This window comes from Vulpes lagopus, chromosome 10 (assembly GCF_018345385.1).
Source record: "Vulpes lagopus strain Blue_001 chromosome 10, ASM1834538v1, whole genome shotgun sequence".
In the NCBI taxonomy this organism is placed as follows: domain Eukaryota; kingdom Metazoa; phylum Chordata; class Mammalia; order Carnivora; family Canidae; genus Vulpes; species Vulpes lagopus.
The window spans coordinates 2,043,269-2,165,164 of NC_054833.1; the positions used below are offsets into that span (position 1 = coordinate 2,043,269).

The 121,896-nt window shown below is 36.5% G+C and overlaps 1 protein-coding gene and 1 pseudogene across 1 annotated transcript; both read left to right on the forward strand.

Annotated features, from left to right (window-relative positions):
• Positions 1-14,927: 14,927 nt before the first annotated feature.
• On the forward strand, positions 14,928-121,474 carry LOC121499900 (ankyrin repeat domain-containing protein 26-like). Its single transcript, XM_041771145.1, has 31 exons — positions 14,928-15,313; positions 19,861-19,975; positions 20,127-20,300; positions 28,884-28,990; positions 32,483-32,553; positions 35,155-35,188; positions 40,990-41,059; positions 44,995-45,049; positions 45,159-45,337; positions 50,998-51,127; positions 51,436-51,488; positions 55,754-55,847; positions 58,721-58,749; positions 58,841-58,913; positions 60,953-61,207; positions 64,233-64,315; positions 69,077-69,228; positions 79,303-79,336; positions 79,671-79,812; positions 84,290-84,503; positions 85,974-86,157; positions 86,912-87,049; positions 89,374-90,330; positions 91,871-92,023; positions 95,412-95,482; positions 96,220-96,313; positions 100,009-100,121; positions 107,661-107,790; positions 118,170-118,460; positions 119,298-119,509; positions 120,972-121,474. The coding sequence occupies exons 1-31, from the start codon at positions 15,066-15,068 to the stop codon at positions 121,264-121,266; spliced, it is 4,950 nt and encodes a 1,649-aa protein (XP_041627079.1). The 5' UTR covers positions 14,928-15,065; the 3' UTR covers positions 121,267-121,474.
• On the forward strand, positions 65,303-67,386 carry LOC121499855 (annotated as a pseudogene).
• Positions 121,475-121,896: the final 422 nt, after the last annotated feature.

The following is a 121,896-nucleotide window of genomic DNA, read 5'->3' on the forward strand; positions in this document are numbered from 1 at the left end:
TTCAACATAGTACTGGAAGTCCTAGCCTCAGCAATTAGGCAACAAAAAGAAATAAAAGGCATTCAAACTGGCAAAGAGGAAGTCAAACTCTCCCTCTTTGCAGATGACATGATACTGTACTTAGAAAATCCAAAAGACTCCACCTCAAGATTGCTAGAACTCACTCAGCAATTTGGAAGTGTGGCAGGATGCAACATCAATGCCCCCAAATCAGTTGCATTTCTATACACTAACAATGAAACTGAGGAAAGAGAAATTAAGGAGTCAATCCCATTTACAATTGCACCCAAAAGCATAAGATATCTAGGAATGAGCCTAACCAAGGAGGTAAAGGATCTCTACCCTCAAAACTACTGAACACTTCTGAAAGAAATTGAGGAAGACACAAAGAGATGCAAAAATATTCCATACTCATGGGTTGGCAGAATTAATATTGTGAAAATGTCAATGTTACCTAGGGCAATTTACACGTTTAATGCAATCCCTATCAAAATATCATGGACCTTCTTCAGAGAGTTGGAACAGGGGATCCCTGGGTGGCTCAGCGGTTTGGCGCCTGCCTTTGGCCCAGGGCACGATCCTGGAGTCCTGGGATCGAGTCCAGTGTCGGGCTCCCGGCATGGAGCCTGCTTCTCCCTCCTCCTCTGCTTCTCTCTCTCTCTGTCTACCATAAATAAATAAATAAATAAATATTTTTTTAAAAGAGAGAGTTGGAACAAATAATTTTAAGATTTGTGTAGAATCAGAAAAGACCCAGAATACCCAGGGGAATTTTAAAAAAGAAAACCATAGCTGGGGGCATCACAATGCCAGATTTCAGGTTGTACTACAAAGCTGTGGTCATCAAGACAGTGTGGTACTGGCACAAAAACAGACACATAGATCAATGGAACAGAATAGAGAATCCAGAAGTGGACCCTCAACTTTATGGTCAACTAATATTCGACAAGGGAGGAAAGACTATCCACTGGAAGAAAGATAGTCTCTTCAATAAATGGTGCTGGGTAAATTGGACATCCCCATGCCGAAGAATGAAACTGGACCATTCTCTTACACCATACACAAAGATAAACTGAAAATGGAGGAAATATCTAAATGTGAGACAAGATTCCATCAAAATCCTAGAGGAGAACACAGGCAACACCCTTTTTGAACTTGGCCATTGTAACTTCTTGCAAGATACATCCATGAAGGCAAGAGAAACAAAAGCAAAAATGAACTATTGGGACTTCATCAAGATAAGAAGCTTTTGCACAGCAAAAGAGTCAACAAAACTAAAAGACAACCTACAGAATGGGAGAAGATATTTGTAAATGACGTATCAAATAAAGGGCTAGTTTCCAAGATCTATAAAAACTTAGTAAACTCAACTGCAAAGAAAGAACAATCAAGTCATGAAATGGGCAAAAGACATGAACAGAAATTTCACAGAGGAAGACATAGACATGGCCAATAAGCACATGAGAAAATGCTCCGCATCACTTGCCATCAGGGAAATACAAATCAAAACCACAATGAGATACCACCTCACACCAGTGAGAATGAGGAAAAGTAACAAGGCAGGAAACAACAAACGTTGGTGAGAATGTGGAGAAAGGGGAACCCTCTTACACTGTTGGTGGGAATGTGAACTGGTGCAGCCACTCTGGAAAACTGTGTGGAGGTTCCTCAAAGAGTTAAAAATAGACCTGCCCTACGACCCAGTAATTGCACTGTTGGGGATTTACCCCAAAGAAACAGATGCAGTGACATGCCAGGATACCTGCACCCCGATGTTTCTAGCAGCAATGTCCACAATAGGCAAACTGTGGAAGGAGCCTCGGTGTCCATCAAAAGATGAATGGATAAAGAAGATGTGGTCTATGTATACAATGGAATATTCCTCAGCCATTAGAAACGACAAATACCCATCATTTGCATTGACGTGGATGGAACTGGAGGGTATTATGTTGAGTGAAATAAGTCAATCGGAGAAGGACAATCATTATATGGTCTCATTCATTTGGGGAATATTAAAAATAGTGAAAGGTAATAAAGGGGAAAGGAGAAAAAAATGAGTGAGAAATATCAGAGAGGGAGACAGACCATGAGAGACTCCTAACTCTGGGAAACGAAAAAAGGGGGTGGAAAGGGAAGGGCCAGGGAGTGGGGGTGACTTGGTGATGGGCACTGAGGGGGGCACTTGATGGGATGAGCACTGGGTGTTATCCTATATGATGGCAAATTGAACTCCAATCAAAAATAAAAATAATAGTGAACCATTAAAAAGAAAAAAAGCACAAGGATAGTTCCCAGTAACAAGGATGTTAACATTGCTCCCTAGATGTGGGGCCTAATACATTGTATGGTTTGAAATGTGGGAAGAAACCTTTAAGTTAGTGGATCTCTATCAAGAAATTCTGTAGAATGGCTTTGGTTTTGCGTGTTATAGGAAATAGGGATGAAATAGAGTTTTGGTCTTTAAAGGTGCTCATAATAGAATAGAGCTATCTTTGTGCTTTTTTTAAAGATTTTTATTTATTTATTCATGAGGGAGAGAGAGAAAGAGGTAGAGACACAGGCAGAGGGAGAAGCAGGCTCCATGCAAGGAGCCTGATGTGGGACTCAATTCCAGGATTATGGGATTATGCCCTGGGCCCAAGGCAGGTCCTAAACTGCTGAGCCACCCAGGGATCCCCTAGCAGATGACTTCTAATAGTGACTATAATGGTGACACCTGGGTCTCTTAGTCAGTTAGGCATCAACCCTTGGTGGCTCAGGTATGATCTCATGAGATGAAGCCCCATATTGAGTTGGGCATTGGATTCTGTGCTCACTGGGGAGTCGGCTTGAAGATTCTCTTTCTTTGCTCCTCCCCTCCACTCTTATACCCTCACTTGCATGCATGCTATCACTAAAATAAATGAATCTTTAAAAAAAAACCCAAATAGAGACTAAAACAATAGGAACCAGAATTGTTTTGATGGTTCAGTGATGTCAGCAGGATCCCAGTTGTCTCCTTTTCAGCTTTCAGGTTGGCAGTACTTTTTCTCTTCTTTCCTTTCTTTTTTCTTTTGTTTTTTGTTTTTAGATTTTATTTATTTATTCATGAGGGACACAGAGAGAGAGAGAGGTAGAGACACAGGCAGAGGGAGAAGCAGGCTCCATGCAGGGAGCCTGATGTGGGACTCAATCCCGGGACTATAAGATCACGCCCTGGGCGGAAGGCAGGTGCTAAACCTCTGAGCCACCCAGGGATCCCCAAGAAAAGATTTTAAAGAGAGTTTATTTGTATATTTGAGAGAGAGATAGACAGCACAAGTGAGGTGGGAGGGCAGAGGGAGAGAGAAAAGCAGACTCCCTGAGGGTCTCCACCCAGGACCCCAGGAGCATGGCCTCAGCTGAGCTGAACTTCGTTTGTGATGAGGTGTTTCATCCTGAACTTAGCAGTCTCTACTGAAAAGCTGGAGAAGTTCCGCTGTGTTACAGCCAAATATGGATAGTCTGTTTTAACTGCTCCTACTAGTGGAAGTCCAGAAAACTCATGCTATTTAAGTTTGCCATTGTCACTTTATGATAATGACTCTGCTAATGATACCATTTCCTGTCAGTCTCATGGGTTTTGGTTACAATAATGGTCATTAGAAACATTCACTTGTAGGTATCACATTCTGATAACTAGAATTCTTTCCTTGAATTTGGTAAATACAGAGGAGAAAATGAGATTTCTTAATGCATTAACTGCCTACCAATAGTACAATTAATATCCGCTGTGGTGTGGTTTCCAGGTATGGTCCCAAAGCAATACTTTTTAACAAGTCATCATCGGTCTTACACTTTTAATATTCTGTATTTTTCTATTGTTGATTTAAAATGTTTTTTGCTGCTTTCTTTACTAGTGGATAAGAATTCTGAAGAAGACTCTTTAAGCAGGTAGGATTTTTATGGATTTTTAAAAATTATGTGTTAACTAAGGGAGTGCAGAGAAAAGCATTTGTTGAGTGTTCTCTTCTGGGCTCGACACTATATTATGTGCTTAATATGTGTTATATAGTCATTGCAATAGTTTCACCAAGTAGCTGTGCTGTTATAGCCTACTTTTTATTAATTAGTCAGCTGTGGTTCAGGGAGGTGGATTAATTGACCCAGGATTCCATAGTTAATGAATAGCAGACCCATGATTTGATTGTTAGCCTGTGTGGCTCCCACATCCATTCTTTTGTCCCTCAGCAGCACTGGAATTAGGATACAGATCTTAGATCAACTCAGAAAGTCGAATTTCACTATGTGTTAACTCGGATTTAGAGTTTTCCTAAGAACCAGGCTAGTCCGAGAATTTTCCTAATATATTTGACACAATTAGTGATAACTAGAGGTAATTATTGCAGTGGTAAGTAGTTTCTTGTTTTTACTGTCAAAGATTTTGGAGTGGATCTCAGTTACCTATGGCCACAGTACCATAGCTTTTACATAAGCAAGCCCTAGTGTGGCAAGTTCTTAGATATAGTGCCGTCTGCCCCCCTTGAGATGAATGATTTTTCTGAGAGTGAAGGATACGTAATCTAGGTATAGACCATGTTACGTTAATTAAATGTATCATGTATTTAGAGGTATTTCTAAGCAATTGTATATTAACTGACTTCTCAGTCTAATTTTCCCTTTTAGGCTGGCACCTTTGATAAATTCTGTGAAGCTTTTTCTTTCTTTCTTTCTTTCTTTCTTTCTTTCTTTCTTTCTTTCTTTCTTTCTTTCTTTCTTTCTTTTTTGTAGATTTTTTTCCTTTTCTCCATGACTTTTCTATAGGCTTTACTTGATTTTTTTGTTAATTTTCTTCTCCAATTTTCCTGGTGTTTATTTTATTCCATTACTTTTTTCCATTTCTGCCAGCTACGTATTCTGCATTTTTCTACAGACAAAAAGAAAAGCAGATAGAATTTCAGGGTTTTAAAGAATCTTAGAGGTGCGTTAATCAAAATACCCCCTGGCACAGTAACCCATGTTTAACATCCTTACCAAGTGGTTGTTGAAGTGGAGAATTTGAAACTCAAAAGGGATTAAAGTGACTTACTTGGATTTGATACGTGACAGAAATGAGGTTTAAATTTAGATTTTTCCCCTTTTATTCTCATCTTGTAGGTGAATGTTTTAACCATAGAAAGATAGGGAGTGGGTCTACTGGGAATTAGCAGGGGAGGGCACGTTTCAAGAAGAACCACACTGGTTGAATAGGAATAAGAGTTTTAGAAAAGATGTCAGAATATTGGGGTTTATAACAAGATAGATAGAGATGAATTACAAGTACGAAGGACACAAGATATTGGGTGTTGTTTAGAAAGGTATATTAAAATAGAGGGTTCCAGAGAGTCCTGAGCAGCTTTTTTATTTGTTGGTTTAATTGAAGGAACTAGCATACTTCAGGGTTTCTGTTGAGAAACATTAAAATCACTTGAGCCACTGGCAGGAGTGTTACAGCAAATAGGAATGGGATATCACCGACTTCTACCCCAACTTACAGAAGGTGGCTTAGATCCTCTCAAATAATAGGGGAATTGGAGATTCTGAAGTATATAGATGAATGGCCCAAGATAGTGGTCTTGTCATCGCTCCACCTCTTTTCCTAATTCTTGGTTGCCCATCCCATGTATGTGTAGGGTTTGGTGGAGTAGGACTGGCTGTCAGATCAATAACAGAGCTTCATCTGGGTAGTTGGTAGCATGCCTGCATTGAGATGACTGCATGGATGACTCAGACTCCATTTAGCTGGTTCTCCAGGGGCAGGAGATAGCTCCTATTCTTGGTCATTTAGGCCTCTCCTTGTTTTGGGAGTCTGTGCCTTGGCAGGCTAAAGACTTAAACATTGGAGAGTGCCACGGAGCCCTGCAGAGGATTGTCCAGGAGTGGGAACTCACAAAAAGAAAATATTAGGCATTGTGTAGCGAAATAGAGGCACAGCTATCAGGACTATTTTTATAGCAGTCTCTCTTCCTGGGTATCTGAGTGCCCTTGACGATTTTTAACGTCTTGCTAGTTTATGTAAATAAACTATGTAAGTAAAGCAGGACTTGTGGAGGGGAAAAAGTTGAATTTTATAATTTTTAATCTTTCAATCACTCCGGGAGTAATATTCCCACTAATAACATATACATTTGTTCCTTAACATTTGTTTGTTTGTTTAATTAATTAATTAATTAATTAATTTATTTATTTATTTATTATTTATTTAAAATTTAAGTATAGTTGACACAATGTTATGTTAGTTTCAGGTGTATAGCATAGTGATTCTGCAGGTCCATATCGTAACCCATGCTTACCACAAGTGCAGGTACTATGTGTTACTGCATAATGCTATTACAATACTATTGACTATATTTCCTATGCTGTACTTTTATCCCTGTGACTTACTATAACTGGAATGCTGAACCTCCCACTTCCCTTCACCCATTTTGTCAGTCCCCCACCCACTTCCTTTCTGGCAGTACAGAATTCTCTGTATTTATGGGTCTGTTTCTGCTTTTTGTTTGTTCATTTGTTCTGCTTTTTTGATTCTACATATAAGTGAAATCATATAGTATTGGTCTACTTCTGTCTGACTTATTTCATTTACCCTCCAGGTAATCCACATTGTTGCAAATGGCAAGATTTAATTTTTTTATCACTTAGTAATATTCCTCTGTGTGTGTGTGTGTGTGTTTGTGTGTGTGTGTGTGTTTGTGTGTGTGTGTGTTATACATCTGTTGATGGCCACAGGTTGCTTTCGTACTTGGCTGTTGTAAATAATGCTGCAATAAACATTGGGGTACATATATCTTTTCAAATTAGTGTTCTCTTTTTCCTTGGGTAAGTAAGTACCCAGTAGTAGAATTCCTGGATCATGTAGTTTTTCTATTTGTACTTCTTCAGGGAACTCCATACCATTTTTCACAGTGGCTGGACCAATTTCTATCGGCACCCCCAGCGCACAAGGGTTCCTTTTTCTCTGCATCTTCACCAGCACTTGTTTTTTTGTGTTTTTGATTCTAGCCATTCTGACAGGTGTAAGGTGATAATTCACAGTGGTTAACTTTTGTATAATTAGCTTTCAAACATTTCAGAGAATTCTTTACCTGTCACACTTAGTTATGGGAACTAAGATATGGGGCCTTCCCTGGATATTTCACAGGATAGGAGAGGTGAAAGCAAAATAGATAACTAAAACCTTTTTAAAAACAGAGGCCAAGGGGCGCCTGGCTGGCTCAGCAGTTGAGCGTCTGACTTTGGCTCAGGGCATGGTCCCGGGGTCCCAGGATCGAGTTCCACATTGGATTCCCTCCATGGAGCCTGCTTCTCCCTCTGTCTGTGTCTCTAATGTATACATAAGTAAAACCTAAAAAAAAAAAAAAAAAAAAAAAAGAGAGGCCAAACGGTGCCTGGCTGGTTCAGTCAGTTAAGTGTCTGCCTTTGGCTTGGGTCATGATCTCAGGGTCCTGGGATGGAGCCCCACATCATGGGGCTCTCTGCTCAGTGGGGCACCTGCTTCTTTTTCTCCCTCTGCCAGCCTCTCTGCCTATTTGCACACTCTTTCTCTTTCTCTCTCTCTCTCAAATAAATAAATAAATAAATAAATAAATAAATAAATAAAATCTTTAAAAAAATAACAAGCCAAATTTTGAGAGACCTGTACTCTGACAAACTATAAAACTTTGGTGAAAGAAATTGAAGATGACACAAAGATGGGGAATGACATTCTATGCTCATGGATTGGAAGAACACGTATTGTTAAAATGTGTATAGTATCCAAAGTAACCCAGAAATTTATTGCAATGCCTATTAAGATCCAACAACATGTTTCACATAACTAGGGCAAACAAGCCTAAAATTTGTATGGAACTAATGAATACCTTGAAGTAAAGCAAATAAAAATTTAAAGTTTTACTCATAAGGTCTGCACACTTACACTGCTTCTAATTTCCCAGGTCTCTGAGTGCATGAGTAGAACTAATATGCATGGCAGTGGGAGTGACCCCCATATTACATACTTGACCTGTGTCATCAGAGCTATCATAGTATAAAAGTTTAAGCAGAGGGGCACCTGAGTAGCTCATTGACTGAGCATCTGCCTTTGGCTCAGGGCATGATCCCAGAGCCAGGATTGAACCCTACATCAGGTTCCCCGCAGGGACCCTGCTTCTCCCCCTGCCTATGTCTCTGCCTTTCTCTCTGTGTCTGTCATGAATAAGGAAATAAAATATTTTTTCAAAAATTTAAAAAGTTCGAGCAGAAACCTCTGAAACTGTCTCCAACCCTTCATTTGAAAGAGTAAACCAAAACAACCCTGAATCCTGGGAGAGATTCAAAGTGATAGTGCTAGGAGAGATGCAGTGGGATAGTGATAAAGGATGAAAGGCTGGTGAGCTCTATAACATTTCTGCTTGATTTACTAGTCTGGCCCATTCAGAGACTAGAGAGATTGTGGCAAGTATCTGTAGTTACTATAAACTTAATCAAATAGAAGTTCCAGTCATAGTTATCGTGCACCTCTTATCGCCACCAGAAAAGATTAATAAGACATCAGGTACATGGTATGTCACCACTGATATGGCAAATGCATTCTTGTCTATTATGCTAGTGAATCAGAAAAAGTTCATATTTTTGTAGAATAGACAGTATCCATTCACTTCATTTGCCTCAGGGCTATATTAACTCATATAGCTAGACCATTTGAACATCCCCAGAATATCTCATTGGCCTATCATATTGACACCATGATAATTTGACATGATAAGTACTAAGTGGCTATAATGCTTTGTGCTCTTGGCAAGACCACATGAATTGACATTTCAGGGAGGTTTTGAGGCATCTAGTGGGCATGCCAGGATATACACACAGGAGTGAAAGAAAAATTGCCACATTTTGAATACCTTTTCACAAAGGCAGAAACTGGAAGACCTCCTTTGGTTCTGGAGGTAGCATATTTTACACCACTAATTTTCAATGAGTTGGGGGTGGGGTGGTGGTAGAATAATTCTACACCTCAGCGGGCATTTGGCAGTGTCTGGAGACATTTTTTTGACATGTAGAAAACTGTACATATGTAATGTATAGAATTCAGTGAGTTTGTGGATAAGTATATACCTGTGTGAAACCACCACTACCTTAAGGCCATAGACCTACCCATCACCTCCCAAAGTTTCCCCCCCCTTATTAATTAATTAATTGGTAATAACAATTAACATAAGGTCTACTAAGCAAATTTGAAGTATACAATGCAGTATTATTAGCTATAGACACTATGCTAACAATAGATTCATCTGGAGACATTTTCGATCCTCACAACTGAGGATATTGCTGGCATCTAGTGGGTCAGTGTCAGGAGTGCTGCTAAATATACCCAAGAGAGGCCTCCACAACAACCCACCATGTCCATGGTACAAGGGTTTTTAACCTTGTCCTACACTGAGTACTCCTTTCATCCATACACCTTGGTGAAACTAAAGAATGCAAGACTTCAGTGGGCTTAGAGCATATGAATTGTGCAGCAGGTGCAGGCTGTGCTTAAGGAGCCCCACTGTTTTGTCATAGGTTGCATTAGACCCTATGATATCCATGGTGTCAGTGGTGGAGAAAAGTTTTACTGTGGATCTTAGGGCAAGCCCCTGTTGTAGAATCAGAGTGCAGGCCCTTGGAGTTTTCTGATATTGAGTCTCCATCAGAAACTTTCTTGTAGAGAAGCCCTATAGGAGACAGAAATGACTTGGTTTTAGTAATGCTTCTGTGCTCAGTCACTGGCTGGACACAGCCTAGCAGAGACACAAGGCCTTGGTGTGAGTGCTACAGTGAATATGAAAATGTAGCAGCTGTTTACTTTTTGACCTACAACTCAACTGTGCTCAGTATGTTAGATGCTCTTGAAGACAAATCTGAATAATGCAACTCCCTGGCCTCTATATTAGTCTGGGTGCAATCAGAAGACAGATATAACATAGTATTTTGAACAGTAAAAGTTTAATACAAAGAATTACTAAATTATGATTAGATAGTAATTAAAAGATGGAAAAAAAAAAAAAGATGGAAAGAAAAGTCTGAAGAGTGTACCACAAAAGTACTAACTGGAAAGAGGGTTCAAAGTTGCTAAAGAAGTTGTGATTATAGTAAAGTGAATGGCAGAGAATTTTGAGTCCTGCCTCTGTGCATCCAATTACCAACCTCAACTCATTTGTGTCCCAGAGGGTTGTTCCTGTTTGCCTGGAGATTGAGCACTGGCCCTGGCCCATGTTCTGGTTTGCTTCCCTTCTTCTTCATCGTTGTCTTCATCTTCATCTTTGTCTTCTTTGTCTTTCCTTCTCTTCCTCCTTTCCTTCTTTTTCCCTTCTTCTTTCTCCTTCCCTTCTCCTCCTTCTTTTCCTCCTCCTCCTCCTCCTCCTCCTCCTCCTCCTCCTCCTCCTCCTCCACCAGCATCAGAAGTACTCTTCCCAGATGTGCACTCCAGAGCATGCAGTCCCTACTCCAGACAATGACCCTCCTAAAAAGGATACCATGCCCCCAGCAAATGTTCTTGACACCCTACTCTCTCTCTCTGTGCCTCCAGTCCTTAGCCTTCACTCTGCTGTATCCCTAAGGGGTTTGTTGCATCCTTCTGCATGTGCATATGATACACTGGAGACCTTGCACTGCTCTGGTGGTCGGTGGGATCATTGTGCCCTGACACTCTCTACACATCCATTTATCAGATGGGGCTCCCTGCACTCCTGAAGGATATTTTATGCTCGCATGATGAGTAGTATGGAGCAGCTTTGGCCAAGGCAACTCAGTGGTTGCAGTTCAGACATCTCCTTCAACGAGATCTAAATCCCAGTCTTGGGAATTTCTCTTTTGGGTAATCTTTCTTGGGTAATCTTGCACCCTAGGATATTTGGATTTCTTTTCTCACCTTTATAGTTGATCTACTGTTAAAGTTCATCATTTTTTGTATTAAACATTCCCTGTTCAAATTACTAAGTGGTTTGTCTCCTATTTGGACCCTCACCGATACACTATCCCTTCTTTTTGGAATGTGCTTCTCTCCTTCCCACTGGCTAACCCCTATTCATTCTTTAAGTTTTAGCTTTGATATTGCTTCTTCCTGTGCATCCATCCTTGACTCACTACCCTCATTTTTACATGACTCCATAGGCCCTTTGTGCTCACCTTAATGTGGCACTAAATCTCACCTCACTCCGTGAATACGCAATGTCATGTTTGTTGTTCCCTCACTGACTCTCACAATGCCAGAATAAAGGTTTTCATTATGTATTTCTGATTAAACTTTACAGACCCTTTGAGGTGGTTCACCCAGGTCAGGGATCTCCAGTATACAGTGGTCCAGGTCACCGTCAGCACACTGGAGCCCTCATATTCACATCAAGGTTTAATTATGATATAGTTTCAGTTTTCCTAAGTAAATACAGTGGACTGCAAGGGAAGAGATGTCCAAAAGAATGAATAACCAGTTATGAAAAAGTGTTTTTTTTGTTTAAATATTTCCATTTATTTGAGAGTGAGGAACACAAGTGGGTGTGGGGACAAAGGGAGGGGGAGGAGTAGACTCCCCGCTGAGCAGGGAGCTCAAGGCAGGCAACCCCAAGGCCCCTGAGTCCTGACCTGAGCTAAAGAAGCTTTTTAACTGACTGAGCCATCCAGGTGCCCCTATGCAAAGTGTGTGGTGAATTTCTTGGCAACACTTAAAAGGAGAAAACATTCATGACAGTCCTGAATTTGAATTGGAAAACCTGAGCTAAGGGATTTTTTAAGGCATTCATATCTCAGTTGTTTTGTCATAAAACAAATATTACTTTAACACTTTGTTATTTCCATTAATATAACTACCAAATGAGTATGCAGCAAAGTTGAACCAGAGCATACATGAGACTTGGATGGGGATGGGAGTTCTAATCAAGAACTTTCCAGAGGATGTCTGTTCTAGATCTAAAATTATTTTCCACAGAAGTCTGGTAATGGATATCTTAGATTTCAGGTGATTGTGAGAAAGTCTTTGGGGGATCCACATAGCATTTGACCAAGGAGCACAGAATCTCAGAGTTGGACTACCATATTCCCTTTGAGTATCTCTGATCTATACAAAAACACTACAGTCAACCAAATTCTTCAACATACCTGGAGTCCTGGTGTGGAGTTCTTATCTCCTTATAGCCTGGTAATGTCGTTGCCTCTCATTGCAGGCTACATTAGGAAATGTCAGTCTTCTATTCAATTGTCACTGCAGAGAGCCTTTACTGGTCTCATAAGTCACCCTGGGGAATTCTAGGGACAAAAAGATAATTTTCTAGCTGGCATCTGTAGGAGACCAATGCTTGATGATCATAGTTGAAATCATTCAAGCACACCAAAACCATTTGTTCTGGCTAAGCTGAATAGGTCCAAGAAATGTGGTTTCTTTGTTTTTGTTCATTGTTCTTCCACCAATGAAGACACCTGTCCTGGAACTAGCCACCTCCTAACTGGGACCCTAGTGCTCTCCAGAGTTCTGTAGGTCATTCCAGCAGCAATTTCTGAAGATGCTGACCCCCTTAGTTTCTAGGTTGCTCATTCCAAACAACTTATTGTCAAATCATGCAACCTATACACACAAAATGACATTAAATGGCCTCTAAAATAAGTGCCTACATTTATATCTATGCATTTGTCTTTCTGTAAAAATAGACACTAAACTTCCCAATTTTGCTGGTGCATCTTATGCAACAGTAGTTGCCATTAGGTTTTTTGGTTAATTCGTTTAAAAAAAAGAGTTTATTTATCTATTTGGGAGAGAGAGAGAGAGAGAGAGAGAGAGAGCAAGCATAGGGAACAGCAATGGGAGAGGGAGAAGCAGGCTCCCACTGACCGCTGACCACATAGCCTGACAAGGGGCTTGATCTCAGGAACGCTCAGATCATGATGTGAGCTGAAGGCATATGCATAACCAACTGAGCCCCCACTTTCTCCCCTTTAAAAGTAGGCTCCCCACCCAACATGAGCCTTAAAATCACAACCCAAAAATCTAGAGTTGCATATTCTACTAACTTAGCCAGTCAGGGGCTCCTACTTTGGTTAATTCTTAAAGTCATTAAAAAATGTAGTAGGAATCTTGTGAGTTTGGGGGTAGGTTTTTTATTAACTGTTGTCATGGGTGTGCTCCTGCTTTTTTCTATCTGTGTCACCCACAATATCACCTATAGTCCCATTGTAATTAGAGGATCAATTACCAAATTAAAAGGAGTTTCTGTAGACAGTATACAGCATATAAGTATACATGTATGCCACATACACGTATATATGAACAACCCATCCTGTTTGCATTTTACTTGATTTTGTGTCAACTGCATCATATGATTCTTCAATATTAGACCTTTCTGGTGAAATCTTTACTGTCCAATTTGTGCCTTCCTTAAGTACCTACCAAAATCTGCCAAATTCTATTAACAAATATGTAGCTTAAAAGTTCTTCACTTTTTGCCAAATAATTACACAGACATAAAAAGAATTACCATTTACAAGTTATAATTGAAAAATATATCATTGCAGTAGGAAAATGAAAAAGCCCAGATATAAATACATCACGAAGTATTCAGGATTTACATAAGGGAAAAACCTCCTGGAAGCTAAGAAGGGATGTCAAATAAGACTTGAACTCAAAGACACGACATGCATCTAAATACACTGGTTCAAGGAGATTGATTCTGTTAATATTAATTCTTTTAATGTAGTTACAAATTCTCACCATGAATTCTTTAAATTTGGCATAGTGATTAAAAATTCATTTCAAATAACGTAGAGGTATATATTGCGAAGAGAATACAGAAAGAGAAGGGAACTATGCACCCGTAATGGATACTAAAACATGTTTTATAAAGAAGTTAAAATAGAGTACTGAGACAAGATGACTGGTCAATTGAGCCCAATGTAAAACACAGAATCAGAGAAACATAGCAGAATTTATGATAAAGTGGTATTGGTGAGAAAAGATGTATTATTTAGAAGAAGCAAATAACTATTTTTTAAAACAGTTCTTAAATGTTGGGGCACCTGTGTGGCTGGCTCAGTTGGTTAAGCCTCTTTTTATTTTTATTTTTTGTGTTTGTTGATTTCAGCTCATCTCTGTCTCTCTCTCTCTCCCACTCTCTCTCTCTCTCACTAAAAAAAAAAAAATCTTAAATGTTGCACCACACTCCAAACTAAAACTTGGATTGATTAAAGATTAATTGGGGAATTACAGCAAAAAATAAAAATAAAATGTAAACGTAAAGCTGGGCCAAAAGGGCCAAATGGGAGGGTTATGAGGCATGCAGAAACGCGTTTTCATTTCATCTAGGGAATATGAATTGTTCTCCCCTTGTGAGCTTGCGCTTGATGATGCACATTGCAAGTCTGACCAGGAGAACAGTTTCCTGTTGGCTGCACCTGCTCCGTTCCATGGAGACTGACAGGGGTCCCGAGGAATGTGGAAGAGGAATAAACTGCGGGAGAGCATTCGTTAGGGAAGTATTCTGGGGGAACGTGCTTTCATGCACTCTAGCCCTAGTCGTAGATAAATACTACTTTTTTTTTTTTTTTAAAGACTTTATTTCATTTCCGTATTCATGAGAGAGACAGAGGCAGAAACACAAGCAGAGGGAGAAGCAGGCTCCCTACAGGGAGCCTGAGGTGGGACTTGATCCCAGAATCCGGGCTCAGGACACTCAACACCGAGCCACTCAGGGCCGCGGAAGACTACTTCCCCACACCCCAGAGTCTTTTGCAAACGTCCCATAACGCTCAGCCGCCCTGGCAACGTTTGCAGGGAAACCAGCCCAGCTCACAGGGAATCGGGGGATTTGAGAGCTTGCGCTTTGCACATGCGCTTTGGGCACCCTTGCCCCCCCCCCCCCCGGCCCTCTGTGCGCAGGCGCAGTGACGCAGTTTCTGAGGCGCGCAGGCGCATTTGTGTTTAGCAGCGTTGCTGGGTTACGTTTGTGCGGTGTAGGAAGGTTCTAAATCCTGGCGCTCAGTCGCCGGGTGGTTCCGAGAGGCCGGCCTGCCTTGTTTCTAGCGCTAAGTGTTGAGCTCTAGAGGCAGCGAAGCCTGAAAGCTTTGCAATGAAGAAAATGTTTAGCTTCAGGGGTAAGAGGGGCGAGCTGCCCTTGGGCTTCAACCTCAGCCCGCGGAGGGCCGGCTCGCGGCGCCCGGATGGTACCAAGCTCGCCGCCCCGGGCCCCGGGTACCACATCCGAGTCGGAGATCTCAGAAAGATCCACAAAGCTGCCAGCGGGGGCAACGCAGCCAAAGTGCAGCGGATTCTGTTGCTGGGGATAAATGACTTGAATGATAGAGACAAGATGAACAGGTAATAGGGACTTGGCAGCTGGCGGGGAGGAGGCGGGGCGGACGGGGAGCGGCGCTCGCCTTGCTGGCCCGAGCCTGGAGAGCCGAGTCCCGGGTGACTACCCAGGGCGCTTGGCCGTCGTTCTTCCGGCGGCCCCGCAGCTCCTACCTAGGGCGTGGAACCTTACCTGGGGTCTACTCCGGCCCACTGAGCAGCAAAACATGTTCAGCTGCCTTTGGACCCGGTCATAATTCTCCGTAGGGAGCACGTTACAGACAGTTTTGCCGTGATTTAACGGATTTTCAGTAGTAGTAGAAACAAAATTAAGGGGACACCTGGGTGGCTGAGCGGGTGAGCATCTGCCTTTGGTTCAGGTCGTGATCCTGGGTCCTGAGAACCCCAGTCGGGTTCCTAGCCTGCGTCTCCCGCTGCCTACGTCTCTGCCTCTCTCTCTGTCTCTCTCTCTGTCTCTCATGAATAAGTAAAATCCTAAAAGAGAAAGGAAATGAAATTAACTGTATATAGTAATTTATTTTTAATGGACATCTTCTTATACCAATGTTATTAAAAAGTGCATGCTGAGAGAAGTAATTCCCAGAATTGCTCAACATATGGGCTGAAAATTATTTGGATACAGGGCAATATCTGACTTATATCTGTGTGCAGTTCATACCTATATTATTTTATGAGAGACCTTGGAAGGAGATTTTGAATTGGGAAGATGGTTCTGTCCGTGAATAGGAAGACTCATTTTTCTGAAAATGTGTACTTTTCCCGTGTTTATCAGTATTCCACAATGCAATAAAAACGTTATGGTTTTAAATTTTGAGCTTATACATGCTGTCTCTCTTTTTTCATTGTGATCAAATTAAAAAAATTTTGGAATTATTCACTGTATTGTACACCTGAACCTAATGTAACACTGTATGTCAATGAACTGGAACTAAAATAAAAACTTAAAAAGAGAAAAATTTTATAGAATAGACAGATTTTCCCTTCCAGATATTAAAAATGTAGCTTAAATTCCCACAAATTATTCATTTACTAATAGCTAAAAAGCTGAATGAATGAATGGAACAGAATAGAAAATGCCAAACATCTAAATATATGTTAAGACTTTATAACTTGATGCTGGTGACACTTCATATTAGTAGGAAAAGGTGAATCATTCATAGTGTTTTGTTTTTTTTTAATTTTTTAAAATTATTTATTTATGATAGTCATACAGAGAGAGAGAGAGAGAGGCAGAGACATAGGCAGAGGGAGAAGCAGGCTCCATGCACCAGGAGCCCGACGTGGGATTCGATCCCGGGTCTCCAGGATCGCGCCCTGGGCCAAAGGCAGGCACCAAACCGCTGCGCCACCCAGGGATCCCCATAGCGTTGATGATATATCTGCTATTTGAAGAAAACTAGCTAGAATTTTATCTCATAATAATAAATTCCAGATGGAATGCAGACTAAAAATGCTAAATATGCAAAATAAAGTACGAAAGAAGAAAACACAAATTCTTATATGCCCATTTCTTATGTTGGTGAAGACCATCCTAAGAATGACATTAAAAGCAAGAATTCTGGAGGTTGATTTAGCCACATAAAAAATTAAAACCCTCTGTATATCATAAAATAATACTAACAAAATAAATGTGAATGTACTTGCAAAATATTTATGACATATGTGTATCAGATAAAAAAATATATCTTCAGGGACGCCTGGGTGGTTCAGCGGTTGAGCATCTGCCTTCGGACCAGGGTGTGAACCTGGGGTCCTGGGATCGAGTCCCACATTGGGCTCCCTGCATGGAGCCTGCTTCTCTCTCTGCCTGTGTCTCTGCCTCTCTCTCTGTGTCTCTCATGAATAAATAAAACTATTAAAATACATATATATATTTATATATATTCATTTTACAGGGAATATTAAAGGAATGAAATAGGGGCCCCTGGATGGCTCAGTCAGTTGGCTCCTTTTGACTTCTTATCAGGTCATGATTTCTGGGTCCTGGGATTTAGCCCTGGGTCAGGCTTCCTGCTCAGTGGGTGTCTGCTTTTCCCTTGGCCTCTCCCCTCTGCTGGTGCACGCTCTCTCTCTCTCTCTCTCTCTCTCTCTCCCTCCCTCTCAAATAAATAAATAAAATCTAAAAAAAAAAAAAAAAAAAGAATAAAGTCCCGTTTTCCATCTGCAAGCTTTGTGAAGATAAAGAATGATGGTACTTATACTACTGTTTAAAGTTAAGTTGCCTTAACTTAAGCCATGACTTGAACCAATGGCAGATGCCTAACTGACTGAGCCACCCAGGTGTCCCTCTTTCTAGTTAAACTTATTTGAGGTGTGGGGGAATGGTATTTTCTGACAACTTTTAGCCTCTTCGGGAGTAAGGGGAATATTTTTATCTGTACTTGTAGATTTTATTATGCATACATTAAATATATCCACATGTTTTTTGTTATGTGCAGCTTTATAACATGTAATAAGTAAATGATAATTTTATTTTAGTTAAATCCTTATGAAAATAAAAACTAGTAAATATAAATGATATTGCAAAAGCTTATAGAATTTTAGTAGTATCCGTCTTCTGAAAAAATAAAAAATAGCAAATATAAATGATTATTCCTATTTCAAAAGTATTACTTTACTTTTAAAAGTTTTCTTTAAAAATATTGAACTCTCCTAGTGCCTGGGTGGCTCAATCAGTTGAGCATCAGACTCTTGATTTTGACTCTGGTCATGATCTCAGGTTTGTGGGGTTGGACCCCCTGTTGGGCTCCATGTTCAGTGGGAGACTGCTTGAGATTGTCTCCCGCTACCTCTGCCCTTCACCCCACTCATGCATTCTCTTTTTCTCAAATAGAAAAATCTTTAAAAAATATTGAACTCCCCAAATGTATGTATCTACCCTTTTAGTCCATCTGTTTATCAAACAGAACCTAAACACAGGTTACGTAGCAGACATAATCTACTCAGGATCTTTTCATTCTTTAAAAGACTTCATGTTGCCCAGTATGAGCAAGATGAGAAATTTTTTTTTATTTTTTAAAAACTTTTATTTTTAAGTAATCTCTGTATAGAGAAATTAAGGACACATGCTCTACTGACTGAGACAGCCAGGCACTGCTAAGAGAAATTTTACTTTATTTTGTAATGTTTAAAGATTTATTTATTTTAAAAAGAGAGAGAGGGTCGTGGGAGAGTGGAGGGACAGAGGAAGAGAGAGGATCTCAAGCAAACTCCACACTGAGTACGGAGCCTAATGTGGGGCTCCATCTTATAACCTTGAGATCATCCTGAGCCAAAACCAAAAGTTAGACATTAAACCAGCTGAGGCACCCAGGTGCCCCTAAGATAAGAAATTTAAAATTGAAGTATTAGGACTTAATCTCAACTGAAGCTTTTCCTTGGAACTTCCTGTCAAATGAAAACATTTCTGAAGATAGGAAGTTGTAGAAGATAACCTTTACCTGCCTTTTTGAAATTTATAATAGTATTAAATACGAATATTTATAATTGGAAATACTTGATTTCTATAAATCTAAATATTTCCCATAAATTTAAATGTTTAATAAAATGAGCTGTCCCTGGTCATGAATCCTCAGTTTTTTTTGGCTTAAAGTTCTTTGAAAATCAAAATAAGAATTACTTTAAAAAAATTCTTTTGTTATTTTAGTCCTCTTTTCCCATTAAGCTTTCAAGAACTAGAACTTTTTTTAGTTCTTGAAAAATAAAATGCCAACCATATGACTAGAAGTGCAGTAGACCTGTTGTATATGTCATTATTTCATTTAAGGCACCATAGATTGTATGATGCCCCACTACATTATGTACCAAGGAGAATTTTTTTAAAATACTGCCATTTATAGTTGTAAGACATTTTGAATTATAAATTGCATTGCAATGTCAGAGATATTAAAAGGTGACAAAATGAGCATCTTGGAATCATTGAAATATAGTATTCTTGCTCATCCTTAAAACATAGCTGCAAAGAAGGCATAATTGGATCACTTTACCTAATTGAATGTTGTCTTTGTAAGTTGTAGTAGTAGTTACAATATTTCTCCTAGGAAGTATTCTAAACACTTTGCATAGTTCCCCATTTAAGGATCATGGTGAGGTCTTGTGAGATAACTATGCTTTATTTTATTTATTATTATTATTGTTTAATAATGTCTATAACCAACATGCGGCTCGAACCCCTGGCCCCTGAGATTGAGTCACATGCTCTTCATAGTGAGCCAAACAGGAGACCCAACATAAGTATTTCTATGCCCATTTTGTGGATGAGGAAATTGTGAAAAAGCTAAGTGATAACTATTAAGTGACAGAGTTCAAGTAGGAATCAAACCCAGGTTGAGCTGCCTCCTGAGGTCATGCTCTTCCTAATCAGATAGGCTGCTCTTTTAATAGAGTGGTGAATAATCACTAATAAATATTGTACTTTCTTCAAAAGAAAACTAAATCTTTGTTTTGAAGTCATAAGAATAACATGCTATTTAACATTTACAATTACAATAATTAATTGCATGTTTTGAAATAATACACTGTAATTTTCCTGACAAGTCCTTTCACTTTCACAGGACTGCTCTCCACTTGGCCTGTGCCAATGGCCATGTAGATGTGGTGACTATCCTGGTAGAGAGGAAATGCCAGCTCAACCTCCGTGATGATGAAAGTAGGACAGCTCTAATGAAGGTACGTGGTCACAGCTGAGTCTGCCTGAGATAGATTAGATTTAATTACTTGGAATGAACATTTGTTGCATTTAAACATAAGTTGTTGGTAAACCTGTGGCATGTTTAAATTCCCCCAAATTATATTCTGTTTCTTGGTGTAATACTGACAGGCTGTACAATGCCAAGAAGAGGCATGTGCAACTATTCTGCTGGAACACGGTGCTGATCCAAATCTTAAGGACAACAAGGGCAACACCGCTCTCCATTATGCAGCCTTTGGTGACAATGTATCAATAGCAGAGAAGCTGCTTTTACAGAATGCTGATATAGAGGCAAAAAACAAGGTACAGATCAACTTTATTTACAAAGCATTTGACACTATAAATATATTTATATATTTAGCTGTAAAAGATTTTATTTTATATATATATATATATATATACACACACACACATACACACACACATACACATATATATATGTACACACAGATGCTGAATTTAATACATCAGGTCCTGTCATCATGGAAACAACTCAAAAACCAAGGCAGGGAGGCCTAGAGAAAAGTGATGCATATGTAAAAGGCAAAGTTCCATCTCCCAGCCCCCCTTCAACCCCAGAAAGGAAATCTTCCCGTTAGTGCCTGGGAGTAGATGGTGCACTCAGAGCCCAGGATTGAAGGCCTAGAGGGGAGTGAGGTGATGATGGAGGCTGAGTACTGTGCAGAGACTTAGGAAATGGGTGCTTCTGGGGATGAGTAGGAGACTGTGACCCAGAGGAGTAGCTTGGGTGAGTGTAAATGCGAGGAGAAAGCAGCAGGTTGTAATAGGCCGTGGGCACTCTAGGCCCTAAGGTTCAGAAGATGAGAGCAAGGGAATCAGGTCATGACATCCTAAAGGGGGTATCTACTTGTGCTGGTAGCCACTCTGCCAGCCATGTACCACGGTGAGGTCTCCCATTCCGGAGAGTAGCTCCTGCTCAGCCTATGTAGTTCCTCAGTGGGGTGGTAGGTGGCCATGGGGAGTTGGTGATGACCACACTTGCTAGTCTCCCTGTGCTTTCGTTGACATGCATTGCCTTCAGTGGCTGCCCTTGTGGAAACACTGTTGTTTGCCATAGATAGGGTCGATTTCTCATATTTGGAAGCTCAAGCATTTACTGAATGATAATATTTGGAAATAACTGTCTAGGATTACACTGTAAATACTGATACTTTTTATTTTTAAATATTTTATTTATTTGAGAGAAAGAGAGCATGAGAGAGAGCAAACATGAGTAAGGAGGAAAGGCAGATGGAAGGGAAGAAGAGGCCTTCCCACTGAGCAGGTAGCCTGAAGCACCGTGCTTGATCCCAGGATTAGGATCACGACCTAAGCCGAAGGTAGATGCTTAACCCTCTGAGCTACCCAGGCTCACAATGATCCTCATCCTTCCTTTTTTTTCTTTTTAAAGATATTATTTGTTTTAGAGGGAGTGAGTGGGGATATGCAAGCAGGAGGTGGTGAGGGAGAATCTGAAGTAGACTCTGCGCTGAGCCTGACTCAGGGCTGGATCTTATGACTCAGATCATCACCTGAATCAAGACCAAGAATCATATACTTTTGGGTGCAATTGTAAATGGAACTGACTCCTTAATTTCTCTTTCTTCAGTCTCATTGTTAGTGTATAGAAATGCCACTGACTTCTGTGCATTGATTTTGTATCCTGCCACACTGCCAAATTGCTGTTATGAGTTCTAGCAATCTTGGGGTGGAGGCTTTTGGGTTTTCTATGTAGCGTATCATGTCATCGGTGAAGAGGGAGAGTTTGACTTCTTTGCCAATTTGGATGCCTTTTATTTCGTTTTGTTGCCTGATTGCTGAGGCTAGGACTTCTAGTACTATGTTGAATAGCAGTGGTGAGAGTGGACATCCCTGTCTTGTTCCTGATCTTAGGGGAAAGGCTTCCAGTGCTTCCCCATTGAGAATGATATTTGCTGTGGGCTTTTCATAGATGGCTTTTAAGATACATAGGAATAAACCTAACCAAAGAGGTGAAGGATCTATACCCTAAAACTACAGAACACTTCTGAAAAAAATTGAGGAAGACACAAAGAGATGCAAAAATATTCCATGCTCACGGATTAGAAGAATTAGTATTGTGAAAATGTCAATGGTACCCAAGGCATTTAATGTAATCCCTATCAAAACACATTTAATGCATTTTATGCAGCTGAACTCTGCATAAATTCTCAGCTAGAATTGTGCTGGCGGATCACAGTCAACTAGGAAACTTTAAAAAAACTTACAAGGCTAAACTGTCCCCTGAAGATTTTGCCTGAATAAATCCAATAACATGTGTACACAGACATGTGTATTTGGAAGTAGTTTTTTGAGATTCTGATAAAACTCTTGGCCAAGAACTACTGAAGGAATAAATATACATATATAAATTTAGAGATGTAAAAAAAATTAAATCTCTGGAAGAGCTGGAGTTTGATAGCTGCTACTTCCTTCAACTCTCTCCAACATTAGTCTTTCATGTGTCTCTATCTCTTTGAGAAGTTAAAATGAAAATTATTGGTCATATCTGTTGGCTTAAATATTACTTGCCTTTTCTTCCAACTATCAGTCACTCACTGGTACCCAGAAGGGTAGTCTTTATGAGTAGTCTTTTAATAAGTAGAGTCTGATCCTTTAAAGATTTTATATCTTTTATTACCATTCTGATTATTACTAGCAGGGTTTTCCCAATTGCAGCCATAGAAAATCATGAACCTTCGTTTTTAGTTGAAGCTGTGCAATAGACTGTCTTAGGATGCCTTTTAAATGCATTGGGCCCTGTCATAATCAGGACAGTAGTGTTATACATCTGCATGTAGTTAGTGACAATGCAGATGGTAATTGTTTTAATAACTTAGCTTCAGCATTCCTCTGAACTCACTGTCTGTTTGGTTAACTATCTGGGGGAAATAAATACAAATAGATTATAGTTGAAACAAGCATTGGAAAATTCTGACAGTAGGTGTTATGAGTCTTCACAGCAATTTTCATTAGAAGCTAGGGCCTAGTATTTTTTTGGTAAAACATGATCCTGATGCTTTAGGAAAGGTTTGATGTCCAAGTATTTCTTTTATGCACAGCCATTGGAAACACTCATAGCAAGTAGAAAAACACAAGTGGGCTATAGACTAAATGAGGCCCCTGGATATATTTAGTTTCCTCTGTCAGTTGAGCTAACACTTAAAATTATGACACACATGAGGAACTCTGGATTTTGAACTTTTCTTATAGATCACTTCTGGTGCCTTGAGCCCATACTCAAGGGTATGCTGTGCAGAGGCTGTCCCTTTATATGAGGCATGTGTCTCCTGTTTGCTCATGCCTTTGACGAGTTTCTTCACTTACTTGTGTCTCCTGCTTTGCCTCCATAAGCATTGAGTTTACAATTACTGATTTATGGTATATGTTTTTTTTAATTTTTATTTTATTTTTTTATTTTTATTTTTTAAATAAATTTATTTTTTATTGGTGTTCAATTTACCAACATACAGAATAACACCCAGAACTCATCCCGTCAAGTGCCCCCCTCAGTGCCCGACACCCATTCACCCCCATGCCCCCGCCCTCGTCCCCTTCCACCACCCCTAGTTCGTGTCCCAGAGTTAGGAGTCTTTATGTTCTGTCTCCCTTTCTGATATTTCCCACACATTTCTTCTCCCTTCCCTTATATTCCCTTTCACTATTATTTATATTCCCCAAATGAATGAGAACATATAATGTTTGTCCTTCTCTGATTGACTTACTTCACTCAGCATAATACCCTCCAGTTCCATCCACCTGGAAGCAAATGGTGGGTATTTGTCGTTTCTAATGGTTGAGTAATATTCCATTGTATACATAAACCACATCTTCTTTATCCATTCATCTTTCAATAGACACCAAGGCTCCTTCCACAGTTTGGCTATTGTGGACATTGCTGCTACAAACATCGGGGTGCAGGTGTCCCGGCATTTCTTTTTTTTTTTTTTTTTTTTTTTTATTTATTTTTTTTTTATTAACTTTTATTGGTGTTTAATTTACCAACATACAGAAAAACACCCAGTGCTCATCCCGTCAAGTGTCCACCTCAGTGCCCGTCACCCATTCCCCTCCAACACCCGCCCTCCTCCCCTTCCACCACCCCTAGTTCGTTTCCCCGAGTTAGGAGTCTTTATGTTCTGTCTCCCTTCCTGATATTTCCCAACATTTCTTTTCCCTTCCTTTATATTCCCGGCATTTCTTTGCATCTGAATCTTTGGGGTAAATCCCCAACAGTGCAATTGCTGGATCATAGGGCAGGTCTATTTGTAACTCTTTGAGGAACCTCCACCCAGTTTTCCAGAGTGGCTGCACCAGTTCACATTCCCACCAACAGTGTAAGAGGGTTCCCTTTTCTCCCATCCTCTCCAACATTTGTGGTTTCCTGCCTTGTTAATTTTCCCCATTCTCACTGGTGTGAGGTGGTATCTCATTGTGATTTTGATTTGTATTTCCCTGATGGCAAGTGACGCGGAGCATTTTCTCATGTGCATGTTGGCCATGTCTATGTCTTCCTCTGTGAGATTTCTGTTCATGTCTTTTGCCCATTTCATGATTGGATTGTTTGTTTCTTTGCTGTTGAGTTTACTAAGTTCTTTATAGATCTTGGACACTAGCCCTTTATCTGATACGTCATTTACAAGTATCTTCTCCCATTCTGTAGGTTGTCTTTTAGTTTTGTTGACTGTATCCTTTGCTGTGCAAAAGCTTCTTATCTTGATGAAGGCCCAATAGTTCATTTTTGCTTTTGTTTCTCTTGTCTTCATGGATGTATCTTGCAAGAAGTTACTGTGGCCGAGTTCAAAAAGGGTGTTGCCTGTGTTCTCCTCTAGGATTCTGATGGAATCTTGTCTCACATTTAGATCTTTCATCCATTTTGAGTTTATCTTTGTGTATGGTGAAAGAGAGTGGTCTAGTTTCATTCTTCTGCATGTGGATGTCCAATTTACCCAGCACCATTTATTGAAGAGACTGTCTTTCTTCCAATGGATAGTCTTTCCTCCTTTATCGAATATTAGTTGACCATAAAGTTGAGGGTCTACTTCTGGATTCTCTATTCAGTTCCATTGATCTATGTGTCTGTTTTTGTGCCAGTACCACACTGTCTTGATGACCACAGCTTTGTAGTACAACCTGAAATCTGGCATTGTGATGCCCCCAGCTATGGTTTTCTTTTTTAAAATTCCCCTTGCTATTCGGGGTCTTTTCTGATTCCATACAAATCTTAAAATAATTTGTTCTAACTCTCTGAAGAAAGTCCATGGTATTTTGATAGGGATTGCATTAAACGTGTAAATTGCCCTGAGTAAATTGACATTTTCACCATATTAATTCTGCCAATCCATGAGCATGGAATATTTTTCCATCTCTTCGTGTCTTCCTCAGTTTCTTTCAGAAGTGTTCTATAGTTTTTAGGGTATAGATCCTTTACCTCTTTGGTTAGGTTTATTCCTAGGTATCTTTTGCTTTTGGGTGCAATTGTAAATGGGATTGACTCCTTATTTTCTCTTTCCTCAGTCTCATTGTTAGTGTATAGAAATGCCATTGATTTCTGGGCATTGATTTTGTATCCTGCCACGCTACCAAATTGCTGTATGAATTCTAGCAATCTTGGGGTGGAGGCTTTTGGGTTTTCTATGTAGCGTATCATGTCATCGGCGAAGAGGGAGAGTTTGACTTCTTCTTTGCCAATTTGAATGCCTTTAATGTCTTTTTGTTGTCTGATTGCTGAGGCGAGGACTTCCAGTACTATGTTGAATAGCAGTGGTGAGAGTGGACATCCTGATCTTGTTCCTGATCGTAGGGGAAAGGCTCCCAGTGCTTCCCCATTGAGAATGATATTTGCTGTGGGCTTTTCATAGATGGCTTTTAAGATGTTGAGGAATATCCCCTCTATCCCTACACTCTGAAGGGTTTTGATCAGGAATGGATGCTGTATTTTGTCAAATGCTTTCTCTGCATCTAATGAGAGGATCATATGGTTCTTGGTTTTTCTCTTGCTGATATGATGAATCACATTGATTGTTTTACAAGTGTTTGTTTATGGTACATGTTGATAAAGATTTCAAGATTTTCAGGATAATCCATGTTGATTTATAATATATATTATGTATTCATGTTAATTTCTTAGAAATAGAATTTTTTTTCTTTTTTTATTTCAATACTTTATTTATTTATTCATGAGTGACACAGAGAGAGGCAGAGACCTAGGCAGGGAGGGGAAGCATGGTCTCTGTGGGGACTCTGATGCAGGACTTGATCCCAGGACCCCAGGATCATGATATTCGACCACTGAGCCACCCAGGTCCCTCAGGAATGAATTTTCCAAATTAGACTTAATAAGTTGTTTTTTATATTCCTTTTGGAATATCTGCAAGCCATATGAGATTAATCCGGTTCTAGTTGGCTAGATTATGCATATTGCAGATAGTAGTATCTTCCTCCTTGGTATTATTCTCCAAAAATGCAAATATTTAGTAGCTTTGATTATGCTAAAAATAATCTGTATAAATCAGTATTAGAATTTTTTGTTTTATTAAAATATTTTATTTAAATTCAATTTGCCAGTATATAGACACCCAGTGCTCATCCAGTATTATAATTTTTATTGATTAAAAAAAAGAATTTTTATTGATAATCATTATATTTTTATTTCTGATTTACATTTTGCCTAAAATATAAAATAATTATAAATAGCAATCATAGAGGACACTAGAATACAAACAGGTTTTTTTTTAGAAGTAGATATGCATTAGGGTCCCAGAATTATTATAATTGAGAATAAAATCTCATATCGACTTATTTTCCTTAGTGTAATATCCTAAGTCAGTCATAGAAAGACAATTATATAATCTCATTCACATGTGGAATTTAAGAAACAAAACAGAGGATCATAGAGGAAGAGATGAAAAAATAAAAAAAGATGGAGTGAGGGACAAACCATAAGAGACTCTTAATTATAGGAAACAAACTGAGGGTCACTGGAGGGAGTGGGTTGAGAAGATAACCAGGTGATGGACATTTGGAGGACACATGATGGAAGGAGCACTGGTGTTACATAAGACTGATGAATCACTGACCTCTACCTCTGAAACTAATAATACGCTATATGTTATTAACTGAATTTAAATTAAAAAGGTAAAATTTAAAAAAATCTCATATTGAGCTTTCTAACAGCTAAGATAAAAATTAATCATTTTATAACAGAAATTCCAGGGACTACTTATTTATTGATCTATTGATTTATTTTTGAAATTTTATTTAAATTCATTTTGCCAGGGGATCCCTGGATGGCTCAGCAGTTTAGCACCTGCCTTTGGCCCAGGGCGCGATCGTGGAGTCCCTGGATCAAGTCCCACATCAGGCTCCCAGCAGGGAGCCTGCTTCTCCCTCCTCCTGTGTCTCTGCCTCTCTCTGTCACTCTCTCTATGTCTATCATAAATAAATAAATAAATCTTTAAAAAAATAAATAAATTCAATTTGCCAACATAAAGTATAAAACCCAGTGCTCATCTCATCATGTGCCTTCCTTATCCAAGGATTATTTAGTATTAAGCAATCAAAGTTCATTTGAATCTTGTTTCTTTTATTTTTATTTATTTTTATTTTTAATTTTTACAAAGATTTATGTATTTCAGAGAGAGAGCGCACACATGCACAGTCTTGTGGGGGCGGAGGAGGGGCAGAGGGAGAGAGTATCTTAAACAAAGCTGGTGCTGAGCACCCAGGGGAGCCCAGAACCCAATGCAGGGTTTGATCCCACGACCCTGAGATCACCACCTGAAACAAAACCAAGAGTCCCTCAATTAGCTGCGCCAACCAGGTGCCCTGAAACCTCTCTCTTTTCATTCGGAGTCCATCTCCTTAGTGACTTATTTGGAGCAGAAGTGATTTATGTTGACATCTGAGCTCCCCATACCATTGATAGAACAGAATCAAGCAAGTTTGTACAACCTGGAGAAAACCTTCACTTTTATTGGAAAGTTCTTAAAACTATACCCCTGGGAACTCTTTATTTCTCAAATATTATGGTTTGCTACAAAAAGGTATTGTCAAATGGGGATAAGCAAATTTAAATGGACTTCTTTTGTGCTAGATATATAGTGCAGTTTTGTAATATTTCTCAAACACAAATGATCACTGAATCTTTCTTTTGGGGCACAGTATGCACCTTCTTGCAAAGTATGTATTCTTTGGAATATAAGAAACACAACTCCAGAGATATTCATTAAAATCAATAAAATACTTTAAGTATTTACTACTATGTTTTAGAGATTGCGGATACAGAGATAAAAAAAAAATAACCCCTTCCTTTGAGAAGCTCTTGGTTTAGATGGGGTGAAATAAAATAACTAGAGTATACCATGATCTATATTGTGATAGAAGCAAAGATTCTTGGAACCAGGCAATGTTTGAAGTGAGTTTGTAGAATGACTGCCGTTCATCTGTTGAAGAGGTAGAGGTCTATTTTATTTTTTTAATTTTACTTTTTAAAATTTTTATTTTTTTTGAGAGAAAACGAGCGGGCAGAAGAGAGAGCACAAGTGGAGGGGAGGGACAGAGGGAGAGGGAGAAGCTGACTCCTTGCTGCAGAGGGAGCCCAAGGTGGGGCTCCATCCTGAGACCCTGGGATCATGACCTGAGCTCATGAGCTGAAGGCAGACACTTGACCAACTGAGCCACCCAGGCTTCCTGAGAAAGGAGTGTTTTAAAAAGGAGAAGCTAGTGAAATCACAGAGGGATGAGAAGGAAGGGGCTATTTTTATTTCTTTCTATATGTTTAAGTTGAGAGGATCATTTAGAAGTTTTACAATTCAGTATGCAAATATGTAATTTTGTAAATTATAAGTTGTTTTTGCACTTTTACAGGATGACCTGACACCACTTTTAGTTGCTGTAAATGAAAACAAAGAGCAAATGGTGAAATTTTTAGTAGGAAAAGGAGCAAATATACTTGCAGTTGATAAGGTTAAAAGGTACAGTATTTTTTGTTATGTTTTTTTCTTTAAACCTTAATAATTTCTCAAGTCAGAAAGGTTAGCTTGGTAGCAAGAGGATTAATTTATAATTATGTGGTAAAAATGTCAGCATGTCATCAGTTAGGTAGAAAGCAATTATTCTGACAGGCCAACATGAAGAACAGTGTATAGCAGAATTCAGAATCCTTTGTAAAATTGATCGATGTCATTTGCAATAGTTTTTTTGCCCTATGCCCTATGATTTTATATTAGCTAAAAGGGTTTCATATTAATATTAGTTTTATAGTGTAGACTCCCAACTTTTAGTTATTTTATAACATAATTTTGGACCTCTTAACCCTTTTATTCATGTTTTTTAAGTTTCTACTTCGTACTTTTCCTTAAAAGATGCATATTAAGCATTAATAGGAGTTGTTTTGTTTCTTGGATGACTCTTTGCATTATTACTTTTTGTGGAAGAATACTGATGTTGTTAGATGGATGATCCTGAAGTGGTTAATTACCATTACCAGCTACTATGGGTTCATCAGTTTTTATTTTTCACGTCCTGTATGTTTTATTATATTCATTTTTAATTGGTATCGGTAGAAGGATGAAAGAGAACTTTGTTTGAATAGACTTTTACTTTAATGAGGAGAAATCATAGTTGGGTGATAAAGAGAAAAGAGATGGGCTTTAGATTCACAGAAGACTGGGTTTAATTCCTAGCTTGCCTCCTTGCTGGGTATGTGACCTTGGAAACATTATTTACCATCAGCAGATGCATTCATTTCCAGATATGAAGAAGAGGATAATAATACATTCTTCAAAGCTGGTTGTGTGTAAATAATAATTTATATATATAGCATTTAATTTAGTGCCTACTACGTGCTTAACTTAGCATCATTAACTGCAACTATGACTGTTTTATTATTAGTAGTATTAATATTATTGTTTTAAACCTGTAAATAGCTTTTACACTGACCTGGCCTCCAGGTGGCTTGGAGGTACACTGTATCAGTTTAAGGAAGAAATGGGGAATATTTTTAAAATGACTATTTATTTATTCATGAGAGACACAGAGAGAGAGCTAGAGACACAGGCAGAGAGGGAGAAGCAGGCTCCATGCAGGGAGCTCGATGTGGGACTCAGGCCCTGAGCCAAAGGCAGAGACGCTCAACCTTTGAGCCACCTAGGTGTTGCAAAATGGAGAATTCTTTTTAAAAACCCTCACCTATTGAGATAAGTGATCTCAGCATAGTTTCTTATTCATCAAAGGATTTTAAATTAGCAACTTCTACTATAATACCCATGTGGAACAAAAGACTTCTTTATTGTTCCTTCATTTTAGCCATGGGGGTAATTTTCAAAGATGAACACTTGAACATGTTGGTGGTCAATTCTGTAGCAACAAGTGAGGTGTTACCCTGATAAAATATATCAAATTAGGTGCTTAAATATGCTGAGTTCTTAAGGATGAAGTTATCTTTCTGTTATTTTAGAACGCTATAAAATATGCTGTAAAAGATGAACCATGAAATATACTCAGGCTTCTCTTTAGAAAGGTTTTCTTAAGATGTAAATGGATGGACTGCAGAAGAATATGCTATTATTAATAGTTTTAATATATAAGTGTTTACATTAAATGCTAGTCATTACTGTGCTACCTGGGTGGCTCAGCTGTTGAGCATCTGACTTGGACTCGGGGCACGATCCCGGGGTCTGAGGATTGAGTCCCACATCTGGCTCCCTGCGAGGAGCCTGGTTCTCCCTCTGCCGATGTCTCTGCCTCCTCTCTCTCTGTAAGTCTGTCATGATTCAGTAAATAAAATTTTAAAATAAAGTGAAAATGACTTAAAAAATGCTAGTTATTACTATACCAGGGTTTAAAATATGGTAAAATACTGTTACTTTCTATGTCACAGCTGAGAAGTTATAATTTGATTCAGGTAGTTTGGGGATGGCAGTGAGTTAGAGCCTATCATCAGCCAGAAACAAAGCAAAAGGCTAGACTAGTTAGGAGTAGCAATGGGTGCAGGATTCTTTATGTCAGGACTCTTGAGACCTTTATCCTTAGGGATACTCACTGTATCTGTTTCATTCCAACTATAACCCTTCTGCATGGGGTACACATAATGTTACATCTGGGTGCTTTTAAAAAAGATTTTATTTATTTATTTGAGAGAGAGCACAAGTGGGGAGGTGCAGCATAGGGAGAGGGAGAAGCCAACACTGCTGAGCTGGGAGCCTGACACAGGGCTAGATCCTGAGACCATGACCTGAGCCAAAGGCAGATGCTTAACCTACTGAGCCACCCAGGCACCTCATTATCTGTTTTTTCTAACTAGTTACCTGTGTCTTAAGATGTTCAGTTCAGTAGAAAACTCTACTTTTTCCTTGAGGGTTATGGCCTATACTTTCCCCCTTGAATTTTCCAAGAACATAAGGATTTCCCTAATACCAGAGAGACATTCCTCCTTCATAAGCCATTTGGATGGAAAACAGACATGTTCATCATTCTGTGGTTTCCTTTGATTCTGTTCCTGCAGCATCACTATTGAAACTGGTTCTGCAGTCTGATCATGATTGACTTTTACTCCCAGGATGCCCTTGCTGATCCTCATTCCTCAGTCCTCATGGTGATCCACACTTAGACTTCAAACTTACAACCTTTTTTAGTTTATTACATATGATTATGTGCTCAGCTGCTATTCCAAAGCACCGGCGTGCTGTTCTGGCAGCTGGGACTCCTGGCTTTAGCCCCATACACCCTTTCCTTCACACTCAAAAACCTTATGTGGAAACCATATGTTAGCCCAGACCTTCCTGATGAATTATCCTTTGAGGATTTTGTTCATCTTTTCTGCTAGCAGATTTTAGTTGTGACCATTCTAAGCTGTTAAAGACATTCAAATAATGCTACAGGAAGAGACTGGACTTTGCTTTCTCCTTTGTTCCTAGATCTATACCCCAAACCTGCTTTAAATCCTGTGGAGTGCCTTTTCTTATTATTATTAGGTCATGGAAGGTCTCATATTGCCCTTCCCAGAGTAGTAGTGGGCATCACCTTTCCTGAGAGGCCATGTTTTGGGTATAATATCTCATTAAATCCTCCTCTAACAACCTTGTAAACTAAGACAATAAGATTCCTATTTTAGAGGAAGACTTTGACTGGAAGAGAAGTGCCTGGTCCAAGAACAAATAGCTGTTGGTTATAGAGCTAGGACTTCCCAGGGTTTGAGACACTTTCCATTATGGCAAGCTCTTAGTTTACTGAGCTATAATGCCCTCAATTCATGACTAGTTGATCTTTTGATTCTCCTTTAATTATAATTACATACTTAATAAAAGTTTTTAGAACTTATAAATTTTAAGTATCTATTGGGTAATTTAAGTTTTGATGTTAACTCTGATATTGTTTGAAATACTCAAGAATTTGATACATTTGGTAAATGTTTTCCTATCAGTATTAAAAGAGTAACATTGTTTATCACTCTTTGTTATACGTAGCAGTCACCAACTAATTTCTGAACATAAAGAAGAAATGAAACCTGAAAATTCTTCACAAAATCACAATCTAGGTATGACTTTATAGAGTGAATTACATATGGTGGTTCTAACATAGATGAAGTCAGAGTAAGGAAGTTTTGATAATGAAGGAGCAAAAAAAAGAAAACAAATCCAATGTGTAAATTGCATGGGTATTTTTTTTCTTAATTTCTTTCTTAATAGTCTAGGATTCAGAATTATTTAAGAAGTTAATTGTAGGAAATATAAGATATGAGGCAATATTGTCTGAAAAAAATTCATTATTTTAGTTTTTTTTTAAGATTTTATTGATTTATTCATAAGAGACACACAAAAAGAGGCAGAGACATAGGCAGAGGGAGAAGCAGGCTCCGTGCAGAAGCCCGATGTGGTACTCAATCCCAGAACCTTGGGATCACAACCTGAGCCAAAGGCAGTTGTTCAACCACTGACCCATCCGGGTCCCTTATTATTAGTTTTGATACCTAAAATCCCACGTGGTATCTTTGTGTAAATAAGGAAAAAAAGATTTTTAAGTTAGTATGTTTTATGTTTCCTCTATAAACGTTATAAAAAATTATACTTGTTATAAAAATGAATCTTTTAATTTTTACAAGTAGATTTCAGTTCGCAAATATTATTACATAGTGATTTGTCTCATTAAAAAGGAACTATCCTTAAAACTGGAACTCTGCAATACCCTGCTGGTACTTTATAGAAATGACAAACAATAAGAACTGCAAAACTTAGTGTGCCGCAGTACCAATGAGGTTGTTTTTAAAAAATGTAACTATAATACGGAAGCCTGTTGAGAAGTGAGAAGAGTACGTTATTTTACATGTTATATCAACACAATCTCACTATTAGTAACTTCATTTCTCTTATGTCAAAATGTGATATGTTGACTTAATGAGGACAATGTTTTCTCCTGTTTGTTGAATAATACCATAATTTTGTAGGAATGAGATACTCTGCTGCCATTAGTTAAAAGATTATCATCATAAATATTCAAATAGGGCAACTTGGGTTCAACAAATTATAATCAAAGCACAAAAATGGTTCCCAGTAACAAAGATGTTACCATCGCTTCCTAGATGTGGGGCCTAGTACATTGTATGGTTTGAAATGTAGGAAGAAACCTTTAAGTTAGTGATTCTTTATCACAGAAATTCTTTAGGTTAGCTTTGGTTTTGTGTGTTATAGGAAACAAAGATGAAATAGAGTTTTGGTCTTTAAAGGTGCTCATAATAGAATAGAGCTATCTTTGTGTGTGTGTGTTTTTTAAGATTTTTATTTATTTATTCATGAGGGAGAGAGACAAAGAGGTAGAGACACAGGCAGAGGGAGAAGCAGGCTCCATGCAGGGAGCCTGATGTGGGACTCAATCCCAGGATTATAGGATCATGCCCTGGGCCAAAGGCAGGTCCTAAACTGCTGAACCACCCAGGGATCCCCTAGCAGGTGACTTCTAATAGTGACTATAATGGCAACACCTGGATGGCGTAGTCAGTTAGGCATCAACCCTTAGTGGCTCAGATATGATCTCATGAGATGAAGCCCCACATAGAGTTGGGCATTGGATTCTGTGCTCACTGGGGAGTCGGCTTGAAGATTCTCTTTCTTTGCCCCTCCCCTCCACTCTTATACCCTCACTTGCATGCATGCTATCACTAAAATAAATAAATAAATCTTTAAAAAAAAACAAATACAGACTAAAACAATAGGAACCAGAATTGTTTTGATGGTTCAGTGATGTCATCAGGATCCCAGTTGCCTCCTTTTCAGCTTTCAGATTGGCAGTATTTTTTCTCTCCTTTCCTTTTTTTTTTGTTTTTTTGTTTTTACATTTTATTTATTTATTCATGAGGGACACAGAGAGAGAGAGAGAGGTAGAGACACAGACAGAGGGAGAAGCAGGCTCCATGCAGGGAGCCTGATGTGGGACTCAATCCCGGGACTATAAGATCACGCCCTGGGCGGAAGGCAGGTGCTAAACCTCTGAGCCACCCAGGGATCCCCAAGAAAAGATTTTAAAGAGAGTTTATTTATTTATTTGAGCGAGAGATAGATAGCACAAGTGAGGTGGGAGGGCAGAGGGAGAGAGAAAAGCAGACTCCCTGAGGGTCTCCACCCAGGACCCCAGGAGCATGGCCTCAGCTGAGCTGAACTTTGTTTGTGATGAGGTGTTTCATCCTGAACTTAGCAGTCTCTACTGAAAAGCTGGAGAAGTTCCGCTGTGTTACAGCCAAATATGGATAGTCTGTTTTAACTGCTCCTACTAGTGGAAGTCCAGAAAACTCATGCTATTTAAGTTTGCCATTGTCACTTTATGATAATGACTCTGCTAATGATACCATTTCCTGTCAGTCTCATGGGTTTTGGTTACAATAATGGTCATTAGAAACATTCACTTGTAGGTATCACATTCTGATAACTAGAATTCTTTTCTTGAATTTGGTAAATACAGAGGAGAAAATGAGATTTCTTAATGCATTAACTGCCTACCAATGGTACAATTAATATCCACTGTGGTGTGGTTTCCAGGTATGGTCCCAAAGCAATACTTTTTAACAAGTCATCATCGGTCTTACACTTTTAATATTCTGTATTTTTCTATTGTTGATTTAAAATCTTTTTGCTGCTTTCTTTACTAGTGGATAAGAATTCTGAAGAAGACTCTTTAAGCAGGTAGGATTTTTATGGATTTTTAAAAATTATGTGTTAACTAAGGGAGTGCAGAGAAAAGCATTTGTTGAGTGTTCTCTTCTGGGCTCGACACTATATTATGTGCTTAATATGTGTTATATAGTCATTGCAATAGTTTCACCAAGTAGCTGTGCTGTTATAGCCTACTTTTTATTAATTAGTCAGCTGTGGTTCAGGGAGGTGGATTAATTGACCCAGGATTCCATAGTTAAGGAATAGCAGACCCATGATTTGACTGTTAGCCTGTGTGGCTCCCACATCCATTCTTTTGTCCCTCAGCAGCACTGGAATTAGGATACAGATCTTAGATCAACTCAGAAAGTCGAATTTCACTCTGTGTTAACTCGGATTTAGAGTTTTCCTAAGAACCAGGCTAATCCGAGAATTTTCCTAATATATTTGACACAATTAGTGATAACTAGAGGTAATTATTGCATGATTTGACTGTTAGCCTGTGTGGCTCCCACATCCATTCTTTTGTCCCTCAGCAGCACTGGAATTAGGATACAGATCTTAGATCAACTCAGAAAGTCAAATTTCACTATGTGTTAACTCGGATTTAGAGTTTTCCTAAGAACCAGGCTAGTCCAAGCATTTTCCTAATATATTTGACACAATTAGTGATAACTAGAGGTAATTATTGCAGTGGTAAGTAGTTTCTTGTTTTTACTGTCAAAGATTTTGGAGTGGATCTCAGTTACCTATGGCCACACTACCATAGCTTTTACATAAGCAAGGCCTAGTGTGGCAAGTTCTTAGATATAGTGCCGTCTGCCCCCCTTGAGATGAATGATTTTTCTGAGAGTGAAGGATACGTAATCTAGGTATAGACCATGTTACGTTAATTAAATGTATCATCTATTTAGAGGATATTTCTAAGCAATTGTCTATTTACTGACTTCTCAGTCTAATTTTCCCCTTTAGGCTGGCACCTTTGATAAATTCTGTGAAGCTCTTTCTTTCTTTCTTTCCTCTTTCTTTTCTTTTCTTTTCTTTTCTTTTCTTTTCTTTTCTTTTCTTTTCTTTTCTTTCTTTCTCTCTTTCTTTCTTTCTTTCTTTCTTTCTTTCTTTCTTTCTTTCTTTCTTTCTTTTTTTGTAGAATTTTTTCCTTTTCTCCATGATTTTTCTATAGGCTTTACTTGATTTTTTTGTTAATTTTCTTCTCCAATTTTCCTGGTGTTTATTTTATTCCATTACTTTTTTCCATTTCTGCCAGCTACGTATTCTGCATTTTTCTACAGACAAAAAGAAAAGCAGATAGAATTTCAGGGTTTTAAAGAATCTTAGAGGTGCGTTAATCAAAATACCCCCTGGCACAGTAACCCATGTTTAACATCCTTACCAAGTGGTTGTTGAAGTGGAGAATTTGAAACTCAAAAGGGATTAAAGTGACTTACTTGGATTTGATAAGTCACAGAAATGGGGTTTAAATTTAGATTTTTTCCCCCTTTATTCTCATCTTGTAGGTGAATGTTTTAACCATAGAAAGATAGGGAGTGGGTCTACTGGGAATTAGCAGGGGAGGGCACGTTTCAAGAAGAACCACACTGGTTGAATAGGAATAAGAGTTTTAGAAAAGATGTCAGAATATTGGGGTTTATAACAAGATAGATAGAGATGAATTACAAGTACGAAGGACACAAGATATTGGGTGTTGTTTAGAAAGGTATATTAAAATAGAGGGTTCCAGAGAGTCCTGAGCAGCTTTTTTATTTGTTGGTTTAATTGAAGGAACTAGCATACTTCAGGGTTTCTGTTGAGAAACATTAAAATCACTTGAGCCACTGGCAGGAGTGTTTACAGCAAATAGGAATGGGATATCACCGACTTCTACCCCAACTTACAGAAGGTGGCTTAGATCCTCTCAAATAATAGGGGAATTGGAGATTCTGAAGTATATAGATGAATGGCCCAAGATAGTGGTCTTGTCATCGCTCCACCTCTTTTCCTAATTCTTGGTTGCCCATCCCATGCATGTGTAGGGTTTGGTGGAGTAGGACTGGCTGTCAGATCAATAACAGAGCTTCATCTGGGTAGTTGGTAGCATGCCTGCATTGAGATGACTGCATGGATGACTCAGACTCCATTTAGCTGGTTCTCCAGGGGCAGGAGATAGCTCCTATTCTTGGTCATTTAGGCCTCTCCTTGTTTTAGGAGTCTGTGCCTTGGCAGGCTAAAGACTTAAACATTGGAGAGTGCCACGGAGCCCTGCAGAGGAGTATCCAGGAGTGGGAGCTCACAAAAAGAAAATATTAGGCATTGTGTAGCGAAATAGAGGCACAGCTATCAGGACTATTTTTATAGCAGTCTCTCTTCCTGGGTATCTGAGTGCCCTTGACGATTTTTAACGTCTTGCTAGTTTATGTAAATAAACTATGTAAGTAAAGCAGGACTTGTGGAGGGGAAAAAGTTGAATTTTATAATTTTTAATCTTTCAATCGCTCCGGGAGTAATATTCCCACTAATAACATATACATTTGTTCTTTAACATTTGTTTATTTATTTATTTATTTAAAATTTAAGTATAGTTGACACAATGTTATGTTAGTTTCAGGTGTACAGCATAGTGATTCCGCAGGTCCATATCGTTACCCATGCTTACTACAAGTTCAGTTACTATGTGTTACTGCATAATGCTATTACAATACTATTGACTATATTTCCTATGCTGTACTTTTATCCCTGTGACTTACTATAACTGGAATGCTGAACCTCCCACTTCCCTTCACCCATTTTGTCAGTCCCCCACCCACTTCCTTTCTGGCAATACAGAATTCTCTGTATTTATGGGTCTGTTTCTGCTTTTTGTTTGTTCATTTGTTCTGCTTTTTGATTCTACATATAAGTGAAATCATATGGTATTGGTCTACTTCTGTCTGACTTATTTCATTTACCCTCCAGGTAATCCACTTTGTTGCAAATGGCAAGATTTAATTTTTTTATCACTTAGTAATATTCCTCTGTGTGTGTGTGTGTGTGCGTGTGTGTGTGCGTGTGTGTGTGTTATACATCTGTTGATGGCCACAGGTTGCTTTCGTACTTGGCTGTTGTAAATAATGCTGCAATAAACATTGGGGTACATATATCTTTTCAAATTAGTGTTCTCTTTTTCCTTGGGTAAGTAAGTACCCAGTAGTAGAATTACTGGATCATGTGGTATTCTATTTGTACTTCTTCAGGGAACTCCATACCGGTTTTCACAGTGGCTGGACCAATTTCTATCGGCATCCCCAGCGCACAAGGGTTCCTTTTTCTCTGCATCTTCACCAACACTTGTTTTTTTTGTGTTTTTGATTCTAGCCATTCTGACAGGTGTAAGGTGATAATTCACAGTGGTTAACTTTTGTATAATAGCTTTCAAACATTTCAGAGAATTTTTTACCTGTCACACTTAGTTATGGGAACTAAGATATGGGGCCTTCCCTGGATATTTCACAGGATAGGAGAGGTGAAAGCAAAATAGATAACTAAAACCTTTTTAAAAACAGAGGCCAAGGGGCACCTGGCTGGCTTAGCGGTTGAGCGTCTGACTTTGGCTCAGGGCATGGTCCCGGGGTCCCAGGATCGAGTTCCACATTGGGCTCCCTCCATGGAGCCTGCTTCTCCCTCTGTCTGTGTCTCTGTCTCTTTTTCTGTGTCTCTAATGTATACATAAGTAAAACCTAAAAACAAACAAACAACAACAACAAAAAAAACAGAGGCCAAAGGGCGCCTGGCTGGTTCAGTCAGTTAAGTGTCTGACTTTGGCTTGGGTCATGATCTCAGGGTCCTGGGATGGAGCCCCACATCATGGGGCTCTCTGCTTAGTGGGGCACCTGCTTCTTTTTCTCCCTCTGCCAGCCTCTCTGCCTACTTGCACACTCTTTCTCTTTCTCTCTCTCTCTCAAATAAATAAATAAATAAATAAAATCTTTAAAAAAATAACAAGCCAAATTTTGAGAGACCTGTACTCTGACAAGCTATAAAACTTTGGTGAAAGAAATTGAAGATGACACAAAGATGGGGAACGACAGTCTATGCTCATGGATTGGAAGAACACCTATTGTTAAAATGAGTATAGTACCCAAAGCAATCTACAAATTTAGTGCAATGCCTATTAAGATCCAACAACATGTTTCACATAACTAGGGCAAACAAGCCTAAAATTTGTATGGGACCACTGAACATCTCAAATACCCAAAGCAATTTTGGAAAAAGAAAAAGATAACTGGAGGTATCAGTATGCTAGATTTCAAGTTATATTACAAACCTGTGGTAATATAAACAGTATTGTATTGGCATAAAAATAGATGCAAAAATCAGTATAATAGTATAGAAAATCCAGAAATAAGCCCATAACTATGTGGTTAATCTTTGAGAAAGCAGGAAAGAATATCCAGTGGTTTGAAAAGGCTGTGTCTTCAACAAATGATGCTGGGAAAACTGAATGGGTGTATGAAAAGAATGAAACAGGATCATTTTCTTTCACCATTTGCAAAAATAAACTCAAAATGGTTTAAAGATATAAATATGTCACATGAAACCATTTTATCCTTGAAGAGAGCACAGACAGTGATCTCTCTGGTATTAGCGGTAACATTTTTTTTGCTAAAAAAAATTTTTTTGGGGGGGGTTATGTCTCCAGAAGCAAGAGCAATAAAAGCAAAATAAAGTTTTGGGACTACATCAAAATCAAAAGCTTTTGCAGAGTGAAGGAATCAATCCACAAAACTAAAGGCAACCTACAGAATGGGAGAAGAAATTTGCATATGACATATCTGATAAAGGGTTAGTATAAGAATATAAAGAACTGATACATCTTAACACCCAAAACACAACCCAGGTAATAAATGACCGGAAGACATTATACGTTTCCAAAGAAGATGTACAGTTTGCCAGCAGACATATAAAACAATGATCAGCATCACACATCATCAGGGAAATGCAAATTAAAACTACAATGAGAGAGCACTGCACACCTGTCAGAATGGCTAAAATAAAAAACACAAGAAGTGTAGATGAGGATGTGGAGAAAAAAGGAACCCTGTTCACTGTTGGTGGGAGTGCAAACTGGTACAGCCACTGTGGGAAACCGTATGGAGTTTCCTCAAAAAGTTAAAAACAGAACTACCCTACAATCCAGTAATTGCAGTACTGCATATTTACCCAAATGTGACAAACACACCAATTCAAAGGGATACATGCACCCCATGTTTTTACTACAGCATTATTTGCAATAAACTGCCCAAGTGTGTGTGTTGATAGATTAGTGGATAAAGAAGAAGTGGCATATATATATACACAATGGAATATTGTTCAGCCATAGAAAAGAATGAAATCTTGTCATTTGTAATGGCATGGTGGAGCTAGAGTGTATTATGCTAAGTGAAATAAGTCAGAGAAAGAAATACCATATGATTTCACTCCTAAATAAAATGTAAGAAACAAAATTAAAATGAGTGAAGGAGAAAAAAACAACAGACAAGCCAAGAAGCAGGCTACTATAGAGAAGAAACTGATGGTTACCACGGGGGATGTTGGTAGGGGGATGGGTGAAATAGGAGATGGGAATTAAGGAATGCACTAGTCATGATGAGCACTGGGTGATGTATGGAATTACCAAATCATTATATTGTATATATGAAACTAATGTAACACTATATGTTAAGGATACTGGAATTAAAAGCTTAACAAAAGTGAGGCAAAATTTTAATTATATCAAGAAACTTCATTTAATAAACAATTTACTTGATTTTTTTAAAAAAGAAATGAACTTGTATTTGTTTTATATTTTTGCTCTAAAGTCTTTCCAGTAAACCAGATACTGATGATTCAAGGCCTTCAAAACATGAAGACTTAAGTTCTGGTACCAAGGTAAAGTACTCTCTTGTAAAATTAATTTTGCTGCTCTGAATTTAGTGTTGCATATTATTTACTCTTAAAATATAACAGTGGCTTGCCTCTTGTCATTTTATGTTTGTAATGGAAGGTTGGTCAGAACATTTTAGAGAAATCTGGCAATGTGAAAATTTTTCTTTTTTTTTCTTTTTTTAAATCAGTGAAAAAATATAGGCTCGAAATGTATAATGACAGCAAACTTTTATTGGGAAAAGCTTTCCCATGTTGGAGGGAACATGACATTTGGTCAGGGATCAGAATTCTTACTGTTGTGATTTTTAAATTATACTAACATTTAATTTATTGATTCATTTAATGAATTAATTTATTTATTGCTATCATGACTTTTATAATACTCATGCCTAACTGAAATCTTTAGTGGATCCAATTATTGTAGTTTTTTTTTCTTGGATACTTTTCTTTGTTGGACATTTTTTTTTTATCTTGTTAGCATATAGTTTTACCAAAGAGGACTCGGTTCTCTATTTCTATCCTTTTTGTTACATTTAGACTAAAATAATAGAAATTGTGGAAAATCAGGGATTGTTTCTCACAATTTATATTGCTATGGTATTCCACTGTGTTTTTTTTTTTTTTTTTTTTTTTAAATTTTATTTATTTATGATAGGCACACAGTGAGAGAGAGAGAAGCAGAGACACAGGCAGAGGGAGAAGCAGGCTCCATGCACCGGGAGCCCGACATGGGATCCGATCCCGGGTCTCCAGGATCGCGCCCCGGGCCAAAGGCAGGCGCCAAACTGCTGCGCCACCCAGGGATCCCTCCACTGTGTTTTTGAAATTATTCCATTAAGAGTATAGTTAACACTCTTTATCTAAGTGAAGAATACAAGTATTGCCTAAAACAATAATCAGCTCTAGAAGCGGAGGCTCTTCATAACCCCATGTAAAATGTCCATTCTCAGAATTCTTTTATAGTAAAGTGCTAAAAATATCTACTCATAGTCCTTGTGTCAGATGTTCAAATTTAAAATTTTAGATATTTTATAATTATTTACATATTCATTTTAAAGTTCCTGCATCATTTAACAGTAATAGATTATATTAGGAAACAATTGTGTATCTCCTGGAACACCTAAAATAAGATCTTGCTTGGAAGAAGCAATTTAATATTTTTCGAATGTGAATAAGTGAGCAGACAGATGGAATTCTGTAAAATGGAATGTTATAAGTATTATGCATAATATGTCATAAATATATACATTTAAAAGTAAAGTTCAAATTTATATTTCCTTTTCCCATTTAGGATTTACAAGCTCAAATGAATTATGTTGAGGAAATAAAGAAAAAAATAAGAAAGAAAGTTATGTTTTTTAGTATCCTTCAATTGTCAACTTAGAATTTTAGATAAAAATTCCTCACCTGTTGTTTTTTTAACCCCATCTATATTACATTAGATACAGGCTTTCAAGGTATACATTTCTTCTTAGAATTCTCATTACCAGTTCTTATTCCACATGGAAAGTTGATGTGTTTGAAACATTTCTTTTTCAATTTTTTTCTCTCTCTAGTGATAATTTATACCTTCCAGGTTGTGCTAGATGACCAAATTGAAAAATTTACTCTACAGTGAAAAAACTAAGGGTTTTTTTTTTAAGATTTTATTTTTTATTTGTGAAAGATACACACACAGAGAAGCAGAGACATAGGCAGAGAGAGAATCAGGCTCCATGCAGGGAGCCCGATGTGGGACTCTATCCTGGAACTCCAGGATCACACCCTGGGCTGAAGGCAGATGCACAACCACTGAGCCATCCAGGCATCCCAAAACTAAATTCTTTATTACAATATTTATAAACAAATAACTGTAGAGTGAGACAAGTCAGTATTATTAGGGATATAGTATATAGTATAGACAAAAGTCTCAAACTTTTTTCAATTACATGTTATAAATATGTCTATTATATGTATGTTATATATATAGAGGCTTTTCTTTATATTGTATAGTATATTTCTATATAGTATATCCATTCATCTGTATGTTATGTGTGTGTGTATATATATATATGTGTGTGTGTGTGTGTGTGTATATATATGTATATATATACATATATACATACATTTTTTCCACAGCCTTTTTTTCCCCACAGGCCTTTTATTACTTACATTTTTCCTTGCCTTAAGCTCATGCTTGATTGAATGGTTGTGTCTTATGTTTTTCCTTTTTTCTTCTTCTCCCTCCATGTTTTTTTTTTTTTTTTTTAATGATTTTCCCCTACCCTAATTTTTCCTTACAGAAAAAAATACCATTTCTTTAGTCTCTTTAGTCTCTGTTCTTTCAGTCCATCTCTTTCTATGTCCATTGTCAATATTTTTGGTTATGGCTTTCTCTTGTCTGTGTGTGTCTGTGGTGTTCATTCCTGAGTCATTACCCCACAAGACTTATTATTATTTTTTTCTCTTTCCTGAAGGAGATGACTTTAAACAATCATTTTCCCTTAGCATTTTGACAAACAAAAGCAACTTAAACTGTTTGTAATTCAAACTTGCCTAAATAAAATAAAACTAAATTTTAATATTTTCTCTTATAAGAGATAGTCATGCAACTATAAATCATGCACTTTTAAAATATAATAAAATAATTAATTTTTTAAAAAAGATTTTATTTATCTATTCATGACAGAGACAGAAAGAGGCAGAGACAGAGGCAGAGGGAGGAGAAGCAAGCTCCATGCAGGGAGCCTGATGTGGGACTCTGGGATCACACCCTGAGCCGAAGGCAGATGTTCAACCACTGAGCCATACAGGCATCCCAATAATGACATTTCTTAATGTTAGTTTTTTGAATTTCAATTACCTAGGGATAAATTTGTATTTTAGGTTATTTTTGTAAAGAAAGTATTTTTAAAAATTTTAAATTCAATTTAATTAATAAATGGTGTATTATTAGTTTCAGAGGTAGAATTCAGTGATCCATCAGTTGCATACATCACCCAGTGCTTCAAGGGCCCTCCTTAATGCCCATCACCCAATTACCCCATTGCCCAACCCTCTCCCCTCCAACAACCCTCATTTTATTTCCTATGATTAAGAGTCTCTTATGGTTTATCTCTCTTTCTGATTTTTATCTTATTTTTCCTCCCTTCCCCTATGCACCTCTGTTTTGTTTCTTAAATTCCACATAGGATTGAAATCATATGGTATTTGTCTTTCTCTAACTTATTTCACTTAGTATAATACTCTTAAGTCCCATCTATGTTATTGCAAATGGCAAGATTTCATTCTTTAGGATGGCTGAGTAATATTCCATTGTATTTATACACACCGCATCTTCTTTATCCATTCATCTGTCAATGGGCATCTGGCTTTTTTCGTAGTTTGGCTATTGTGGTCATTGCTGCTTTAAATGTTGCGGTGCTGGTGTCCTTTCAAATCACTATGTTTGTATCCTTTGGATAAATACTGAGTACTGCAATTGCTGGGTCATAGGATGGCTCTATTTTTAACTTTTTAATCAGTTAGGGGTAAGAAAAGTAACATTTTGGGACTATTAAATCTCTTATAATCTTCACCCCATGAGAAAATGTAGGTTAGTAAATGGCACAACTGAGATTTGAATCTGTATTTTTTTTATTTTATTTTTTATTTATTTATGATAGTCACACAGAGAGAGAGAGAGAGAGAGAGAGGCAGAGACATAGGCAGAGGGAGAAGCAGGCTCCATGCCCCAGGAGCCCGATGTGGGATTTGATCCTGGGTCTCCAGGATCGTGCCCTGGGGCAAAGGCAAGCACTAAACCGCTGCACCACCCAGGGATCCCTGAATCTGTATTTGAATGATCTCCAAAACCTGTGTTCTTTTTGTAATGGTGTTCATTTGGTAATGGTGAATATTACAGTTATTTTTATGAAATGTGATACTTGTAATCCTGAAAACTATCAATTTTTTTCTAGACTGTCCCGAAAGTAAGCTTAAGAGAGCAAATGGCTGCTTTTCTGCGAGCCAGGGGTAAGCTATTTGAAGATTTGTGTTATTCACTGAGTTTTGTCCATTTTTGTGTTATTTAGTAATTCAAAGTTAGATATCTTCATGTACTCTTTACTTTTTCACTAAATAGAAGCAAAATGTGGCATTGTGAGCCTAGAAGGTGGACCTTTATTTGCTCACAATTTTGCAAGTGAAGATAAGACTGAAACTCTTTTGAAACCATCAGTCAATGTCTCTGGCTATTCTCCTCTTGCTTTTGTATCACCTGAAACTCCTCAAACATCTTTAGCAATGCTTGGTGTTACAAAGGTAAGTTGTTTTGAACTTTTTCCCCCATGTTTTTTCACATACCATCCTCTTGATATCCTTATAATGAAAAGAATCTTAGGGAGAAATGGAAGCCTTCAAGAATATAAGAGAAAACAGTGTAATAACAACAGAGAAGTACTGGGTTGAGATTTATAACTGTTGGTGGGAATAAACAAATCTTAGGTATGCCATAATGGAAAGAAAGAATTAGAAAGCAACTGGAAAGAATAGCTAGATGGATATGAAGATGAGGGAAGGAGTATGGGGGAAGAATTCATTTAAGAAGGATGAGATGAATGTAAAGATAGAAGAGTTTAGAGAGATTATTATAAAAAAAAAAACCAGCAGTAGTGAGGCTAAGGGAGAACAGATACTGTATATTATAAAATATGATAGAAACTATTTTAAATGCAAATTAAGAAAAGAAAGATAAAAAAAATGCTCAGACTCTTCTGAATGACAGCTTGTTTTTAGGAAGAACTGGAAGGAAATTTTATCCTTTTAAGTTTAATAAAGTATGATAGCCTGTATTTAATTTAGCAAAACTTGAGTTTATAGATAATGCAAAGTGAAATCTGTTTTAAGCTGTAATCAGATTTATTATGAATTTTGAGTTTTGGCCAGTGTCTTTCTTGTGGTTTCTAATTAAACTTACTGTGTGGTATAATCTTGGCTGATTTTAGATCTTTTGAGAATAAAGAGAGGACATAAATAAACATTTTATTTAGCCTTTTTATTAATTAAAACTGAACTTTTTTCTTAGGTAAGTTAGGTTCTTAATCTCTATCCCTTAAATGAAAAAAAAAATAAATTTTAAGCTTCAAGACTCTTAAAAAATATAAAAACTTTTTTCTGGATTCTGATGCATCTTTTTAAAATAGTATCTGCTTAGAATAGACACACACATCAAATGAATAAACTCACATTTTATCGTTTTTTTCCTAAGATGAACTATTTGTCTTTATAGATTCATAAGGAAGGAAAGATTGCCCATAGATTATACAAAATTTTTTCTACTAGGATGATCTTTACTTTTTCAAATATCTCCAACAGTGAATACATTTTATGTTATCTCAGGAAACTTTAGTATTCCTAGTTGTTATGTTTTATATTTTTTAGATTAAAAAAATTTTTTTAAGATGTTTTATTTATTTATTTATTAGAGACGCAGAAAGAGAGAGGGGAAGAGACACAGGCTGAAGGAGAAGCAGGCTCCTCGCAGGAGCCCAACATGGGACTCAATCCCGGATTCTGGGATCATGCCCCGGGCCAAAGGCAGATGCTCAATGGCTGAGCCACTCAGGCATCTCTAAAAAAAATTTTTATGTAATCTCTATGCCCAATGCTGGGCTTAAACTCAGAACGCTGAGATTAAGAGTCACATACTCTTGTGAGTGAGCCAGCCAGGTGCCCCTATAGTTGTTAAATTTAACCTGTGAATTCTTTGATATCTGAAACTCAGAAATACTGGTGATTTGATTGTTTTAGGCCCTTTCTTCTCTCCTGTGAATATAGAATATTGGGTCCTGCTTGATAATCATACATGAATTTGGAGACTTTAAACCTTTAATTTGGATGATTAATAATCATGATTATTAATATTTTAATACTAGATTCTTTCTCCAGCCTTTAACTACTTTAACTATGTGTAGTTAGGAAATTAAACCTATTAGTATGCTGTTCACAGTGGAATAAGAAAACCATGTGATTTTAAAATGCGGTTTTATATTTTTCTCATACAGTGCCTTAAAATTCTGTAATCCCATAAATATTTCTCTTCTACAATTTAAATCTTAGCTTTTAAGATTCATTTTTTTAAAAAGGAATATTTTCAAGAATTACCAAATCTTGAATTGGTGTTTTGCAATTAAATCTTTCTACTAATCTTAAAAATGATATTCGTAGTACTGGAAGTCCTAGCCTCAGCAATCAGACAACAAAAAGACATTAAATGCATTAAAATTGGCAAAGAAGAAGTCAAACTCTCCCTCTTCGCCGATGACATGATACTCTACATAGAAAACCCAAAAGCCTCCACCCCGAGATTGCTAGAACTCATACAGCAATTTGGTAGCGTGGCAGGATACAAAAAAATGCCCAGAAGTCAGTGGCATTTCTTATACACTAAAAATAAGACTGAAGAAAGAGAGATTAAGGAGTCAATCCCATCTTCAATTGCACCCAAAAGCATAAGATACCTAGGAATAAACCTAACCAAAGAGGTAAAGGATCTCTACCCTAAAAACTATAGAACACTTCTGAAAGAAATTGAGGAAGACACAAAGAGATGCAAAAATATTCCATGCTCATTGATTGACAGAATTAATATTGTGAAAATGTCAGTGTTACCCAGGGCAATTTGCACGTTTAATGCAATCCCTATGAAAATACCATGGACTTTCTTCAGAGAGTTAGAACAAATTATTTTAAGATTTGTGTGGAATCAGAAAAGACCTGAATAGCCAGGGGAATTTTAAAAAAGAAAACCATAGCTGGGGGCTACAAAATGCCAGATTTCAGGTTGTACTATAAAGCTGTGATCATCAAGACAGTGTGGTACTGGCACAAAAACAGACACATAGATCAATGGAACAGAATAGAGAATCCAGAAGTGGACCCTCAACTTTATGGTCAACTAATATTCGATAAAGGAGGAAAGACTATCCATTGGAAGAAAGACAGTCTCTTCAATAAATGGTGCTGGGAAAATTGGACATCCACATGCAGAAGAATGAAACTGGACCACTCTCTTGCACCATACACAAAGATAAACTCAAAATGGATGAAAGATCTAAATGTGAGACAAGATTCCATCAAAATCCTAGAGGAGAACACAGGCAACACCCTTATTGAACTCAGCCACAGTAACTTCTTGCAAGATACATCCACAAAGGCAAAAGAAACAAAAGCAAAAATGAACTATTGGGCCTTCATCAAGATAAGAAGCTTTTGTACAGCAAAGGATACAGTCAACAAAACTAAAAGACAACCTACAGAATGGGAGAAGATATTTGCAAATGATGTAGCAGATAAAGGGCTAGTTTCCAAGATCTATAAAGAACTTATTAAACTCAACACCAAAGAAACAAACAATCAAGTCATGAAATGGGCAAAAGACATGAACAGAAATCTCACAGAGGAAGACATAGACACAGCCAACACGCACATGAGAAAATGCTCTGCATCATTTCCATCAGGGAAATACAAATCAAAACCACAATGAGATACCACCTCACACCAGTGAGAATGGGGAAAATTAACAAGGCAGGAAACCACAAATGTTGGAGAGGATGCGGAGAAAAGGGAACCCTCTTACACTGTTGGTGGGAATGTGAACTGGTGCAGCCACTCTGGAAAACTGGGTGGAGGTTCCTCAAAGAATTAAAAATAGACCTGCTCTACGACCCAGCAATTGCACTGTTGGGGTTTTACCCCAAAGATGCAGATGCAATGAAACGCCGGGACACCTGCCCCTGATGTTTATAGCAGCAATGGCCACAATAGCCAAACTGTGGAAGGAGCCTTGGTGTCTATTGAAAGATGAATGGATAAAGAAGATGTGGTCTATGTATGCAATGGAATATTACTCAGCCATTAGAAATGACAAATACCCACCATTTGCTTCAACGTGGATGGAACTGGGGGGTATTATTATGCTGAGTGAAATGAGTCAATCGGAGAAGGACAAACCTTATATGTTCTCATTCATTTGCGGGATATAAATAATAGTGAAAGGGAATAGAAGGGAAGGGAGAAGAAATGGGTAGGAAATATCAGAAAGGGAGACAGAACATAAACACTCCTAATTCTGGGAAACGAACTAGGGGTAGTGGAAGGGGAGGAGGGCGGGGGGTGGGGATGAGTGGGTGACAGGCACTGAGGGGAGCACTTGATGGGTTGAGCACTGGGTGTTACTCTGTATGTTGGCAAATTGAACACCAATAAAAAATAAATTTATTATTTAAAAAAATGGTATTCGTTACAGAAATGAATACTTGTTCATATATATATGTATATTTACATATACATATATATGCTTTATGTATATATACATATATATATGCATTTTTCTAAAGATTTATTTATTTAAGAAAGGGGGGAAGGGCAGAGAGAAGGAGAGAAGCAGACATCCTTCTGAGCGTGGAGCCTGATGTAAAGCTCAGTGTCACAACCTTGACATCATAACCTGAGCTGAAATCAAGAGTTGGATGCTTAGCTAAGTGAGCCATCCAGGTGCTCATTACTTGCCTATATTAATAAAAGTGTATTTTCTGTCCTAGAAAGTAATGTTGAAGTATATAATTGAAATATTGAATCCAATGGTTTTTCCCCCTTCCTTTATTTTTATTTTGAAAATTTCAGAGATTTGTGTAGGTTGACATTAATTATATCAGGTTAGTATATTTTATAGATAACTATTTTTTTAACATCATGTGGTTTTCCTTAGTATTGTCATTTTTTTCCTACTCCAAATGTATTTATCTAAAACTTACTTCGTAAGTCCCCTGGGTGCTTCAAATTTGGTGAAGTCCCAGACTGAAGATATTATTTCTGACCCTTTCCTTTTCCTGACTTTGTAATCTGCTTGTCCTTTGTTTTCGCCATTCTAGTATATAGCACCATTGGAACACTGAAGCAGAAAAAATCCTGCACTCCAAACTTCCCTAAAATTAGGTGACATCACATCCAGGTGACTGGGGTGGCTCACTTGGTTAAGCATCTGACTCTTAATGGTGGCTCAGGTCATGATCTCAGGATCCTGGCATTGAGCCCTGCGTTGGGCTCTGTACTGAGTGAGGAGGCTGAGTGGGAAGAGGATTCTCTCTCTTCCTCTGCCTCTCCCCTTGCATGGACACACGCTCTCTCTTTCTCTCAAAAAATAAATAAATGAATAAATCTTTTAAAAAAATCACCACATCCAGTCACTCCACCATATTCAGTATCTTGTACCTGCTTATAATTTTTCACATCTTATTACTGTAATTCACTTTCTCACCTATAATTTTGAAATACTCTTCTCTTTTAGTTCCTTTATGTTCATCTTTACATTGGTACTGGAGTTATATTTCTAAAATATATTTGTGATGATGTAACTCCTCTGCTTATTTAATGGATTCCCCATTACCTGAAGGAGAAAGTTCATGTCCTAACATGACCCCTGTCTTTTTTGGTTCAATCCTGATTTTCCAATTATATCTCTTTACCCCATTCCCAATAATTGTGTCATAGTTTTGCCACATTCTGAGCTATTGTCACTTACTATGTTATTTCCTGCTTCTCCTTTTGATCATTCTACCTTTGCTAGAATGCCCTTCACACACTCCTTGTATACTTTGTCTTTCAAGATACAGCCCTATCTTCGCAGCATTTCTTGACTTCCCATATGCATTTTTTTTTCCTTGTGCCTTCACTGTACTTTATTCACTTCACTTATAGAACTAGTGAATGATCCTCTTTTGTTCTTATTTGTTTTCATCCATCTGTACCCCTACTAGCCTATAGGGCAGACTCCATGATAGTGCCTGTGACTTGACAGATATTGTATGTATTTGTCTTTCTGAGGAGTGAGTGAGTAAGTGAATTAATGTGATGTTTTCTGAAGTTGGAGTGGCTTTTTTTGTTTTTGTTTTTTTGTTTTGTTTTTGGTGGTGTTCATATAGGAAGGAGCAACGAAGCCAACAATTGAAAAAAAGGACAATGGTATTGATATTATTGAAAGTGCTCCACAAAAGCAAACAGTTAATGACAATTTGACTTCTGCTGATAGAGCACACAAAAATAATACAAGTGGTAAGTCAGTAAAAATCTATTAGTTTTTTTCTATGCTTACATGCTAGTATAAAACAATATGAAAGTATGTAGATCCAAATATGTTATCCATTTCATTTCATTAAGTTAATTTTCTTTTGCTATCTTTCTAAGTATCCCAACTACTACCAACTTTTTCTTCCTGAAAATGCTTCCACCCTCTGAAAAATCTTATCTTCTAATACTTTTATTTTATTAAAATATTTGTGAATGGGGATAGGCTTGTATATGTGTTTAGAATTCATAGTAATACATGTTCTTATTAATGTATTTGTGACTATATTTTACAGATAGGATGTCAGCTTTAGAGCAAGGAGAAGATAGTTCACCTTGGGATTCTGAGGTACTGTCTTCTTATTATTTTAAAATATAAGCATTGAGTGATGTTATAAAACCAATGCTTAGACTTTACACTCTCATCTCTGCATTTGCCGATAAAAACTAATTCCTTATACTTTTTACCTGTATTTGATAATTATGTGCTAAATATAATAATACAGTTCTGCTAATTTGCAAGCTTAACCTAGTGAAAGGTGTATAGTAGTAGTGCAGAAAACTGAGCTTAGAAGTGTTAAGGAATCGGGATGCCTGAGTGGCTCAGTGGTTGAGCATCTGCCTTCTGCTCTAGGCAACCGTGCCTGGAGTCCAGGGATTGAGTCCCACATCAGGGTCTCTGTGGGGAGCCTGCTTCTTCCTCTGCCTGTGTCTCTGCCTCTCTCTGTGTCTCTCATGAATAAATAAAATCTTTTTTTAAAATGTGTTAAGGAATCCTTTTTAAAAATATTCCATCCAGTTACTCATGAGAGACACACACACAGAGAGGCAGAGACACAGGCAGAGGGAGAAGCAGTCTCCCCACAGGGAGCCCCATGGAGAACCCAATCCAGGGACTCTGGGATCACACCCCAAACTGAAGGGAGATGCTCAATCGCTGAGCCACCCAAGCATCCCAAGTTTGGGTTTTGAAGTTACCTAAAAAGCTAAAGAATTACTCTAGGTCAACCTATGGTGAAATGTATGATTCTGTGGTGTATATGGATGTGCAAAACTTCTAATGAGATCTAGACAGAGTTTGGATTATAGTTTTATATAAATTTATAAAAATATATATAATATACAGTATGTTTATATATTAAATTTATTATATTAATATATATTTATATTTTATATAATTTCTATATCCTTTTATATAAGGCATATATATTTATATATAGTTTGTGTATTGTGCATAATGTATATTATATCATAATTATATATTAACTACATATTTAAAGATTTATTAAAAGATGTTATGTATTTATTTATTTATTGAGAGAGAGTGAGCAAGTGGGTGGGAGAAAAGGAGACAGAATCTGAAGCAGACACCACTCTGAGCGCAGAGCCCATCACAGGGCTTGATTCCATGACCATGAGATCATGACCTGAGCTGATACCAAGGGTTGGATGCTCAACCAACTAAGCCATCCAGGCACCCTAAAAGTATTATATTTGGATTGTCAGGTAGATCTACAAGGAGCATTGGGAGTATAATAACAATGTGGTTTAGTGGTGCTTTATTCATTTATTTTTATAAAGATTTTATTTATTTATTTGAGAGAGAGAGAGAGGGTGAGCATGAGTGGGAAAAGGGGTAAAGGGAAAGGGAGAAGCAGGCTCCCCACTGAGCAGGGAGGCTGATGACTTGGGGCTTGATCCCAGAACTGACTCAGCCATCAAGCCCCCCCCTCCCCCCCGGTTTAGTGGTATTTTAAAAGGTAAAAACATTTTGGATAGTTAAAATAGCATGCATTTCATATCTTTGTGGCAGCCCTACTTAGAGTAACATAACTATAAAGTAATGATGACCTATTCTAAGGTGACAACTATGGAAGAAGGTAAAAAGGGCCTATCTATGTCTTAGTAGAGGCAGCTGCTCTACAGTGGCATGAGCACTGTATTTGAAGTCAAAAGATGTGCTACCATCTTCTGTTACTTATTAGCTGTGGGATCTCAGAAAAATTTGTTTAACCTCTTTGAATGTCAGTGATCTCATTCATAAAAATGGTACTGATACCTACCTCTCAGGTATGTGTCATGACCAAATGTGGTAACAAAGGTGAAAGCGCTTTGTAAGGTGTAAAGAATGCTCTAGAAATATGAGACAAAAATGATCACAGCAGTATTTTAGTGATTTACTAGATATAGAGGGCATGGTTTATAAATGTGAAGATTTCTGAAGGACAGTAAAATGGCAAGTGTTAAGAAAAGAATGGGAAAGTTAGAGTGGACAGGTGGATTTCTAATTTGGGGTATGTTAAGTTTCAGTAGCCTGTGATTAGAGACATTGAGTTGGCCCTTGAGCAAGATGGGCTTGAACTGTCTGTCCACTTACAGATGCTTTTCGATACAGTATTTTCTTAATGTAGCTTCCCTTCCTTATGATTTTCTTAATAACCTGTTCTTTAGTTTATATTTAAGAATACATTGTATAATACATATCATATACAGAGTTTGTTCATTGACTTCACGTTATTGGTAAGGTCAACATTAATTTATAATTTACTTGACTTCCATGCTCAGTTTACAGTCAGTGGCCAAATGAGGGTTAAAAAGTAACTTAGATCTAGAGAACATATATATGAGTCTTTTATTTAAATGTTTTGGTTTTTCATATATACGTTTCCTATTTTTAAGTCTAATTGCTCTTAAAATAGGAAATTCAATAGGAGATGAGTAGTTAAGTTTTTGGGGAATCAAGTCATTTGTGAATATTTGACTGTGTGGCCTTCAACACCCTCAGCCCTTGCATTCTTCAAGCATAGTGATTTGGTACTTAGACCTTCTCAGTGAGATGAGGATGATGATTATTTTTTAGAGAGAGAGAGAGCACATGTGTGAGCAGGTGGGGAGCAGAGGCAGAGGGAGAGAGAGAATCCTATGTTGGCTTCAAGCTCAACACAGAGCCCCAATGTGGGATTTGATCTCACGACCCTGACACCATGACCTGCGTTGAAATCAAGATTTGGATGCTCAACTGACTGGCCACCCTGGCACCCCCTCAGTGACATGATTTTCACTGTTTCACAAATACATTTCTGTTACTGAATACTAACTATGACCAGGCTGTACAGGGTGTAGTGGTAGGAGCAGAAAAATTAGGAAACAATGATCCATTTTAAGTCACTATCAGTGTTTCATATAAAAAAATGGAAACGTTAGTTTAGGGAATTTTGGAGGCGTTTGTATTTAGGATGGGGATGAGAATGGGAGTGGAATTTTGGTAGTCAGAAAAGATCTCTCTGAGTGTGGCCAGGGCTGCCAAGTGAAGGATGGGAAGGACCAGTTGCAAGAATGTCTTGGAGAAGGACATTCTGGACAGAGAGAACCATGGAGCACATCTGTTCATCATTTCACTCTAATGTCTTAGAATAACCAGGAAGCAGGAAGACCCACCCCGCTGTTATAACCATTGATATTTTTGAGTGTAGAAAAGAAAATGTGCATACTAAAACAAATGCCTGGTACCTTTAGGTGATTAATCAATAAATGTTCTTTTTGTGTGTGTGACTAAAATGAAAGAAGTTTAATAAGTAAAGATATAGAGAAAGCTCTTAGGAGTGAGAGGGGTCCCAACAGGTTTGGCCTCAATAAAAGTTCTTATTCTTCCCTTCTGAAAGCTTACTATACTTTCTGAAACATTTCATACCTATATCTAAAATTTTTTGCTATTATTTATTTATTTTTTTATTTTTTTATTTTTTTTTTTTATAAGATTATGGGTTTTATTTTTGTTTTTTTTTTTGTTTTTTTTTTTTTGTTTTTTTAATTTTTATTTATTTATGATAGTCACAGAGAGAGAGAGAGAGAGGCAGAGACACAGGCGGAGGGAGAAGCAGGCTCCATGCACCGGGAGCCTGATGTGGGATTCGATCCCGGGTCTCCAAGATCGCGCCCTGGGCCAAAGGCAGGCGCCAAACCGCTGCGCCACCCAGGGATCCCTTTTTTGCTATTATTTAAACATAATTTCAAGAAAAGTTTTTCTTCCTACTTTGCCATTTCATTCAACCATTTTTCCTACCAATAAAAATTCCAAGCCTTTGTTTATCTAAATGAAGCAGCAGCTACCACAGTGTTCTATTTCTACTCAACATGGTGTACTCCAAGGTTTTATCATGCCAAGTATCTTATTTTAACACTAAAAAACTTTCTGCCATTAGGAACAGTTTAGATTTATAGCAAATATACTTATTAAAGAATTTGTTTCAATACATAGTTTTACTGTCCTTTTGTTCTGGTGGGGAATGCAAAGTAGAGTTAGGTGTTTTATTATTTCCTTGTTGAAATGTACGTATAAGTCAGTCTTCTTGTCTGTGAAAGTATTTACTCTGGCCTTCCATGTTCATTTTAGAGTTAATGGCCAAATGAAAATTAAAAGGCACACTTAATCTAGAGAGCATAGATGAGGTTTTTAAATGTGTTGGTTTTCAGTACATGCTCTTCCTATTTGTAAGTCTGATTGCTATTAAAGCAGAGCATTCAAATATTTTCTTAGAAAAGGACTAGGAAATTTTTATGCAACTCATTATTTTTTTTTTTTTTGCAACTCATTATTGATGTTAATTTTAACAGAGTATTTCTGCAAGTCTTCCAAAGAAATCTGTTGATTGTTTACCTGGAGGTGCAGATCAACAAGGGCAAAGTATATTAAATGAACAAGTAGAAGGTAAGAATTGTATTTTATAAAAAGTCATTTGATAGAATGTTGATTCAAAACAGAAATTCTGATGTATCCTAATATCCAAAGAAAATCACCTATTAAATGCGTAGAGAGAAAGATGTGAAAAGGCGTTAAGTTCTATATTTTATCAGGTGTCAGCTACAGATTAAATTGAGAGTACCACTAAAGGAGCTAAATTACTGGTTCCATTTCCAGGTATTCCAAGACCTAAGGAATGTCTGGAAATAGTTGGAAAAGAGCAAAGAGGGAATGATGAGAAAGGCTGAGTGTACAGGGAGTAAATGGACGAAAATAAGTAACACTTTATAATGGAAGGTGGTAAAATAAAAGAATTCTTTTAAAAGGAGGAGCAAACTATTTGAAATGTGGGGATAATATCAAGTGAGTTTCCAGTACCAAAACTTGTCAGAGTAGTATACCAAAATTTTCCCACTCTTAACAGTTTTTCTCACTGTTGGGAAGACATTAAGGATTGACTTATCTGATTATGCAGAGCTATGTCCTAGTCAACTATAAATGTTTATATATTAGGGGTGCCTAGGTGGCTTAGTCAATTGAAGGTCTGCTTTTGGCTTGGGCCATGATCCCCGGGACCTGGGATGGAGCCGTGCTGAGCTGGGAGCCTGCTTTTCCCTCTCCCTTTGTCTGCTGCTCTGCCTGCTTGTGCATGCTTTCTCTCTGTGTCAAATAAATGAATACACCTTTCAAATAAATAATTATGTGTACCTTAATGTCATATAAAATGGTGGTACTTCATAAGTTAGTATCATTTAGTGCAAAAAAAGAGAATTGGAAGGAAAAATAGAGCAGGGTCAATTAGGGGGAGATCAAGGAAGCTTTAGCCCTGATAAAAAGTCCATTAGAACATTTGTGACTTTTAATACATTTTCAGTTTTGGAGAATTGTTAGTGACGAACTTGAGGCTTGATCTTTGAAGGTTAAGGTAAAGGAATGCGGCAGCAGATTCAGTATGGACCAGAATTTTGCAAATTGTAGTGAATCACCTGAGACCTTGTTAAAAATGCACACCATGAACAGCAGGTCTGGAATTCTGTGTTTTGACCTCTCAGATGATGCCAGTGTCGGTGGTCCTTGGGTCATGTGCTCAGTAGCATGGATGTAGACTTCCCTGTAGAGATATCTGGAAAGGCTCTTGGATATTTCAAGACATAACAGGATCAAGGAAAAGCATTATTTTCTTTTTATTTCTCAACATGGAGATACAGAAATAGAAGGTATAAATGTAAGGTATTATTGCTAAACAAAGAGAAAAGAAGTGGTGGAGAATATCCATAAAAAGATAGTAAAAGCAAAAAGAATCAAGACCATAGACCAGAAATTACCTTTTAAAAAGATTTATTTATTTATGTTAGAGAGAGAGAGTCAACGAGCAGGGAGGGGGCAAAGGGAGATGGGGAGAGAGAGAGAGAGAGAATCCTTAAGCAGACTCCCTGTTGAGTGAGGAGCCTACCATGGGACTAAATCCTAGAACCCTGAGATCATGACCTGAGCTGAAATCATTGCTGGACACCCAACTGACTGGGCCACCCAGGGGCCCCCAGAAATTACTTTTGAAGACAGGATAGTGAAGGGAAAGAGAGGAAAAAAGAAAGTTATGTTAGTTAGGGAGTTTTGAAGTTGGTGAGGAAACTCTAGAGCATTTATTTTAGATAGCTTGAGTTTATTTGTACTGAAACAGGTTAGATCACAGCTGCTCGACAAAGAATACTGAGTGCAAATGGAGTGCTAGACTTGGGATAAACATAGCCACCATTCATCTTTCTCAAATCTACTGGATCTCAAAGATATATGTTACATTGATAATCATTATTCAAGTGAGATTAATTTGAATATGGAAGCATGGGTGTTTTTTTAAGATAGCTAATTTTGGGGATGACAGCTGTTTCAAACAAACCTCTTCAAGACTGACATGGTCTACCAAATCAAACTGATTTTGGAAACACAAGAAATGATAGAGTCCATTCATTAAATGCTAAAATTGTTACTATCAGTAAATATGACACTGATTTTGAAATACAGAAGATTTTTAGTATCTAAAAATTCAGTGGCAATTAAATTGATTTATTTCATTTTGGTAGTCATAGTTCCATATTGAAAGCTTATTATACATTATTTCTTAATGTGTTTTATATACCTTCTTGCATGCATGGGTCAAGAAACTTTAAGATGGCTAAATTAGAGGATACAAGAAATGTAGGCATACCAGTGGCCCACATGGGTATAGACAAAAATGAATTCTTTTATTAACTATTATCCTACAAGTATATCCAGGCTGATCAATTCATAACACTTTCTCCAATGAAAAATAAATTATGCATTCAATTGAACTGTCATCATAACTGTGTACTGTTTAAATTTTGGGACAAATTGAAGAACATGGCAAATACTTGTAGTAGAATGGTATCAATGATTCTGCTGTACTGCAATCAGGATGTACTGTTGCATTCTACCATCAGCTTTCACGTTTATCCTCTCAGTCACCATTTGTTCCTCTGATTAAAGATCGCTTTTCTCCCCCATCAATCAGCATGTTCACATTGGTATATGTGCAACATTTAGTGATTTCATTTGAAACATCATCTTACTTTTGAAATCCTAACTGCATGTTATGTTGAACATATATTTCTGTTTTTTTCCAATATTTATAATGGGTTCTTATTTCTTTCTTGTGCTGTCTTAACCCACTTTCCTATCTCTAGAAACAAAAGATCAAAACCAAATGTAATCACTTTCAAAGCCAAGCATGAGGATTCATTCACCTTAATATTAACTGCAGGAATGTATAGTTGCCTTTCATATTTACGTATAATTAACTACATGTCCCTTTTGCATTTTAGATTCTCCTGGAAAAGATCTTCATTGGAAGGTAAAGCTTATGTATTTTTATTTTGAATTTCTAACTACAGATTGTATGAAATACATATTGTCTTAATCATATTGTTTCAATACCCTTCCAGTCTACCACTGAAGTAAAAGATTCTGTTACTAATGAAGCAGTAGCAGGGAAAGATCAACAAATGTCCAGATCAGGTAAATTTTACAGTACAAATTTAACTGTGGAAAGAAGTACACTAAAATATTTGGAATGCCCATAATCTTCTTATACCAAATTCTTCTGTGTGTGTGTGTGTGTGTGTGTGTGTGTGTGTGTGTGTGGCAAATTTAAATGAAGGATTTGACATAAATAAGGTAGGTGTCATTGCTGATATCCATGTTTGAGCAAAAGATATTTACAAACATAAGAAAAAGAGATTTTAAAAATGTAAGCTTTAGCTCAAGTTTCTACTTTTTAAGTTTTGTTCACCATACTTATTTGAATTCTATTACCTAAAGCAAAGCTTCACTTGCTAACATGTCAGTTGTGTTTTAACTTCATTTCATCTTTGTATTATATTAATCATTTTAAGTGAAACACTTGTTCTGATTAGCAGACTGTGTGTGTGCATGCACGTGCAGGTATGTATGGTGACTTTGATTATTAAAAATGTGGGAAGGAATTAGTTGTATCTTAAAATTTGGTAGACACAATCTTAAAACAGTAATTCTGAACCTTTTTGGCCTAGAATCCTTTTGTACTATTTAAAAATTATTGGGAGGGCAGCCTGGGTGGCTCAGTGGTGTAGCACTGCCTTCGGCTCAGGATGTGATCCTGGAGTCCCAAGATTGGGCTCCCTGCATGGAGCCTGCTTCTATCTCTGCCTGGGTCTCTGCCTCTCTCTCTATCTCTCATGAATAAATAAAAATCTTTAAAAAAAAATTATTGGGAATTCCAAAGAACGTCTGTTTAAGTGGATTGTATCTGTTGATATTTACAATCTTAGAAGTTAGACATTTAAAACACAAGCATACACAATCTCATGTTGTTAGCCATTAGAGCTGTGATCCACTAATCATGCGAGTTGTGATGCTATCACACATTTTATCTTCAGAAAACTTTACTGTAAACTTAATAAGAGAATGAGAGTGAAAATGTCAAATAACATTTGGTATTATTGTGAAGATAGTTTTGACCTCTTGGATTTTGTGAATCGATGGGACTCTGGGGATTCTCAGATGACATGGGAGAACTGATTTAAACCATGTACAGGGTTCATGGACCTAAAATGATAAAGGGGCCTTTGTGATGAAATGGGCATTAAAGTTTCATTTCTGCATTTCTTGCTTTTTTCTTTCCCTTGTTTTAAGAGGTTTAAATCAGACCAATCTTGTTTAAAACAAGGGACAGTAGTTTTGTTATATATTCATTTTCTGTCATGGCACTGTAGTTTTTGGATCTCAGTGTGGATTGAGACTTATTTTGTTTTTACATGGAAACGACATTACCCAAGACTTTCATTTCTCATATAAATATATTTGTCCAAAAATTAAATTCTGAGAATTTTGGTTCATTGAGGAAAGACCATCTCATTATAATTAAAGTAGTACCATTCATTAAAAGTTTTTTAAAACTCATGTCTTGGGCAGCCCTGGTGGCTTGGCGGTTTAGCGCCACCTTCAGTCCAGGGCATGATCCTGGAGACCCGAGATCGAGTCCTGAGTGGGCCTCCCTGCATGGAGCCTGCTTCTCCCTTCTCCTATGTCTCTACCTCTCTCTCTCTCTCTCTGTCTGTCATGGATAAATAAATAAAATCTTTAAAAATAAATAAATAGAATAAATAAATAAATAATAAATAAATAAAACTCATGTCTTTAGAATGCAAAATGCCATACTTAAACATAAAATAAATGGTTAGACATCAGTTTGGAACTAAAAACATTCAGACCTTAAAGAATCCTAATTATCAATGAACAGAGCTTTTATGGAATATAGAGTATGTAATTGAGCTTGGTGAGTGAATTAAACTATGTAATACTAGAGAATAAAAAAGAAAAAATGAGAGAGAGTTAAATTCATCTGTGTGAATGCCAAGTATAAGACATGTAAAATATAATTAGCTGCGAATGAGTGGTAAGCAGTGTGTCTGGGAGAAAAGCAGAACTTGGGACTGTTTCTCTAAGAAAAGAATTTATACAAATTAGTTAAGTTTGCATTGTTATTTACATTCTAATAAATGAAACTTTGTTTTCAGATTTTTCAGATTGGGATTCTAGTTTATCCCTCGGTAATGAGACTTGTCAAAGAACTGGGGATTTGAAAGTTGATGATAAATGCCCATTTGTATCACAACCAATGACCAAAATTGAGTCCGCATCCACAGAATTTGGACAGACGACCTTAATGGATAAAGAAAATATTAATATTGGAGCTGTGTTTCTGTTAGAGAATTCTACACTCCATGACCTGTGTGAATCAGAGCTACCAGAAAACAGAGAGAGCAGAAAAGGTAAAGAATCATAGAGAATTCAGACTCTTCATGACTTTACCATAGTTCTGATTTTTCAAAACTAATTTTGTGGCAAAATTTACTTTGTGTTTACTCCTTTCATGCAGTCTACCACCAAAGAGAGCATCTTTTAGCAAGACATTTGCATTCTTCCTCTAACCAAAGCTACATATAAATAAGAAAGAGAATTAGAAGAAAATAATTTCTTTTAGGCTCGTATTCAGCATTCACTTGAGAGTGGGTAGCAGGATTATATTTAGAATTTGGGGACCAGTTGGGAAAACTAGATAGAGATGTAAAGATTGTTTACTCAAAACAGTTTCTTAGTTTAGTTTTTTAGCTCTAAATTCGTAAGTATTGGTCATACTATATTCACTGTAACAAAAAAAAAAAGCACCTTCTCAAACAGAATATTAAAATATTTCCTATATTCTCTATGACTTTATTTTGGAGTTGACTTTCCCAGCAGTAATGGAAATCGTTGAGAATTTACTACATAGTATTCTCTTCTCAGCTATGTTGGTATAGTCCATCTCTTTGTTTGATTATTTTTATTTTACTTTTTTGAAAAGAGTGAGAAAGTGAGGAGGAAGGGAGAAGCAGAAGGAGAGAGAGAATCCTAAGTAGGCTCCACACTCAGCATGGAGCCCACTGCGGGACTCAGTCTCACAACCATGAGATCGTGACCTGAGCTGAAATCAAGAGTTGGATACTTAACTGGCTGAGCCACCCAGGTGCTGTTTTATTATTTTAAATGAGTAAAGAGTTCACAAGGAATATTGGTTTTAAGGTGTACTGTATCATTCAAAAATAATATATAGAAAGTCAATTGTAATTCTACTAAGATTCTCAGTTGATTAACCACATCTAACATGTGTTCTAATTATTGTATCAGTTAATCCAGTGTCCTTTATCAGTCATATGATCATATCTATACTAATAAATCATACAATATTTTTTCACTCCTATAGTTTTATGTTATTTTCTTTCTTCTAGAATTAACTTATTTTCTAAAGATTTTCAATTATCTCCTAGAGTCGTGAGTATATGCTGTAAATCCAAAGTTGCTGGGATCCCTGGGTGGCGCAGCGGTTTGGCGCCTGCCTTTGGCCCAGGGCGCGATCCTGGAGACCCGGGATCGAATCCCACGTCAGGCTCCCGGTGCATGGAGCCTGCTTCTCCCTCTGCCTGTGTCTCTGCCTCTCTCTCTCTCTCTCTCTGTGACTATCAAAAATAAAAAAAATAAATAAATAAAATTTAAAAAAAACAAAGTTGTTGACCTATACAAGTGACTTGTTTGCTGTTACTTCTTCATGACCTTGGTAGATCCAAGAAGCAGGACTTTAAAAACAAAACACCTATAGGCTCCTGTACCACAAGAAAATGTGAAACAGAAAAATCACAAAATAAATACAAGCAATTTAAAACAGCTCATGTAAATTATTTCTTTTCACTTGATGCCTTTTATAAAGTCATGAACACAGTTCTCCAGGGACCAGGATTGTTGTTGATTCACTTAATAGAGATTTATTCTGTACTGGGCCCTGGTAATTTTATATTCTGAATATTTCTGGAACCATTCTGTCAGTTCAGGTGTGTATCATCTTTGTTTTGCATTCCTTCCTTCTAATTCATCTGTCTTTTATTACAGTGCCCCTCAAATTCATCCCTCCCCACAGCATTTACAGTGATCTGTCTCAAATGTATATATGACCATGAACCACTGTTGAAAACATATTTGTGTCCAGGCATCTTAAAATTACATACAAAGCTTTCATAATCTTGACTTCTGCCTAACTCTCCATCTTTTGCCCTTTATACCGTCTGCCCTTATCTCTGATATCCTGAACTGCTAGTGATGTTTTCCTCTTTGATCCCTGTATTTTACGCAAATGTTTACCCTGTTGTGTGCTTCTCTCCCTTGTTTTACTACAGCCTTGCATGCTCTCCCCATTTTCTGCCCTCTAATCCCTTTGAATCTGTCTGACGTCACTGTTGCAGTCTCAGTTTAGGCATTATCTCTAAAAAAGCTATTCCTGACATCTTATATATACATGCTTTTTTAAATCCGGTCCCCTAGCACTTAGTGGGAACTCCGTAAATAATTACTAAGTAACGTAAAGACTGTTTACACAAAGATGGTTTAAGAGAATGTCCCCTACAGGGACACCTGGTTGGTTCAGTTGGTTGAGCGTCCAGCTCTTGATTTCAGTTCAGGTCATATCTCAGACTTGTGAGATGGAGCTCTATGTGGGGCTCAGCACTGGGAGTGGAGCCCACTCAAAATTCTCTCTATTCTTCTCCTCCCCCTCTCTCCCTCTCTCTCTCAGAGAGAGGTTGAGATTGTCCCATACAGTGTAGGAGCAAAAGAACTAGATACATAAAGTAGTTTACAGTTCAGGTGATGAGGGTACACTAGAAAAATCTGTACAGTACTAAGGTAACCCCAAAGAAACAGATACATTTTTATCTGGGGAAGGATACTCATAATCAAGGATGACTTTACATAACAGTCTGAATCCTAAAAGATGCAAAGAAATTTGCTAAGTAGTAGAGGAAAACATTTCAGAATGTTTGCTCCTCAGGGACATACACCCATAGGGACGAGGTACACTAATAAAGGCATGAAAAGTACTAGTAATTTTGGAAATGATGAATAATGCTGTGGTTGAAGCTTAGGGTGTTAAGAGTTACTGTTACAAAGTAGAAAATAATCTCTTGTGATTTTATATGTTTCTACTGTATTTTAAATTTTTGTTTTCTTTCTGATTGTTTTATTCATTGATGTTAAGTGGATGAATTTCTGAATGAATCTTGGAGATGTTTGTGTGCCTTTAACCTGGTGACATTTAGTATTTCTCAAATGGTTTGTTGAAATTTTAGATAATTAGAAGTATTTCTTAAACTAAACTTTCAACTAAAGATTAGTTTAAACTCTTAATTGATAAAATATTATTTTCTATTTTTATAGAGGTAAAGCTTTTATCTAACCATTCTAAGTAGCCTGTTTTAACTAAATCTATAGATTTGTCAGCAGAACTAGATTTAGAAGTGGCATCAGAGGAAGAGCAAGAAAGACCTGATGAAAGTGAAAATAACCACCCACAGGTATGTAAAAATTTAAATTTCTGATTTTGTATTTTCCCTGCTTTACTAATGTAACACGGTTCAAGTGAAATTATCTTTGAGCAGACATATTGAAATCAACATATTATAATTTAATATTTAGTTTTAATAAAACTTTACAAGTTACAAAACTTAAAATATTGTTGTAATTTTTAGTAACGGTTAGCTAAACTTCATCCTTGGAATTGAGGCAAAAAAAATTTTTTTGAGGCAAAAAGATTTCTAAATATTCTTAGCCTCTCTCATTTTTATAACTTCTTTACATGATAAAGAAGGTAGCATCAAATATTGAATCATATGTTTAAGCAGTTGAAATTATGAGTAGTATAACAATGATGAATACGGACTTAGATTCATATACAAGGAGTAATTATTCTCAGTGGTTCAAAGTGTGTTAGTTCTCTATTGCCAGTTACAAATGCCAAGATTAAAGATTTATTCTGCCTTGTGATCTCTGTGTAGTTGACTTCAGAGAATGGGGTCACAAAATCAACACAATTGCCTATTGTAGAATCACACCTTCCCGGATGGGACCTTTATAGTTGGATTATACACAATAACTTTTTCAGTTATTTTATTTCAGCATAGGAAATCAGTAAGTATTATTAATATTTTTCTTATCCACTCTCAGTGGACATTACAAGATATTAGAACTGGATACAAGCACATAATGTATAGCAATGTTTAACACTATCATAGTATATAATTTGAATTAAAATGTAGAAATTTACTTTTCTTTGATTGATGTTAATTGATGTTGGCTCCTAATAATTTAGTTTGCTTATTCTCTAATCATTAATCTTTTTAAAAACCCTAAAATTGGATCCCTGGGTGGCTCAGTGGTTTAGCACCTGCCTTTGGCCTGGGGCACGATCCTGGAGACCCAGGATCGAATCCCACGTCGGGCTCCCTGCATGGAGCCTGCTTCTCCCTCTGCCTGTGCCTCTGCCTCTGTTTCTCTGTGACTATCATGAATAAATAAATAAAATCTTAAAAAAAAAAACACACCCTAAAATGCATTGTAGGAGCTCACTGTTTAAGATATGATGAGATAAAATGTTTTTAAGTTTGTAACATTAAAAATCATCTAATTCATTTTTTGGTGGATGTAACATGTAATGAATTATTTAGTTAAAAAAAAGAAAACCTGAGAAAATTTAAGTGTATGGATTTGTGGTTTTCTTCTGTCTTCACTTCTTAGTTATAATCCAGTGACTTGGGAGCAGCAAATAACAACATTTTAATTATTTTCTAATTTTCCTTTGTCTATACTTGATTACTTAAGGATAAAGTTATTTTTTACAAACATATATCCTGGCAGAAGAGACATCTGAAAGTCAAACCAAGCAAATTAGGATTCCATTTTTGCAACTGCAAAAAATGGCTCAAGAACCAGAAATGAATAAGGATTGTGATAGAGAGGATGATAGATCTGTACACTCAGAACATCCTTGTGTGTAAAAGTATGAGGAAATGTGGATGAAACAAGGGTAATTAGATTGGAAAAATAATGTAAAACTCATTAGCAGAGAGTTAAAGCAGAAGTTTGGTTTAAATTTGTGAAAAATAACAAATTACTACTTATCCTGAGGAAGAGCCACTATGTGCTGACTCTAAAGTAGGAGCAGACTTAAAGGCAATACCATCTAATTTGTCAAATATTTACACTTGATTGTGAGGAAAAAGATGAATTTGGAGTGTCTGTCTCTGTAGTATCTCAGGCCTTCCCTGAATAAAAAGAGTCTAGTCTCAAAAATGTCATTCTCTCTCATTCACTTTGGGTCCCTGGACTGTGCTTGCCAGTCATCTTCTAAGCTTTCTTTACATGAAAATAAATCAGATTGTAAAAATTATAATAAACCAATTGAGCATGTTTGTAACAAAAATGAGAGTTTTTATAACGATACTGAAAATAAAAAAGTAAGGAACCCACTAGTTACATGTGAAGTGAAAGAAGACCAAGAGTTTGACATGCAGATGGCGAAAAATATGAACCAAAATACTACTATTTGTAAATTAGACACTGGGTATATACCTGTGTATAGTGACCCAGAAAGCCTTTTTGATTTGTGGCTTGCTCACTCCAACGTGATGAAATAAATGATTCAAATGAAAAGGCATACTTCTGCTATTACAAACACAAGAAAACAAAACCAATACAAGTCTTGTTCTAGAAGCCATTATATGCAGATAATAACAATACTAATAACTATAAACGTACGGAACCTGAATTAGAAAACATGAGTTCTTTACCTCATAGTTTAGGAACATCAGAAGTATATCTAAAAGAAGAATGACAGCAAGATATGCAAAAGTTTAAGAATGAGAAAAGCATGTTACAAGTAGAACTCCTGAAAGTTCAACTTCCAAAAGAGCTGCTGCTCTTTTGTTTTTTCCTCTTTATCAATTATCTGAGCCAATTTGATTTTCCACTTATAAAAAAAGCTCATGTATAAAATAGGTTGTCTCAATATATAATTGTGTTTGGAAATAGATTATTTCTGCTATCTAAATGATAGGAATGCAAGAAAGTATATTTGTTTTCCTTAAGTTTCTTTCAGTTTCTCAAGTGGTGTATGAACTGGGAAGCTGATTTAGCTGTGCACCCTGTGACTTCTTGAACCAAAATAACCATAGAGAGTATTGCTGTAAAAAATGCGATTATCTTGAGGTGCCTGGGGGGCACAGTCGGTCGAGAGTCCAAGTTTTGTTTTTGGCTTGGGTTGTGATCTCAGGGTTGTGAAATAGAGCCCCACGTTGGGCTCTGTGCTCAGCATGGAGTCTGCTGGAGTTTCTCTCTTCCTCTGTGCCTTTCTCATGCTATTGTTTTTGTTCTCTAAAATACATATATCTTTAAAAAATATATCACAATGTCTAGGGTTTTTATCTATTTGCTTAAATATAAATTGCATTTCCATAAACAATACAATGGAAAAGAAGCAATAACTAAGAGAAGGGATATAAACAAATATTTCAGCTAAACCAGTCTATTTATTGCTTCAGTATGTGCAATCCTCTCTGCTTTCCTCAAATCCTTTGAACTTAGAATTCCAACATGACTACTTTGAAATATTTTTAGTAACAAATATTTGCATTATCAACAGTTTTTTTTCTACTTGTCTTTAAAAACAGACTTTTTTCCTTACAGAATTTATTTTTATTTTATTTTATTTTATTTTTATTTTATTTTATTTTATTTTATTTTATTTATTTATTTATTTATTTAGTTAGTTAGTTAGTTGTTAGTTTATTTAGAGAGAGTGTGAGCAGGGTGAGGGGCAGCCAGAGAGAGAGCTAAGGAGAGAGGCAGACTCCCCAGTGAGTGAGGAGCCTGAGGCTGGGCTCGGTCCCATGACCAAGAGATCATGACCTCAGTCAGCTCTGAGTCATCAAGAACTGGAGGCCCAACAGACTGAGCCACCCAGGCATCTCCTCCACATTTAAAAATATTTTTTTAAGGTTCACTTATATGACAGAGAGAGAGAGAGAGCACAACCAGGGGGGGCACCTGTAGAAGGGAAAGGGAGAAGCAGGCTCCTGGCAAAGCAGGAAACCTGATGCATGGGGCTTGATCCCAGGACCCGGGGATCATGACCTGAGCCAAAGGCAGATGCTTAACCAACTGAGCCACCCAGATGCCCATATATATATGTTTATTTAATCACCATTCTCAGGTATTTCTGTTGAGTCAAACCTTTACATCATGTTTAATAAAGTATGGTATATTTTGGCATATATGATTTTTATCATGTAGGTAGCATAGATTTTTAGCAAACCTTCAGTATTTGACTCTAATGGAGACAACTGACTTTTGAGGTAAAAATAAACAAAAATCTAGAGATATCCTCCTTTAAAATAAAAATTAGCTAAGTGCCTCATCCTCAAATAAGGTATTTAATTACTGTGCCAAAGTCACACTTTTAGTGTAGCTAATTAATTTAATGAATTTGTTTGGTAATTTATTTCATTCAGCATTAAGGAATTGTTTCATCTCTTTTGATGCTAGGTAATGCCACTTTAGGAACTTTGGACAAATCATGTAACCTTTTTTGGTTTTACTCCCATTATCAGTAGTAAATGGAATTAAAGTTGATAGTTACTTTTAATACCCTCTAGCGATAAAATTTTATGGTTATCAAAAATGAAATTTGGGGAGCATTACTCATTTCCCAAAATTCTACACTAATATCAGTTTTGCTCTGCTTTGTTTTATGGTGAACTTTGCTTCACATATTTTAATGAACAGTGACTTTTGATAGCCCTGGGATCCAAATGAAAAAAAGAATTATAAGAGGCAGTTGGGGAAAGAACAGCTCAATGCAAAAATGGAAACCTTCCTATTTTTTCCTGGAGCACCACAATGTCACATCCTTTAAATCTGTCTGTTTAAGCAAAACCCAGATGGTAAAGGCAGAAGAGGACAAATTTTTGTGTCTTTGTCTTTTTATTTCTTTGAAATTTGCTGATCAGATGGGGTGAAGTTGGGAATATTAGGTGGCAAAGTATAGATATGAATACAAAATTAAGAATGCCCTTTTTGAAATTTTAGAAAATTCTGTTTTTATTCAAACAGGAATGAAGCAGAATTTACAAAAATTGCAATTACATGTAATGATGAAGTGCAAAATATTTTTATTGATTAAAATTATGATGAACTGAGTCAAATGATATAATTAATGAATAAAATTCTTTTTAATGAATAAAGTAGTAACAATTATCCTTAGTATCAAATTTCCATTGAAGATTGAAAAAAAAAGGAAGAAGCAGAAGAGTAGTAAAATGGAAGGAGCAGAAAACATATATGCTGCTGCTGCTGCTGGACTAATTCAACAAAGAAAGAATGGCAAAACTGATAACCACCTGTTTCCTACTATGAAGAATGAAGATTCTGATGCGTAAGCCTATAGCAATATTAAAACAGTAGATAATTATCATTTTTCTACAAAGCAAATTCTAGTTGGATCTAATGTTCATAATTAACACATTTTATATTTTTATTAAAGATATTCCACTCTGGGTGTTAGAAAAATGCAAAGACCAACAAGATACCATTTTTTTTTGCAGGCATAGTGGTCAATATTTAATTAAAAAAATAATAACCTAGGTTAGCAAATGTGAGGAAAAAGTCATTCTCATACAATGTTGTTAAATGAAATTGGCAAATCTGGGGCACCTAAGTGGTCCAGTGGTTGAATGTCTGCCTTTGGCTCGGGTTGTGATCCCGGGGTCATGGGATCGAGTCTTGCGTTAGATTTCCCATGGGGAGCCTGCTTCTCCCTCAGCCCATGTCTCTGCCTCTCTGTGTGTCTCTTGTGAATAAATAAATAAAAATCTTAAAAAAAAAGAAAAGAAATTGACAAATCCTTTCTGAAGGGCAATGTAGCAGTGCATTTCAAAATTTCAAATATGCTGTCCCTTTATCCCAACAGTTTCATTGCCAGGAGTAGATCCTAGAGGAAAACATGACTTGTGTCAACACTTAGACACACACATTTTAAGCACATTTATTATATATTAGTATATATATATAAAATATGACAGATATGTTAAGAATACTTACATAAACATGTTATATATGTATATATATATGTTAAGATTATTTATTACAGCATTCACTTATCAAAAAGTGGGAAGTACTCCAACTATCCATCCATAAGGAAGTAAATTTTCACACCTATAAAACAATGCAGTGTGTGATGATTTGAAAAAATGAATTTAGGTCTACAGGGTTTTGATTGTTTAACAAAATATATTTAAAGTGTTTAGTTTGATGTCTTAACAGAAACTTTAGAATACTGTTAATATCTGCTGAGTTGCAAAAGGAAATTACCTGCTAGCACTCTACCTTATTACCAACAAAATCGCTAATTATTAGGTTTTTGGTTTTGGTTCCCAATGCATGAGTGCTCAAATGTTGTACTCTCAAATTGATCTGAACATTCCCAAGAGATTTCATCTGGCAACTTGTCCCATATTCTATATAAACATTTGTTCCCTGTGCTATAAACATAGAGGTTGCTAATGCAGTGAGTCTTCTTTTTAAGGTACCTTGCATACATGCTATTATTTTTCCTTTTAAAATTTTTTTAGGATTATTTATTTGAGAGAGAGAGAGTATGAGTGCAGAGAGCAGCAGAGGCAGAGGGAGAAACAGGCTCCCTGTTAAGCAGGGAGCCTGAAGCAGGGCTTGATCCTGGGACTTCAGGATCATGACCTAAGCTGAAGGCAGATGCTTAACAGACTGAGCCACCCAGGTGCCTCTTATCCATCCTTTTAAAAGAGAATATATTTCAACATGCACCACACCAAATTTTTCAATAGTGACTTCATATTATATAATTTACGAAAATTCAGTTTACAAGATAGCAATACTTTCTGCATTCCAAACCCCTTATACTTATAGAATTTTAATATAACTAATTATTTTGGATAGTATAAGATAATTTAGAGTTAGATGATTTTTATCAAATGTATAATACTGCTATTGAAACTTAGTTTTTCCATAGTCTTTCTAAGCATGAGAAAAATGATAATCAGGTTATATACTCTTATATATCTAGAAAAGTTTTGAGGAGTGTTTTGGTTGTATAATTTTGTGAATTATTTGATGTCTTGGTCTGGCTTTTTTTTTTTTTCAAGATTTTATTTATTTATGTTAGGGAAGCATGGGGGTAACAAGCAAACTTGGCACTGAGAGCAGAGCACAATGCAAGACTTGATCCCACAACTGTGAGATCATATCCTGAGCCAAAATCAAGAGTTGGAGGCTTAACTGACTGAGCCATCCAGTTGTCCCTTGGTCTGGCATTAAGAAAAAAAATTAGTGCTATATGTATATAATTTTAAAAACTCCAAAATATTACAAAAATTCTACATCATCGTTGTATAAGGATTGAAAACTACAGCTAAACAAGATAATTAAATCACCCGTGATTGTTCCACTTAGCTATGAAATCCTTAAAAGAATCATGTACTCAGTGATCCTCATTTCCCTCCCATCCATTCTTGAATTCACTCTATTAATTTTCACTCCCACTACTCCAGAATTGATTTTTCAGGTTACCATTTGATTTTCACTTTAATAAAAAGGTTACCATTTGATTTTCACTTTAATAACTCTAGACATAATTTCTTAGATCTCATTTTATTGAATCTATCAGCAATATTTGCCCCAATAGAAAACTCTCTTCTCCAAAATTCTGTCTTCATTTCGCTTTCAGGATATCATTCACTCACCTGGATTCCTCCTGCCTTTCTAGTCTGTATATCTCAGCCTGATTTGCTTCTTTCACCTCATCCCTCACCTCTTACACCTTGAAGTCTTAGGAATCAATCCTTGATCTTCTTTCTCTTGTTTTTTACTATTTTGTATATTCTAATGATCCTCAAGTTTATGTCTCTGGCCCAAATCTCTCTGCATAATTCCAGACCTTTATATGAAACTGCCTACTTGATATCTCTTTGGGATAGCTATTGGGTATGGCAAACTTGACATGTCCAAAATTGAACTACTGATATTCTTTCATATACTGCCCTTCCTGTCTTTCCTAATTGAGTTAATGACAGTTCTTCCAGTTGCTCGGCCAAAAAAATTGGTATCGTCTTTGACTCCTATCTTCTTTCTTTTTCATACATCACATCTAATCTCTCAGCAAATCTTGACAGGTCTTTCTTCAAAATATATCCAAAAGCCAAACACATCTTCCATGACCAAGCCACTATCATCTGTTGTCTATATTATTGTAACAACTAATTTGTCTTCTTGTTTTTTTCTTTTTTCTCTGCTTCTACTAATTCTAAACACAGTGGATCTATTAAAACATAAGTCAGATTATGTCCTCCTCTGCTCAAAACCTAATTGCTTCCCATTCACTCAGAGTACATGCTAAAGTTCTTTCTAATACCTACAAGGCCTTATATGACTTGTTCATCTCAGGTCTCTCCCTATCCTTTCTTCCCCCTCTCTCTCTGATTTGAACTACTTTCTATCCCTTTCATTCTGTCCAGCCACACTTGAATTTCTCACTATTTCCCCCCCAACAGCCCTACCCCCTCTCCACCCTGCTTCAAATTATAAACACTTCAGGGATACCTCTGTACTTGCCAGTAATTCTCTCTGGAGTGCTTTTCTCTCACGTATCCTCATGGCTTACTCCTTGGTCCCTCCTTTTCTCCCTGGTTTTTGCTTAAAGGTCACTTTCTCAGCAAGGCCCTTCTTGGTTTATCCTGACTAGTATTTCAACCACCCCTTTCCCTGCAACACATCGAAATTTGATTTCTCTGCTTTAGTTTTTCTCCTCTCATACTGTGTATTTTGCCTGGGTAGTCTGTTGTTATTATGTTTACTTTACTCATGAGTAGGATTTTTCTGTTCATGGCTGTGTCTTCAGTGCTTAGAGAACATTCTAGCATATATAATGCTATTCAATAAATGTTGAGTGAATGGAGTTTAACCCGTGTGTCTTGTTTTTAACATAATACCAATTCTCACTTAAACAAAAAGAAAGTTTGACATGGGTCCATTCTGACAATTTAACCTGTCAGCTATCTGCATTTTTTGGATTTTGGGGGGTTTAATATTGTGGTTACTTGCTACTTATTCTTTTACTGGTATTTATGTTAGTCTTAATTATAGTAGAATGGAACAAAGGAAGAGCAAACTTCATTTATGTTTCATTAAGGAAAATGAAATATGGTGGTAAATTATTATAGGACTTTTAAAAACTTTCCAAAGGATTCTGAGCCCTCAATATCTGAAACAAAAAGATGAAGTTGGAATTTATTGCTTAATAAGAGGAAACCTTGCTGATCACTTACAGTCTTTTCTGACAGAGTAGTCTTCAATTCTTATATAGGGTTTCAGGAAAAGTAGAGTTTAAGGTTTGGGAGACTTTCAGAGAATTAAGTGGTTTGTCATCATCTGAAGCAAATGATAATGTGAGTAAAACTGTTGTTGATTGGTTAGCACTCAAGGCATGTGTATCAGAGTGATTTTGTCCCATATTGGCTATCTTTCAGGAGGGAGAAGCTGACATTGTTTGGTTGGTGAGTGAGGCCAGACGGCATTGATCCATTACACATAGAGAAAGACAGAAACACAGACAGAGGGAGAAGCAGGTTCCTCTCAAGGAGCCTAACGTGGGACTCAATCTGGGACCAGGCCCATGCCCTGAGCCAAAGACAGACGCTCAACCGCTGAGCCACCAAGGCGTCCCATAAATCTAGCTTTTTCGTATTAGGATTAGATACTAGAGTAAAAGTATGCAAAAGTTACCAAACCATTTTCTTTTCTTTTTTCCCTTTAAAATATTATTTAAATAATTTATTTATTTCGAAGAGAGAGGGAGAGATTGAGAACAAGGGTGCAGGAGCAGGAAGGAGGAGCAGAGGCAGAAAGAGAAGCCTACTTCCCACTCAGCTGGAAGCCTGATAGGGGGCTCAGTCCCAGGACCCTGAGATCATGACCTGAGCTGAAGGCAGACACTTAACCGACTGAGCCACTTAGGTGCCCCCAAATCATTTTATTTTCAAACAAAATTAAAATAAAATAATCAGATTATTGCTATTTTCAAATGATATATAACTACATATGAGTATTTTTGAATTTTTCCAAATTGAATTATAAGTGACATAAAACTGTAGGTGTAAGGTATACCTGTATTAATTTGATGCACTTTTATATTGTAAAATGATAATAGTGTTAACTCTGTCACTTCATATAGTTATCATTTCTTTTTTGTGATGACAATATTTAGATCTATTTTCTTAGCAACTTTCAAATATATGATACAGTTTTATTAACTGTAATCACAGTCCTGTACTTTGGACCCTCAGAACTTAATAATCTTGTAAGGGGAAGTTTGTACTCTTTGCCAGTATCTACCTGTTTCCCACAGCTTCCTACTCCTGGCAACCACCAGTTTGTTTCTGTGATTTTTTTTTTTTTTTTTTAAGATTCTGCATGCAAGTCTGATCATAGAGTATTTGTATTTCTGTGTGGCTTATTTCACTTAGCCTAATTCCCTCGAGGTTCATTTATGTCACAAATGGCTGAGTTTCCTTCTTTTTTGTGGATAAAAATATTCCATTGTAAATATATATATCACATTTTTTAAATCCGTGGATCCACTGGTGGACACTTAGGTTGTTTCCATGTCTTGGGTATTGTAAAAAGTGCTGCAATAAACATAGGGTGCAGATATCTCTTTGAGATAATGATTTCATTTCCTTCAGCTATGTTCCTAGAAATGGGATTATTGGATCATATGATAGTTCTATTTTTAGTTTCTGAGGAACCTCCACACTGCTTTGCATAGGGGCTATACCAATTTATATGAAAGTGTACCAACAACAGTACCATGGGCCATTTGAATATCTACTGAGGAAACATCTATTAAGGTGCCTTCCCTAGTTTTTAATTGAAGTATTTGTTTTTTGCTATTGAATTGTATGAATTCCTTTTATATTTTAGATATTAACCTTTTTTTAGATATGTGGTTTGCAAATATTTTCATCCATTCTGTAAGTTGCCTTTTAATTATGTTGCTTTTTTTTCTTTTTTTTTTAGATTTTATTTTAATTCAAGTTAGTTAACATATATTGTTTTATCAGTTTCAGGGGTAGAATGTAGTGATTCATCACTTGCATATAAGCACACCAAGTGCTCATCACAACAGCTCATCACCTTTCTGTGTGGCTTATTTCACTTAGCCCCATCACCCATTTACCCCATCTTCTCTACCTGCCTCCCCTCCAGCAACCCTCAGTTTGTTTCCTATAGTTAAGTCTCTCTTTTTCTTTTTTAAGATTTTATTTATTTGACAGAGAGAGGGAGAGAGCCAGAGAGGATAAGCAGGGGGAGGTGCAGAGGGAGAGGGAGAAGCAGACTCCCTGCTAAGCAGGAAGCCCCTATGCAGGGCTAGTTCCCAAGACCGTGGGGTCATGACTGGAACCAAAGGCAGATGCAATTTTAACTGACTGAGTGACCCAGGCATTTCAGTTAATAAAAGTCTCTTAAAGTCTGCTTCCCTCTCTGTTTTTATCTTATTTTTCCCGCCCTTCCCCTATGCTCAGTGTGAATGGAATTGGAGTGTTGCTTGTTTCTTTTGCTGTCCAGAAAGAAACATTGGTTGTTCCATGGTTTTTACTTTTGTTGCTTGTACTTTGGATGCCATTTCTGAAATCATTGCTAAGATCAATGTCAGAGAGCTTTTTCACTCTTTTCTTCTAGAAACTTTATGGTTTAAAGCTGTACATTTAAAATCTTTAATCCAATTTGGGTTAATTTTTGTGAGTGGTGTAAGTTAGGAATTCAGGTTCATTCTTTTGCATGTGAATATCCAGTTTTCTTAGCATCATTTATTGTAGAGATTATCTTTTTGCCTTTGAATATTCTTGGCTCCCTTATTAAGTTGTAGTTGACTATATGCACGGATTTATTTCTAGGTTCTTGATTCTGTTTCATTGGTCTTTTTTTAAAAGATTTTTTTTTATTCAGGAGAGATACAGAGAGAGGCAGAGACATTGGCAGAGGGAGAAGCAGACTCCGTGTAGGGAGGCTGATATGGGACTCAATCCCAGGGCCCTGGGATCATTCGCTGAGCCGAAGGCAGACAGTCAACCACTGAGCCACCCAGGCATCCTTATTTCATTGGTCTTTATGTTTGCTTTTATGCAAGTTCCATACTGTTTTGACTTACTATAGCTTTGTAATAGAAAAAAGGAAGTGTGGTGCTTCCAGCTTCGTTCTTCTTTCTCAGGAATACTTTGAATTTGGGGGTCTTTTTTGTCTCATACAAATTAAAGAATAGTTTTTCTATTTCTCTGAAAAAATTGTTGCTAGAATTTTGACAGGGATTGCATTGAATCTGTAGATGGCTTTGAATGATGTGTGGGTATTTAAAAATACTAATTTTCCCAATCCATAAACAACAGGACCTCTTCCTATTTGTGTCTCTTTTATCAATGTCTTGTAGTTTTTAGTGTACATATCTTTCACCTCCTTGGTTAAATTTATTCCTGAGTATTTTGGGTTTTTTGATGCTTTTGTGAATGGGATTTTTTCTTTATTTCTTTTTCAGATATTTTGTTCTTAGTGTATCGAAATATAACTGATTTGCATGTATTGATTTTATATCCTTCATCTTTACTAGTTCTAACAGCTTTTTGGCGATGTCTTCAGGATTTTCTACATTTAGAATCATATCCTCTGCAAACAAAGACAGTTTTATTTCTTCTTTTTTGATATGGATGCCTTTTATTCCTTTTTCTTGGCCATGTCTATGTCTTCCTCTGTGAAATTTCTGTTCATGTTTTTTCTCATTTCATGATTGGATTGTTTGTTTCTTTGCTGTTAAGTTTAATAAGTTCTTTATAGATCTTGAACACTAGCCCTTTATCTGATACATCATTTGCAAATGTCTTCTCCCATTCTGTAGGTTGTCTTTTAGTTTTGTTGACTGTATCCTTTGCTGTACAAAAGCTTCTTATCTTGATGAAGTTCCAATAATTCATTTTTGCTTTTGTTTCCCTTGCCTTCTTGGATGTATCTTGCAAGAAGTTGCTGTGGCCAAGTTCAAAAAGGGTGTTACCTGTGTTCTTCTCTAGGATTTTGATGGATCCTTGTCTCACATTTAGATCTTTCATCCATTTTGAGTTTATCTTTGTGAATGGTGTAAGAGAATGGTCCAGTTTCATTCTTCTGCATGGGGATGTCCAATTTACCCAGCACCATTTATTGAACAGACTGTCTTTCTTCCAGTGGATAGACTTTCCTCCTTTGTCGAATATTAGTTGACCATAAAGTTGAGGGTCCACTTCTGGATTCTCTATTCTGTTCCATTGATCTATGTGTCTGTTTTTGTGCCAGTACCACACTGTCTTGATGACCACAGCTTTGTAGTACAACCTGAAATCTGGCATTGTGATGCCCCCAGCTATGGTTTTCTTTTTTAAGATTCCCCTGGCTATTCACAGTCTTTTCTGATTCCACACAAATCTTAAGATAATTTGTTCCAACTCTCTGAAGAAAGTCCATGGTATTTTGATAGGGATTGCATTAAATGTGTAAATTGCCCTGGGTACCATTGACATTTTCACAGTATTCATTCTTCCAATCCATAAGCATGGAATATTTTTGCATCTCTTTGTGTCTTCCTCAATTTCTTTCAGAAGTGTTCAGTAGTTTTGAGGGTAGAGATCCTTAACCTCTTTGGTTAGGTTTATTCCTAGGTATCTTAAGCTTTTGGGTGCAGTTGTCAATAGGATTGACTCCTTAATTTCTTTTTTCTTCAGTCTCATGATTAGTGTACAGAAATGCCCCTGATTTCTGGGCATTGATTTTGTATCCTGCCACACTACCGAATTGCTGTATGAGTTCTAGCAATCTTGGGGTGGAGTCTTTTGAATTTTCTATGTACAGTATCATGTCACCTGTGAAGAGGTTGCGTTTGACTTCTTCTTTGTCAATTTGAATGCCTTTTTTTCTTTTTGTTTCCTGATTGCTGAGGCTGGATTTCTAGTACTGTGGTGAATAGCAGTGGTCAGAGTGGACATCCCTGTCTTGTTCCTGATCTTAGGGGAAAGGCTCCCAGTGTTTCCCCATTGAGAATGATATTTGCCTTGGGCCTTTTGTAGATGGCTTTTAAGATGCTGAGGAATGTTCCCTCTATCCCTACACTCTGAGGAGTTTTGATCAGGAGTGGATGCTGTGTTTTGTCAAATGATTTCTTTGCATCTATTGAGAGGATCATATGGTTCTTGTTTTTTCTCTTGCTGTTATGACCTATCACATTGTTTTATTTTTTTATTTTTTATTTTTTCCGATCTATCACATTGTTTTATGAGTGTTGAACCAGCCTTGCATCCGGGGATAAATCCCACTTGGTCATAGTGAATCATTGGTGGTGATCTCTCCTTTCTCATTCATGATTTTATTAATTTGAGTCTTTTCTTCTTTTTAATAATGCCAGCTAATGGTTTATCTATTTTATTAATTCTTTCAAAGAACCAGCTCCTGGTTTTGTTGATCTGTTCCACAGTTATTCTGGTCTCTATTTCATTGAGTTCTGCTTGTATCTTTATTAACTCTCTTCTGCTGGGTGAAGGTTTGATTTGCTGTTCCTTTTCCAGCTCCTTTAGGTGCAAGGTTAGCTTTTGTATTTGAGTTCTTTCCAGTTTTTGGATGGTTGCTTATATTGCGATTTATTTCCCCCCTCAGGACCGCTTTTGCTCTATCCCAAAGATTTTGAATGGTTGTATCTTCATTCCCATTAGTTTCCATGAATCTTTTTAATTCTTCTCTAATTTCCTGGTTGACCCTTTTCATCTTTTAGCAGAATGGTCTTTAACCTCCATGTGTTTGAATTTTTCCAAATTTCTTCTTGTGATTTAGTTCTAGTTTCAAAGCATTATGGTCTGAAAAATATGCAGGGGACAATCCCAATCTTTGGGTATCTGTTAAGACATTACCTGCACTTGAGTTCTGGATGGTTTGCTCCTGCCAGCTGTACGGGCTTGGGGAGGTTCCTTAGATTTTCTGTGCCTCATATTCTTCCTGTGTAAAATATCTCATATAATTACCTACTTCATAGGACTGGTGTAAGGCTTAAAATACCTTTAGGATATGTAAAGTGTTCAAAATAATGCATAGAAGTTACAGAATAAAACCTCAAAATACTAATATCATGATTATTTAAAAAGGGTTTCTTTCATAAAAAAAACTTAATTTGCACTTTTCAAATTGATTTAGTGCCAGTAAAAACTTTTTTATTGATAATGACAACAAAAATGTAGTATATTTACCCCTATCAAATAATGCAAGTAACATGATTTACCTTTACTTTTTCCACCTTGATCTAAATTTAATACTTTGTTAATATTACCATTAATATTGCTTAGATATGCTTTAAATATTTTTTGTATTTTAAATATTTAATATTTCCCTGAAAAGAATCATTTGTTTTTTTTAGACCTGCAAAGGAAACGTCTGAGGAAAAGAACAAGGTAAAAAAATATATATATGTATAATTTTATTTCATTTATGATATATTTTATTATTTTATTTGATATTTATCAGAAGTATTATTCCATGGCAAAAAGTTACTTTATGAAAGACAGTGAAAAAAATAGAAAATCTTCCTTTGTTATATAGACATTTGCTGTCAAAAAATTCAGAAACGCTAATTATTGATAAAGGTCTTTTTGATAAAAATCAGTTCACTTAAAAAGTACCTATGCTTTTGTTTTTATAAAAAGATGGATATTTATCATCTCTCTACACTTGGTATATTTTATAAATATTTGGATGACATTTTGATATAGTATTATTTATTTGTAGGTCAAAATGCAAATGAATTCTGTGGAACACCTTGATGACTTAACTCAGTCATCTGAAGCACCTTCAGAGGATTGTAACTTGCATTACTCTGATTTTAAGAGTTCCCTGTTGCTCATTGAACAACTTGGCATGGATTGTACAGGTAGGATCGTTGTATAAATATAAAGCCTTTTCTGTGTATATGATTGTAGTAATATGTGCACATCTCATCTAGTGCTGTGCCACACAACACTGATGTGTTATAGAGCTACTCATCTCAGAAATATGTTTTTTATTAAAATAGAGACCTGTTGAATACTCTCAGCCAAAGAACTATAATTTCCACTGTAGTTGTCTATGTGGGAATGGCACACTTGATGTGTTTGTGAACTCTGCTTCTCTTCTGTGCCTTCACCCAAGGTCAGGTTACCATTATTTTTCTCCTAGATTACTGAACTAACCTCAGGACTGTTTTCTCTGCCATTCCACCTCTCAGAATCTTGGTTACACTGCAACCATAATGACCATACATTTTTAAAAATTTACATTTCATTTTGTTACTCCCTTGCTTAAAGCTTAGCTATTACTAATGCTATGAGGTGAAAGATCATAGTCTGCTAGCATCATCTTGTATTGGTTCATATCTGTCTTTCCATTTCTGTCTCAGCTACTGATTTAGATGTTTTTTCATATTATAGAGGTTTTCTTTTTCCAACAGCTTTAGTTAAATTGCGCATATATGAAGTGTACAATTTGATAGTTTTGACATGTATACACATATGAAACCATAATCATAATTTAGACAGTTAACATATCCATCACTCTTTAGTCTCATGTCCCTTTATATTCCCTTATTATGAAACTGCCAAATTATTTACTAAAATAATTGTACCTTTTCTAAACCCACCAGCAGCATATGAGGGCTTTTAATTCCTCCATATATATTCATGAGCACTTAGTCTTATCAGTTTTTTAAATCTTAGCCATTCTTATGGGTATGTAATATATATATTATATGTATATATATAATACATAATTATGGTTGTAGTATACATTTCCCTAATAACTGATAATGTGGAGTATACTTTCATGTGCTTATTTACCATCTGTATATCTTCTTTGAACTGTCCAAATCTTTTGTCATTTTAGAAATTAGGTTGCTTGTTTTCTTATTTGATGAGTTTTCAGAATTGTGTATTCTACATACAGTTCCTTTATCACCTATATTGTTTTTGCAAAGATTTTTTTGCAGTCTGTAACTTTTCATTCTCTCCACAGTGTCTTTTGAAGAGCCGTTTTTCTTATTGATGACGTTTGGTTAATCCATTTGTTGTTTTATGGATTTTTGCTTTCGATGTTCATATCTAAGAAATCTTTGCTTAGCAAAACATCAGCGGTCTTATCTCATGCTTTATATTAGAAGCTTTGCAGTTTAAAAACAAAGTTTTATAGTTTTAGGTCTTAAATTTAGATCTGTGATCTGTTTTGTATTCTTTTTTATTTATGATGCAAAGTATGGACCCACGTTCATTCTTTTGTGAATATCCAGTTGTATTCATTGAAAAGGCTGTATTTTCTCCAATTCATGCCATTGCATCTTTGTCTGCATCCGTTGGCCATATATGTATGAGTTTATTTATGGACTTTGTTCTTTCCCATTGATCTCTCTGGCCCTCTCTACACCAAAATCATGTTGTTTTAATTACTACCAGTTGGTAATAATTTCTGAAATCAGGTAGTGTTAGTCCTCCAGTTTTGTTTTCAGGGTTGTTTTGCTATTCTAGATCCTTTCATACTTTGTGTTTCCATATGAATTTAGAATCAGCTTGTCATTCTCTAAGAAAAACAAAAACAGAAACAAAACCGCTGGTAGTCTGGAAATCAGGTTTGGATTATGTTGAATCTACAGATTAATTGGAGAGAATTGGCTTTTTGACAATACTGAACTTTTCAACCCTTGAACAGAGTATATCTCTTCATTTATAGAAGTGTTCTGTAATTTTCTTGGCAATATTTTATAGTTTTTAGTGTGTATAAGCCTATCTTTTATGATATTACCTGTGATTATTTATTTTTCAAAGAAGTTGTAATAATATATTTTAAATTTTAATTTTTGTTTTTTTTGCTGGTATATTAGAAATATGGTTGATTTTTGTGTAATGATTTTATATCCTCCAACCTTGATGAGTTCATTTATTAGTTCTAGTAGTTTTTTTTTAAAATTCTGTCAGATTTCTATATAACCATAGGTTTCAAACTTTTTTTTTTTTTTTAACTACTATTTTGCTGGTTTCTTAAGGTGGAGCTAAAGGTCATTGATTTGAGAACTTAAAAAAAATGATTTTATTATTTGAGAGAGGGAAAACATGAGCAAAAGGGAGGGGAGGAGCAGAGGGAGAGGGAAAAGCAGAGTTCCTGCTGAGGAGGGAGCCTGATGTGGGACTCGATCTCAGGACTCCAGGACCATGACTGAGCCAAAGGCAGCCATTTCTGACTGAGCCACACAGGCACCTTCTTGTTTTTTAATAGATACATTCAGTGCTATAAATGTTGAGATAAGTGCTACTCTAGGAGGATTCCAGAAATTTGTAGCATATTGTGTTTTTATTTTCATTCAGTACAGAATACTTTCTAATTTCTTTTTTCATTACTTCTTTGACCCAAGGGTTGTTTAAAGATTTTGTTTGAGAGAGAGAGAGAGAGAAACAGAGAGACAGAGAGAGCATAGGTGGGCAAGAGTGGCAGTGGAAAGTCCTCTTCCCCCTGAGCAGGAAGCCCAACATGGGGCTTGATTCCAGGACCCTGAGATCATGACCTGAGCTGAAGACAGACACTTAACCAACTGAGCCACCTCAATACCCCGATGTAGGGGTTATTTAGATGTGCATTAATTAGTTTGCAAATATTTGAGTGTTTTCCAGAGATATGTTTGTTCTTGATTTGTAATTTGATTACTTTGTGGTCACAGAACACTTTCATGACTTTAATCCTTTTGACTACCCTTTTATTAAGGTTTATTTTATGACCCAGAATATAATCTCTTTTGGGAAATGTTCCGTGGGATACTTGGAAAGATGGTGGTGGTCAAGTCTACTATATGCTTGCTGGTTTTCTGCCTGTTGAAATCCCAGACTATATTTGTGAATTTGCCTGTTTCTCTTTGTAGTTCTGTTGATATTTGCCTGTTGATATTTGCCGTATGTATTTTGATCTTATTAATAGATTAATAAACATTTAGGTTTGTTATGCTTCTTATTTATTGACCCTTTTATCATTAAAAAATGACCTTAAATATTACTGATAATATATATTGCTTTGAAACCTATTTTGTCTGGTATTAATATTGCTACTCAAGCTCAGCCTTCTTTTGTCAAGTGTGAATGTGGTATATCATATTTCTGTCCTTGTAACAAATTTGTGTCTTTACATTTAAAGTGAGTTTTTTATAGGCAGCATATAGTTGGCTTTTACTGTTTTTATCCATTCTGAGTCTGCCTTTTAATTGAGGCTTTTAGACCATTTTCTTTCTTTTTTTTTTGACCATTTTCATTTAATGTGATTATTGATACAGTTGATATGAATCTCTCATCCTGTTTGATTTCCATTTGCCTTATCTACTTTGTTCCCATTTTCTTCATTTTCTGCTTTCTTTTAGATTAATCAACTAATTTTATGAGTTAATTTATATGTATACATACATACATACATATGGATGTGCTTTGCTTACATAACTATAACTCTTTAATTTTGCTATTTTAGTGATTGCTTTAGAGTTTAAAGCATATGACTCCAGTATCACAGTCCACCTTCTTGTAATGTTATACCATATCATATGTAGTTTAAGAAAATTACAATAGGGAACATGTGGGTGGCTCAGTGGTTGAGCCTTTACCTTAGGCTCAGGTTGTGATCCCAAGGTCCTGGGATCAAGTCCCACATCAGGCTACCTCGGGGAGCCTCTTTCTCCCTCTGCCTGTGTCTCTGCCTCTCTCTCTCTCCATGTCTCTCATGAATAAATAAAAAAAATCTTTAAAAAAATTACAATAGTTTAGTTCCATTTCTTCTCTCCTAGCCAGATCTTTTGTGGATCTGTGAGATTATAGTTTTCATTAAGTTTAGAAAGGTTTTGATTATGTTTTCTTTTCTTTTTTTAAAGATTTTATTCATTTATTAGAGAGAGAGAGAGCATGAGCAGGGAGAGAGGCAGAGGGAGAGGGAGAAGCAGACTCCCTACTAAGCAGAGAGCCCAACATGGAGCTTAATCCCATGACACCCAGGAGCCCCTATAATATCTTTATGTTGAAGTTACTTAATATATATTTGTTTAATGTATGAATGAACAAATGTGAAAATGCACAGTCCTTTATATGCAAAAAGTACTCATATATTTTATTTTATTAAATAATGAATTTGTGAGAGAGAATGAGCAGGGGGTGTGGGAGAGAAATGGAAGGGGAAGGAGAGAGGGAGTAAAGAATCTTAAGCAGACACTGTGCTGAATGCAGAGTCCAGTGCCGGGCTCAGTCCCACAACCGTGAGATCATGACCTGAGCCAAAACCAAGAGTTGGATGCTTTAACAACTGACCCACCCAGATACCTCATATATTTTGTTTCTGGTTTTGTTTTTCCTCTGATGTAGATTCTGTTAGTCTATTGAAAATCCAGGATGCAATTCTTTCATATGAAAGATTAATAGAACTTAAAAAAAATGACTGTGAACAACTTATAAGAAGAATTAAAAAAATGGGATATAAGATTAATGGACTACAAAAGGAGCTATCAGAAACAAAAGAAATGAAATCACAGTTAGAGCATCAAAAAGTGGAATGGGAACAAGAACTCTGCAGTTTGAGGTATGACATCCTGGTTTTAAGGAAATATTGGAAATATTTCAACTATTTACTTTTTTTATATATATATAATAGGCTCCACAGTCAACATGGGGCTTAAACTCACAGCTATGAGATCAAGAGTCACATACTCTACCAACTGAGCCAGCCAGGAACCCCTTAAAATATTTACTTTTATACTATAGTTGTGTAGGAGAAGTTTTGTAATTGTTAATTTGCCTTCTGGGATTTTATAGGGAAGAAAACTTCTTTAGTAATGTGAAGTATGAGTTTCTTTGAAATAATATAGCAAGTTCTTAACGGTGAATACTTCTAATAATTTAATGTATATTCCAAATCATAATTTTAATGACCATATAGAAATTCACCATATGGAGATCTCATTATTTAACAAATTGAATTTTGGTTGTTTTACATTTCTCTATATTTTAATTAATGCTATAAGGAATGTCTTATTTAATTCTGTTTCTACAGTTTTGGTTACTTGGAATAAGTTCTTTAATATAGTATTGTTTGGTTAAAGTATAAAATTTTTAATGAAAGTCTCTGATCCATATTTTAAAATTGTTTTCAGGAAAGTTTATATTAATTTATATGCCCGCCAACAGTGTAAAATGGTCAATTTTTCTCAAGACAGAAAAAAATTTTAAACTTTGGTTTATTCTTAACATATGCAGGGGTTATTAAGTAAAATGGAAAATGATTAATGGTTAAGTGTTTTCAACATTTCTCTCATATGTAAAGAAAATTATTTCAAAAGTCTATGCTGAAAGCACATATTACTCTTTATTCTTAATTAATATGGATCCTGTGTTGTTCTAAAAGGAGTTTTCAAATGATTTATAAAATTTATAATAATCAATAAGGTTGAGAGTATTGCAAAAGAAGAACCATAAAAAGTATGGGGCAATAAATATTAGACTCCCTAGTCAACTGCTGGATCACAGTAATCTGCAGGTGTATGTTGTGTAAACAACATCTGCAGATTCTGTCTTACACTGTGGATTATTTTTAGAGGTACCTTTGATGTTTTATGAAGTAAAAATTTATTTCTAGTGAATTTATAAAGTTGTTGATAAACAGCAACTTCTCTTTTTAGTTAGTAACTAAATTATCTATCCTATTTGAAGAGTAATTATGACTGTGTGGGGAAAATGGTAATCTTCAACTCTAACTTTCCTGAATAATTTCAGAATTCCTTTCCTTACAACAACTACCAGAGTTGTTACTGACTAAAAGTTACTAAATGGCATAATGCTTTCTCATTCTTTCTTTTCAACTGTATATATATCTATGTCTATCCTTTGGAAGAGATTGAAGTGAGAAATTAAAAACATGAGCCCTAGAAAGGAAAAAAATTGAGAACATAAAAATTTCATTTGGATAATGAAACAACATATTTGGAACCAGATTATAAAATAAACTTTTTATTGCTAACAAAACACATTTTAAAATGAACACATTTATTTGCAGATTTACCTTAAAACAGGAAAAAGAAAAAAGAAAAAGTGCTGATATGTTATATGAAAAAATTAGGGAGCAATTAAGAAATAAAGAAGAGCAATATAGTAAAGAAGTTGAAATGAAACAACAGCTTGAGCTTAATCTTAGAACACTAGATCTCGAATTGAAGAGTGTAAAAAACAATTTGAATCAGGTAAATTTTTGACAAGAATTTTATATTTCCATCAATATTTCTTATATCCTTTTGACTTAATATATGTTATTAGGTTTGAAATAGATTAAAAATTTAATTTTATCCTAATAGGAACGAACCATTATATTTATAGCTAAAATTATTACCTTATTGGAATTCTTGGCTTCTCATATATGTTGTATGTATATTTTCTCAATGAAGGGATTGAATGTAAATTGAGATAAAAGCCAATAAATATTGGCTTTCGTTTTTTTTGTTTTTAAAAAGAATTTTATTTATTTTTAGACAGAGCATGGGCGGGGGGACAGAGTAGAGCGAGAGGGAGGGAAAAGAATCTCTAGCAGACTCTGGTCTGAGCACAGAGCCTCACTTGGGGCTGAATCTCACAACCCTGATATTATGAGATCATGACCGGAGCCAAAAAAAGAGTCAGATGCTTCACCCACTGAGCCCCCCCAAGGTGCCCCAGTTTTGGATTTTTTTTATGTTAAAATAGAGGCTAAATTGCCTTGAGACCATGATGAAACTAGTTAAATGTTTTATAAAGAAATTTTATTTCACAATACTATGTCTACTTATATTTTTACTCTATGACACATTTAGCTATCATTTCAATTAAAATTTGAATTATTCATGCAGGATAAAAATCTTTGTTTTAAAAGACTACTTTTGAAGACTTTTTTTAAGTTTTCTTAAGGCTTTTGACTTTATTTTAATCATATGATCCAAACTCCTAATGAAAATGTGTTTCTAGGTTATAGAAGAGCGAAATGACATTCAGAGGCAACTCTCTCAAGAACAGAATGCCAGAATATTACAAGATGGAATTCTAAACAATCACCTTTGCAAACGAAAGGAAATAGAAATGTCTCATACAAAAATGAATTCTGAGGTATTTTCTTTAGTTATTTTGAAGTACATGTGTGTATGTATTTGTATGTATATATCTGTATATTGGAATTATTATTTTTCTCCATATATGTATATTTATTTTAAAAAACAACACTGTACATCATGGGAAGTATAGAGGAAAATATAAAGTATGTATATATATATGTATATATATAATATATAAATATATTTCTAAAATATATTTTTAATTTATATTTAATATATATATATTTTTTTAATTTTTATTTATTTATGATAGTCACAGAGAGAGAGAGAGAGAGAGGCAGAGACACAGGCAGAGGGAGAAGCGGGCTCCATGCACCGGGAACCCGACGTGGGACTCGATCCCGGGTCTCCAGGATCGCGCCCTGGGCCAAAGGCAGGTGCCAAACCGCTGCACCACCCAGGGATCCCTATATTTAATATATTTTATATAATATAATAAATTATATTATATATTTATATATTTTATATATTATAAATTTATAATTATATGTAATTATATAATATATTCATATTATAAAATACAAATATTTGATAAATATATATTAATACAATATTTAATAAATATATGATTTTTTATACATATACAGTATATATAAAGTATATACATATTGGGGAGTGAAGTGGGGGGAGTGGCATTTTGATCCATTAGTTAATTAATTACTTAATTATTTAATTTTAAAAAGATTTTATTTATTTATTAGAGACACAGAGAGAGACAGAGACACAGGCAGAGGAAGAAGCAGGCTCCATGCTGGATGCCTGACTTGGGACTCCATCCCACGTCTACAGGATCACGCCCTGGGCTGAAGGTGGCGCTAAACCGCTGAGCCACCCAAGGCTGCCCTTATTTTTCATTAGTTAATTTAAATGCATTTGTCTACAAGGGTCAAATAGTGACATTCATAATATCCTTATCTGAAGAAGAGGTTTTCATTATTTTCCATAGGAATTGATGAGCTTTCCATAAGCTCAAAACTCTTGCTACTAACAACATAGGTTTTAGTTTTGGCAATTACTTCACCACCTCTATATTCATAGAGAGGTTAGTTTCACGCTTCCACTGATGAACAGGAGGAAAAGTATAGCCTGTTCAGAGACCTTACTTTGGATGTTAGGCTCGTACTTTTGTGAAAAGTTAACAATTTGCTCCAAGTCGTATCCAATTTCATTACAAGGAGCTTTTGAAACAATCATATGCTGTAATATATACTTAATGAAAATTTACTGATTAGTATTTTGTTCTTAATAAAATAGCTCAGTGTATTTTCCCCTATTTTGCATTTATTGCCAGTGTAAAAATCTGAAGAGGAAATAAAATTTATTGCAGCCACAGATAATCTCATGATATTTTAGGAGCTGTATAAATTTTACCTTGTTTGGCATTGGTATTTTGAAATATAAGGCTTCTTTTTAAAGGATTTTGTTTATTCATTTGACAGAGAGAGTACAAACAGGGGAAGTGGCAGGCAGAGGGAAAGGGAGAAGGATGCTTTCTGCCAAGCAGGGAGCCTGATACGAAGCTCAATCTCAGGACCCCAAGACCTTTTCATGACCTGAGCTGAAGGCAGAGGCTTAACTGACTGAGCCACCCACCCACTCCTGAAATATAAGGCTTCTTTTGTATTTATGTTTTACATTAGAGAAGTAGCTGCAGTTTGGTGCAAGACACTAGTAGTGAAGTAGGAAGACCTGGGGAAAGTCCTACAGCTTACTTAGTATTTTTAACCTCCCCATTCTGGAATTATGATAACTAAAAGAGATCATTAATGTATGCAAAAGTGTTTATAGTATGATGCCTAGATTTGTCATTTATCAGTAGATATAATTCTTATAACTATAGAAATGTTACAAAAGTAGAACATCTATGGAATATTCTCAGGAAAAAATAATTTTAGGAAATTAATCTGTCCAAATATATGCAGAGCTAAGTATTTTCCTGTGGACTGTGTTAGATATCAGAGTGTAAACTCAATTTTAGTGTAGTCAGATGTATTAGTCTTTTTTTTTTTTTTTTTTTTTTAGGCCTTCTGGGTTTGTTGTAAATCAGAGAAAGATGTTTCCAATTCTGAGATTCTTAGAATTTTGTCATGATTTCTTTTTTCCTTTCATGCATTCATTGTCTTCAATTACATTTTTGAACTTTGGGGAATTTATGCTTGTATAAAGGTTTGAGGCTTGAATCCAACTTTATGTTTTTCTAGTTGGATATCCACTTACTGCAACCTATTCATTGTATAAACAGAGATTATTTTTTAATTTCAGAGAAAATCATGATGTCATTTTATTGAGTTCCAACTAAAAGACTCTCATTTTACTTAGGCTTCTCCTACTCATGAAAAAGCAAAAGATCTGTTACATAAAAACCGCATGTTGCAGGATGAAATTGCCATGCTAAGACTAGAAATAGACACAATAAGGAACCAGAAGCAGGAAAAGGAAAAGAAATATTGTGAAGACATTGAAATTGAAAAAGAAAAGAATGACAGTCTTCAAAAGACCATAAAACTGAATGAGGTAACATTAACAAATACAGTATTCCAATATACTGGACAGCTCAATGTTCTGACAACTGAGAATACAATGCTAAACTCTAAACTGGACAATGAAAAGCAAAACAAAGAAAGACTAGAAGCAAAAATTCAATCATACCGAGCTAGACTTGCTACTGCTATACAGGATCATGATCAAAGTCAGGCATCAAAAAGAGACCTAGAACTTGCTTTCCAGAGAGCAAAAGATGAGTGGTTTCGTTTACAGGACAAAATGAACTTTGATGTGTCTAACCTAAAAGATAACAATGAGGTGCTTTCTCAGCAACTTTCTAAAGCTGAAAGTAAATTCAATACCCTAGAAATTGAGCTGCATCACACAAGAGATGCTCTCAGAGAAAAGACTTTGGCTTTAGAACATGTACAAAGAAATCTAAAACAAACCCAGTGTCAGAAGAAGGAAATTGAACAGAAGTATCAAAATGAGCAAAGTAAAGTGAATAAATACTTTGGAAAGCAGGGATCCTTAGAAGAGAGATTATCTCAACTACAAAGTGAAAATATGTTGCTCCGACAGCAAATAGATGATGCCTACAGCAAAGTTGACTGTAAAGAAAAGACTGTAATTGATATCCAAGACCAGTTTCAGGTTATTGTAAGAAATCTTCAAGCTGAAAGTGAAAAACAAAGTGTTATACTACAAGAAAGAAATAAGGAGTTAATCACTGAATGTAACCATTTAAAAGAAAGAATATATAAGTATGAGAAGGAGAAAGAAGAAAGGGAAGTAAGTATTCAGAAAGACAAATATTTTTCAAGCTTCCTGAGAGAAAATTCAAAGTAATGCTTGATTATGGCTTCTTCTTCTTCTTCTTCTTCTTTTTTTTTTTTTTTTTTGAAGAGAAAGAATGTGCCTGCACCTAAGTGGGAGTGAGGCATAAAGAGAGGGAGAGAGAATCCAAAGTGGGCTCTATGCCCAGTGCAGAGCTCTAAGTCATGACCTTGAGTTCATGACCTGATTGATTATGGCTCAATTTTGAATCTAGTTGAGCATAAAAAATATAGAGAGTGTAAGTCAGCGTACTTGTATCCAGCAAATAAAAATTAGACCTAAGAGGTGCTTTAATTTGATTAAAAATGCCATGTCATGTATGAAACTTCAAGAGGTTAAGTTATAAATTTTTAAAGAAAGTAGGCTGATATTAGTAATTTAGTGTTTAAAAAAAAATTTAGTGTTAATACTACTAAAATAATTGTAGTTCTTGTCACCACATTTTAATACCACGATGAACAGAAAACTGGAAAGGCTCATACCTAAATGAGTATTTTGAAATTGAAGTTCAGTTAAGTGGATTAATTTGACAGCTAACTCCAGATTTGTCACATGAACTGAAGTGTAGATACTGTATCTCAGTACTTTTCTTTGGTAGCTTTTTATACATTTTCGGTTAGCATACTTTTATCTTTATTTATATAAATTTAATTTTTACTCTCAAATCATTTATTCTTATGACCTTTTGACTCTTTGAAGGCATCTACTTTTCATCAAATCATAATTTGGGATAACTGTGGTGAGTTTTAGCAAAACTATTTGTTTTAATCTTCCCACTGCTATTTATAATTTATTTTAACCATTTTTCAAATAATTTGCTCATTTCAAAACTCAATTAACTATCATTTGGGCATAAATTTTTCCAATACAAAGAAAATTATACTTTTGTGATTTATTGATTTGGCCCTGGATCTCCATTTCCAGCTACTGCGGGGTGGCAGGATTCTTGTGTAGCAGGAGTGGAGTGAGCATGAGCAGGGAAGGGAGCCCTAGGAGCTGAGGTCAAGGAGGGAGGTAGAAGCCAGGTTATCTAGGGGGCTTGAAGGCCATTAGAATGACTTCACTTTTGTTCTGAGATAGTAAACTATTGGAAGGTTTTGAGCAAAGGATTGACTATGTGAAGAACTTGGAAGTTAATTTAAGCCTCTAATAAAAAAAGAGAGAAAACGTTTCATTAATGTAGAATTTACCACTGCTAGTCTCACCTATATACCGATTTCTTTTTGAGACTTCAGCAGGCTGGGAAGCTTTGCAAATTCATCAACAAAGAATGGGTAGTGAGGTTGAAATAATTATCTAAGTAACATAACACTGACTAAGCAGGAGGGTAACACTTTTTGTGTCTTTAGCCAAATTCAATAAACAGCAGTGTGTACATTTTAGGAAAAGAAGGTGAGTTGATGTATGTGGTGATAAAGTACATATGTTAGAATTACATATTATTAACATAATAATAAGATGATTTATAAAATCAGTAACAGAAGTGTCTTATTAGGTAGTTATGAGACAATTTCAACAAGAACTGGCTGATGCCCTAAAAAAACAATCTATGTCAGAGGCTTCATTGGAGGTTACATCGCATTATCGTATTAATTTAGAAGATGAGGTACAGGATTTAAAGAAGAAATTAGATCAAATCAAAAGTCAGGTATGTATTATATATAACATGTCAACAGTTTGTCTGTAGCTGTTAAATAAAGTGTTGTAGAATGCTAATTTCCATGGACCACTTTGTTTTGTATTTTCATTTTAATTTAGCATAATTTTAGTGTCTTCACCATGCACTTATTTATTAAATTCTGACTTTCCATTCTGCTATCTGTGTTATATGTTTTTTCTTATAGCATTTACTAGGAAAGTTGAGACTTATGCAATTATTATTCACACAAATTGAAGGACTTTTTTTTCCTGCTAAACAAATTTTTTAAACGATTTATTTATTTGAGAGAGAATGCACATTACATGCACACTCGTGTAGTGGGAAGGGGTCACAGGGAAAAGGAGAGAGACTCCAGCAGATTCCTTGCTGAGTACAGAGCCCCAGGCCAGCTTAATTCCACCACCAATGAGACAATGACCTGAGCTGAAATCATCAGGTGGATGCTTAACCAACTGAGCCACCCAGGTGCCCTAAACAATGCTTTTTAATAATATCTCTATTACCATGATGAGGCAAGCTAGCTAAAATCAGAAGATATTAATGCAATGTTTCGGAAAATCATCTTATTTCTCATCTTCACTTTTATGGATGGATATAGACTCTGTACTGATTTCAGGATAACTTTTACAGAAAGGTTACTTTATGACTAATGCAATTGAGGCATTTCCATCATTTTCTTTTCCTTTTAGATATATTAAAAATGCATGGAAAAATTCAGATGATGTATAGTATATACACCCAAAAGAGAGAATTAAGAAAATTATCTAGGTGGTGCCATTGGATTTTTTTAAAACTTTACTGAGATATAATACATCTACCATACACTTTACCAATTTAACATGTGTAGTTGTCTCTGAGTACATTTATAGAGTTGTGCGACTCTCACTGCCATCAGAGCATTTTCATTACCCTGAAAAGAAACCCTTAGCTGAGGTGGGCACTTGACGGGATGAGCACTGGGTGTAATTCTATATGTTGGCAAATTGAACACCAATAAAACTATTCTTTTAAATAAAAAAGAAAGAAAGAAAGAAACCCTTAGCTGCTACCCCTGACCTGCAGCAACCAAGAGTCTACTTCCTGTCTCTATAGAGTTGCCTATTGTGAATATTTCATATAAAGGGAGTCACACAATGTGTGGTCCTTTGTGACTTGCTTCTTTCACTTCCTGTTTTCGGGGTTCACCTGTGTTCTAGCATATGTCAGTGCTTCATCTTTTGATGGTCAAACAGTCCTCCATTGTAGGCTAAAGCCCTTGTTCATTCATCATTTGATGCACCTTTGGGTTATTTCCACTTTGTGGCCATTAATAATGCTGCAGTGAACATTGATTTAGTTGTTGTCTGGACATCTGTTTGTATTTCTCTGCCATCAGATTTTATCCTCTGAGTTAATTAGGTTGATTTTACCATCTCTTAGCCTTTTATTCATTTTACCCTTTCTGTTTTTTTAGTTTCCCTTCCTCTTGCCTAATCCTACACTATTGAGACCTGGCTCATTGTCTCTCATTCTCCAAGAGGCTTTCTCTGACTATTCTAACTCCCCTTGAACATACTTTTTTCACTCTTGTTATCAAGTCTGTGCAGACCAGTTTAGTCCTTTATTTTACATTGTTTTTATTTTTGTCATGAACGACAATTTTGTCTTTCTATGTACAAATGTATCTAAGAGGGAAAATATTTTATATGTATGACACCTATCCTTGTATAAATTTGAGAATATTTTAACTTAGTTTTTAGGATAAAATTAAGTACTCTAAATGTGCCTTCCTTCATTATGCAGCCAGAACTGAGATTTACAGATTTACAGCACTTTACCAACTATAAAGTTCTGGGGACAGGTTTTCTTTTCTTTTAAGTTTATTTGTTTATGTAATTGCTACATCCACTGTGGGACTTGAACAAGACCTGAATGTTAACAGTCAGGTGTTCTTTTAACTGAGCCAACCAGGTACCTCTAGGGACAGTTTTTCTCATATGCCATACCACAGAGCCTAAATCTCTACTCATCAGAGTACTTGCTAAGGCCCTCTAACATAAACAGTTGCTAAGATAAACAATATGAACGTGAAACAATTTGGGAACATTGGTTTAGCAAGAGTCCATTATTTCTATGTCAGTGGCTTTACCTTGCCTCTCATGGTCATGTAAGTTATTTAACAATCAGTCTAGGAGTTACTGTTTGCACCATAGTCCATGAGCATTGTTCACTGAGTAGTATAGAGAGGAAGTAAGTTAAAATTATTGTAAGTGGAAGAAAGTACCATTGGCTAGTGGAATTGGTAAAAGGTTTTTTTTTTTTAAAGATTTTATTTGTGAGAGACAGAAAGGGTGCCTGAGTGCACAAGCAGGGGGAGGGGCAGAGAGAAAGGGAGAAGCAGGCTCCCTGCTGAGCAGGGAACCCAATGTGGGGGGGCTCAATCCCAGGACCTCAAAATCATGATCTGAGCCCAAGGCAGATGCCTGACTGAGCCACCTAAGCATCCCTAGTGAAATTTTTTTGGAGTTTTTTGGAGTTCTCAGGCTATATCCTGGGCCTCATGCTCCCCATTTGCTACCACTTTCAGTAAGTAGAATGAAGAATGATTTCAATATAACTTGTGTAAGAGAGTACTTCCATTGGCCTGCTATCTGCCTAAAATATCAAATATTGTTAGAACATAAAATGCAGCAACAATAATGCTAATTGCAGACACTTAGAATTTGGTATGTGCCACATACTCTTCTAAGTAGTTCATGTATATTCCCTAATTTAATCTTACCAGCATCACAATGAGGTAGATACTATTATTACCTTCATTTTACAGATGAAGAAACTGAGATGCAGAAATTTGAAATAATTTGTTTAAGGTCACACAGCTAATACCCAGGGGAGTTGGGAATTCAGATCCAGGCATATTCTGCTTCCTACAAAGATACTGCCTCTTATACTATTACTTGAAATATCTGATTGTCACTGAAAGTAGCATGTTAACTTTTATAATCACTGGGATAACCATGGTCATTTATAAATGTGAATATTTGAAATTATAATTGATGTGGTGCTGGGAATAGAAAATTAGAAATATTTACTATAAGGTAATTTCCTGTCTTTCCTCCTTTGAACAATATATAAATTTGCATATCTACTGATAAAACATAATTTAAAAACATTAAAAATGTTATGTTTTAATACTAGAAGAGTGGTCAGTAAGCTTTTCTGTAAAGGGATTGTAAATATTTTGGGCTTTGTAGATATAGATCTCTATTGTAGCAGTACAATTCTGCTGTAACCATAAATCAGTATGTAGAGTGTCTGTGTCCAGCGAAATTTTGTTTAACAGGTTATGATTTATACTAGATTGTCAGTAGTTAAAAGTATTTCTTTTCTCTTTTAGTTATGTGAAGCACAGGATCGACATACAGAGGCTGTAGGATGTATTGAGAAGTCGCAAGATCACATACAAAAGTAATTTTTTTAAAAAAGTTTTTATTTCTTTATTCATAAGAGACACACAGAGAGGCAAAGGGCACTAGACATGGTCTTCTAGTTTTTTTTGTTTTTTTTTTGTTGTTGTTGTTTTTCACAGTAGGGCACAGCTGTTTATTGGATGAGCAGAAAAGAAAGATATGCTTGTGGCAACCAGAAAGTTTTAAGGTCTTTCAAGTTGTATAAAATGGACCTGCAGAAACGTTTAAGTGTTCTCAGGATGCAAAGTTGGAGCTGAAATGTGATATCAAACCAGTTGCAAAAAGTGTACAGCAGCCATCTCTTGAGGTCAAACCCGGTACCCAGATATGCAAGAAAGCTTCAGGACACATAGCTTGTTGGTCTTGTCCCATATCGTCGCATAATCTGATCATGTGTGAATTTCACAAAATTAAAGCAGCACAGAAAATAACTTGAGTATTTATAAAGCAGATAAGTAGTATAGTATGAGAAATATATCCATTATGATAAATACATCATTATTTAGCTGGGTAAAAATTTCAGCTTTGCATGATATTGAAATGCATAATTTTTGCTTATGAACTTTAAATTTTGTACATTAACTATGAAATACATCCAGAAAAATGGCACAATTGCCAAATCTACTTTTTAAATTTTTAAGAATTTATGTAAGACCTTTAGATGTTTGTTTAGAAATTATGTAGTATGTTTAAAATTTGTGTCTGAGAATAAATATTTTAAAATATGCATTTTAGGCTTGAAGTTGAAAATGCCAAGTTAAAAGTTACAATCAAGAAGCAAGCAGGCCAAATTGAACAGCTTCAGGAAGACCTGTTAAGTTCAAGTTCGGTAAGTCAGTCTCTTCATTTCTGTCCTACTGAGAAGGAGTTTTATTTCTCTAGTAGTAGTGTATAAGAACATTTTGGATAATATGAACATTCTCACTCATAAAAATATTCATATTGTTGCTACTTAACTACTATTGGTATAATTCCTCTTTATAGATAAAGTTGACTGAATTCATAAATTAATAATTTTTGTAGTTAAGATTTTAATAAAACAGACTGTGATAGCCTAAACAAAGCAATATTTTATATATATCACATTTTGTTTAACTGTCAGTGGACATTTGGGTTTTTCTCCTCTTAGCTGTTGTTAGTAATGCTGCTGTGAATATTGGTATACTAATGTCTGAGTCCCTGTTAATATTTTTCAATATGTTTAAAAATTCCCCAAACTTTAAGTAAATAATTTGATCTTGAATTCTGAATTTTTCTTATAATCTAAACCCTTTACTGAGATTTTGAGAATGGATTACTTTACTAATAATTTGTAGTGATTTGTAATTACAAACTTGTAACTTGTCTTCATTAAGAATGACTACTAGGAAAAAAAAAGAATGACTACTAGGTAATTATACAAACATTTTTCTCAAAGGAATGTAGTTTTCTCTTTGTTGGATTTTGAAAAGAAAAGAAATGCCAGTGAAAAAATAGAAATGACTGCTCAGTCAGGACCTTATATAGTAACACAGTGCTCCTAGCATTCATTGCAACTAATTATTTTCCATTCCCTCGAGTTAATCTGGCTTTCAGAGATTTAACAATTCAATCCAGAAAAGATTAATGTGCAATCCAGGACACCAGCTCATTGATAGGTAGTGAAAAGTATATAACTATTTACCAAGCAGTACAGGATTATCATGCCATTCATACCCTCCTTTGTAGGAGTGGTTACCAATGAGAAGATTGCATTGTGACTTCTAAGTTGGAACAGTGAGGTAGAAGGACCTACAACTAGTTTCTTTCAGTCACCAAGTTTATGTACATGCAAATTTCATTAGAATGAGCACATTCTGTTGATTGGTCCTTTTTGTGGCCAAAGAAACATCGAAAGAAAATTTTTTTTCATGACTTCATATAAGCTACTCAAATTGTTTTACTGTACTTTTCATGCAGTTAACATGACAAAATGTTGGTAAGGAGTCTTATCTCTGTGACTGAGAGTGCCATGAGTTGTCCCCCCTACAATGTCATACAGGAATCTATTAGGGAAGCCATCACATGTTACAGAGTTTGTACAATCCATAGACATTCTGTAGATTCCTATAGAAATGAATTAGAGTAATGGTATAAAATTATTAGCTGTCAGGTTTAATCCGATTGGTAGTGAAATGAAATAGAGAGGCCAGGCAAAAGTTGGTTGAGGCAGGCTTTTAATGGAACACGCTCTGGGGCAAGGTTCCAAGGCCCTGCAGGGGAGTGAAACCAGGGAAGTCACACCCAAAAGGAGTACATGTGAGCTTTCTAAGGGAAGAGGTAAGGGGTTATGTCTGTTTGGGGTGATAGGTATTAGGGCATATTACTGGTGGAATTGGTATGGGGCAATAACTGCTTATGCCCTTATATGGAGGTTGGGTAAGGTACGGTTCAGTTTTCCTACATAGGTCCTGTGTACCCCTGATGACGTGTCCTTGGGCGGTCTGCTGGTGGCAGGAAAGTTCTGAGGTGGGGGTAACAAAATGGAAGGTCTGCCACCATATTATTGGTGCCTCCCAATTCCCCTTGATCCTGCCAGCCCAACATTAGCCACTTTAAGCTTACCCTTTAAAACAGAAACCTCATTTATTTACCTCATAAATCCCCAGGACAGAGACTACCTGTGTTAAGATATTTGATGGACACAATTTTGAGGTGAAGAAATCTGGATTGAGAAGAAGAGATAGCTCTAGCCGACTTAAGCTTCTGAACAATATAATCAAGTGTGTATCTGAAAAGAATTTAGAAGAAAACTTCCGTAAGTCCAAATCTCTATGGAATAGGAAAGTATTCAAAAGGAAACAAAGACAAACCATTCATAATCTGACCCTTGGGAAGAACTTTTGCAATATAACAAAAAGGCAAGACAAAGTACAATGGTCAGCATCCTGAGGGTAAGGGTGCCCCCTGAGATTAAAAAATAATACACTCAGGATGCCTGGGTGGCTCAGTGGTTAAGCTTCTGCCTTTGGCTCAGGGCATGATCCTGGAGTCCTGGGATCGAGTCCCAAATGGGGCTCACTGCATGGAGCCTGCTTCTCCCTCTGCCTGTCTCTGCCTCTCTCTCTCTCTCTCTCTCTCTCTCTCTCTCTCTGTGTGTGTGTGTGTGTGTGTGTGTGTGTCATGATTAAATAAATAAAATCTTAAAAAAAAAATACACTCAAAGTAATATCAAAAAGGGTCAACATAAAATGTACAAGATTAGATGTGTTGAGGTGTCTGGGTGGCTCAGTGGGTTAAGCGTCTGCTGTGGCTCAGGTCATGATCTCAGGGTCCCAGAATTGAGTCCTGCATGAGGCTCCCTCCTCAGCGGGGAGTCTGCTTCTCCCTCTCTCTCTGCTCCTCTCCCCATTTGTGCTCTCTCTCTCAAGTACATAAATTTTAAAAATATAAAAATAACAGATTAGCTAACTACAAAGGTAATCCACATCAGGTAACAGCTTTTGAGTGAGTGGTTGAAAATAATGTCTATGAAGAACTAGAAGGAAGATGGAAAAGTACAGATGACCTCAAGGCTGGGTAAATGGGTCAAGGCTGAAAATGTAGATTAGAGAATCTGATTTTGAAGCCTTGGGATTTGGAGAACTCTAAGAGCCTGTCAAAAGAGGAATAGCAAGGGTCAGGGAGTAAATGTCAGCAGTTGGTGTCATTTAGAAATCAAATAGGATTAGAAGAGCAGAGGGAGGGTATGGTCATTGTTTTAAGCTGCTGCTGAGTAGTAAAGCAGGATAAGGACTTTTAAAAGAAGATCCTTGATGACCCTCAAGATTTTTTAGTGGAATTCCAGGGTTGAAAGTCAGATTTTAGTGTAAAAGAAGCAATGAAAAGATGAATCTGTGGGTGAGATGACACATTAAAGAATGTTCAAGTCCAGTGAAAGGGGAAAAGCAAGATGATAGAAAATGCCACAAGAGTAAGAAAACGTTTTTATATAATATTGGGAAGACTTAAATTTTATTTAAAGAGAAAAGTGGTTAATGGAAAAAAAGAAATTGAAATTTTGCAGAGAATGTTTGAAATGCTTCCAGAGAATGAAAGTATCCTAAAGTTAGATGATCTTCAAAATTATAATGGGGACTGCATGGTAATTTTTCAGATATTATCTTAATAAGGTATGATCTCACAAAACCAAGAATATCTTAAGATATTGATGAAAATGTTTCTAGGGCATCTTTAGAAACTAAAATGTAAGTATAACCACTTTAATTTTTTTCATTAATACTTAGTATTAATATGGATAAAAACCTCTGTATTTCATGAGTAAATTTTGGCAATTTAAATTCTAGGAAAAAATGATGAAAATATAGAATCAGTTTAAGCTGTTTTAAGAAATGTCCTTATTTTTGAAATCTGTTTTTATTGACATTTGGTTCATAAACTATATTTTATATGTATTTTATAAACCTGTCTACACACATATTACTCATGAATTCATGAGAAATAACATTTTATAAAAGAAGTCTCTAGATTTTTGAAACTAATTTTCTTGAAAAAATTTTTTCAAAGCCTAGCGATGAAAAGGAAAGTCTAAAGAAATGTATGGAGTTAAAACAATCTCTGGAATTCAGTTTGGATCAAGAGGTGAAGAAAAATTATGAATTAGAAAAAGAGAATACTGGGTAAGACTATAATATTTCACATCACTTTAACCATTAATTAATTGATTTAATTGTAATTTTATTTTATAAATCGGAAATAGAAATACTACATTTACTGTTCAGTGATTCCTTAAATAATAACAACAATGCCTTTAACATAGGTAGTCAACTGCACTTTTCATTGTCCACCTTGAATTATTTCTGCAAGATATCTTTGTTCTTAGATAATCTTTCCTTTTAGTAGTGTTCTTAAAACAGATATTCTAATATCTAAAAACCTACCTGTCATCATGTAACAATATCAAAAATTATCTTGGTTTGACTTCTGTTTCTTTTTATTTTATAATTTGAATTTAAATTAATTAACTTAGTGTATTATTAGTTTCAGAGGTAGAGTTCAGTGATTCATGCGTCTTATATAACACCCAGTGCTCATTCCATCACGTGCCTTCCTTAATCCCCATCACCCACTTACCCCATTCCCCAATCACCTTCCCCTCCAGCAACCTGCAGTTTGTTTTCTATTATTAAGAGTGTCTTCCAGTTTGTTTCCCTTTGATTTCATCTTGTTTTACTTTTCCTTCCCTCCACCTATGCTACTCTGTTTTGTTTCTTTTCTTTTTAAATATTTTTTAAAAATGTATTCATGAGAGACACAGAGGGAGAGAAAGAGAGAGAGAGAGGCAGAGGAAGAAGCAGGCTCCATGCAGGGAGTGGGACTCGATCCCGGGTCTCCAGGACCAGGCTCTGGGCTGAAGGCAGGCGCTAACCCGCTGAGCCACCCAGGCTGCCCTGTTTTGTTTCTTAAATTCCACATATGAGTGAAATCATATGATAATTGTCTTTCTCCGATTGTCTTTCTGGTTCCATCACATCATTGCAAATGGCAAGATTTCATTTTTCTTTTTAGAAGATTTTAAAGATTTTATTTATTTATTCACAAGACACACACACACACACACACAGAGATGCAGAGACAGAGGCAAGAAGGAGGAGAAGCAGGCTCGATGCAGAGAGCCCGATGTGGGACTCCATCCTGGATTCCAGGATCACGCCCTGAGTTACAGGCAGATGCTCAACCACTGAGCCACCCAGGTGTCCCAAGATTTCATTTTTTGATGCCTGAGTAACATTCCGTTCACTTTCTGTCTCCCTTTCACACACACACACTCTTTCTCTGTATATATACAGATATATAAAGATAGATAGATATGCATTTATATTTATATCACATCTTCTAAATACATACCTCTGTCAAAGGACATCTGGACCTCTTAGTTTGGCTATTGTGAATATTTCTGCTATGGAGGGGTGCAGGTGCCCCTTCGGATCACTACCAAAGTGATCTTTGGGATAAATACCTAGTAGTGCAATTGCTGGGTCATAGGGTAGTTCTATTTTCAGATTTTTGCGGGACCTCTGTTCTGTTTTCCAGAGTGGCTGCACCAGCTTGCATTCCCACCAACAGCATAAGAGGGTTCCCCTTTCTCTGCATCCCTGCCAACATCTGTCATTTCCAGACTTGTAAATTTTAGCTGTTCTGAAGGGTATGAGGTGGTATCTCATTGTGGCTTTGTTTTGTATTTCCCTGATGCCAAGTGATGTTGAGCATGTTTTCTCATGTCTGTTGGCCATTTGTATGTATTCTTTGGGAACATGTCCATTCATTTCTTCTGCCCATTTCTTGATTGGATTATTTTTCTTGGGTGTTGAGTTTGATTAGCTCTTTATAAACTTTGCATGCCAGACTTTTATCTAATAAGGCATTTACAAATATCTTCTCCCATTCTGTCAGTTGTCTTTTGGTTTTGTCAACTGTTTCCTTGCTGTGCAAAAGCATTGTATCTTGATGAAGTTCCAGTAGGTCATTTTTGCATTTGGATACATGTCTAGCAAGAAGTTGCTGCAGCCGAGGTCAGAAAAGTTGCTGCTGCCTGTGTTCTCTAGGATTTTGATAGATCCCTGTCCCACGTTGGGATCTTTCATCCATTTTGAGTCTATTTTTGTGTACAGTGTAAGAAAATGGTCCAGTTTCATTCTTCTCATGTGACTGATTTTCCCACACCATTTGTTGAAGAGACTGCCCTTTTTCCATTAGATAACAGCATTGTTGAACATGAGTTGACCATAGAGTTAGGGTCCATTTCTGGGTTTTCTCTTCTGGTCCATTGTTCAACATGCTTACTTTTGTGCCAATACCATACTGTGTTGATGATCACAGCTTTGTAGTAGAGCTTGAAGTCCAGCTTGTGATGCCACCAGCGTTGGCTTTCCTTTTCAACATTTCTTTGGCTATTTGGGGTCTTTTAGTGTTCCAAACAAATTTTAGTATCATTTACTCCAGCTCTATGAAAAAAAATTGGTGGTATCTTGATAGAGATTGCATTGAATGTATAGATTGCTCAAGGTAACATAAGCATTTTAACAATATTTGTCCATCCAATCCATGAACATGGAATGGTTTTCCAATTCTTTACGTCTTTCTCAATTTCTTTCTTGAATGTCCTGTCTTCTTCAGAAGATCCTTTGCCTCTTTAGGTAAGTTTATTCCTAAGTATCTTATGGTGATTGATGCAATGGTAAATTGGATTAACTCCTCAGTTTCTCTTTCTTCTGTCTCATTGTTAATGTATACAAATGCAACTGATTTCATGCACTGATTTTATATCCTGCTGCTTTGCTGTATTCCTTTATGAGTCTTAATAATTTTGGGGTGGATTCTTTTGGGTTTTCCACATAGGATATCATGTCCTCTGTAAAGAGTGAGAATTTGATTTCTTCTTTCCTGATTCAGACGCCTTTTTATTTCTTTTGTTGTCTAATTGCCGAGACTATGTGAACAAAAGTGGTGAGAGTGGACCTCCCTGTCATGTTCCTGACCTTACGGGAAAAGCTCTCAGTTTTTCCCCAATAAGAAAGACATTTGGTGTGGGCTTTTCCTCGATTGGTTTTATGGTATTGTGTTCCCTCCCTCCCCACACTGTGAAGAGTTTTGATCCAGAAAGGATGCTGTTCTTTGTTAAATGTTTTTTCTGCGTCTGTTGAGAGGATCCTATGGTTCTTATCCTTTCTTTTATTACTGTAGTGTATCACATTGATTGATATGCAGATGTTGAACCACCCTTGCAGCCCAGGCATAAATCCCACTTGGACATGGTGAATAATCCTTTAATGTACTGTTGAATCCTCCCAGCTAGGGTCTTGGTGAGAATTTTGGCATCCATGTTCATCAGGGATACTGGACCGTAATTCTTCTTTTGGGTGGGGTCTTGGTCTGGTTTTGCGATCAGAGTAATGCTGGCCTCACAGAGAGCATTGGAAATTTCCCTTCCATTACTATTTTTTGAAACAGCTTCAAAGAATAGATTAATTCTTCCTGAAACATGTGGTAGAATTCTCCTGGGAAGCCACCTGGTCCTGGACTCTTGTTTGTTGGAAGATTTTTGATGACTGCTTCCATTTCCTTGCTGGTTATGGGTCTGTTCAGGTTTTCTGTGTCTTCCTGTTTCAGTTTTGATAGGAAGGGATCCATTTCTTCCAGATTGCCTAGTTTGTTGGCATATAGTTGCTCAGAATGTGTTCTTATAGTTGTTTGTATTTCTCTGGTGCTGGTCGTGATCTGTCTTCTTTCATTCACCATCTTATTTCTTTGGGTCCGTTCTCTTTTTTGAAAAGTCTGGCCAGCGGTTTATCGATCTTATTAATTCTGTCAAAGAACCAGCTCCTGATTTCATTGATCTGTTCTACTGTTCCTTTGGTTTCTATTTCATTGATTTCTGCTCTGATCTTTATGAATTCTCTTCTCCTGCTGGTTTTAGGCTTTAATCTTCTGTTCTTTTCCAGCTCCTTTAGGTGTAAGGTTAGGTTGTGTATTTAGGACCTTTCTCGTTTCTTGAGAAAGGCTTGTATTGCTATATACTTCCCTCTTAGGATGACCTTTGCTGCATCCCAGATGTTTTGAGCAGTTGTGTTTCCATTTTCATTTGTTTCTATGAGGTTTTTAAAATTGTGCTTTAATTCCCTGGTTTGATTCTTTAACCTCCGTGTATTTGAATTCTTTCCAAATTTCCTCTTGTGATCAAGTTCCAGTTTCAAAGCATTGTGGTCTGAAAGTATGCAGGGAAGGATCCCAATCTTTTGGTATCAGTTGAGACCCAATTTGTGACCCAGTATGTGATCTGCTGTGGAGAATGTTCCATGTGCACCCGAGAAGAATGTGTATTCTGTTGCTGTAGGATGGAATGCTCTGAAGATATCTGTGAAGTCCATTTTGTGCAGTGTGTCATTCAAAGCCCTTGTGCCCTTGTGGATCTTCTGCTTAGATGATCTGGCCATTACAGTGAGTGGTGTGTTAAAGTGCCTACTATTATTGTATGACTATCAATGTGTTCCTTTAATTTTGTTATTAATTGGCCTATAGGGGGCCTGGGTGGCTCCGTCGGGTAAGCGTCTGATTTTGGCTCAGGTCATGATGCCAGGATCCTCAGATCGAGCCCTGACTGGGCTCCCTGTTCGATGGGGAGTCTGCTTCTCCCTCTCCTGCTCCCCCTGCTTGTGTCCCCCACCTCTATTTCTGTCAAATAGATAGATAGATAGATAGATAGATAGATAGATAGATAGATAGATAGATGATAGATAAAATCTTAAAAGAAAATTGGCTCCTATAATTGGCTACTCCGACATTAGAGGCATTAATATTTATAATTGTTCAATTTCCTTATTGAATAGACCTTTTAATTATGGTATAGTGTCCTCCTTCATCTCTTATTGCAGTCTTTGGTTTAAAATCTAATTTGTCTCATATAAAAAATTGCCACTCCAGCTTTTTTTTTATACCCATTAGCATGATAAATGGTTTTTCACTCCCTTGCTTTCAATCTGGAGTTTTCTTTGTGTCTAAAATGAGTCTCTTGTAGATAGCATATCGATGGCTCTTGCTTTTTTATCCACTCTGATACTCTGTGTCTTTTGATTGGGGCATTTGGCTTGTTTACATTTAGAGTAATTATTGAAAGATATGAATGTAGTGCCATTGTATTACCTGTAAAGTCCCTGTTTCACTGCATTGTCTCTGTTCCTTTCTTGTCTGTGTTTCTTCTGGGCTCTCTTTTTGCTTAAAGTTCCCCCTTTAGTACTGCTTGCAGGGCTGGTTTAGTGATCACAAATCCTTTTAGTTTCTGTTTGTCCTGGAAGCTTTCTATCTCTCCTTCTTTTTTCAATGATGACCTTGATACATAAAATATTCTTAAGTATTCTTGGCTGCATATTCTTCTTGTTTAGCACCCTGAATATATCATGCCAGCCCTTTCTGGCCTGGTAGGTCTCTTTGGATACATCTGCTGCCAGTCTAATGTTTCTCTCCTTGTCAGTTCTGGGCTCTTTGTTCCAAGCTGCTTTCAGGATTTTTCTCTTTGTGTCTGAAATTTGCAAGCTTTGCTATTACATGTTGATATATTGACCTGTTTTTTATTGATTTTGAGGAAGGTTCTCTGTGCCTCCTGGCACTTGAGTGCCTGTTTCTTTCCCCAGATGAGGGAAGATCTCTGCTATAATTTGCTCAAATATGCCTTCTGCCCCCTCCTTCCTTTTTCTAGGATCCCAATTATCCTAATATTGTTTTGCTTTATGGTATCACTCATCCCTTGAATTCTCCTGTCATAGTCCAGTGGTTGTTTCTCTCGCTTTTCCTCAGCTTCTTTATTCTCCATCGTTTTGTCTTCTATATCACTACTTCTCTGTTATGCCTCATTTATCCTAGCAGTTAGAACCTTCATTTTTTATTGCATCTCACTAAGATTAGCCTTTTTTATTTCAACTTGATTAGATATCAGTTGTTTTATTTCTCCAGAAAGGCATTCTCTAGTGTCCTCTGTGTGTTTTTAAGCCCAGCTATTATCTTGATGGTCATTATTCTGAACTCTCGCTCCAGCCTCTTACTTATATCCATGCTGATTAGGTTCCGGGCAGTCAGTACTACCTCTCGTTCTCTTTGTTGCAGTGAGATTTTCCATCTTGTCATTCTGTCCAGAGAAGAATAGATGAATGAGAGAACAGAATATAAAAATATCAAGAATGACCCCAGAGAAATACACTAAACAAATCAGAAGAGACCCAAAAACAATAAAAAGGTTAAAAAAGGAGATAATAGAATTAGAGAGCTGAAGAGAGCAGAGCAGTACACTGGATCCTATGTGTATTTTGGTCTGTTTGTTAGGAAATTGCATCCCAGAATGATAAGAGGAAACCTTGTATATATACAAAAATAAAATTAGATACAACGAAAGGATAGAATGTAAGTGTAAAAATGGAAATTAAAAGACAAAATGAGAACAATATTATCAGCCAGTTGAACAGAACAGAGCAATATTCTATATCCAAGGTACATTTTGGTCTGTTTTTAGAGTAATTTATCCAAAGGAAAGAGAAGATAGAATGACTTACATGTATACAGAAGTAAAATTAGGTAAAATGAAAGAATAGAATGTAACTGTAAAAATGAAAGTTAAAAAAGATTTGCAGAAAGTGGTCACTTTTCTATTTGTAGAAGTGCTGCAATTCTTCCCTTAGATCTCTGGTTGATTTCACAGGGTGTTCAGAATGATTTGATAGCTCTCTGGCTGAATTTCTGGGATCAGACAAAACTATGTTCTCCTCTTGCTCTGCCATCTCTGAATCAAGTGGCTTACATTTTCTTCCTGCATTTTCTAGTTATAAAATATATCATTCATACAAAAATATATGTCTGACTTAATGAAGAATAAAATGAACAATTGCATTTTTACCACTCAGATAAAAAAAATGTCTTTCTGATGTCTCTGAAGCTCCCACCTGGCTTCCTTTCTGTTTATTTGCTGAGTACTTAACTTGTGCTCTGATTCGTCAATACTTTTCTCTCATTTAACTTTGTTTCTCTGCATTGTTTTGCATCCTTCACTTTCCTAAGAGTGTGCTAGCCAAGGTATTAGAGTTTTGTTTAAAACAGTCTCATAGACTATCATCATACATTATCGTTCTGCTGATTTCCTTTCTTCTAAAGCTCTGCCTCTTCCTTCTTCCTCTGAACTCAAACTTTAAATATTTTTCTTTCCTGTTTCTCTTTCTGTTTTGAATGATCTCCTTTGATGTTTTTTGTCTGTATTTTCTTTTCTTCTTGTAGACTGAGGTAGGTGGGTACCAAAATGTATTTTTGTGTCTTTTTAAAACATTAATAGATGAGGATGCTTTTCTTCCTCACCGTGGATTACTAGTCTCTGCCACTTAATAATAGATTAATTTTTATATTCACATACTGAAAATAGATATTAATAATAACTTACAAGAACTCTTAATATAGTTACCCTGTTAACTCTTTAACTGCCATATGTGTCATAAAAATCTTTTTCATATTTTTTTACTTAGCAATATAATTTAGTTGGTATTCTCTCAAACAATGTGAGATTGGAACAAATGAGATATCATAATTATAGATTTGTTTATGTGATAGAACATATTATCTATTTAAATAAGTATTAAATATTTCTTCTTAAAGGACCTGACTTACTCATTCTATACCTTCTGCAGACTTAAGAACCTCTTAAACATGACAAGAAGGATGTTAAGTAAATATGAAAATGGAGAGCTTCCTTTCTATGGAGATTTAAAAACCAGTCAAACGGAAATGGATATTCAGATTAATATGCTAAAACAGAAGGTAATTTTTAATTAGTTTTGGGACTCTAAAATCATTGGGAAATAAATCCCTCTGTGCTTTGAGCAGTAAAATACAGATTTTTCTATTAATCTTACATACTTGATATATATTTTTGGTAATAACTTTATTGAGATATAATGAACATAAGATGCATATTCAAAGACTACCACAATCCATTTTAGAACATTTTGTCACCGTAAAAATAAACCCTATGCCCTTTAACTGTCACCTCATGCTAGTTTCCCCCTCCCTATTCTTCTTAGCCATAGGTAGTCACTATTCTACTCTCTGTCTCTATCGATTTGCTGCTGATTTTGGACATGTCATCTCAATGGAATCACCAAATATTTTATCTTTTCTGACTGCCTTCTTTCCTTTAGCACATCTTTAGATTATTTTGTAGTATGTGTCAGTGCTTTATTATTTTTTATTGCTGGATAATATCCCACTGTATGGACAGCCCACATTTTATTTATGTATTTATCATTTGGTGGATATTTGGATTGTTTTGCGTCTAGGCTGTCGTTAACAATGCTATTGTGAATACTCATGTACAAGTTTTTTTTATGTACAAGTTTTTGCATGAACATTTTATTTCTCTTCGGTATATACTTATAAATGGAATTGTTAGTTCATATGGTAACTGACCTTTAACATTTTTGTTTTAAACCTTTGAGGAACTGCCAGACTATTTTCCAAACTGGCTGCACCATTTTACATTTATGTCACCAGTGTTTGAGGATTCTCATTTTCCCTGATTCTTGTCAATGTTTGTCATTATCTGTTGTTTTTGTTATAGCTATCCTATTGGGTGTAAAATGACATGTTGTGGGGGTATTTTCATTTGCTTCAATTTTTTATTTAAATTCTGGTTAACGTATCATGTAATATTGATGTCAGGAGTAGAATTTAGTGATTCCTCATTTAAATACCCAGTGCTGGGCAGCCCTGGTGGCTCAGCGGTTTAGCACCACCTTCAGCCTTCATGATCCTGGAGGCCCGGGATCGAGTCCCACGTCAGGTTCCCTGCATGGAGCCTGCTTCTCCCTCTGGCTGTGTCTCTGCCCCCCCACCCCTCTGTGTCTCTCTTGAATTAAAAAAAAAAAAATACCCAGTGCTCATCAGAACAAGTGTCTTCCTTAATACCCATCACTCATCTAGCCCCCCCTCCCACCTCTACAGCAACACTTAATTTATTCTCTATAGTTGAGAGTCTTTTATGGTTTGCCTCTTTCTCTCTTTTTTCCCCTTCCCCTATGTTCATCTGTTTTTTTTTTTTAATTCCACATATGAGTGAAATTATATGGTATTTGTCTTTCTCTGACTTATTTCACTTAGCATAATACACTTGTTGAGTTCCATCTGTCTTGTGGTTTTAATTTGCATATTTCTTAGAACTGGTGATGTTGAGCATCTCACCTTTATATGTGGTCATTATTCATTTCTATATCTTGCTTAAAGAACTAATCATTTCTTTTGCCCATTTTTATATTGGATTATCTTTTCATTATTGTAAGAGTTATATATATATTCTAACTACTTATCCCTTATCAGGGATATGATTTTCAAATATTTTATTCATCACCTTGCCTTTTCACTTTTTCTTGATGGTTACATTTGAAGCATAGAAGTTTTTATTTTTTTAAATTTTGATGAAATACTTAATCTGTTTCTGTCTTTTGATGCCATATTTAAGAAACTGTTGCCAAATGCAATCACAAACATACACACCTATGTTTTTTCTGTTTTATAATTTTAGCTCTTAATATTTCGTGTTAATTTTGTATATATGTTATGAGGTAGAGGTCTGATTTTATTACTTTGTGTGTGGATATCCATTTGTCTCAGTACCATTTGTATAAAAGGTTAATTCTGGGCTATCAGCCTTCCTGTTTGGAAGTCTTGCTCATCCATCATCTTAAAGTTCACAATTAGATACTCTTTTGACCTGGTTCTTGTGCATACAACACTGGTGCCGATCCTGTTCTTGGCACAGATCCTACATTCTTGGAAAACGCAGTTGCCCACATCCATCTTATTTTACTGAAATAGAGATATGCATAGCGTAGTTTGATAGCTCAATGCATAATTAATGGAATAAACATTTCATTACATTATTTCAAGAATACACCTGTAAAATATCAGGTTGCATCTAATTGAATTATCAGAGACAAATATTAGGTTAGCAATTTGAATTACAAAAGAATTTCAAAGCCAATTTGTATGATATGGAGAAGCATTGTAGTACAATATAAAGATGAGATAGTCTTACTTACCTCCCCACAAAAATAAGCTTGCAGTAAGATAAAGGAGAATTTGTATTTAATTTAAATGTGCCAAAGAACAATACATTTGTTTTGCTAATGAAAAGATTAGAAATTATTCCATAATGTTCTCCTTATTTCATCACTGATGAAGGGAGAATGAAGATTATTGATTTAAAAGCACTCAATGCTGCCTCTTTCTTTTAGAATTGCAGTTAATTGAAATCAGATAAAAGGTTCCGTTTTGCTTATTAAACTTTTACTAGTTGTTCAGCTGTTATACTTCAAATCATATGTCTCTCTGCTTGCCAGTCTTTGTTCTCCCTTAACTTAAAGGGAAATTCAAAAGAAATGTTCCTGCTTAGTTTTAATAATTTGTAATTGAAGGGATTCTTTAGAAAAATGTCTTAGAGAAAGGAAGATGGTGGCAGGGTAGGAGGAGCCTAGACTCACCTCGTCCCACTAATACAACTAGATACCTATCAACTCATCCTACATACCCCAGAAATCTACCTGAATACTGACAGAACAAAGGCCACAACTAAAGAGAGAGAAGAGGCCACTTCAAAGAAAGTCGGAAGTACAGAGACATAGTTTAGAAGAGAAAGAGATCCTATGTGCAGCAGATGGGAGGGAGTAGTGGTCACAGGGAAGGGCAGGAGAGAAGAACACCTGGGAATGCACATAGCCACTGGCTTGGAAAAGGAGAGTGGCTGAATTTCCGCAGTTCTTGCAATGAAGGGGGCTTAAAGCCTGGAATTTTAAAGGTTATTGGGCTTGGCTGGGGTAGAATCTGTAGGGCACTATGCTTGGAGAGAGGCGGCAGGCAATCTACCTCGGAGCATACAGCATGGAAATAATGATCTGAAGAGTACCAGGGGCACAGAGTGGAGAGATTACTCACTCTTCTCAGACCATGTCCCTGAGAGGCAGTGTTCATGGAGACATGTCTCTGGGAACAAAGGAACCAGCTGGCTGGTGCCATTTCCCTCCCCTGACCCTGAGCACAAACACAGAGCCACCTGTGGGAATCAGTGCCACTCTGACACCAGCTGCCTAACTTGCTTACACCAACCACCACCCGTTTGCACTCCAGGGGAACTGCCCTTTTCAATCATGCTTGCCTCAGTTCCAGCACAGCAAGCCCTTCCCCCAGAAGACCAGTACAAACCCCTGCCGACACCATGTGTCCCGACCAGAGTTTTGCAGGGTCTCAGTTCCAGTGGAGTGTGACAGGTCTCATTTCGCAAGCTAGTTAAAACCTGCTAGATTCAGGCCAAGTACCAAACACTGCCCGCAGCAGATACTGAGAGCCTATCTCTCAGATGACTGGCCTGAGGGATAGAGGAGCCAGAACCCAGTAGCAGAGTGCATGCCGCACACCCTGGAGACCCTCCCTGAAGCACCAGGCCCTGGGCACTACGGGACCATTTTCAGTGGTCCATTACTTTCAGGAACAAGTGACATAACTGGCTTTTCTAACCCAGAGAAACTGGCAGAGACCTAGACAAAATGAGAAGACAGAGGAATTTATCTCAAATGAAAGAACAGGATAATGCCACAGTACCAGAGATTAAAGTGAGACTGATATAAATAACGTGCCTGGTGGAGGATTTAAAGCAGTGACCATAAGGATGTTCAGTGGACTTGAGTAAAGAATGGAAGACATCAGTGAGACCCTTACAACAGAGATAAAAGAGTTAAAAAAGAATCCGAGATGAAGAGTGCAATAAATGCAATTAGAAACACACCTGATGCAGTGAACATCAGACAGGAGGAAGCAGAGGAACAAATTAATGACCTAGAAGACAAAGTAATGGAAAGCAAGGAAGCTGAATAAGAGAGAGAAAGAAGAATTACGCAAAATGAGATTTGACCTAGGGAAATCAGTGACTCCATCAAATGTAGTAATATTCATATTATAAGAGTCCCAGTAAAAGAAGAGAGAGAGAAGGGGTAAGAAAATTTATTTGAAGCAAGAATAGCTGAAAACTTCTCTAATCTGGGGATGGCAACAGATACCAAGATCTAAGAGGCACAGAAAAAACCTCCCATCAAAATCAACAAAAGCAGGCCCACATCAAAACACATTGTAATTAAATTTGCAAAATACACCAATCAAGAAAACAAAAGGAGGAAAACAAATCAAAAGCTTCGATGAGTAATCTCTTAAGGTTACTGGGGGTTTTTTCAACAGAAACTTTGTAAGCCAGAAGAGAGTGGCATGATATATTCAATGTGGTGGGAAAAATCTGCAGCCAAGAGTACTCTATTGAGCAAGCCTATTACCTAGAATAGAAGGACAGATAGAGTTTTCCAGACAAACAAAAACTAAAGGAGTTTGTGAAACTAGCCCTGCAAGAAATATTAAACACACACACACACACACACACACACACACACACCAAAACCAAAGGCAAAACCACTAATAAACATGCAAAGAAGAGAACAAAATCCAAATATATCACTAAAGAAAATCAGCAAAACATCAAAGACACAAAAAAGAATCAGAGAAAATTTCCAGAAACAACCACAAAACAAGTTGTAAAATGACACATACATATCTATCAATAATTGCTTTGGATGTAAATGGACTAAATGCTCCAATCAAAAGACATAAGATGTCAGAATGGATTAAAAAACAAGTCTACATTCTGCCTATAAGAGACTCCTTTTAGACTTAAAGATACCTGCAGATTGAAAGTGAGATGAAGAAACCTTTATCATGCCAATAGATGTCAAAAGAAAGAATAGCAATACTTATATCAGAGAAAATAGATTTCAAAACAAAGCTGTAACAAGAGATAAAGAAGGGCCTTATAACAAAGTGGACAAACAGGAGATCTATCAATTGTAAATATTTATGTACCTAACATGGGAGCACCCAAATACATAAAACAATTAATGACAAACATGAAAGAACTATTTGGTAATAATACAAGAAAATTGTATGGCACTTTATTTTTATTTTAAAAGTATATTTTAATTGGAATTAGTTGTTTTTATTCCTAGTCACAAAAGTATCCATGAACACAGTGTACAATTTGGATATTTTAGGAAGGCATAGAAATCCCTAATTCAGTACTTTAACACCCCATTTATATAAATCGGCAGAAAGTCAACAAGGAAACAGTGGCTTTAAATGACACACTGGGCCATGGGCGATGGACTAAAGAGATATTCAGAATGTTCCATCCTTAAACAGCAGAATACAGATCTGGAATATTCTCTAGAATAGATCATGTATTAGGCCACAAAACAGGCCTTAATAAGTACAAAAAGATTGAAGTCCTACCATGCACCTTTCCTGACCACAATACTATGAAACTAGAAGTCAACTACAAAAAACAGTCTGGAAAGACCACAAAAACATGGAGGTGAAATAACATCCATCTATCAATGAGTGGGCCAACCAGGAAATAAAAGAAGGAATTTCAAAATACATGGAAACAAGTGAAAATGAAAATTCAATTTTCCAAAACCTTTAAGATGCAGCCAAAGTGATTCTAAGATGGAAGTATATATAGCAATACAGGCCTACCTCAAGACACAAGAAAAATCTCAAACCACCTGACCTTACACATAAAGCAGCTAGAAAAAGAACAACAGCTAGAAAAAGAACAACAAACGAACCCTAAAGCCAGCAGAGGAAGAAAATAATAAAAATTAGAGCAAAAATAGGGGTGTCTGGGTGCCTGAGTTGGTTAAGCGGCCAACTCTTGATTTTGGCTCAGGTCATGTTCTCAGGGTCCTGGAGTTGAGCCCTGCTTCAGACTCCAACCTCAGTCTACTGGAGGATTCTCTCTCTCCCTTTTCCTTTGCCCGGTGCCCCCCGCCTTCTATAAAAAATATTAGAGTGGAAATAAATGATATAGAAACTAAACACAAATAAAAATAGAACAGATCAACAGTAGCTGGTTCTTTGAAAAATTTAATAAAATTGATAAGGCTCTAGCCATAGTTCTCAAAAAGAAAAGGGAAAGGACCCAAATAAAATCACAAATGACACAGGAGAAATACCAATAATGCAGAAATGCAAACAATTATAAGGGAATATTATGAAAAATATATGCCAACAAATTGGACAACCTAGAAGAAATGGATAAATTCCTAGAAACATATAAATTATGAAAACTGAAGCAGGAAGAAATTAGAGCAGACCAATAACCAGCAGACAACTTGAATCACTAATCCAAAAACTCAGAACAAACACAAGTCCAGGACCAGATGGCTTCAGAGGCAAATTCTACCAAGCATTTAAAGAAAGAGTTAGTACACATTCTTTTCAATCCGTTCCAAAATACAGAAAAGGAAGGAAAACTTCCAAATTCATTTGATGAGGCCAGCATTACCCTGATACCAAGACCAGATAAAGACACCACAAAGAGAATTACAGGCCAATTTTCTAGTGCAAAAATCCTTAACAAAATAGTAGCAAACTGAATCTAACAATACATTAAGAAAATCACCGCCATGATCAAATGGGATTTATTCCTGGGTTACACGGGTGATTCAGTATCTGCAAATCAATCAGTGTGATGCACCATATTAATAAAAGAAAGGAGAAGAATCATCATCATTTCCATAGATGTAGGAAAAGCATTTGATGAAGTACAATATCCATGCATGATAAAAACCCTCCACAAAGTAGGTTTAAGAGGGAACATACCTCAACATAATAAAGGGAATATATGAAAAAATGCACAGATAATGTCATCATAAATGGGGAAAAACCAAGAGAAAAAGTTCATGTCTGGTGTTGTTGATGCTGGCTGTTGCCTAGATTTATAGTTAGGGCAGGCAGCCAAAATGCTTACACTGGCACACCTGGACTCTCTTTGTGGCCTGAGCCTCCTCACAAGAGGAGGGGCTAAATTCCAAGTAAGCAGGCTGAGATACAGAACAGGGCAGAAGCTGTGTTGCCTTTCGTAGCCTAGCCTTGGAATACACACAACATCACATTGACCATATTCTGTTCGTTAGTAGCAAGTCACTAAGGTTAGCCCACAGTCTTTTTGTTTTGTCTTAATGGAATATTTTAAAACCTATGGACACATAAAGAACACAATTTTTAGTGTAATTTACCCACCGGCCACAGTGTTCTGTATTCCTTTCACATGAAAAATACACTCACCTCCTCCCAGTACCTCCCACAAATCTCAGTTATCATGGCATCGGGTTCAGGATGGAGTCCAAGATCTTGCCATCTTAATCAGGTGCAGCGGGGATAAGGTGCCAGGGTTATGTTGTCTAAATTTTAGTCCCTTGAGTGCAGGTTCTCTCAATAGGAATGAAGACTTGAGAATTAAAGAGAACAGTTCTCTACTATTGAAAACACAACATTCTGGTAACTTGCTAAAGACTCTTCCATTCAGAAAGAAGATGGAAATCACACTAGTCCATAGCAGGTTTGAAATGCAGCCTGATGCATGCTATCAGTTCTTCAGTGAGACTTAGTCTTAACCATGGAAATTTTTCTCCATGGCTCTTTGCTGTCTATCCTCTCTGAGCTCTTGGTTCTGTCCTTAAAGAAATGACCTGTGTTTGCAGCTGTGTTTTCAGCCTGCTGCCTCCCTGTGGGGACTTCTAAGACCCAAAGGCCTATTTTCAGTCTGTGCTATCTAGGTCTCTTTTAGTCCAAGCTCGCAAACAGTGTTTTTGATGCTATAATTTTCTTAACTTCTTGAGTTTTTCTGTGAAAATCAATGGATTTTATGTCAGTAGAAAAGCCACTCTCCCGGGTCTTTTTGAGATAAACTTTTCAACTGGGCTCTCCTGTGAAGCTCATACTCTTAAGATCCTTAAAGAAATTTGAGGCATACCTGAAATCCTTCTGAGGTCTTAACAAAAGGTTTTATAATCTTGGCTTCATCCATAGGCCATGTTTTCCCGGATTTGCTCTTGACCCAGAATGCATTTCTTTATTTTAGCATTATTTGACAATTCAGCATATGGAAAGGCTATAAATGTGGAAAAAATATTTGAACCCAGTTAGTCCGGGTCTTTCATACTGCATAGACCTTGTTTAGTTTATCTTTTGTGTCCGTTTTACTTTCAAGTGGTTTGTGGCGCGAGTTCCTTTTCCTCTAGTGTCATTTTCTTCACTTGCCTGGAACCTTTGCTGTCAGCCTCTTCAAGGGCCATCAGGTTTCCATTAACAGTCTGTTGGAAGCCCTTTTGGTTTTCATTCTTACTCTTCCCTACATCCTTTCAGTTTCTACCTACCTCTGGGTTCAAAGGAGGTTCAGGTTTAAATTTTTTAATGGCAGCACCCCAAGTTTAATATCAGTATCTGTGCCAGTTATTTATTGCGGCATAATAAACCACCTCAAAACCTAGTTGCTCAAAACAGCATTTATTTGGTTCACAAGTGTTTAGTTTAGGCAAAGCTGAGTAAGGCCAACTCATTTCTTCTTCATTTGGTGTCAGCTGAGATGACTGGAAGCTGGGGACTAGAATCATCTAAAATCATGTTCATGCAAATGTTTGGCTGTTGAGGCTGGCTTTTGGCAAGGACGTTAGCTGGGTCAGTCTCAGCTGAAATGTCTACATGAAGACACACCAGGTGGCCTGGGCTTCCCCATAGCAGCTAGATTCTAAGGGTTAGTTTCCCTAGAAGAAGAATGTCAATGGAAGCTATATCACATTTTTTAACCTAGCCTTAAAAATCACACAGCAGTTCTGCCGAATTCTATTCACTGGAAACCAGTTACTAAGGTCAGCACATTTTAAGGGGAGGGATTATCATGGGAGAAGTGTCAAAGAATTTATAAAACCACCACATCCACTCACCCTGTCTTATCAGTCATATCCAGAAGAAAGAAGTTCTTCCCAACTCAGCATCACTGAAACTCTGTCAGGTTTTTGGTTGTTTTTGGTGCTTAGTATGTTCCCTTGTTTTGTGGGAAGTAACAGAGGATTATAAGATAATACTATTCAATTAGGTATTCTTTTTTTTTTTTTTTGTCCAAAAGTATATGGTTCATCTCACTAAGTTTTTATACTGAGAGGTGTGATTTCTTAACCCTGAGAATCATTTCTCCTGGGAATGCAATTCAAATTAATGTAAATCATTTGTAATTCAGAAAAAGGCTTGTGGCATTAGAATCAGTATTTATAGATTCAATAATTAGAGTCTTATTTTCAAAGTCTTCTCTTAGGAAGCATTTATTGGTTCAGACCTACATAAGTCAATATGATATTACTAAAACTTCTTAAAAATTAATGGGAGTATTCATTGGGACACCCGAGTGGCTCAGTGGTTTGAGTATCTGTCTTTGGTTCAGGGCATGATCCTAGGGTCTTGGGATCGAGTCCTTCATTGGGCTCCCTGTGGAGCTTGTCCCTCTGCCTATATCTCTGCCTCTCTCTATGTGTCTCATGAATAAATAATTTTAAAAAATTATGGTGTGTTAGGATGGGGGAAGGGGCAAGAGACTTTCTTTTCTTTTTTAAAATTTTATTTGAATTCAATTTGCCTATATAAGAGACTTTATACTAAGAGGTGACTTACAGTTATTTTATGGAGGAAAGATCTGAAGCAGTCATAGAAAAATAAAAGCATAAAATGAAGTACAAATGTTGTGTGGCAAAGACAATGATAGCAGAGATCTTTTTTAGTAACTCCTAGTGGTTTTAACTTTGTTCTTAATTTTCTAAGTTCTTCAAGGTTTCACATTTTAAGACTACTACAATATAGATTATATTTTATTGCAAATGAGTTTATTTTAAAATGGGAGCACCTGGCTGACTTACGCTTTAGAGCATGTGACTCTTTTTTTTTTTTTTAAGATTTTATTTATTTGTTCATGGGAGGCACAGAGACACAGAGAGAGGCAGAGACACAGGCAGAGGGAGAAGCAGGTCCCATGCAGGGAGCCTGATGTGGGACTTGATCACGGGTCTCCAGGATCACGCCCCAGGCTGACGGTGGCACTAAACCACTGAGCCACCAGGGCTGCCTGAGCATGTGACTCTTGATCTTGGCATTAAGAATTTGAGGCTACGGTTCAGTTCAGAGACTTAAAAATAAAATGTTTAAAAATAATGTTGGTTATAGTTTTTAGTTAAACTATTTTCACTCCACTTCCAAACTGTATTGTTCTATTCATGCAGATTGGTGATCTTAGAGCAAGACTGGAAACTGAATCTTCAAGATGTCTACACCTGGATGCAAAAAATCAAGTTCTTCAACAGGAGTTATTATCTATGAAAGCAACAGAGAGGAAATGTGAAAAACTAAAACAGATTAAAAAGAAGTTGGAACAAAAAGTAGTAAACCTCAGAAGTCATGTAGAAGTCAATGTGGTAGAACGCAGTCAAGTAGAAAAGTATAAACGGGAGATTGAAGAGAGAGCAAGATTGGTTATAGTAGAAAAATTAAAAGAAGTCAATCTATTTTTACAGGTTAATTTATTAATCTGTGATATGCTTGCATTTATTTCACTACAAATTACACTTTGGTTATATGCATTGTGTATGTTTCCTCTGCTTCCTTTACAGCAATCTGTTTGGTAGATTTCTGGAGGCATTCATTCCTCCCTGTAAAGATTTCTGTTTTCATCATTATTCTCACTAAATTGATCTCCTGAGAGTCACTTTATTTTTAAGACCAGTTTGTAAGAATCAAGACTATTAAGAGGAAAGGAAAAAAATTGTGATTTAAAACTTTTACCGTGGAGTGTCTGGGTGGCTTAGCTGCTTAACCAGCTGACTCTTGATCTCAGCTCAGGTCTTGGTCTCATGCTTGTGAAATCAAGCCCTGCACTGGGCTCCGTATTCCATTCCTGGGTTCTTCTTCTTCTTTTAAGATTCTATTTTTTTATTTACTTATTTATTTATTGAGCATGAGCAGGGGGATTGGCAGAGGGAGAGAAAGAATCCTGGGCAGATTCCATACTGGGTGTGACACAGGGCTTGGCCTCAGGACCCCTGAGAACATGCTCTGAGCAGAAATCAAGAAGCGGGTTATTCTCAAGTTGTATTATGCACTTTTTAAAATTTTTAATTGATTCTCTTGTTCTTTGAAGTATCAGATTGCATGAGTACTAATATAAGAATGATTAAACTTTATTTTTATCATTCAGATTTAATTCAGGTGACATTGATGATAAATATTTTACACTTCAGCTTTTTTTATTTAAAATTGCTCTCTGAATCATTGACTCCCAACTAAAGGAAAGAAATATACTATAATTACTCAAGTTTTAGCTGTTTTAAAACTGTGCTTTTAATTTGCTTTAGACACAAGCAGCATCTCAAGAAAACTTAGAACAGTTAAGAGAAAGTCATGATGCTTCAATAAGAAGTCAAGTGGCACTCAGAATTAAAGAGCTAGAATCTGAAATATCCAAAATCAAAAATTCTCAAGAAGATAAAGCAGAATTGGAAAAGTACAGGCAACTCTACCTAGAAGAATCAAAAATGCGAATGTCATTGACAGAAAAACTGAGCAAGTAAGTTAAAACAGAATCAATGAAAATAGATTTAGCTTATTAATTTGCCTCTAAAGCATAATTTTTATGGAGATGGGTTCATGAGATGAGTAGGAAGTGAAAGCCAACTGGATAGTATAATTTTGGAAAATAACGTTTGTAAATAAACTTACCATTTTATGTTCATCCAGGACAGTTAGCCTCTTTCCTCCATTTTTTTTTTTTTGGTTTTATATGACTTTATTTTTTTCCCCTTAATATTCTCAGTTAATCTGGTCTCATCATCTTTACAAACTAATTGTTTAAAGCTTTATAATTTGGACAGCATATTATTATAAAATTGTTTGTCAGAATTACCCTAAATAGAAATATTAGTGAGTTTGTTTTTGGAAGATTACATCTTTAACCCAAAAGATCAAGTGTCAATACTGCACATCCTGGCAGATTGGTAAATTAACTTTCTTGATTGTATCTTTGGTATTATTACTAGAGAGCCTTTTTTTTGGGGGGGGGACTATCCTTTGTAGCTTTTCTAATTTATATAAAGGTGTACATGTGAAATACAGAAAGATTCACATATGGGTGAAAGGCAGTATAAATCCCAAAGTGGTGATACCTGGGTGGCTCAGAGGTTGGGTGTCTGCCTTTGGCTCAGGGCATGATCCTGGTCCAGGGATCAAGTCCCGCATCGGGCTTCCTGCAGGGAGCCTGCTTCTCCCTCTGCCTGTGTCTCTGCCTCTCTCTGTGTCTTATGCATAAATAAATAAAATGCTAAAAAATAAATAAATAAATAAATAAATAAATAAATAAATAAATAAATAAATAAATAAAAATCCCAACGTGGCTAAAAATAGCATCATGGTGGGCATGAGGAGGTGTGTGGAAGACAAAAAGGGCAGATTCTACTTCCAGGGCCTTGGTAAGTCTGTTATCAGCTAATTGCCTCTGGAGCTGTTTCAGTCCTTCTGATCACTGCTCTGCCATCTACCTGGCCCCTAGAGGTTGTTGGTCTGAGGTATTCCTCGGTGCGAAACCCTCAATTTCTCTGAGGCAATGAGTGAAATGTACAAGAGTGGTGAAAGCACATCCTTGAAAATGTCTTTGAGGGATGGTTTATTTTTATGTTCTAAACTGGTTTACTAAATATAAATATGTGTAATGGCATCCTCCAGAATCTTGTAGTTACAGCCATTCCAGAAGGTAGCAAGTATTACCTGTCAATCCATGTACATCACGGACAGCCATTTCTTTCCCTCCCCTAATTTGTTAGTTAGGAATCCCTAGAATCATATATACTCCTTTGGAACAGTTTTAAACCTATGATTATATATAGTAGCTCTGCTCTGTCACATTTTCAGCATTAAAACACTGTTTAATGGCACATTCTGTTTACTATTATGGAAACTTAAAAAAATGCAGGTCATTTAGGAATGATTTGGAGAAAAATGAAATACTAAGCATTTGTGTTGTGTAATCTTCACAGGACTAGTGAGAGGCTGGCAGATATCACTACCAAATATCTGGTGGAGAAACAGCAGAACAGACCTTTCCACAGCACTCTTACTATGAGACCAGTCTTGGAACTGCCTTATGTTGGAAATCTGACTAGTAGTTTACTGCTGGATAGAAATGTTACTCCAAGAGAAAATGTAGTGATTCCTACCTCAAGCTCGCGCCCTTCAAATAACAGCATTGATACTTACTTGACCAAGGTCAGTTATATTATCTTTCTTTTCTTGAGTTTCAGATTTCCAATAAAATTTTTGTTTTTACTTTGATGAAATTCTGAGTTAACTGAATAATGCTCAGTAAGTAAAAGTGATACTTGTTTGTGCTAATAAGGAAATAGGACAGAAATTTTATGGTATTTTTTTTAAGTTCCTGGAGCTCTTATTTTCAAGAGATACCTATTATTAATTTTATTCAATAAATACAACTAAACTGTCACATTCTATCTTCTTATTTTTAAAAGATTTTATGTATATGAGAGAGAAGAGACTGTGCTCACAGGGGGAGAGAGGCAGAGAGAGGGGGAGAATCTCAAGCAGACTCCCCACTGAGCGTGGAGCCTGACTCGGGGCTTGATCCCATGACTCCAAGATGATGATCTGAGCTGGAATCAAGAGTTGGATGCTTAACCAACTGAACCACCCAGGCACCCCCAAACATACCCATTTTCTTGAAATGCTATGTTAAATTGGATTTTGGAAAGTAAATATTATTACATACTAACCAGAAGTACACTTAGATGCTTTAACTTATTTTCTGATTAGCAATAGTTTTTATAACAAGTTTGAAGTTTGTTGTAACCCAATTTTTCCACTCCTGTGCATAAGTAAATGATTAGAATCCAAATGCTTAACCATGTAGGGATGTTTATTATTTTAACAATTCCATGGTAAGTCCTT

What these genes read in the sequence shown, in the direction of transcription:
- LOC121499900 (XM_041771145.1), top strand. Translation starts at nt 15,066, where the DNA reads ATGAAGAAAATGTTTAGCTTCAGGGGTAAGAGGGGCGAGCTGCCCTTG. An exon ending in ACTTAAGTTCTGGTACCAAG is followed by an intron (nt 41,060 to 44,994) that starts GTAAAGTACTCT and finishes ATTTTTTTCTAG; the next exon opens with ACTGTCCCGAAAGTAAGCTT. An exon ending in CAATGCTTGGTGTTACAAAG is followed by an intron (nt 45,338 to 50,997) that starts GTAAGTTGTTTT and finishes GTGTTCATATAG; the next exon opens with GAAGGAGCAACGAAGCCAAC.